Source organism: Lethenteron reissneri, chromosome 65 (assembly GCF_015708825.2).
Source record: "Lethenteron reissneri isolate LAM-NWPU_2019-01 chromosome 65, ASM1570882v1, whole genome shotgun sequence".
Classification (NCBI taxonomy): Eukaryota; Metazoa; Chordata; class Hyperoartia; order Petromyzontiformes; family Petromyzontidae; genus Lethenteron; species Lethenteron reissneri.
The window spans coordinates 11,264,045-11,408,223 of NC_083843.1; the positions used below are offsets into that span (position 1 = coordinate 11,264,045).

Below are 144,179 nucleotides of genomic sequence, written 5' to 3' on the forward strand. Positions count from 1 at the left end.
AACCTACAGGATGCTACCAGACGCTGGATGTTGTTTTGGGTGCTGCCCAGAGGCATGATGGATTCTGCCAGAAGGATTATACCCGGTAGGCTGGTTGCTCTACCGACTGGGTGCTGTTGGGATCTTACACAAGCTGGATAATGATCAGAGGCTGGTTGATGCTGGGTGCTATCTAACAAGCTGGGTGCTGCGCAAACACTGGATGCTGCTGGGAGCTATTGAGTTGTGGAAAGAGGCTGGGTGCTGTGCATAAGCTGGATATTGCCCAAAGGCTACGTGCTATTTACCAATTTCGGTGCTGCTCAAAGACTGGGTGCTTTCAGAGTCCGGGTACTACGAGGTGCTTTTGAGTCGTAGCAAGAGGCTGGGTGCTATTGAATGGTGGCAAGAATCTGGGTGCTCTAGACAAGCTGGGTATCTATTGCCCAGAGGCCTGGGTGGTGCAAGGTGCTATCTATCAAATTGGGTGCTACTGGAAGCTATTGCGTGGTGGCAGGGAAGCTGGAAGCTGTCCACAAAATAGGGTGGACAGCTGCCCAGAGGCAGGAGGTGCTGCCCAGAGGCTGGGGGTCCAGCCTTGAAGTTGGAGAGTGCTGTCCAGAGGCTGGTGGGTGCTTAATTGACCAGTATGGAAAAATCATCTCCGTGACTCCGGGGCAGGTGAGGAGGAAGAGCAGAGTTTCTCTATTTAATAGTGGTTTGTGAATCTACATTTTATGCCATTGCTATCACAACTCAGGAGAGGTCATCTCCAGCAGTAGTTTGGCACAGCGCTGTAAAATTAGTGCAGGTTACTCATTAACATGAACGAGTTTAATTGAATTTTTTTAATTAATAACGGGACATTATGAAAAAATATATACGGAGAACTCAATAGTTCAAGTTCATTTATTAGGTATAGCCCTGTGAGCCATTCGGCTCTTGAATCGGGTGCAACCGCAACAAACAAAAAACAAAAACATGAACAAAAAACATCTTAAAGTGATTATGTGACTAAGTGCAAACAGAAAATCCAAGAAAAGACAGCAAAATATTGCAGAAAAAAACACCGTGTACACCAACGCTGTGTGCAAAAATCTTAGTAGGATGCAAGTCAAACAACAACAACAACCACAAGACAACTTAGATTAAGGCCATCAGTCTTAATCTGTACTACAACAAACATATATGGCTAAACCAATACATTCTAGATTTGAAGCTTTCGTGACTGCAATGATTCATATTCTCAGGTTTTTTCGGTAAAGTCACGTAGGTAAAAACATAAACAAGTAAAATAAAATAAAAATCACGTTTCGGAGGCAACACAAGCTTCCATCTTCACCGTCACAGCTATCAAGTACAGCTGACGGTACCACCTGAAGACGGAAGCTTGTGTTGCCTCCGAAACGTCGTGATTTTTATTTTATTTTACTTTTTTATGTTTTTACCTACGTGACTTTACCGAAAAAAACCTAAGAATATAAACCAATACACTTTTCGAAATCACCAAAATAAAGCCATGAAAGCAATGAAAAAGCAATCATAGGAACTGTGACGGAATTTTCACAATAAATGGCATAATAGGGCATTTAAAAGCTTTCCTTGTTCAATTAAACTGCCTGTGGAGAGACGGTAAACAGAGCAATGTCTGCCGCGACTCTGGCTGACACGAGGGTGTCTCACTGGGAAACTAAAAGCGCAACATGCAATGTGAACAGTGAGTCCTGGTTTACCGGCGACATAATAGAGTATGTGCATACATATGTAGTGACATAAGAAGGGAGGGGCTACTGGGGGCTCTGGGTCCCTGGGCGGGCCAGGCGCTTAATCCCCTTGGCGCCGCCAGGGGGGGGGGGGGCTGTGTGTGCTCTGTGGGATGTCTGGGAGCGCACACAGCCCCACCCCTCGTTGGGGACTAGGCATAAAAGGGGAGCTCCCTGGACGATCAAGGCCAGTCGTAGCTCAAGACCCAAGACCCACGACCAGCCATCTGAGGACCCTGGGACGATGTGAGAGCGAGTGGTGGGACTCTGGAACTCCCGACTCTACGACCTTGTGAGGGCGAGTTCCAGAGCGTAGCCAGAGTAGAGTGTCTAGGCTGTGTACCTAGGCTGTGTACCTAGGCTGTAACAGAGTATCAGGACTGTTGGAGTGTTGTATTGTAATAAAGGAGTTACCTCTACAAGTGTCTCCGGAACCCGTTACACATACGTTAATCAGAACCGCTGCTTCCAGAACTACTTTTCAGTAAACATCATGCATATGTCGCTTTGCACAGTTAGAGTGTAGCTATATACGATTTGGTTCTTTCGGTAAATCACGTAGATAGAGAAAAATAAGAATAAAGTTAATAAAATAAAAATAAAAACCACGACGTTTCGATCACAACACAAGCGATCGTCCTCCTGAAGACGATCACAAGTTTCGAATATTATATTTTTTCCCAGGCAAAGCAGGGTACTTCCTGCTAGTGTTAAATAAATGCGGGAAATGAACAACAAAAACAACATCAACAACATCATCATCATTGAAAACCAACACCATCATCAATAACATCATCATCAATAACATCAACAGCATCATCAACAACAGCAGAGTTTTAAGAAACGCACCCAGGCAAGGAAACGTCGGTGGACACTTTCTTAACTTTGGTTGTCCGAACATATATATACATAGACCGAAAAAGAGACCCATATAGATATACAGAGACCCACGTAGAGACACAGAGATCCATATAGAGACACATAGACCCTGAGACACAGCGGCCCATATAGATACATAGATACCCATGTAGAGACACAGACCCATAGAGACACAGAGACCCATATAAAGACACAGATACCCATATAGATACATAGAGACCCATACATAGACACAGAGACCCATAGAGAGACAGAGACCCACCGAGATCCATCGAGATACATAGAAACCCATATAGATACAAAGACCCATTGAGACAGAGATCCATACTAAAACTAAACTATGTTCTAATTTTACCAGTTGTAATGTCTACTGAGCTGCAATGTAGCTTCTTTTCAGAAGCGGCCTGGCCAATCACACACGCACACAATTGTAGCCCAACCTTGTCAATTCCCTTTCATAAGCGACGACACGCCCAGCGTGTGTGAAATGTTAAATAAAAATGGGAAATTAACAATGTTGACAACATCAACATCTTCTTGGTTCTTTCGGTAAAGTCACGTAGAATGGAAATAACAAAATAATAAAAATAAAACATAATAAAATCCAATTCTCACGACGTTTCGGCCTGTTCTTCACCTGAGGACGGCTGCTTGCGTTGTGGCCGAAACGTCGTGAGAATTATTTTATTATGTTTTATTTTTATTATTTTATTATTTCCATTCTACGTGACTTTACCGAAAGAACCAAGAAGATTAATCCCTGCAGTCAGCTTTAAATCTAAACATCAACAACATTATCAACATCATCAACATCATCAACAACAGCAGTGTTAAGAAACTCACACAGGCAACGAAACTTTTCGAACTTCGTTTTTTTTATCTCCGCTGTTTCGTGACTTTACGTGGTAAAATTATGTTTTCTTCTTTCACTTCGCTTACCACAGGTGACGTTAGGAGGGGTGTGTGGGTGTTTGCGTGGGGAAGTGCGTTAGTGGGTTAGTGAGTGAGTGGTTGAGTGGGTTAGTGAGTGGGTGGGTGGATGAGTAGGTGCGTGGGTGAGTTAGTGGGTTGGTGAGTGGGTGAGTGCTTGCGTTAGTAGGTGAATTTATAGGTGAGTGAGTGGGTGAGTAGGTGGGTGGGTGAGTGAGTGGGTTGGTGAGTGATTGAATTAGTGGGTAAGTGGGTGGGTGAGTGGGTTGGTGAGTAGGTGGGTGGGTGAGTGAGTGAGTGAGTGGGTGGGTGAATGATTGAGTTGGTTGGTGAGTGATTGAGTGAGTGGGTGGGTGAGTGGGTGGTTGAGTAGGTGGGTGGGTGAGTGATTGAGTTAGTGGGTGACTGGGGTAGTGGGTGAGTGGGTTAGTGAGTCGGTGGATGAGTTGGTGGGTGGATGAATAGATGAGTGGGTTAGTGAGTGAGTGAGTGGGTCGGAAATAGCAGCTGACATAGGCAGGTAGGATGGAAACATCACAGTCAGTTGATCAGCAACGGCAGAGGTATTGGTCCTATCGTGTTTCAGATCTGCCTTGTGTTCGCAAACACGGTCCGAGACATGTCGTTTCGTTTCCCCAATGTAACTGCTGCCGCAGCCACAACTCAGTTTGTAGGCACCAGGGTATTGCATATCAGGAATCACATCCTTTACAGATGTGATCAAATCACGGATTTGTGTACTGTGTTGAAACGGACCTGGATCTTGTGTTTGTTTAAGATTTAGGAAATATTTTGGTAACCCCTGCTATGTATGGCAAAGTGATGGTATTGGTTGGATCTTCAGATGGTTGTCTCCTCATGGCTGGGGAGACAGATTTGCGTATTGCACGGTCAGAATATCCGCTCATCCTGAGGGCTTGGTGTACGTGCTCCAGCTCACGGGCTAGGTGATGCTGGTCGGAGATGCAACTGGCCTTATGGTGTAGTGTTTTGATGAGGGAATTCTTCTGGGCTGGATGGTGGACGGAATCAGGCTTTAAATAGGCATGCGTGTGGATGACTTTCCTGTAGACAGTTCAGTTCATTTTTCAGTTCATTTATTAGGTATAGCCCTGTGAGCCATGCGGCTCTTGAATCGGGTGCAACCGCAACAAACAAAAACATGAACAAGAAACATCTTAAAGTGACTATGCGCAAACAGAAAAATCCAGGAAAAAACAGCAAAGTGTTCCAGAAAAAGGACCGTATATCAATGTTGTGTGCAAAAATCCCAGTGGGATGCAAGCCAAACAATAATAACCATAAGACCATTCAGATTAAAGTTATGAGTATCACTCTGTTCTGCAATAAACAAATATTGCTAAACCAAAACTTGTCGAAATCACCAAAATAAAGCTATAAAAATAATGTAACAGTGATCATAGGAACTGTGATTTAAATTTAACAATAAACGACATAAACAACATGTACGACCAAACTTTTCAGCCATAGCTGGCAGCATGAGTCACTCCATAACAGCAGGTGTATCAATAGGAGTATAAAAAAATTTCAATGCACCTTTATAGATCAGCACACTATAATCAAAACTCAAGATCATACTTTGCAGCGGTCATCCGGAGCGATACATTTAATTTCAGGCCACTGAATAGCAGTGGCATCTAGGGGTGTACAACTCCTCTAGAGCAGTTTTGAGTGAAGATCTCACAGGTGGTGATCCAAGTTGCAGTTTATTGGCGATAGCATTCCAGACCCTGGGGGCATCAAAAGCAAAGGCCCTTCCTCCAGTATTTGTACAGCAATAAGGAATGTGAAGCTGGTAAATGAGCAAAGACCTTAGGTCACATTTGTTCTTCGAAACAGTGAGGAGATCCAGCAGGTAGTCTGATGATTTTTTTGTAAGTACATCGTGAATAAATAAGATCTGATGCACAATCTGTCGATCATTAAGAGATGTTAAGTTTGACCCAATGTAGAGATCGCAGTGGTATATGGGCAGTTCAATGCAAATCTTAAGGCCGAGTGATACATTGAGTCAAGCTTCTTCAGTACAGTACTGGGGTCTGATTTATACACGATGTCACACTAATCAAGTAGAGGCAGTATGGTAGCTTTTATCAATTCTTAACGAAACATCGGGGGGAAGCAGTGCTTGTGTCGATACGGAAAACCTATTTTTATTTTTGTGTTCTTACCAATAAAATCAATGTGATCTTGAAAATTCAGTTTTGAATCAAGGATGACCCCAAGATACTTATAGATCTTGACTTGCTCTATTTGATCATTATTTAAGGATTGTAATTGAAGAAAAAATACTTCCTGCTTTAGTCCTGGTGAGAAGCATAGCACCTTGGTTTTGGAGGTATTCCGGACTAGTTTAAGAGCAACTAGCTGATATTGTAGTTTGTTGAAATCACCCTGGAGCTTGGTAATCACGTCATCCGGAGAGCGGCCAACAGTAATCAGTATCGTGTCATCTGCAAAAATATTTAACCTGGAATGATCCAGGTCAGTGCCCAAGTCATTGACATGAAGAGAGAATTTAGGGGGCCGAGGATGGAACCCTCTGAAACCTCTTTTGTTATCTTAACACTGTTTGACCTCCAGTCATCTATGAATACAGTTTGGATGCGAGAAGAGAGGTAATTTTTTAACCATTCTACTGCGTGTTTAGAGAAACGAAGGCAACGTAGTTTACTAAGCAGGGTGTCGTGGTCGACTGTATCAAAGGCTTTGGACAAGTCAAGAAAAAGACTGGCGCAGTACTGCTTATTATCAAGGCTACTGTAAATGTGATTCAGAGAGTCTAATGCAGCAGATGTGGTGCTGTATTTTTGAACTTTTGAGAAGGATCCCTCCTGGACACGTGGTTCCCCAGCCCCCTCTTTTGGTGGCCCCCCGAGTGGACGCCTCCAGTCACGTGTCCTCCGGGGTCAACTCGAGTGCCATGCGCCCATGGAACCCCGTTCCCACAGCCAGCACCACGCCGGCAACCTATTCCGCTAGGGATGGCATTGCACCCAGCACAGGGTGCCACTGGTAGCTGTCAGTAACTTGTGTGTGGCGTGCCTTTGCCAGCGATGTCGCTACAGTAGTGTAGTGTATAGTAGTATAGAGTAGTGTAGTGTATAGTGGTGTATTGTATAGTGTCATAGTGCAGTGTAAGACTGTACTAAGCTAAGAGGTATTAGGGAAATGTTGGCAAAACGTCCATTGTGGCATGAGGCAACCTCCCCTAAAGTGGAGAGTTGAGTTTCACACCCAACATCGAGTTCGAACGGAAATATTGCCCTAGCTATAGGCTTGAAGAGTTCTGTTTGATTGCCAAGAAAACCTGCGGCTGACATTGTATGAGGCGTGAAGATGGCTGGGAGTGTCAGTATTGCCACGTGCAGGCTGCCTGCAAGGCGCGAGGCCTCCCCAGTGAGCCCCCTACGACAGCCGCTGACAAGCGACCAGCCCCTGGTGCCAGCGTGGCCACTGTGTGCCCCAGTTGCAGATCGAGCCTGGCGCGCAGACCACCCGCTGACTCGAGAGAGACGATAATGATAACTCGTGATTGATGCGAGAATCTTTTAATTGTTTTAGTTTAATCAAATAATGATAACTTGTGGTTAATGCGAGAATCTGTTCATTGTTTAAATTTAATCTACGAATTGATCTTTAATTCATAAAACCGTGTAAAAACTATTACTTTACGATAATCTCACGCAAAATCGCTCCTGATAACTATTCTGTGTGCATAATTATTCGTTACGATCAAATTAATACAAATGCAATCATTAATTTCAATCGATTATAATTATTCATGAACAACACCCATAACTATTTTAATTGTACTTAATTATATTAAAAAACATTCATAATTTTTAAAATTCCACGTTGGAACAATGCATTGACAACAAAAAAATAAAATGCAACGTAAAAACGTACAGTACAGTGGCACAATGGCGGTCTTGGCCAAGAGCTGGGAGTTGTTTCTCTTCTACGTTAACGTTCTGTCCTCCACATAGGAACCTCCCCCACACCCGAACCACCCTCGCCCCCTGTGCGTTTCCGACTAAACCCGTTAACATTTTGACAAACATCTTCTTGGTTCTTTCGGTAAAGTCACGTAGAAGGGAAGTAATAAAATAATAAAACATAATAAAATCTAATAATTCTCACTGTGAGAATTATTTGATTTTATTATGTTTTATTTTTATTATTTTATTACTTCCCTTCTACGTGACTTTACCGAAAGAACCAAGAAGATGAATCCCTGCAGTCACGAAAGCTTTAAATCGAAATTTTGACAAACAGTCCGTGTGTTTTATCCGTAGTAGTAGGTAGGCGCTTACACGACCAATATTCCCTATGATGGTTTTTATTTTGGGGTTAGATTGCGGAAAACTAACCCCAAATAAACCTCTATTATAGGCACACAGTTTGACGTTATACAGTAGAACACCTTGACGATGGTAGTTTGTTCCACAAAACCGGGCGTTAATTGATTTGGTTATTAAGCGAGTATAGGAAAGACGTTGAAGGCTTAATTCGTTCCAACAGCATCGAAAGTTACCCTTTTTCACCCAAAAAACGTACTTTGTAATAAAAAAACCGGATATTAATGCTTAAAGATACTGACATAAACACGTAACATTAAAAGAAATGTGGTTAATCAATGCATCAATTAATCTTCCCTGTATCTACAATAGCCAGTCGTTAACAGGGGAATGGTCGGTAAGCGAACACATTGGGCTCTATAGATGCCTATCGTTAAGTGATTAGTCGTTAACAGGGGTGCTTGTTAAGAAGAGTTCTACTGTGTATATATGCACCCACGGGATGGAGCGCGGCAATTTTTGTCCAATCAGAGCACTGCTGTTGTCTGTCCGTAAGTCGATTTGTTCGTAAGTCCCAACTTGAATTCTGTCGAATCCAAACATGTTGTACGGCATCTACACTAAACATGGGGAATGGCTTTAAAAGTTGTATAATATGCTGTAGATCATGATGCCAATGGTTCTTCATGTTCTACAGAATTAGATATCACCAACGCCATTTAGTGCGCGGCAGTTAACCTTACGACCCTCGGTCCGAACAGGCAACTGGACATACGGACAGGTTTGTTCGTATCTCTGAAAGTTCGTAACTTAAATTTTTGTTAGTAGAGGAGTCCCTGTACATATAATCGGCATAATCATCATTTCACTGCAGCTCAAAGACTCAGTCCCTACAATGTGCATGTGTGTGTGTGTTGGTGAAGTTAGGAGATTGTCTTGGCTTTGTTTTCCTGTAGCAATTGAGAGGTAGGGGGTTCAAGGGTTTGCTGGCCCCTTGAAACCCTCAGGGACACTTGAGCAGTTTGGTGGGAGGTGTAACACTCTGCATGACCTCATCTGAAAGCATCCGAAGACTCGTCAGAGATCGTGCTCAGGCGTTAGCCACTCTGGTAAAGGGTGGGGTGACCTCAGCTTTAAGTTTAACATTAAGCAGCTCTGTTCTTGTGAGTGTAAAGATAATGTTTCTCCTTAATTTCTTCTTTCTGTATAGACCCATAGAGACCCATAGAGACACATAGAGACCCATAGAGACCCACAGAGACCCATAGAGACACAGAGCTTCTATCATTGTGTGGGCTTACACCCAGCAAATCAAATAACAGCAACAACAAAAATTTAGTTGTTTATAAAATTTGAGCCGCAACATCCCCAGGAAGCGTCTTGCAGATATCAGGCAGCGGGCTCGATGATCAGATTCCATTCTCAAAGATCTTGTGCATCCGCGGATAGTTTGTCTTCAAATTCGAGAGGGCCATCCAGAATTCTCTGGCCACACGGTCACCCTTATGGAGCAGCATCGTTATCAGTTGAGATGCAGCTTCAGAGCCACCATTATTTTTTTGAGCGGTCGAGACAGCCTGTGAATAAACAAATAAAAAATTTAAACGTTAAATTAGCACTGTGTAATTGTTAAGACAGAGGCTGGTCTTTGCCATTTCACCGAGTGGTATAATACTCACCACAGCTATCAGCTTCAAACGCTGTTGCTGAGCACATTCTTAATCGAAATCACCAGTGCACTCGATATGCGCACCAAACGTACGTGTACGTTGCACTTCTTTGGGACCACCATACTTTGCCAAACCGCGCCAATCGGAGGTATCCGGGGGGAAGGACAACAAACTAAATACAACAACAACAAGCAGCTGTTCTTAAGAAATTAGTTCGTCAATCTACCAAGCCGTAAGCCCCGCGGTGAACAAGCACTATTCCTTATTCAATCCGTCAACTTTAAATTTGTTTAATTAGCGATTTAGTGCGATTTTTGTGCGCTTATCATTTATTTATTTATGACGCATGCACCACCACATTAACTCACGCGCCTTTGGTGGGGGGGACGGCCCATGCCAAGTCGCACGCCTTCGGTGGGAGTGAGGGGGACATTTTCTTTCGCGTTAAAAATGCCAAAAATATACACTAAACACTGACGTTACTTCTTCACTGTGTGATGTCCCCACCCACCCCAATGCATGCAGTTATTATTACTATACAGTCACTAGATGCTACCAATATAGCCCGTAGATATACTGCAGAGCGGCCGGAGAGATCAGGGGTAGCAGCCCAGCCCCAGCCTGCCAACGTGCCACCTCGGCCGGCTGGACAATCTAAGCGAGGCCGGAGGCTCTGCATGGGACTAGGCCTCACCACGCCACTCTGTCAGGTGAGTACTTTGTGATCTACAGTCGCTAAAGACTGCTATACAGTCGGCATGTACTACTGTAGTGATAGCAGGTACCACCGCAGTCGGTACGCACTGCTGTTACATTTTAAGAGAAGTTTTGAAAACCAAATTGGCCCAGGCAACACCGGGTATATAAGCTAGTCTAGATGATAAAAGTGCATCACAGCTCCCCGGTGGCTTCCTAATATCGAAAGGAAGAGACCCATAGGGACCGACAAAGATCCAGAGACTCGTATAAAACCAGAGACCCACAGAGATCCAGAGACTCATGTAGAGCCACAGAAACCCACAGAGACCCATAGAGACTCATACTCATATGTATGTACGTATGGTGAACTTCTTCCCGTAATTCAAGTGACCGCCTCTATTTATTTTGTTTAATTCATATTTTTTTTATGAAACTATGCAATGGCCAGAGAAACTCAAATGTAACTTATAGAATTGCATTGGGTGGGGATTTTTTTTGGCACAGAGATCCATGAAAAATGTTCAAATTTTGGGATTATCCACGACTTTTGAATTATTCCCGCCACTAAGGCGCGGATTATCGAGATTCTTACTGTTTAAACAACAAGAGAGAGATAATAAGACATCTTTGATGGGCTCACATTCATCTCGGCAATTGTGAAGATCCCTTTCTCGAACAGCTTCGTCAACAGCGGCTGCACATCTCCCTGGATAGCCTCGACCAGCGACGTCATATTTTTCTGTATGCCATCGAGCAGTTGCTCGTCCGAGCACGCGGTCAGTCTCCTGAAGGCCTTCTCTTTCGTCGCCACCTCGCCAGCAGGAGCGGTGCTGTATTGAACGTTCGCGTCACGTCCCGGAGCTTTTTCTGTTTCATGAGAGGGAGACAAAAAGACACAAACACAAACAAAAGATTGCGAAGCATCGGCTGGAGGCATTTACCTTAATTTTTTTCAGCTTAACGTTTTTTGGTTTTCGCAACTACATTGACAACAACAACCGACATTATCCACTAATTGGCGGTGATGTCACCCCCGCGCTTGTACATTGCTAGGTGTACTTTGAGGCCACGTGAAGTGTAGAAAGCCCGCTAGCAGGAGGTTACGGGACAGACCCAGTTGCCATGGGATGACTGACTGAGCTGACTGGCCGATGCACCACCTGTACCCCCTACTGTGCCAATTTGCTGTGTTTTAGCCGCTCGGTGCTCCGCTCATTGTTGTGAGCATCGCTCCTCTGTCCTCCGTTGTTGCTGGAAGGCGACTGCCTCCAACTTCTCAGTAGCAGCGTATTTTATGAGCCTCTTCCACAGAGGCTGATCTTGACACCGCTGGTACCGGTAATTGACAAGTCCACTCAGCTCCACGTTCTCTTGTACCACATCACTCCATCTCTTCTCTAGCCTGTGCCGCACCAATTTAGCCCCACCAATACTAAGCACCTTCCTATGTATTTTGTATCATCAGACACTCCACCCCTGCAACTCCCAATTGGTAATGGGGCAGTTGTGGAGAGAGTGCAGAGTTTCCCATACCTGGGCAGTGTGCTCATGACCAGGTCTGGTTTAACAGCAGTGGTCTCACTCCGAATCAATCGAGCGGCATTATCTTTCCATCGGCTGCATAACGCTGTGTGGAAACTACCTGGTCTGTCACTCCACACGAAGGCTCTCTCGTGTAGTAGGCCAATCAGTTTCAAAGACAATGCCATACATTATTATCAGAGCATGTTTGCATGTTTTTCCACAAGTATGATGTGTGTGTGGGTTAATGCAGTACATGATGATTCCTTGCAAAAGGAACCAAAAGTCTGCATTATATTTTAACACCACCTCTTGTTTTTATTATTGCCAGACATGGTTGTGTATATAAATCACACCTATTCTTAAACTTTAATCCATTATTATTTTGGTATTTATCAAGCTTCAAAACAAACCACACAAAACAATTCGGCTTTTCGATGCGGGGACGGGAGTCAATCGTGTGACGAGATTTGTTTTGTTCGCACCGGTGTGCCTCTTACCAAGGATGGTACCCGAGTTTTGGTTCCACGACTGTGGCAGCGCTGTCTGCCGTCTCTGATGCAGAGGCCAATGAGTTCCAAACACTACAATGAGTGTTACTATTATTATTACGATTATTATAAAAGCAGTGTTTGCTAACATTGTCATTGTACTGTTCGTCTTTGCACCATCCGGCAGAGACGAGGCCATGAACAAAGTCTTTCATGTAGGCCAATTAGTTATGAACGCAAAAATGTTTATGTTATTATCACAGCATATATGTTTGCATTGTCATTGTACTCTCGGTGTTTTAGGGTTGTTCTCTGGTCCAACATGGGTACAGAGACAAGGCCATGAACCAGGCTGTCTCTGGTTGTAGGCCAATGAGTTTCAAATACAACAAAGCCATAACATCATTAGTATATATTTTTTTATAAAAGCAGCAGCCGTGTATCGTTTTGCACTGCTTTACCACAAGCGTGATGTGTAGTCGACACACAGGCTGAGATCCACTCCTTCAGCTGGGGGTAGGGGTCCTGTAGGCTTTCGAGAGCCCTCCAGAGCTTGAGGCACTCGTCCCTGTCGATGAGCTCGTTGATCAAAAAGTTGGCACGCTCCACTTTCCCGTTGATGTCTTTGGCCTCGTTGTATTTCTCACGAGAGATCAAACCCCTGCTCTCCAAGTAGTCGAGCAGGTACGTGGGGTCCCTGCCAATCCACGTCTTCAGTTCCGGCCTCTTCCCTCTGATCAGCTTGGCAGCCATTGACTCGTCCATGTCTCGAACCTCTGGTGATTAATGGAGGAGATGCCACGCGACAGTAATTACTGGTGTGCTGCTCTGTCTCTCTTCTCTCTGTGTGTGCATGTATATATAGTGGAAGATTCTGGCAAAAGTAACCCCTTACCTCCGTGGTGGTGTTGAATGCTAGCACTGTGGTGGATGTGAGCAACGCCATGGAGGGAAGGCCAATTCCTACCGGCTATACCCGTCATGGAACTTGTAGCCATCACAGCGGCCAAATGTGTGCTCTGGATGGGTACGAAAGGCTGATAACCCCTCCACCTTCAATTCAATCACCACTAAACTACGTGCAAAAACCGAACTAAGCTTGTACCAGAGGCTCTGGGGGGACAAGTGTCTACGACTTCTCCTGGCCAACCCCCACTTGGCAGAGCCAGGAACTGAATCTTTACCCTCGGGGTTCCTCCACAAATGGCAAAAAAACGCTGTGACTGGCCACGCGGAATGTTTGAACGCTCACTGTGGAGGAGAGGCTACCACTCCTCTGTTGTGAGCTGGAATGGTACCGTCTGGATCTCTGTAGTATTCAGGAGGTCTGCTGGACTGGCTTTGGCTCCAGTCACCATGAGGGGTGGACAGTCCTCTACTCAGTGCAGGAGACTGCCAAACAACAGGGATTGGCTCTTTTTCCTAACAAAACAATGAAGGGAGCGTAGGAGTATGGCAGCGAGGTGTGGAAAGCTGTAAGAAGAAGACGGTAGTAAGAGAGGGGAGGCACGGCACACTGCCGGGGGAGAGGTGGGGGGCGGGGAAGTAAGCAGGCTGGGAAGCAGCAGAAAGCTGAGGATGCGGACAAGGAAGCAACAACCTAACGCAGTTATTGTTTTACCTGGTTAATAACATCCTTCCCAGCCTGCTTGCTTCCCTGCCCCCCACCTCCCCCCCGGCAGTGTGCCATGCCTTACCAGAGGTCGCAAACGGGTTTTGATTCCTTACCCGTACCCGTACCCAGCCGTACCAGGGTCACAAACGGGCACCCGTACCCGGCCGTACCCGTACCCTACCCGTAGACACAGTGAACGATAGACATAGAGACCCATATAGACATAGAGACCCATAGAGACACAGAGACCCATCGAGAGCCATTGAGATACATAGAGACCCATATAGATACAAAGAGACAGAGACCCATACTAAAACTAAACTATGTTATTATTTTGGAGTGGAGTAACGCGCTCAGGGTTTTGCAAACAGTCTTCACGCATGCATGAGCTGCGGACAGTGAGGTCACGTCAGGGTGAACAGGTGCAGACAAGAAGAGCAACAGAGATAAACGACCAATTAAGATGCATAGTGGTGATTGGCTGGCTGCAAATTCAGACACAGTGGAGGCGCCTCGGAGTCTCCAGATGGCGCGTGAGCGCCGGCTTAATGAGGGTCACCTGAGGTCTCTTAATGAGTGAGGGCATATACGCTGATGAGTGGAAAAACGCGGACGGGTTGGTTGGGGTGAAGTTAAGGCAGAAATCAAGAGAAGCTAGCCGAATCCTAAGTGTGAGTACGCGAAGACTAGCAGCAAAGAAGCTAGCAGAGTGTATAGCGAGAGGCTAGCAGTAGAGAAGCTAGCAGAGTGTATAGTGAGAGGCTAGCAGTAGAGAAGCTAGCAGAGTGTATAGTGAGAGGCTAGCAGTAGAGAAGCTACCAAAGTGTATATTCATAGGCTAGCAGTAGAGAGGCGAGGAGAGTGAGAGAGAACAGGCTAGCAGTGGAGAGGCTAGGAGAGTGAGAACAGGCTAGCAGTGGAGAGGCTAGGAGAGTGAGAACAGGCTAGCAGTGGAGAGGCTAGGAGAGAGAGAGAGAACAGGCTAGCAGTGGAGAGGCTGGGAGAGTGAGAGAGAGACCAGGCTAGCAGTGGAGAGGCTAGGAGAGTGTACGGGAGCAGGCTAGCAGTGGAGAGGCTAGGAGAGTGAGAGAGAGAACAGGCTAGCAGTAGAGAGGCTAGGAGAGTGAGAGAGGGAACAGGCTAGCAGTGGAGAGGCTAGGAGAGTGAGAACAGGCTAGCAGTGGAGAGGCTAGGAGAGTGAGAGAGAGAACAGGCTAGCAGTGGAGAGGCTAGGAGAGTGAGAGAGAGAACAGGCTAGCAGTGGAGAGGCTAGGAGAGTGAACGGGAGCAGGCTAGCAGTGGAGAGGCTAGGAGAGTGAGAGAGAGAACAGGCTAGCAGTGGAGAGGCTAGGAGAGTGAGTGAGAGAGAACAGGCTAGCAGTGGAGAGGCTAGGAGAGTGAGAGAGAGAGCAGGCTAGCAGTGGAGAGGCTAGGAGAGTGAGAGAGAGAACAGGCTAGCAGTGGAGAGGCTAGGAGAGTGAGTGAGAGAGAACAGGCTAGCAGTGGAGAGGCTAGGAGAGTGAGAGAGAGAACAGGCTAGCAGTGGAGAGGCTAGGAGAGAGAGAGAGAGAGCAGGCTAGCAGTGGAGAGGCTAGGAGAGTGAGAGAGAGAACAGGCTAGCAGTGGAGAGGCTAGGAGAGTGAGAGAGAGAGCAGGCTAGCAGTGGAGAGGCTAGGAGAGTGAGAGAGAGAGCAGGCTAGCAGTGGAGAGGCTAGGAGAGTGAGAGAGAGAGCAGGCTAGCAGTAGAGAGGCTAGGAGAGTGAGAGAGAGAGCAGGCTAGCAGTAGAGAGGCTAGGAGAGTGAGAGAGAGAACAGGCGAGCAGTGGAGAGGCTAGGAGAGTGAGAGAGAGAGCAGGCTAGCAGTGGAGAGGCTAGGAGAGTGAGAGAGAGAGCAGGCTAGCAGTAGAGAGGCTAGGAGAGTGAGAGAGAGACCAGGCTAGCAGTGGAGAGGCTAGGAGAGTGAGAGAGCGAACAGGCTAGCAGTGGAGAGGCTAGGAGAGTGAGAGAGAGAGCAGGCTAGCAGTGGAGAGGTTAGGAGAGTGAGAGAGAGAACAGGCTAGCAGTGGAGAGGCTAGGAGAGTGAGAGAGAGAGCAGGCTAGCAGTGGAGAGGCTAGGAGAGTGAGAGAGAGAACAGGCTAGCAGTGGAGAGGCTAGGAGAGTGAGAGAGAGAACAGGCTAGCAGTGGAGAGGCTAGGAGAGTGAGAGAGAGAGCAGGCTAGCAGTGGAGAGGTTAGGAGAGTGAGAGAGAGAGCAGGCTAGCAGTAGAGAGGCTAGGAGAGTGAGAGAGAGAGCAGGCTAGCAGTAGAGAGGCTAGGAGAGTGAGAGAGCAGGCTAGCAGTGGAGAGGCTAGGAGAGTGAGAGAGAGAACAGGCTAGCAGTGGAGAGGCTAGGAGAGTGAGAGAGAGAACAGGCTAGCAGTGGAGAGGCTAGGAGAGTGAGAGAGAGAGCAGGCTAGCAGTGGAGAGGCTAGGAGAGTGAGAGAGAGAACAGGCTAGCAGTAGAGAGGCTAGGAGAGTGAGAGAGAGGGTTGGCTCGCAGTGGAGAGGCTAGGAGAGTGAGAGAGAGAAATAGAAGATGTTGTCCGCGTGAAATAAAAACACTAAAATTGTACAGGGTTGTAAGGTACACTGAGCCACTATGTAGCTTCTTTTTCAGAAGCGGCCTGGCTAATCACACACACAATGATATCACCGCTCAACCAAGGCATTTCCCCTGCATTAGCGAAGACATGTCCAGCGTGTGTGAAATGTTACATAAAAACGGGAAATGAACATCAACAATATCAACAAAATCATCAACAACATCAGCAGAATGTTAAGAAACTCACACGGGCAACGCAACCTCAGTGGACGCTTTCCGAACTTGGGTTGGGTTTTTTCTTTTCCGCCGTTTCGTGACTTTACGCGGTACAATTCTGGTTTCCTCTTTCACTTCGCTTGCTACCACAGGTGACGTTAGGAGGGGTGGGTGGGTGTTTGGGCGGGGGAGTGGGTTAGTGAGTGGGTGGGTGGATGAGTTAGGTGAATTGATGGGTGAGTGAGTGAGTGGGTGAGTGAGTGGGTTGGTGAGTGGGTGAGTAGGTGGGTGGGTGAGTGAGTGGGTTAGTGAGTGAGTTGGTGAGTGAGTTATTGGGTGGGTGGGTGAGTGGGTTGGTGGGTGAGTGGGTTGGTGAGTGGTTGTGTGGGTCGGTGAGTCATTGAGTGGGTAGGTGGGTGTGTGAGTGAGTGGGTTAGTGAGTGAGTGGGTTAGTGAGTGGGTGAGTGAGTGATTGAGCGAGTGAGTTTTGTCTGATTGGATTCCTCTGTAATTGTGAAAGACCCCCTGGGAGATTTTTGATCTTCCACCAAGCTGCTGCCCACGCTTCCACCCCTAAACCAGCATCATCCACAGACTGCACAGCCCATGGCAGCAGCAGCAGCAGCGGTTGAAGCCCCTGGTGTAAAATTGGCCTACACCAGAGAAAGCCTTCTGGAGCTCGACCAGAGCTCTGAGTGCTCTGACAGCTTTGCATTGTCTTTGTACTGTTCACCTTTTGGCGTTGGTCTCTGGTCTCACACTCGCACAGAGACAAGGACATACAGAAGAAGGTCTCTGGTGTAGGCCGATCAGTTACAAAGACAATGAATATAACATCATTATTATCAGAGCATGGTTTGTTTGCATGTTGACCACAAGTACTGTGTGGTTAATGCAGACTTGATGATGCCTTGCAAGAACCATATCTGTTTGGTAGTTTGAACATCTTCACACAACTGCTGTTTTAGTGTCTAGTTTTATATTTATATAGCACCTTTATGCAAGGCGATTTGCAGGGGTTATGAGTGGTACAATGAGGGTAACTAATGGTGATTTGGTGAAACGGGATGGGGTATGGGGAGGGAGATTTAGTGGGTAACGGGAATTACGCTGGGTACCTTGGGATGGAGGGAAGGATGGGAGAGGTGGGGGGGGGGTGTCTTGAGGGAGGCAGAAAAACTCGACAGGGAGCGGTGCTCGCTTCACGCGGAGGGGAAGTTCGTTCCGGTACAAGGGGACACGTGGGGAGAAGGAGCAGAAACGGTGGATCGTGCACAATGAGAAGGGGGAACGGTGAGGGAGCGGGAGGAGAGGTTTCGAATAGATAAAACGAGACGAGGGGAAGCGAGGTAAAGGTGGGGGCAAGGCAGTGGAGAGATTTACAAAGTAGCGTAAGGATCTTGAACAGACACCGGTAGTAGATGGGGAGCCCGGTGCATTTGTCGAAGAAGAGTAGAGGTGCGGGAGCAGTGTGGTCGGTTGTGGATGAGGCGTGCGGACGCATTTTGGATCTGTTGCAGTGGAATGAATGCATGGGCTGGGAGGCCGAGTCGGAGAGAGTTGGTGTCGTCTTAAAGAGGGAATATGAGTGAGCGTATTAGTACTTTGGCGGTGGGCCGAGCGATTAGAGGGCGTATTTTGCGCATGTTTACACGGTGGAATCGACAGGTGATGGCAAAGACGTGAGAGGCGAGCGAAAGGGAGGAGTCAAAGAGGATACCCGAGGTTGTGGGCAGAGGGGACAGAGGTGAGTGAGAAGGGGGGGAGGTGATGGGTGGATGAGTAGGTGGGGTGGGTGGGTGAGTGGGTTAGTGAGTGGGTGGTGAGTAGTTGAGTAGGTGGGTGGGTGAGTCGGTGAGTGAGCGGGTGGATGGGAAGGTGGGTAGGTAAGTGAGTGGGTGAGTGAGTGGGTTAGTGAGTGGGTGGGTGGGTGAGTGATTGAAAGATCAGCGGGGGACAAGAGGGAGCCTGGGTTTTAAAGGGGCTGACGTCAGGGAAGAGGAAGCCACAAGACCGAAGAGAGGTGAGGCAGGCTGACTGACAATAGGTGAAGAGAGGTCCGGAGTGAAAGTGGAGAAAAGAGAAAAAATGTCTGGATGTCGTCAGTGAAGAATTTGTGGGGAAGAATTTAAAGGAGGAGATGGAGGCCTCAAGAGGGCACATTTAGAGAGAGAGAAGAGAAGGGGGCCCAGGACAGAGTCTTGGGGAACACCGGCTGCGATGGAGGAAGGAGTTGACCAGGAGTGATTGAAGGAGACCGAGGATGAGCGTGATAAGTGATGTGATTGGAGCCAGGATTAAGCAGTGCCGGAAATGCCACGATTATAGAGAGTAAAGCGAAGAGTGGGATGATGGACAGTGTCGGAGATACGAACAAACCTGGTCCGTATGTCCAGTTGCCTGTTTGGACCAAGAGTCATAAGTTCAAAGATGGCGGCGATTGCTTGGTGTCATTGCGCGGCATTCCCAGCATTTCTGCCTGTGCGGTTCACTATGACTTCCTCTGTGCATTTCACGAACAATCATCAACCTCCATTGTGTCTAAGAAGCGTGTGAAGGATGAGATCACAGAGCAAACCAAAGGGTTCAACACCAAGCAGCTGGCTCAAGGTTTCACCACGATTGAGAAGGCGCTGGCTTGTTTTGAGTCTCAGGACCATAAGACTGAAAGGTTTACTAAAGTGGCAGCAGCTGTTCATGATGTTATTAACTGTTATGAGTTGATTTATGAAGATACCTCTGCTTGGCCAGTGCCCTCCACTCCAACTGTGGCACGTGCCTTCAATTATCTCAACGTGTACATTTCACTGTCCAGTCCACAGCACCCACAGCCACCTGTTCCCAGTCAACTCAACGTTTGCGTGTCTATTTAATGAATTATCTATACAGCACCCTACAGCCACCTGTTCTTAATTATCTCAACGTGTACACTATTACTATTTATCTTTACAGTCCCCTACAGTAGTGTACAGTCGTGCAAAGTGTTGCATAGTGTATAGTAGTGTAGAGTAGTATATAAAGTAGTGTAGTGTATAGTAGTGTAGTCTATAGTAGTCTAGTGTAGAGTAGTGTATAGTGTGTGATGTCTAGTAGTGTAGTGTATATTGGTGTAGTGTATAGTGGTGCATAGTGTATACTGTAGTAGTACATAGTGTATGGTATAGTGTATAGTCGTGTAGAGTAGTATATATAGTAGTGTATAGTAGTGTAGTGTATAGCAGAGTAGTGTGTAGTGGTGTAGTGTATAGTTGCGTCGTGTATAGTAGTGTAGTGTATAGTAGTGTATAGTATCGTAGTATATAGTGTTGTAGTGTATAGTGGTGGTGTATAGTAATCTAGTGTATAGTAGTGTAGTGTATATTGTGTAGTGTTAGTAGTGTAGTATATAGTGTGTGGTGTATAGTAGTGTAGCGTCTAGTAGTGTAGTGTATAGTAGTGTGGTTTGAGTTCCACACCGAAAATCGATTCGCACGGAAATATTGCCCAAGCTATAGGCTGGAAGAGTTGATTGCCGAGTCAACCTGTGGCTGACATTGTATGAAGGCGTGAAGATGGCTGGGAGTGCATCATCATTGCCACGTGCAGGCTGCCTGCAAGGCGCGAGGCCTCCCCAGAGTGAGCCACAACGGGGTTCTCACAAACCGAGGCCCCTCCGACAGCCGCTGACAAGTGACAAGCCCCTGGGCACACAGCGTGGCCACTGTGTGCTCCAGTTGTAGATCTAGCCTGGCGCGCAGACCACCCGCTGACTGGAGAGAGACAATAATGATAACTCGTGATTGATGCGAGAATCTTTTAATTGTCTTAATTTAATTCAATAATGAAACTTGTGATTAATGCACGTAGGTAAAAAATTTAAATTATTAAAAGTAAAATAAAAATCAAATAAAAATCACGACGTTTCGGAGGCAACACAAGCTTCCGTCTTCAGGTGGAACCGTCATAGCACGCTTGCTGTATCAAGTAAATGAGAAATTCCAAGAAGAGAATCTGTTAATTGTTTAAATTTAATTTACGAATTGATCTTTAATTCATAAAACCGTTCATAATACATTTTTTTGGGTTAGATCGCGTTATTTACAAATGTGTCGTAACCCTCCACCACCCGACACGGCCAATCAGCAAAAAAGTGTCACGTTGACAAAAGACAAATAGGTCACTGCTTTAGCCCACCAGTGTGTTGAAGCGTGAAACCACAACATTTACAATTTTTGAGTACGACGTTTCGCTGGTAATTGCATCCAGCATCATCGGGCAATTCGCCAGAATGGTGAGGCTCTGCTTTTGCTCCCGGTCTTAAATAGAGCAGCAGCAGGGTAACGATCTAACCCAAAAAACGTTATTATGAATAATATTAGTCGCGAAAGCCTACGTGTTAAACTCATAAAACCGTGTAAAAAGACTATAACTTTACGTTAACCTCACGCAAAATCGCTCCTGATAATTATTCTGAGTGCATAATTATCGTCACGATCATATTCATACCAATGTAATAAAGAATTTTAATCCATTATAATTATTCATGAACAACACACATTTGTTACTGTGCATATATGCGCCCACGTGATGGGGCGCGGCAATTTTTGTCCAATCGGAGCGCTGCTGCCGCTCGTTAAGCCGTTTTCCTCACCCAATCAGCGACGTGCCCCGTCTGTGTGTGTGAGGCGTGTAATTGTGAACAATGTAGCCACATCAGAAATGAGTATAGGGACTCGTCTACTTAGGAACGAGTTAGGTTCCAGAGCTGTCTGTTAGTAAGTCGATTTGTTCATAAGTCCCAACTTTAATCCTGTCGATCCCAAATGTGTTGTGCGGAGTGCCCACTAAACACGGGGAATGGCTTTAAACGTTGTATCATATCCTGCAGATGTACATGCCACTGGTTCTTCATGTTCTGCAGATGTTAATGCCACTGGTTCTTCACATTCTGCAGATGTAAATGCCACTGGTTCTTCACATTCTGCAGATGTAGATGCCACTGGTTCTTCACGTTCTGCAGATGTAGATGCCACTGGTTATTCACGTTCTGTAGATGTAGATGTCACTGGTTCACATTCTGTAGATGTAGATGCCACTGGTTCTTCGTGTTCTGCAGATGTAGATGCCACCACCGCCATCTTTTGCACGGCGGTTGAATTTACGACCCTCGGTACGAACAGGAAACTGGACATACGGACAGGTTTGTTCGTATCTCTGAAAGTTCATAAGTAGAATGTTCATAAGTAGAGGAGTCTTTGTCCATATGTAATAAAGGTCGTTGAGGCGACGTCTGGAATCCGTCTTTTATTCAACTTGTATTACAGCTTTCCTTCACACTGTTGACAGGCAGCGTGAGAGGGACAGATAGAGAGAGACGCACTGCCACGTGGCAACCCGGAGCCCCACTCCCGTGTGGCCCCCTTTCTCCGTTCGTTCCCGTTCTGACCACGTGTCGTTCGTCTCCACCCCTATTTAATACCCGGGTCACGTGGTACGTTTCCACCAATCCTGGTTAGCCTCCATGGAATATTCCAGGCTCCCTCGTAAGCTCCCGGGACCACGCCCCTGACTCATCTCCCCATTGGCTGTGGCCAAAGCCAGCAGAACCAATCCTTACAGCTGTCACCTTTCCATTACGTCAGGGCCACGCCCCTAGGCTTCCCCCCCATTGGCTATAGACCAGGACCGGCAGAGCCAATCATCATGACGAGTTGTGATATGTCAAAGACCCGGATATAACCTCACATTACACATATAATCAGCATAATCATCGTTTCATTGCGGATCAAAGACTTAGTCCCTACAAGGCGCGTGTGTGTCTGTTGGTGAAGTTAGGAGATTGTCTTGGCTTTGTTTTCCTTTAGCAATTGAGAGGTAGGTGTTCAAGGGTTTGCTGGCCTCTTGAAACCCCCAGGGACACTTGAGCAGTGTGTTGGGAGGTATAACATTCTGCATGATGGTGTATATATTGTGATAAAATGTTATTAATACAACTTGCCCTAACATCCACCAAATCTTACCATCAGAATTCATATAAAAGTGCCCATGCAAATGTACATACTCATCAATCCGTACTGGATGATCATAAAAGCATCAATGGTCAAATCTCAGGATCACGTGATTAAACCTAAATGATAGGCAACACCTCAAAGAGTCAATATTCGCACAGAATTAGTTCTCATCAAATGCAAATCAAATATCTAGAAAACGTCCACGATCGGAATAAACAATTACATTATTAAAATAAAACAATAAGCTGTCTCGTGGTAACGCGACCATACACAATTGCCGTGTTGTGGTGTGTGAGGCGTGCAAGCTGAGATTATTCTTGGCCCACCACCTGTACAAGATACAGTTACAAATAGTGAGTGTCAAGTTCGTGTTTCTCCTTCTTTCTTCTTTTTTCTGTATAGACGCATAGAGACCCACAGAGACCCACAGAGACACAGAGCTGCTATCATTACGTGGCTTACATCCGGTTAAACAAACAACAACAACAAAAACATAAATTGTTGTTCTTTTGAAATTTGGAGCCGCAACATCCCCGGGAGGCGTCTTGCAGACATCAAACAGCGGGCTCGATGATCAAGAGTACATTCTCAATGATCTTGTGAATCCGCGGATAGTTTGTCTTCAAATTCCAGAGGGCCATCCAGAATTCTCTGGCCACACGGTCACCCTTATGGAGCAGCATCGTTATCAGTTGAGAAGCAGCATTAAAGCCACCATTATTTGTTTGAGTGGTCGAGACAGCCTGTGAATAAACATATAAAAAATAAAAACGTTAAATTAGCATCACCTGATGATGGTTGCTTGCGTTGCGATCGAAACGTCGTGATATTTTTTATTTTATTTTTCTATCTACGTGGCTTTACCGAAAGACCCAAAGAATAGCATTGCGTAATCGTTAAGAGACAGCGTCTTTGCCATGTCACTGAGTGGTATAATACTCACCACAGCTATCAGCTTCAAACGCTGTTGCTGAGCACATTCTTAATCGAAATCACCGGCGCACTCGATATGCGCACCAAACGTACGTGTGTACGTGTGTGGCAGGGATGTACGGTCAGGGGAGGCAGGGGAGGCAGATCCTTACCTGTCATACTCCAATGAAAATATATTTTTCCACTGATCTGTGTTATAAATGTAATTTCTATATGATTCCAATCATTACGCAGAGATATTAACAGGCACGCCATTATTGCCCACGCTCCCTACAGTTACTGAGGGGTGGTGCAAACAGAGGGGAGGCTGAGCTCGTCGCTGCCTCACCTCTTGTCTCTCCCTGTATTTGCAGCGGAGCTCCGCAAATTTGGCGATTTTGACTATAGGAATTATTGGAATCATACAGAAATTACGTAACACAAATCAGTGGAAAAATCTTAATTTGTATTTTATTATTTTTTACTTTTCGTAACAGCTAGTTTTATTGGAGTATGGCAGGTGAGGCTGTGCCTCCCCTGCCTCTCCTGACCGCACGTCCCTGGTGTGTGGACGTTGCACTTCTTTGGCACCACCGTACGTAGCCAAACTGCGCCAATCGGAGGTATGCGGCGGGAAGGACAACCAACTAAACACAACAACAACAAACAGCTGTTCTGAAGAAATTAGTTCGTCAATCGAGATGATAAAAGTGCATCACAGCTCCTCGGTGGCTTCCTAATATCGAAAGGAAGAGACCCATAGGGACCCACAAAGATCCAGAGACTCGTATAGAACCATAGAGACCCACAGAGATACAGAGACTCATATAAAGCCACAGAAACCCACATTGACCCATAGAGATTCATACTCATATATATGTACGTATGGTGAACTTCTTCCCGTAATTCAAGTGACCGCCTCTATTTTTTTTGTTTAATTTATATTTTTTGATGAAGCTGTGCAATGGCCAGAGAAACTCAAACGTAACTTATACAATTGCATTGGGTGGGGGTTTTTTTGGCACAGAGATCCGCGGAAAATTTTTATATTTTTGGAATTATCCTCGATATTTGAATTATTCCCACCACTAATGCGCTAATAATCGAGATTTTTACCGTTTAAACAACAAGAGAGATATAATAAAACATCTTTGATGGGCTCACATCAATCTCGGCGAGTGTGAGGATCTCCTTCTCGAACAGCTTCGTCAACACCGGCCTCATCTCCCTCGATAGCCTCGACCAGCGGCGTCATATTTGTCGTTATGCCATCGAGCAGTTGCTCGTCCGAGCACGCGGTCAGTCTCCTGACGGTCTCCTCCTCGCCAGCAGGAGCGGTGCTGTATTGAACGTTCGTGTCAGGTCCCGGAGCTTTTTCTGTTTCATAAGAGAGAAACAAATACACAAACACAAACAAAAGTTTGGGAAGCATCAGCCAGAGGCATTTAGATTATTTTTTGCAGATTAACGTTTTGTGGTTTTTGCAACTACATTGAAAACGAGAACCGACATTCTCCACTTAGTGGCGGTGACGGCAGCATGCCGCTTGTGCCAGGCTAAGTGCACTTTAGGGCCACGTGAAGTGTCGAATGCCCGCTGGCAGAAGGTCATGGGACAGACCCAGTTGCCATGGGTTGACTGAGTTGACTGGCAGATGCACCACCTGTACCGCTACTCTGCCAACTTGCGCTCCACTCGTTGTTGTGAGTGTCGCTCCTCTGCCCTCCATTGTTGCTGGAGGGCGACTGCCTCCAACTGACCAGTAGCATCAGCAGCGTCCTTCACGAGCCTCCTCCAAAGAGGCCGATCTTGACACCGCTGGTACCAGTAATTGGCAAATCCACTCAACTCCACGTCCTCTTGTACCACCATCACTCCATCTCTCCTCTAGCCTATGCCGCGCAAATTTAGCCCCACAAAAACTAAGCACCTCCCTGGGTATTTTATACCATCAGACACTCCACCGCCACAACTCCCAATTGGTGATAGGGCAGTTGTGGAGAGAGTGCAGAGTTTCCCATAACTGGGCAGTGTGCTCATGACCGGCTCTGGTTTGACAGCAGAGGTCTCACTCCGAATCAGTCGAGCAGCATTATCTTGTCATCAGCTGCGTAACGCTGTGTTGAAACTACCTGGTCTGTCACTCCACACGAAGCTTTGGGTTTTCTTTGCTACGGTCATGCCCTCCCTTCTCTATGCTTGTGTAACGACATAAATGGGTCGTTCTATGGCACCAGTGGGTGTACTACATCTAGGGGCTCGCTAGGGGGCAGGTTCCGGATGTCACGGACGTCGGGTCAGGACATGACAGTCTGTGTGAACCCGCGAGAGCACGTGACTGGACGAGGGGGTGAGAGGGCCACGTGGTGTGGACCCGGAGCCTCCGCAAAGGATCTAGAAGGGGGCGTGGCCAGGGGCGGAGCCGGGTCAAGACACAGCGGATAAAAGCCCAGTCCCGTGAGGTAGCTGGGGTGTTCGACCCGGGAATGAAGCCACCTTCTTCGATCCTCGCTCTTCGGTCTCCACACACGACGGCCAGACGGCGTGTTGGATGTTCTGGTTCAACCATATAGTGGTTACGAGCGGTGCCACCATCTTACGTAGTTAACCCGAAATGTACATAATTACTTCTAGATTTGAAGTTTTCGTGACTGCAAGGATCCATACTCTTTTGTTTTTTCGGTAAAGATACGTAGGTAAAAAAAAATGAAAATAACTAAATTAAATCGCAAAAAGAAAATAAAAAATAAAATAATAAAATTAAAACAACTAAATTAAATCACAACGTTTCGGAAGCAACACAAGCCTCCGTCTTCAGGTGGAACCGCCACAGCAAAATTACTGTAGTGAATAAAGAGAGTTGTTTAGAGACACGTGATTATATAGGGTAAGAGGGGGGGAGAAGCCAAGGAGTGGGGGGGGGGGGGGATTAGCTGAGTTAAACCGATTAATAGTTAAGATAAGGGTAAGTGTAAGAGAAGTGAAGTAGCCAGGGCGGACAGAACATTGGAGTGCGGATATTAGAGAGGCTCCTGGGCATAATGCTATGGGGGGGAGGGGGGGGGGTATTGGGACACTATTGAAACACTGTACATCAAATTTCTAAGTGATGGTAGTGTATAAAGCTGGGAGTAAAATACTGAAAATATGGATATGACTGTAAACTATAAAGCAGCTAAAGTTTAACTTGGTTAATGACATCCTACCAATGATTGCTCAATTTGAAACCATCCTCTCGGTTGAATATCTGGATGGCTTCATGGACAAATCTTTGGTAGTATCCAGACGGCTTACAGAGTACTTTGGTATCGGAGAAAACAATATCATGAGAACCCGCCGTGTTGTAACAATGATCAGCTATGGCAGAAGAATTGGTCCTACCGTGTTTCAAATCTGACTTGTGCTCGCGAATGCGGTCAGATATATGTCGTTTCGTTTCCCCGATATAACAGTCACCACAGGTGCAACTCAGTTTGTAGACACCAGGGTCCTGTAAATCAGGAATGACATCCTTTACGGATGGGATCAGATCACGGATTTTGTGTACTGTAGTGAATCGGACCTGGATCTTGTGTTTGTTTAGAATGTTGGAAATCTTTTTGGTAACACCTGCTATGTATGGCAACATAATGATTTGATCGGAGTCTCAGGGGGTTGTTTCTCCACGGTAGTAGAAACAGCTTTGCGGATAGTGCGGTCCGAATATCCATTCATCTTAAGAGCCAGATGTACATGTTCTAATTCACTGGCCAGGTGGTGTTGGTCAGAGATGCAGTGGGCCCGATGGTGCAGTGTTTTGTGCCGGATGGTGGTGTAAATCAGGCTTCAGATAGGAATCTGTGTGGGTGGTCTTCCTGGAGACAGAATGTCCCAAAGAGCCATTGGGCCTTTTCTCAAACAGAACATCCAAGAATGGTAGCTTGCCAACCTTCTCCACTTCCATGGTGAATTTGATGGATGGGTGTATGGAGTTAATGTGGTCGAGAAATTGGTTCAATGCTGGTAGGCCATGTGGCCAAATGACGAAAGTATAATCCACATATCTCTTCCACACGGAAGGATGCAGGGCGGAAGTCTGGATGGCGTCTGTTTCAAAATTTTACATGAAAACATTGGCTATCACTGGTGACAAGGGGAAACCCATAGGGGTACCCTCATTTTGTTTGTAGAAGGTACCATTCCAGGTGAAGTACGTGTTGGTGATGTTGATCATAAATGTGGAGGGAAAATGAACCACGCAGTGACCACCACGGAGAGAGAGAGAGGATCGTACCCATGAAAACCTCCTGCATACGAAGCGAGGTAGTTAACATGTCGCAGGCATTGTACACACGTGTTGCACGTGAGTGGTTGATCGCCACTCACCGCCAACTTGAGGATCATTCAGACGATGTCCGCCGGGGCCGGCCCCTCCGCATTGGTCTCCATCGGAACCACCGGGCTGCGTCGTGGTTTGCGATTCCCTTTGATCCGCATCGGACTCTGAGGCTGAAGGCTTTCCGTCGAGCAGATGTCCAGCGGAGCCGGAGTCGTCTTGACGTCGGCCAGAGGTGGAAGTGACTGATCGAGGTGGTTGGGAAAAGGAAAATGCAACATGTCAAAGTCAAGGTGGGTGCGACACTGCAGAGGAGGAGGCTCGTGATCGACGCTGCTGCTGGGGCTGTGCCAGGCTAGGTGCACGGTGCTTACGCACGTTGAGAGGGCAATCGGATAAAACACAGTGAGTTGGCTCAATAGGGGGCACAGTGGGTGGTGGTGGTGGTGCATCTGCGAGTAGCCATCTCAGTCAATCTATGGCATCTGCTAGGTCTATCCCTTGACCTTTTCCTCGTGCACCTTGCCTGGCACAGCAACATTTCAACCCATGAGCACCGGCATGGTCTGTCACGTGACCTCATGCCAGCAGCAGCAAGAGCATTATAAACTTTCATGTGGTAGCCTCAAAGTGCACCTAGCCTGGCACAGGCACCGTAGTGATGTCATCACCACTTACTATTTGAAACTGTTTATTTTCCCAGGTAAAGCCCACTGAGCTTTGTCGCTCTTATTCATAAGCGATCTATTCACAAAACGAAATGGCTTATCATCATCACATGCAAATGTATAGCAGTAGCCAAATTATCTAAACGCATGGTGATCTTGATTCTAAATTAGGAGAGAAAAACCGGAGGACCCGGAGAAAAATCCACGTGATCACGGTGAGAGAGACACGCAGACTTCAAATATACAGCAGCAGGCGTCAGGGTTGGGATCGAACCCACGACCTCCTGTATACCAGGCGAGGGAGTTCACATCTCCTAGCCACCGTAGCGCCCCGTAGTGGCGAATGGCGGCTGTTGTTATTGTTGTTTGGTGAGAGGGGTGGGGGCCTGAGGACATGCAGCTGGATAAGTGTTACATTTTTATAACTTCATAATTTATTTTAAAATCTTAATTTGTATCTATTGGGTTTTTGTCAGCATTCAAACTGATGAAATGTAAAGAATAGGTGCGTTCAATGTCCCTTGTTTGGCAATAATAAAACAGGAGGAGGTGGCGTTAAGATGTTCAAACACCAAGTAGACACACAGCTATTGCAAAGAATTATCAAGTAGTGCAGTAACCCACACACATCATACTTGTGTGGCAAATCCGTGCAAAGAAACATTCCATGATAATGTTGTATGCATCGTCTTTGAAACTGGCCTACTACACTAGCGACAGCATTATTCTGTATGGCCTAGTAGTAGTGTGAGTAGACCAACGCTAAAAGGTGAACAGTACAGAGACAATGCCAAGCAACTGACCGCTTATAGCTCGGGTTGAGCTGTTATATATCTGTAACTTTGATACTCGCATTGTCTTTGAACTGGTCGCATTTGTGCGTTCTCTGGTCTACTAACACACTGCTAGGAGTGCAGGGACAAGGCCATACAGAAGGCTCTCGTGTAGTAGGCCAATCAGTTTCAAAGACAATGCCATACGTTATTATTATCAGAGCATATTTGCATGTTTGTCCACAAGTATGATGTGGGCGTCGGTTAATGCAGTACATGATGATACCTTGCAAAAGGCATCAAAAGTCTGAATTACATCTAAATACCACCTCCTGTTGTTATTATTGCCAGACAATGTTGTGTATATAAATCACACCTATTTGTTATTTTTCATCTATCTTAATTTTTTTGTTCCTCAAACTTCAAAACAAACAAACCACATGAAACAACTCGGCTTTCCTATACGGGACAGGAGTCAATCGTGTGACGAGATTTGTTTTGTTCACTCACCGGGGCGATGTTTCGCGCCCGTGTGCCTCTTAGCAAGGAGGGCACCCGAGTTTTGGTTCCACGACTGTGGCAGCGCTGTAAATGCCAATGAGTACCAAACACGACAATGTGTTCTTATTATTATTACTACGATTATTATTATCAAAGCAGTGTTTGCTTGCATTGTCCGGCAAAGACAAGGCCATGAACAAGGCTGTCTCTGGTGTAGTCCAATGAGTTCCAAACACAACAAAGCCATAACATCAGTAGTATTTTTTTTATATCAACACAGCAGAGTTTCGTTTTGCATTAATTTACCACAAGCGTGAGGCATGGTCGATGCACAGGCTGAGATCCACTCCTCCAGCTGGGGGTAGTGGTCCTGTAGGCTTTCGAGAGCCCTCCAGAGCTTGAGGCACTCATTCCTGTCGATGAACTCGTCAATCAAAAAGTTGGCACGTTCCACTTTCATCGTGATGTCGCGGGCCCCGCGGTATATGTCGCGAGAGATCAAATCCCTGCTGTCCAAGTAGTCGAGCAGGTACGTGGGGTCCCTGCCAATCCACTGCTTCAGTTCCGGCCTCTTCCCTTTGATCAGCTTGGCAGCCTTCGACTTATCCATGTCTCGAACCTCTGGTGAGTAATGGAGGAGACGCCACAGTAAATACTGGTGTGCTGCTCTGTCTCTCTTCTCTCTGTGTTTTCATGTATATATAGTGGAGGAGTCCGGCAAAAGCAACCCTTTACCTCTGTGGTGGTACTGGACGATAACACGGTGGTGGTTGTGAGCAATACCATTGAGGGATGGCCAATTCCTGTCGGCTATACCCACCTCATGGCACTTGTAGCCACCACAGCGGCCAAATCGGTGCTCTGGATTGGTGCAAGGGGCTGGAAACCCCTCCAGCTTCAATTCAATGACCACTAAACTAGGTGCAAAATATCGAACTAAGCTTGTGCCAGAGGCTCCAGGGAGACAAACATCTACGACTTCTCCTGGCCAACCCCCATTTGGCAGAGCGAGGAGACTGAATCCATACCCTCGGGGTTACTCCACAAATGGCTAAAAACCACCGTGACTGGCCATGGGGAATATTCTAATGCTCGCTGTGGAGGAGAGGCTGCTACTCCTCTGTCAGGAGCTGGACCAGTACCGCCTGGATCTCTGTGGTGTCCTGAAGGTCGGGTGGACCAGCTTTGGCTCCAGTCACCATGAGGGGTGGACAGTCCTCTACTCGGGGCAGGAGACTGCCAAACAACAGAGAATGACTCTTCTTCTGATCAAAAAAATGAAGGGGACATGAAAACATGGCGGTGAGGTGTAGGAAGCTGTAAGTTCCAGGTGACTGTGGGCTCTCCTCCCCATCAACAAGAGGACACAAAGTGGTGTGGGTGATTGTTTATGCCCTCCCGAAGATGATTATCAGTGGAGGGATGCAGGCGAAGTTGATTAGTCAGATGCCTTTTATGACCTCCTGTCACAGATGTGAGCTAAAGTGGCCCCCCGGGATAGACTCATCCTGTTGAGTGACTTTAATGCCCGAGTGGGTGATGATGCCGGTTACCTGGGCAGGAGTGATTGGAAGGCATAGGCCAGATCAGCTCAATAATAATGATAGGAGGCTGCTAGGCTTCTGTGTATCCCATGGGCTTGTAATTACTAATACGGTGTTCCAGCATTGGCATATGGATGCATGCTGGGTCCAAGAAAGAACATCTGCTGCACTATACAGTGATAGAACATTGGATGCCGGGCCATGTCCCTGACTCCAGGACCTACCATGGAGCTGATCTGTCCACTGACCATCAGCTTGTCATCTGTAAGATATACATGCCATTCTTCCACTCCACTGGTGGGTGTCCATCTAGGACCCCATTGAAACCCACAGTGGCCTGGTCTCAGCTAGCTGATGAAAGTAGCAAGTGAGAATTCATCTTCGCTTACAGCTAAGGTTGGCATCGTCCGCCCCCCCCCCCTCCTCCTGATGCTGAGGGGAAATGGATGAGGGTTATGACTGTGGCTCTTGCAGCTGCAGTGGCTGCTTTTGGTACATAGTCCAATCCTCCCAAGATACCCTGGCTGATGGAGGGGGTGTTCTGACTAGCTAAGAAAAAGCGACAGGCCCACTCACCAGCTACAGCATCCCACCTCAGACAATGAGGAGGCTTATCGCTCAGAGGTTCAGAGAGCCCTGCAGTACTGCAAGGATGGGTTGTGGTCACGGGTCGCTTAGGAAATGGAGTCAGCCGAAGTAGGCCGCGATCACAAATCACTCTTTAACTCCATAACAAAAGTAACTTGCATCGCCACAGCTATGACCATCCTTAGGGGAAAGAAAGGTGATCCAATCTCCGATCCCCAGAAATATATTTTCTGATTTTTTTTTTGCATTTCTGTGAGGCCGTGGGGGAGGGGGAATCCCTCAGCCTGGAAGACAGGGGTAAAATGGGGATGACCCTGCTGAGGCTGCCATGCCTCAAATACTCGAAAAAGTAGTCACCCCCTGTTGAGGAATTGCCGACGGCAATCCAGAGTCTAATAAGAAGCGCCAGGCAGATATGATCTCCCAAGTGAAATACTGAGAGATGGTGGCGTTTGTGTGCAGACTGATTTATATATGAGATCGTAATAACAGTCTGAACCACCAGATGGGTTCTGCAGGATTGGAAGGATGCCCTGGTGGTTCCACTCTTTAAGAAGGGGGACCGCACAGACTGTATCAACTACAGGGGCATCTCCCTCTTCAGTGTGCCGGGAAAGGTCCTGGCAAGGATTATTCAACATCGCCTTTCCAGGAACGCTGAGGAGAAGCTTGCCAAGCCCAAATGTGGTTTCAGACCAGGGCGGTCCTGCACGGATGCCATATTTTCTGTCTGTTTGCTACAGCAGAGGTGTAGGGAATTCCAACAGGATCTACATCTCTGCTTTATTTACCTGGTTAAGGCCTATGAAAACATCAATATGCCTAGGCTCTGGGTTGTTCTTCATGCTATCGGAGTCCCTGACTCTCTGCTCTCAATCATTAAGGACCTTCATGATGGTGGCCGGTAGTCAGAGATATTCTCTAGTCACCTTGTGGTGCGACAAAGATGTTCTCTGACTCCAACATTAATTAACATCTTTTTCAACCACGTAGTTCGAGAAGTCTTCTATGGCTGTACCAGAGGAATATCTATCTCGTACAGATACAATGAGAGGCTGATTGATGCCCATTTGCAGTTGAGGGATGACTCCCGATTGATCAATCATGTTAAGTATGCTGATGATGTGGTCATTGCTTCTCACTCAGAGGAGGAGATGGAGCTGCTGCTGAGCCTGGAGTGAGCCAATAAGAGATGGGTCATGTAGCCAACATGCCCAGCCACGGCATGTCCAAACAGCTTTTGTTCGGCCAGATAGAGGAGTCTAAATGTGCTTGGCATGGGCTAGAAAAGAGATGGAATGCTGTGGTAAAAGAGGATGTGGAGCTGAGTGGATTTGCCGTTTAGTGGTACCAGCGGTATAAAAATTGGCCTCTGTGGAGGAGGCTCATAAAGGATGCTGATACTGGGCAGTTGGAGGCAGTCGCCTTCCAGCAACCACGAAGGGTAGAGGATAAACGCTCACAATAATGAGCGGAGAGCCATGCAGGTAAAAACACAAGTTGGCACAGTAGGGAGCACAAGTGGTGCATCGGCCAGTCATCTCAGTCAGTCAACCCATGGCACCTGGGTCTGTCATGTGACCTCGTGCCAGCAGGCGTTCGACACTTCACGTTGCCTTAAAGTGCACATAACCTGGCACAAGCGCTGTGGTGATGTCACCGCCACTTAGTGGGGAATGGCGGTTGTTGTTGTTATCGGTTGCTGGACCACCACCACCTTTGCCCCCTACTGCACCAACTCGCTGCTTTTAATGCGCCCGGGCGCTCATCTCGTTGTCACGAGCAGCGTCGCTCCTCCGCCCTCCATTGTTGCTGCTGGAGGCAGACTGCCCTCCAAAATTGTCCCCCCGAAAGTAAGCGTCCTCAACTGTGCAACTATCCTGCCTAGCAGCAGCAGCATCCTTCGCGAGCCTTCTCCTCTACCACGTGCGACAATCATGACCGCTGTTAGGCATTGTGGGTGGCTGGAGGTCGACGTGCCTAAAAATAAAATGTTGTTCCCTGCTTTCCTTTCCTCACCACCTTTGCCAACCTGTGCTGCCTCAGCCTGGAGAGGTTGTGGTTGAATATCAGTCGTGGCCCGCAAGACAAGATAGTGTACACGCAGATATTTTGGAGTTTGAAAAAGCCACTCACCAACCCTTGCAGCGCCTCGAGTATTTTGTTTGGAATCAATTTGCATGATTTGCCGTTCATCTTGACCTGCAGAAGGTCCAGTCTCAGGGATTGGGGCCTTCTCTTTAAGCAGGCCCAATGAAGCCGATTCTTGCTGATTAGAGTTACCAGGCTCCCCTTCTGGAGGATGAAAGAGAGAAAAGAAAAACAATCAAATGAATGCAGGCAAAATGTTAAAAAGGGTCTGCAGCCCTGATATTGCCCGTTCACTCTACCGAAGATCTTCTTGGTTCTTTCGGTAAAGTCATCACGTAGAAGGGAAATAATAAAATAATAAAAATAAAACATAATAAAATAATACAATTCTCACGACGTTTCGGCCACAACGCAAGCAGCCGTCCTCAGGTGAAGGACAGGTCTGCCGGAAAGACAGCGTCTGAATGCTGACAGACCTGTTCTTCACCTGAGGACGGCTGCTTGCGTTGTGGCCGAAACGTCGTGAGAATTGTTTTATTATGTTTTATTTGTATTATTTTATTATTTCCCTTCTACGTGACTTTACCGAAAGAACCAAGAAGATAAATCCCTGCAGTCACGAAAGCTTTAAATCAAAATCTACCAAAGATGTTTGGCACACTTCATATTTACAAAAAAATTACTATTTTTAATTTTACCAGGTGAGACCCCACTTAGCTATCTAGCTCTTTTTAAGATGCGACCTGGCCATCACAAATCACAGCGACTCAACTAAGTGGCTGATTACGATCATCATCGCGGAGATATGTATAGCAGCAGCCAAATACTGCGTCACGTTGATTCTAAATGTGGAGGCGAAAAATCGGAGGACGCGGAGGACAAATCCACGCTACCACCACGGGCAGAGGGAGAGACGCAAGCTCCAAATATACAGCAGGCGTCAGGGTCAGAATCAAACTCACGACATTCTATATACCTGGTGAGGAAGTTAAAATCTCACCCTCAGCCAATCAGCGACACCCGTTTATGTGCGGGGCAAGTCCTCAGACTTGGCTTTGCTTAACATGACAGTTGATCATCGATTATCCAGCGCGCGATTAACTGGCTTCCAACATTATCCGGTGGTCTCGGAACGGTCCGGCGAAACCGCTCCAAAGGCTGTAACTAGTCACGTAATCGGCACCGCGTGCGTGACAAAGTAGCTACAGTGAGGGAAAAAAGTACTTGATCCCCTGCTGATTTTGTGCGTTTGCCCACTGACAAAGAAATGATCAGTCTATAATTTTAATGGTAGGTTTATTTAAACAGTGAGAGACAGAATACCAACAACAAAATCCAGAAAAACACATGTCAAAAATGTTATAAATTGATTTGCATTTTAATGAGGAAAATAAGTATTTGACCCCTCTGCAAAACATGACTTAGTACTTGGTGGCAAAACCCTTGTTGGAAATCACAGTGGCAACATCTACAACCAGACTGCTTAGAGACCTGGGAATTAAGGGCCAGAGCCAGCGTTCAGCAATCAGAGCCGTATCGGAGGCGGCAGAAGGCAGCAGTCAGTGGCTCTGGATGAAGAGGAAAGACCCCAGCTGGGCACCGAAGTGAGAGGGCCGGGAGGTATGCGGTCAACAATGCTTGACTCAGGGAGGAGGACGCCCCTGCCATGCATAGTCCCATGGGATGTTGGTTATCAACAACAAGGCAACTCCTATGACTAATTGGGAATGGGACGCAAGCGTAGGATTGATCACCCTGTCGCTGGCCGCCTTTGGGGAGGGTGTATAGTGTGAAAGGCCGAAACACCCTAGGAACCAAAGGTACACTACTGACGATGCGCTCCCCAAATTTCACCAGGCTCGCTGTTCATGAACTCTTGGAAGTGCTTGCACAAAGGATAGTAACATCTCATCCTGTGTTCTTGGAATCAATTTGGTGGCAAAACCCTTGTTGGCAATCACAGAGGTCAGACGTTTCTTGTAGGTGGCCACCAGGTTTGCACACATCTCAGGAAGGATTTTGTCCCACTCCTCTTTGCAGATCTTCTCCAAGTCATTAAGGTTTCGAAGCTGACGTTTAGCAACTAGAACCTTCAGCTCCCTCCACAGATTTTCAATGGGATTAAGGTCTGGAGACTGGCTAGGCCACTCCAGGACCTTAATGTGCTTCTTCTTGAGCCACTCCTTTGTTGCCTTGGCCGTGTGTTTTTGGTCATTGTCATGCTGGAATACCCATCCACGACCCAATTTCAATGCCCTGGCTGAGGGAAGGAGGTTCTCACCCAAGATTTGACGGTACATGGCCCCGTCCATTGTCCCTTTGATGCGGTGAAGTTGTCCTGTCCCCTTAGCAGAAAAACACCCCCAAAGCATAATGTTTCCACCTCCATGTTTGACAGTGGGGATGGTGTTCTTGGGGTCATAGGCAGCATTCCTCCTCCAAACACGGCGAGTTGAGTTGATGCCAAAGAGCTCCATTTTGGTCTCATCTGACCACAACACTTTCACCCAGTTGTCCTCTGAATCACTCAGATGTTCATTGGCAAACTTCAGACAGGCATGTATATGTGCTTTCTTGAGCAGGGGGACCTTGCGGGCGCTGCAGGATTTCAGTCCTTCACGGCGTAGTGTGTTACCAACTGTTTTCTTGCTGACTATGGTCCCAGCTGCCTTGAGATCATTGACAAGATCCTCCCGTGTAGTTCTGGGCTGATTCCTCACCATTCTCATGATCATTGCAACTCCACGAGGTGAGATCTTGCATGGAGCCCCAGGCCGAGGGAGATTGACAGTTCTTTTGTATTTCTTCCATTTGTGAATAATCGCACCAACTGTTGTCACCTTCTCACCAAGCTGCTTGGCGATGGTCTTGTAGCCCATTCCAGCCTTGTGTAGGTCTACAATCTTGTCCCTGACATCCTTGGAGAGCTCTTTGGTCTTGGCCATGGTGGGGAGTTTGGAATCTGATTGATTTCTTCTGTGAACAGGTGTCTTTTATACAGGTAACAACCTGAGATTAGGAGCACTCCCTTTAAGAGTGTGCTCCTAATCTCAGCTCGTTACCTGTATAAAGGACACATGGGAGCCAAACATCTTTCTGATTGAGAGGGGGTCAAATACTTATTTCCCTCATTAAAATGCAAATCAATTTATAACATTTTTGACATGCGTTTTCCTGGATTTTGTTGTTGTTATTCTGTCTCTCACTGTTTAAATAAACCTACCATTAAAATTATAGACTGATCATTTCTTTGTCAGTGGGCAAACGTACAAAATCAGCAGGGGATCAAAAACTTTTTTCCCTCACTGTATCTACGACTTATCCTGGCCACAAACCACTTGGCAGAGCCTCTCGGAGTTCCTCCACAAACAACAAAAAATCACTGTCACTGGCCACGAGGAATGTTCAAACGTTGACTGTGGAGGAGAGTCTGCCACTCCTCTCTCCTCCGCCCTCCATTGTTGCTGCTGGAGGCCGACTGCCCTCCCAACTTGTCCCCCCGAAAGTAAGCATCCTCAACTGTGCAACTAGCCTGGCACTGCCCAGCAGCAGCAGCAGCGTCCTTCGAGAGCCCTTTCCTCCACCACAAGCGAAAATCATGGCCGCTATTAGGCATTGTGGGTGGCTGGAGGTCGGTGTGCCTAAAAATCAAACGTTGTAACCTCCTTTCCTTTCCTCACCACCTTTGCCAAACTGCACTGCCTCAGCCTGGAGAGGTTGTGGTCGAATATCAGCCGTGGTCCGCAAGGCAAGGTGGTGTACACGCAGACATTTTGGAGTTTGAAAAAGCCACTCACCAATCCTTTCAGGGCCCTGAGCATTTTGTTTGGAATCAATCTGAGTGATTTGCTGTTCATCTTTACCTGCAGAACGTCCAGTCTCAGGGATTGGGGCCTTCCAATTAAGCAGGCCCAATGGAGTCGATTCTTGCTGATTAGAGTTACCAGGCTCCCCTTCTGGAGGATGAAATAGAGAAAAGAAAAACAATCAAATTAATGCAGGAAAAATGTAAAATAAAAGGGTGTGCAGCCCTGATATTGCCCATTCACTCTCCTGAGGATGTTTGGCATACTTTATTTTTACTAAAAAGAAACTATTTTCTCTTTCACCAAGCTATGTAGCTCTTTTTAAGAAGCAACCTGGCCATCACAAATGACAGAAGCTCAACTAAGTGGCTTATTGCCATCATCATCACAGATATGTATAGCAGCAGCCAAATTATCTTAAATGAATGATATTGATTCAAAATGTGGAGGGTAAAAATCGGAGGATGCGGAGGACAAATCCACACTACCACCACGGGCAGAGGGAGAGACACAAGCTCCAAATATATAGCAGGCATCAGGGTCAGAATCAAACTCACGACATTCTATATACCTGGTGAGGAAGTTAAAATCTCACCCTCAGCCAATCAGCGACACCCGTTTATGTGCGGGGCAAGTCCTCAGACTTGGCTTTGCTGAACATGACAGTTGATCATCGATTATCCAGCGCGCGATTAACTGGCTTCCAACATTATCCGCCGGTCGCGGGCCGATCCGGCGAAACCGCTCCAAAGGCTGTAACTAGTCACGTAATCGGCACTGCGTGCGTGACAAAGTAGCTACAGTGAGGGAAAAAAGTACTTGATCCCCTGCTGATTTTGTGCGTTTGCCCACTGACAAAGAAATGATCAGTCTATAATTTTAATGGTAGGTTTATTTAAACAGTGAGAGATAGAATACCAACAACAAAATCCAGAAAAACACATGTCAAAAATGTTATAAATTGATTTGCATTTTAATGAGGAAAATAAGTATTTGACCCCTCTGCAAAACATGACTTAGTACTTGGTGGCAAAACCCTTGTTGGAAATCACAGTGGCAACATCTACAACCAGACTGCTTAGAGACCTGGGAATTAAGGGCCAGAGCCAGCGTTCGGCAATCAGAGCCGTATCGGAGGCGGCAGAAGGCAGCAGTCAGTGGCTCTGGATGAAGAGGAAAGACCCCAGCTGGGCCCCGAAGTGAGAGGGCCGGGAGGTATGCGGTCAACAATGCTTGACTCAGGGAGGAGGACGCCCCTGCCATGCATAGTCCCATGGGATGTTGGCTATCAACAACAAGGCAACTCCTATGACTAATTGGGAATGGGACGCAAGCGTAGGATTGATCACCCTGTCGCTGGCCGCCTTTGGGGAGGGTGTATAGTGTGAAAGGCCGAAACACCCTAGGAACCAAAGGTACACTACTGACGATGCGCTCCCCAAATTTCACCAGGCTCGCTGTTCATGAACTCTTGGAAGTGCTTGCACAAAGGATAGTAACATCTCATCCTGTGTTCTTGGAATCAATTTGGTGGCAAAACCCTTGTTGGCAATCACAGAGGTCAGACGTTTCTTGTAGTTGGCCACCAGGTTTGCACACATCTCAGGAGGGATTTTGTCCCACTCCTCTTTGCAGATCTTCTCCAAGTCATTAAGGTTTCGAGGCTGACGTTTAGCAACTAGAACCTTCAGCTCCCTCCACAGATTGTCTATGGGATTAAGGTCTGGAGACTGGCTAGGCCACTCCAGGACCTTAATGTGCTTCTTCTTGAGCCACTCCTTTGTTGCCTTGGCCGTGTGTTTTGGGTCATTGTCATGCTGGAATACCCATCCACGACCCAATTTCAATGCCCTGGCTGAGGGAAGGAGGTTCTCACCCAAGATTTGACGGTACATGGCCCCGTCCATTGACCCTTTGATGCGGTGAAGTTGTCCTGTCCCCTTAGCAGAAAAACACCCCCAAAGCATAATGTTTCCACCTCCATGTTTGACAGTGGGGATGGTGTTCTTGGGGTCATAGGCAGCATTCCTCCTCCAAACACGGCGAGTTGAGTTGATGCCAAAGAGCTCCATTTTGGTCTCATCTGACCACAACACTTTCACCCAGTTGTCCTCTGAATCACTCAGATGTTCATTGGCAAACTTCAGACAGGCATGTATATGTGCTTTCTTGAGCAGGGGGACCTTGCGGGCGCTGCAGGATTTCAGTCCTTCACGGCGTAGTGTGTTACCAACTGTTTTCTTGCTGACTATGGTCCCAGCTGCCTTGAGATCATTGACAAGATCCTCCCGTGTAGTTCTGGGCTGATTCCTCACCATTCTCATGATCATTGCAACTCCACGAGGTGAGATCTTGCATGGAGCCCCAGGCCGAGGGAGATTGACAGTTCTTTTGTTTTTCTTCCATTTGTGAATAATCGCACCAACTGTTGTCACCTTCTCACCAAGCTGCTTGGCGATGGTCTTGTAGCCCATTCCAGCCTTGTGTAGGTCTACAATCTTGTCCCTGACATCCTTGGAGAGCTCTTTGGTCTTGGCCATGGTGGGGAGTTTGGAATCTGATTGATTTCTTCTGTGAACAGGTGTCTTTTATACAGGTAACAAGCTGAGATTAGGAGCACTCCCTTTAAGAGTGTGCTCCTAATCTCAGCTCGTTACCTGTATAAAGGACACATGGGAGCCAAAAATCTTTCTGATTGAGAGGGAGTCAAATACTTATTTCCCTCATTAAAATGCAAATCAATTTATAACATTTTTGACATGCGTTTTCCTGGATTTTGTTGTTGTTATTCTGTCTCTCACTGTTTAAATAAACCTACCATTAAAATTATAGACTGATCCTTTCTTTGTCAGTGGGCAAACGTACAAAATCAGCAGGGGATCAAATACTTTTTTCCCTCACTGTATCTACGACTTATCCTGGCCACAAACCACTTGGCAGAGCCTCTCGGAGTTCCTCCACAAACAACAAAAAATCACTGTCACTGGCCACGAGGAATGTTCAAACGCTGACTGTGGAGGAGAGTCTGCCACTCCTCTCTCCTCCGCCCTCCATTGTTGCTGCTGGAGGCCGACTGCCCTCCCAACTTGTCCCCCCGAAAGTAAGCATCCTCAATTGTGCAACTAGCCTGGCACTGCCCAGCAGCAGCAGCGTCCTTCGCGAGCCCTTTCCTCCACCACAAGCGAAAATCATGGCCGCTATTAGGCATTGTGGGTGGCTGGAGGTCGGTGTGCCTAAAAATCAAACGTTGTAACCTCCTTTCCTTTCCTCACCACCTTTGCCAAACTGCACTGCCTCAGCCTGGAGAGGTTGTGGTCGAATATCAGCCGTGGCCCGCAAGGCAAGGTGGTGTACACGCAGACATTTTGGAGTTTGAAAAAGCCACTCACCAATCCTTTCAGGGCCCTGAGCATTTTGTTTGGAATCAATCTGAGTGATTTGCTGTTCATCTTTACCTGCAGAACGTCCAGTCTCAGGGATTGGGGCCTTCCAATTAAGCAGGCCCAATGGAGTCGATTCTTGCTGATTAGAGTTACCAGGCTCCCCTTCTGGAGGATGAAAGAGAGAAAAGAAAAACAATCAAATGAATGCAGGAAAAATGTAAAATAAAAGGGTGTGCAGCCCTGATATTGCCCATTCACTCTCCTGAGGATGTTTGGCATACTTTATTTTTACTAAAAAGAAACTATTTTCTCTTTTACCAGGCTATGTACCTCTTTTTAAGAAGCAACCTGGCCATCACAAATGACAGAAGCTCAACTAAGTGGCTGATTGCCATCATCATCATCACAGATATGTATAGCAGCAGCCAAATTATCTTAAATGCATAATGATTCTAAATGTGGAGGGTAAAAATCGGAGGATGCGGAGGAAAAATCCACACTACCACCACGGGCAAAGGGAGAGACACAAGCTCCAAATATACAGCAGGCGTCAAGTTCAGAATCAAACTCACGACATTCTATATACCAGGTGAGGAAGTTAAAATCGCACCCTCAGCCAATCAACGACACCCGTTTATGTGCGGGGCAAGTCCTCAGACTTGGCTTTGCTTAACATTACAGTTGATCATCGATTATCCAGCACGTGATTAACTGGCTTCCAACATTATCCGGCGGTCCCGGGCCGATCCGGCGAAACTGCTCCAAAGGCTGTAACCAGTCCGGTGGTCGGCACCGCATGCGTGACAAAGTAGCTACACTTGATTCCATTGTTAAATATTACGTACAGTGCATTGTACACTACATACAACAACTTCATGAAAATACTGCACGGATATGCATATGAATCAACAGGTGTTTATAAGAGTATTCGGCTGCTGTACATTTCCACGTGAAGGTAAGCCACTTTGTTGAGCTATCATTTGTAATAGCCAGGTCGCTTCTGAAAAACACATTCCTGCGGAGGGAGCTGGTAGGAACGTTGGGTTGCTCGGTCAATGGCCAGCGTCAATGGCGGCGTGGTGTATTCCGCAAATATGGCCGACTGTGAGGGCGGGCACAAGCCGGCGTGAGTAGGTTAAACGTTGAGTTTATAAGGACACCACGGGGTGACCAGCCCCTCCCCACCCAGCCCCACTGCTCCCACCCCCCACCCAGCCCCTCCCCACCCTCCCCTCCCCACCCAGCCCCACTGCTCCCACCCCCAACCCAGCGCCTCCCCACCCTCCCCTCCCCACCCAGCCCCTCCCCACCCAGCCCCTCCCAACCCTCCCCTCTCCACCCAGCCCCACCCCTCCCATTTTTGGATGCACGATGGACGGACGGACACAATAATCCCCTGTTGGCTGGTGTAACCAGGAGGTTCCTACCAGTACAAGCTACATAGCTCAGTAGGCCCTTACCTGGTAAAATAAAATACTTTTAGTTTAGTACTTCATTATTAATCTAACCCAAAAAAAAACTTTATCATGAATGATATTGGTTCGCGTGAAAGCCCTAATTCGCGTTGAACTGAAGGTGGCATTAGTGGCTATTTAATCAGCTGTCTCCCCTATTGAGTCAACCGCCACTCTCTCCAGAGTGCAAGTCCAGTGGTGGTTACTTTCTGTCACGCTTTTATCTGGTCTGGTGAAAAACTTTCTGGCGCCATCTGTGGGAACAGAAGAGCTTCATAGATCATCAGATTTCCTCCAATATCTAAGTATAAATATTCTTGGTTCTTTCGGTAAAGTCACGTAGAAGGGAAATAATAAATAATACAAATATAAAACAATAAAAATTCTCACGTTTCGACTGCAACACAAGCAATCATCATCAGGTGTGAAATCCACAGCAATAATTTTTTTTTCTTGCTGTGGATTTCACACCTGATGACGATTGCTTGTGTTGCAGTCGAAACGTCGTGAGAATTTTTATTGTTTTATATTTATATTATTTTATTATTTCCATTCTACGTGACTTTACCGAAAGAACCAAGAATATGAATCCCTGCAGTCACGAAAGCTTTAAATCAAAATCTAAATATAAGTTATCTGATTCTGAACTTTATGACCTCACGCCCCCTTACTGGACCATGAGTGAATAAAAAGCTTCAGAACTACAGTAATCCCTCGCCACTTCGCGGTTCAAGTTTCGCGGCCTCAGTGCATCGCGGATTTTTCAAAAATATTCATCGAAAAATAAAAATTCAAAAATACCGCCATATCGGCAGCCGTATTGCGGAAAGCAGCGTTGTTTCATCGTGATGCGCGAGAGAAACGGTTTCCCAGGATGCCAGACAAAGAGAGAAACTCTCTCAGAGGCTTTGTACATACTGTACCGACGGGCACTCAGACAAGGCACGTGATTGGTTCCCGGCGCGAGATCGACGAATGAGAGCACGAGTGGATGTACAGTATCCCGTGAGCTGATTGGCTGCGCATCATCGCATCCTCTCCCAGCTTCTTCCCTTGTTGTATCTCGCCACTCTCGTTCACGCTGTCAACTGTGTCTCGCGTATCTTAGTGTTGTGTTCGAAATTAACTGGTGAGTGTAGAACACCATAATACGTATCGTATGAGAGAGAGAGTGAATGTACTGTATAATATTAAGGTTTTATAATTAAATAGATTTAAGTAAAATATATGTGAGTGAGTGAATGTATAATATTAAGGTTTTATAATTAAATAGATTTAAGTAATATATATAAAGTATAAATATACATATTTTAAACATTCTGGTAACCACACACACATATACGGAAATTCCTAGGGGGGCCAATCCTACTTCGCGGATTTTCACTTATCGCGGGGGGTTCCGGTCCCCATTAACCGCGATAAACGAGGGGTCACTGTATAGCTTTTTGGGGTTAGATCGCGTACATATATGAATGTGTCGTTAAACCCACCACCATCCGACAACAGCCAATCATTGAGGTTTGTCAGGTAAAAAGAACGTGCCAATTCATTACTAGTACTGCACTAGCCGGTGTGTTGGAGAGTAAATCCAAAAATTTACATTCTGAGTATGACTTTTCGACAGTAATTACAACTAGCTTCATCAGGCGACAGCCAGATTTGTGGAGAAATCCTCCTGTTTCGTTCCTTCATCCTCCCCCCGCACTTCACACAAGAAGGGTTCACAAGTGACGTAATCAAATCTACCCCTCTATTGAAGGAACGATACTGGAGTATTTCTCTACAAATGTAGGGCTGTTACAGAGGGGTTGTTTGTGTAGGGCTGTTTGCATAGGGGCTAACGGATAACAAACACAGTGGGCGGGGACTCCGTGAGCACACGGGGTGGTGCTCGCAACGACGTCCGTACTGGACGGCGTGAGGGGGGTTTCGATCCTCTAGGGGGGTATAAAAAGGGTTGAGCCAGAGAGCTCGGGGCTCAGTCTTAGTGTAGTTAAGGGAAGAGAGAAGACCGGCCAGATAGGCCCTGGACTCCCCCTGGGACGCCGCCCTTGTAAGGGCAGTGCAGGCTGGAGCCAGTGGCGTGGTCCCGGAACCAGAGTTAGACCTCTGGGATTCCGGGTACCGTAGCCCGACTGACCAGTGTCGGGCCAGACAGCCTCCCCTAGCCCGTTAGCGGAGGACTCGGCTAGGAAGGCTAGCTAGGGGTGAATTCCCAGTTGTACGGGTGAGGGGGCCGATACATCCCTCCAGTGCTGTAAGACATTGTGCAAATAAATACGTGTGCCTTACCACGTTGTCCACGCGTCTTCAAGAGTACTTCATCTGGCGTCAGAAGAACTAAGAACATGGACACGCGCCAATCAGCTCGAGCCAGGGAACAGCAAACGGAAGACGCCGCCGAAATTGTCGAGCCCGAGATGGCTCAACAAGATAACGTGCAGCCGGGGCAAGACGCGTTCTTACCGGAGCGTCGCCATGAAGAAGAGCAGCGGACAGACGACCTGAGGCTGGCTCACGAGAGGCTGGCGGAACTGCTCTACGCCGCTGCCGCTACGCTCGAGAACATCACACGGCTGGGGGCTGGTGGTCTACCGCGGGGCGAGGGGAGCCGGCGTCCAGAGCGCCTTCCCGCCATTTCGGAAGATTCAAATTTTGAATTTCCCGCCATCGACGCGGCGACCGCTAGGGGCGTGGCCAACCTCAACCTGGGGTCCGACATCAGCCGTGCTGGGGCTGCCGCATCTACGACGGAGGAGGGCGCGTCATCAAGGCTGCGACAGGCGATACCATCTGCCGTTCGCGCCGAGACACAGCCGAGTCGGGGAGACAGCAGCCCACGGGACTCCACGGCAACCGCTGCGCTGCACCAAAGGCTGCCCCCGCTTAAAGAATTCGTGGGCGCAGAGGGCGACTGGGGCGGCTTTCAAAGACGCTTCCTCGCCCACCAAGAAATGGCCAAATGGACAGACGCTGAAGCTCTCAGCGCCCTGCCGGCGCTCCTTGACGGCGACGCGCTTGCCGCCCTAACATCGGCGCCGAAGGAAAGGCGCTCTACGCTGCCGATGGCGCTGCAGCTGCTGGCCGGAGTCTACGGGCCTTCCGCGGAGTGTAGGCAGCAGTTCTACGATCGCCAGCGGGGCGCGAAGGAGTCGCCGCTGGCTTACAGGACAAGCCTCCTGGCATTGGCCAAGACAGCCTTTCCTCGCATGGACGAGGACGGGGTCGACGCCATGGTAACCGAGAAAATCCTCCTGCTAGCAGACGACCTGGACATCGCCGTCGTGGCACAGGAGGATTCTGAGATGACTTCTCTACAAGCGGCGCGACTCCTCCACGCACACTTGCTGTCGCAGCGGAGGAAGGCCAGCAGGGCAGCGGCTGGGCATGCGGTGGCGGCAGCCACCCTTCCGGCGGAGGAGGTCTTCGCCGTCAACCATCGTCGACAGCAGGGGACGGGAGCGCGGCTGGCCCGGGATGGGTCGAGCCGCTTCGGCCGCCAGTCATCGCCGCCGCCGCTTCCGCGCTGCTTTAACTGCGGCGTCCGGGGCCATGTCGCCTCGGGGTGCCGCTCTCCTCGACAGCGTGGGACGACGCCTCGCCAGGACGCCGGGCCTCCTCCTCCTCCCAAGCTTCATCAACATGATCCGGCGAGTCGCGACACCACACATGTTCGGCCAACACACACACCTGTCGCACACTCTCGCATCGTAACGAATGGGGGGACGACGTCGCAGCGCGACGGGCCGGCGCGTACCACTGTGGGGACTCGAATCGAGCCCGGGCAGTGGTCCGCGTTGGCCCATCGCGTTGTCGGGGTCGTCGGCCGTCGTGGGACTTATTGACGGGGTCGAGGTACGCATCCTGGTTGACACGGGGGCATCGGCGACCATTATTTCCGATTTGATTTACAACATTTTGCCTGTCAAAAGCCGTCCCTTGCTACCAGTTGATGTCCCATTCTACGCGGCGAATGGGGGCTCCCTGGGTGTTATTGGGCAAATTCGAGCGCAAATTTGTATCGGGGATATCAAATTATCAGGCCCGATTTTTGTTTCCTCCTCGCTGGCGGTTCCGTGCCTGCTGGGGACGGACTTCTTGGGTAGAATGCCGATCCGTATTTTAATAGACCAGGGATGCATTGAGCTCCCGTCGGGACGGCGCATGGCATTTTTACCCTCCCCTTCTGTGATTCGGAAGGCGTGCGTAACTATACCTGCGTCCGTCATCGAAACCGTTCGTGTGCCGCCGGGGGCTCAGATGTTGGTACCCCTAAAACTTCGTCGGCCCTTCGCGGAGGGTGTCGGGGCCCAGGGAATACTGTTAGGACCGTCTAGGGCCGGGGTTAGTGGGCCGCATTTGCGTCCGGCCCTGACCGTTGTGAGGGGAGATGGGGATCCTTTCATCGCGGTCCTCAATGTGGGATCGCAACCTGTTGTGGTTCCTCGAGGGACGGTGCTTGCGCACGCGACGCCGATGCCCTGCGAGGAACCGGTTGCGAATCAGGTCGGCACCGCCACCCGACTGCACCCACATTCGGACAGCGATGACGGGTGGCTCGACGCGCTTTGTGCGGGATCGACGGACCTGTCGAATTCAGAGCGCCAACAGCTTAGATCGCTACTGCAGGAATTTTCCGACGTTTTTAGTCGGAATAAATACGATTTGGGTTGCACAAATCTGCTGCGTCACCATATTGACACGGGTGACAGCGCGCCAATTCGCCAAAATCCGTTTCGGCTAAGTCCCGCCGAAAAGGACCATGTCAAATTGGCTGTGGATGACATGTTAGCCGCCGACATTATTTCTCCCTTTACCAGCCCTTGGGGAGCGCCGATCGTCCTGGTTAAGAAGCAGGACGGCTCGTTGCGGTTTTGCGTTGATTTTCGGCGCCTTAACAAAATCTCGGTTGCCGACGCATACCCGCTCCCACGGATGGACGAATCGCTGGACGCCTTGGCGGGAGCGCGATTCTTCTCCACGCTGGATTTACTTTCGGGATTCTGGCAGCTTCCTCTGGACGATGAATCAAAACCCAAAACTGCTTTCCGTACACCGCACGGCCTGTTCCAATTCAACCGGTTGCCGATGGGCTTACATTCAGCGCCGGCAACCTTCCAACGTTTGATGGAATTGGTTTTGGCTGGATTGCAATGGGAGTCGTGCCTGATTTATTTGGATGATGTTATTGTCTTCGCTAAAACTTTTGACGAACATCTCCAGAGGTTGCGGGCGGTTTTCCTAAAGATGCGGGCTGCTAATTTGAAGTTCAAGCCCCAAAAGTGTCATTTATTACGCGATTCCGTGCGTTATTTGGGCCACATCGTAGGGCGCTCGGGTATTGCTACCGATCCCGCCAAAACGCAGTGTGTCAGCTCCTGGCCGACTCCCACCACGGTGGGGGAGGTCAGGAGTTTCGTCGGCTTCGCGTCATATTACAGACGGTTCGTCGCCGACTTTGCAACAATTGCCAAACCCCTACATGCATTAACATCAAAGGGGGTTCGGTTCCACTGGGGCCAAGAGGAGGAGGCTGCTTTTTGCTCCCTTCGGGACGCCTTGGTTAAAGCTCCTCCCCTGATCTACCCTGATTTTTCAAAGCCGTTCTTGCTCGACACCGATGCGAGCAACACGGGTATTGGGGGCGTGCTTTCCCAGGTGGTTGACGGCGTCGAACGGGTGGTTGCGTACGGCAGTCGGGTGTTGTCTCAAGCAGAGCAAAGATATTGTGTTACCCGCAGAGAACTGTTGGCAATCGTTTATTTCGTCCAACAATATCGCCCATATCTGTACGGTCGGCGTTTCACCGTCCGCACAGATCATGCGGCACTGCAGTACGCCCTGCGAGTTCAACAACCATCGGGACAATTGTCCCGATGGTTGGAGATCCTCCAGGATTTTGACTTTGATACCACGTACCGTAAGGGCGTTCGCCACACCAACGCGGACGCTCTGTCGCGCATACCAACCACCCCGGAATGCGCGTGCCTCCTGGGGTCGGGACGTTGCAAACCAGCAGGGGACGTGTCGGTTCCGGGCCTTGCGGCCGCCGCCGACGGCGGGACAGTTGTTCTGAGTTCCATTGAACAACAAGGGAAAGATTCCCTGTTGGGGTTGCACATCCAGGAATGGGGGCGCCTCCAGATGGAGGATACCTCCCTCCTCGCGTTGCGTCGTCGCGCCGGGGAGGCAGGGCGGGGATCGGGTGATGCCGACGCATGGGAAATGCACGCGGGGTTGCTGTTGCACTGGGACGGGAAATCCCACCGACACCGGCTGGTGGTCCCTTCGGGCTTACGGGGTAGGGTGGTGTGGGCTGCTCATGAGCGCCTCCTCCACCTGGGTACCCAAAAGACCCTCGCCTTGCTCCAGCGTGATTTCTTTTGGCAAGGAATGACAAGGGATGTCCCTGATCTGTTGGCTTCATGCCCGAGGTGTGCACAGCGGAAACCACCAGCGCGAGAATCTAACCCGCCCTTGCAGTCTATCAGGGTCTCCAGAGTAAACGAACTTGTCGCGCTGGATATTCTGGGCCCATTCCCCGCCACCCCTAGGGGAAACAGATACTTGTTAACCGGGGTCGAGTATTTTACGCGCTGGCCTATGGCCTGGCCCCTGGCCAATCAGTCGGCAGCAGCCATCGTCGACGCCTTTGTCCAAGGCTATGTCATGGACAAAGGTGCCCCGGAACGGCTGCTGACCGACCAGGGTAGAAATTTTTCCGGAAAACTCCTCCAACAGGTTTGTGAGCTCCTAGGAACGAAAAAGGTTCGTACTTCCCCCTATCACCCGCAAACTGACGGGATGGTCGAGCGGTTGCATCGTACCATCTCGTCTATGCTATCACAGCAGGTTTCGGACTCACAGACGGATTGGGACTTGAAAATCCAAGGGGTCTTGGCAGCATACAGATTGGCCCCCCATGCTGCAACGGGATTTTCGCCATTCTTCCTCATGTATGGGCGCGACCCTGACCCACCCATTCGGGCGCAGCTGCAGATCCCCACACCACTAGGAAAAACTAAACTAATTGACCATGTCAAATTTAACCTTGAAAAATTGGCGGAGGCACGGGATGCTGCCATGTTAAATTCGGAACAGCGTCAAAAAGCTAACGAGCGCCTCAGACTGGGTCGCGCGCACGTGCTGCAGTGGAAGCCGGGGGACAGAGCATGGCTGCACTGCCCCCAGGTACCGCTCGCAACATCCCCTAAACTGGCGCGGCCGTGGAGGGGGCCCGTGGAAGTGGTCGAGGTTCTGCGGCCTCAGTGTGTCCGCATCAAATGGGGGAAGCGCCGGTGGTTTGTGCACCCCTCGAGGCTAAAACCATTCGTTGCGGTGCGAGGCCCCACTCCACACACGCATGGCCGAACATGTGGGGGGTCGGCCGACTCAGGGGATCCGTCCTCACTGCCCTCGCCTGACGCGTCGCCGGCTGTCCCGCCCACAGGTGCACCGGGACTGACGAGCTCGCACCCACCTGCTGCTGCAAGGGACGCCGAGGTTCCCGCGACGTCAGACGCGGACTCTATACAAAACGAACAACCGCCACCGGCGGGTTCGCCACCTGGGATTGCCCCGTGTGACGGGCCTGCAGCAAGGACACGCGCAAAAATGCGCAGACTCTTATAATGCATTGGACGAACATTTTTTTTTTCTTCTTCTCTCTTACGTACGGTTGCGTGGTGCTGCGTCGGTGGGGAGCTCCTAACACATTTTTTTGTTGTGTTGCATGTGTGCTGCGAGTTCCCTGCTTAACCTGTATATATGCGTCGCTCTTACGGTATTCGTATTTATTCAGGGGGGGTGCGTCGGATTGTTCCCTTCGGGGTTGTGGGTTTTGTTGTTGTCATTGTTGTTGTTGTTGTCGTTGTTGCTGTTGGTTCCTTCATGTTAGCGTTAAAAACGTTTTTTTAAGGCACACGCGGGTATCCAGGGGTTAAATAGCCTTTATTAAAGTTGTTGCAGCCGGGACGGCTGCGAGCTGTACAGGGGGGGGTGATGTAGGGCTGTTACAGAGGGGTTGTTTGTGTAGGGCTGTTTGCATAGGGGCTAACGGATAACAAACACAGTGGGCGGGGACTCCGTGAGCACACGGGGTGGTGCCCGCAACGACGTCCGTACTGGACGGCGTGAGGGGGGTTTCGATCCTCTAGGGGGGTATAAAAAGGGTTGAGCCAGAGAGCTCGGGGCTCAGTCTTAGTGTAGTTAAGGGAAGAGAGAAGACCGGCCAGATAGGCCCTGGACTCCCCCTGGGACGCCGCCCTTGTAAGGGCAGTGCAGGCTGGAGCCAGTGGCGTGGTCCCGGAACCAGAGTTAGACCTCTGGGATTCCGGGTACCGTAGCCCGACTGACCAGTGTCGGGCCAGACAGCCTCCCCTAGCCCGTTAGCGGAGGACTCGGCTAGGAAGGCTAGCTAGGGGTGAATTCCCAGTTGTACGGGTGAGGGGGCCGATACATCCCTCCAGTGCTGTAAGACATTGTGCAAATAAATACGTGTGCCTTACCACGTTGTCCACGCGTCTTCAAGAGTACTTCACAAATATGGCTGTCGTTTCATGAAGCTGGTTGTAATTACTGGCATAACGTCATGGTTCCCAGATTGTAAATTTTGTGGATTTGCTCTCCAACACAACCCATGTGCTTTACTAGTGCACTACACTAAATACTATACACTAGTGCTGTACTAGTGACTAATCACACGTTCTGTTTACGTGACAAACATTAATAATTGGCTGTGTCGGGTGGTGGCAGGTTTAACAACACATTTATAGATTTATGCAATCTCACCCAAACAAACCTCAAATATGCAAGGGCCACGGAGCTATGTCGCTCATTTTTAGACGCGACCTGGTCACAAATGATAGCTCAGTGGAGGGGCTTATCATCTTCATCACCATTACATGGACATTTATAGCAGCAGCCAAATCCTCTATACGCGTGGTGATGTTGATTCTTAATGTGGAGGGAAAAACGGGAGGTAGACCAGGAGAAAAAAATCCCCACGACTAGTAAGAGAGACACGCAGACTCCAAATATCAAATCTACCCCTCTATTGAAGGAAAGATACTGGAGTATTTCTCTACAAATATGGCTGTCGTTTCATGAAGCTGGTTGTAATTACTGGCATAACGTCATGGTTCCCAGATTGTAAATGTTGTGGATTTGCTCTCCAACACAACCCATGTGCTGTACTAGTGCACTACACTATACACTACACTATATACTAGTGCTGTACTAGTGACTAATCAGCACGTTCTGTTTACGTGACAAACTTTACTAATTGGCTGTGTCAGGTGGTGGTGGGTTTAACAACACATTTATATATTTACGCCGTCTAACCCGAAAAAACCTCGAATATGCAAGGGCCACTGAGCTATGTCGCTCATTTTCAGACTCGACCTGGTCACAAATGATAGCTCAGCGGAGGGGCTTATCATCCTCATCATTGCTACGTGTAAATTTATAGCAGTGTAATAAAGGACTCTCTCTCAGATGTCGATCTCCGTTGTCCTTTATTGGGTTCGTAGAATCTCCGTACCACGGCGTCTCGCTCAGGCCCGCGTCCCGCTCGACGATCTCTCCACAGCCCTCGGCTGCTCCGTTATGCAGTCTCCCCGCTTCTCCAATATGCAGTCTCACTGCTCCCCCGTCAGGCAATCCTTGCAGCCACACCGCTGCCCCGCTATCTAGCGTCACTGCTGCCCCTTCCACAGCTAGCCTCTCACTGCCCCGTTAGCTCTCTTCGTCTGACACCGATGGCCGTCGGTGTCGATGTCTCCCACCGCGTGGCAACCGCGCCACACTCTCCGTCTTGCCCAGCGTGGCCTCCTCCTGTTTCACTCCGTCTCAACTCCCCCTTCCCCTTCCGGTTCTCTCCCTAAATCCTCTCCCCCCACGTGACCCTAACTCCACCCACTCCCCACGTGACCCAGACTCCACCCCCCCTCAATCCTTGCTCGCATTACAGCAGTAGCCAAATACTCTAAGTGCTTGGTGATGTTGATTCTAAATGTGGAGGGAAAAATGGGAGGTAGACCAGGAGAAAAAGTATCCCAAAGACTACAGTGAGAGAGACACCCAGACTCCAAATATACAGCAGGCATCAGTGTTGAGATCGAACCCACGGCCTCCTGCATACCAAGCGAGGTAGTTAACATTGTGCAGGCATTGTACACGTGTTTTACACGCGAGTGGTTGAACGCCACTCACCGACATATTCATTATCATTCAGACGATGTCCGTTAGGGTCGGCCGCACCGCGTTGGTCTCCATCGGGACCACCGGGCTGCGTCGTGGTTTGTGATTCCCTTTGATCCGCATCGGACTCTGAGGCTGATGGCTTTCCATCGAGCAGACGTCCAGCGGAGCCGGAGTCGTCTTGACGTCGGCCAGAGGTGGGAGTGACTGATCAAGGTGGGTGGGAAAAATAAAATGCAACATGTCAAAGTCAAGGTGGGTGCGCTACTGCGGAGGAGGAGGAGGCTCGTTAAGGACACTGCTGCTGCTGCTGTGGCCGTGCCAGGCTGGGTGCACAGTTGAGGATGCTCACTTTTGGTTTGGGGGGGGCGAGTTGGGAGGACATTCGGATAAAACGCAGCGAGTTGGCACAGAAGGGGCACAGGCGGTGGTGGTGATGGTGCATCTGCCAGTAGCCATCTCAGTCAACCCATGTTACCTGCTAGGTCTGTCCCGTCACCTAATGACAGCAGCAGCAGCGAGAGCGTTTGACCCGCTCACGTTGTAGGATCAAAGTTCACCTAGCCTGGCACAAATGCCGCGTTGACGTCACCGCCGCTTCCTATTTGAAACTATTTTTGTATTAGCAGGTAAGGTCTACCGAGTTTAAAACGTATTAGGCTTTCGCGACCAATATCATCCACAATACAGCTTTTTTTGGGTTAGATCGCGTAAATATATGAATGTGTCGTTAAACCCGCCACCATCCGACACAGCCAATCAGTGAGGTTTGTCATGTAAACAGAACATGCCAATTCGTTACTAGTACTGCACTAACCGGTGTGTTGGAGAGTAAATCCAGAACATTAACAATCCGAGTACGAATTTTCACCAGTAATTACAATCATCTGAATTAGGCGACAGCCAGATTTGTGGAGAAATCCTCCTGTTTCGTTCCTTCCTCCCCCACCGCACGTCGCTCAAGAAGGGTTCACAAGTGACGCCATCAAATCTACCCCTCTATTTAAGGAACGAAATGGGAGGATTTCTTTACAAATCTGCTGTCGCCTGATGAAATGTTGTGGATTTGCTCTCCAACACAACTGGTGTGCTGTACTAGTGCACTACACTATACACTACACTATACACTAGTGCTGTACTAGTGACTAATCACACGTTCTGTTTACGTGACAACCTTTACTTATTGGCTGTGTCAGGTGGTGGCGGGTTTAACGACACATTTATATATTTAAGCGATCTAACCCAAACAGTCCTATATTATGCAAGGCCCACTCAGCTATGTTGCTCATTTTCAGACGCGACCTGGTCGCAAATGAGAGCTCAACGAAGTGGCTTATCATCATTACGTGGAAATGTATTGCAGTAGGTAAAACCTCTAAACGCGTGGTGATGTTCATTCAAAATGTGTAGGAAAAAAACGGAGGTGGACCCGGTGAAAAATCCACGCGACGACGAGGAGAGAGCCATTTAGCGTCCAAATATACAGCAGGCATCAGGGTCGGGATCGAACCCACGGTCTCCTGCATACAGGGCGAGGTAGTTAACATGTCGCAGGCGTTACACACGCGTGTTGTTACACGCGAGTGGTTGAACGCCACTCACCGCCATCTTGAGGATTATTCATAGGCTGTTCGCCGCGGTCGACCCCTCCGTGTTGTCCTCCATCGGGACCATCGGGCTGCGTCGTGGTTTGCGATTCCAATGAATCTGCATCGGACTCTGAGGCTGACGGCTTTCCGTCGAGCAGATGCCCAGCGGAGCCGGAGGCGTCTTGATGCCGGCCAGAGGTGGGAGTGACGGATCGAGGTGGGTGGGAAAAGGAAAATGCAACATGTCAAAGTCAAGGTGGGTGCGCCACTGCGGAGGAGGAGGAGGCTCGTGAAGGACGCTACTACTGCTGCTGCTGGGGCCGTGCCAGGCTAGGTGCATGGTTGAGGACACTTACTTTGGGTTTTGGGGGAGCGAGTTGGGAGGGTATTCCAATAAAACGCATCGAGTTGGCACAGTACTCAGAATGTAAATGTTGTGGATTTGCTCTCCAACACAACCGGTGTGCTGTACTAGTGCACTACACTAGTGCACTACACTATACACTAGTGCTGTACTAGTGACTAATCACACGTTCTGTTTACGTGACAACCTTTACTAATTGGCTGTGTCAGGTGGTGGCAGGTTTAACGTCACAGCATTCATATATACTCTTTGGTTCTTTCGGTAAAGTCACGTGGGTAGAAATAAAATAAAACAAATCACGACGTTTCGATCACAACACAAGCGACCTTCATCAGGTGGCACCGATACAGCAGGACAACCGCTGACATAGGAGAAAGAGCTGTGACGACAAGAGTTTATAAAGGGTTTTGGTGGGCTCAACCCAAAGGTAAGTGGACGGAGCTAGAGAAAGAAGACAGGGGAGAGGCAATGGGTGGGGGAGAGGGGAGTGGGCATAGGTGATCGGTGGAAGATAGAGAGAAGCTGTGTTAGTGAATTGAAGCGGCCATGTTAGTGATACCCTATCCCGTTAATACAAGGGCATCTAACAGGGCAACACAACTCAGAGAATCGGACGGCAACAGCACAAACGGCAGACAGGATGGAACTATGACAGAGATTTCCGACCACCCTGGTTAATAACGTCCTTCCAATGGTTGCTCAGCTTATATCATGTACAAATATTTGAAGGTAGCCCGACAGATATATAAACCCAGATATATGAACCCAAATATAAACTTCAGATATATAAACACAGATATTATTTCAACCGAGAAGATGGGTGATGCACAGGTGGTGTTCCGAATGGCTGAGAAAAAACGACAGGCCCACTCTCACTAGCTACAGCATCCCCCATCAGAGAATGAGGAGGCTTATCGCTCGGAGGTTCGGAGAGCCGTGCCCGCGATCACAAATCACTCATTAACTCTATCAAAAAAGTAATTTGCATCACCACAGCTCTCATTATCCTTAGGGGAAAGAAAGGTGATCCGATCTCCGACCCCCAGGAATATATTTTCAGAATTTTTGAGCTTTTCGGTGAGGTCGTGTAGGAGGGGAAATCCTTCAGCCTGGAAGACATCAGGGGTAAAATGGGGATGACCCTGCTGAGTGTGCCGTGCCGCAAATACTTGAAGAAGTAGTCACCGCCTGTTGAGGAATTAACTAAGGCAATCCAGAGTCTAATACCAGGAAAAGTACAGGGCAGAGATGATCTCCCACGTAAAATACTGAGAGAGGGTGGAGTTTGTGTCCAGACTTCCCCATATGAGATCGTAATAACAAGGTGTTGTACATGCAGACGTTTTGGAGTTTGAAAAAGACACGCATCAGTACTTGCAGGGCGCCCAGTGTTTTGTTTGTAGTCATTCTGCATGATTTGCTGTTCATTTTTACCTGCAAAAGGTCCATCCTCAGAGTTTTCATTCTCAAGCAGAGGCGATGCAGTCGGGTCCTGTTGATCAGAGCTACCCGGCTCCCCGTCTAGAGGTTGAACGAGAGAAGAAAACAAATCAAATTAATGTAGGCAAAATGTTTAAAAAGGGTGTGCAGCCCGGATATTGTCCGTTCACAACACCGAGGAAGTTTGGCATACTTCATTTTTACGATAAAGGAAACAATGTTTTATCTTACCAGGTAAGGCCCCACTGAGCTATGTGACCTGGCTATCACAAATGATAGCAGCTCAACAAAGTGGCTGATTACCATCATCATTAACGCGTAGATATGTATAGCAGCAGCCAAATTGTCTTCAATGCGTGACGTCGATTCGAAATGTAGAGGAGAAACACGGAGAACCAGGAGAAAAATCCACGCGACCACAAGGAGAGAGACATGCAGGCTCCAAATATAGAGCAGGCGTCAGTGTCGGGATCGAACCCATGACCTCCTGTAAATCAGGCGAGTGACCTCCTGTACACCAGGCGAGGGAGTTAACATCTCCTAGCCACTGTGGTGCCCTATAGTGGCGAACGGCGGCTGTTGTTGTTTGGTGAGAGGAGTGGGAGCCTGAGGACACGCAGCTCGGTAAGTGTTACATTTTTATAACTTCAGCATATTTTATTTTGAAATCTTAATTCGTATCTATTAGGGTTTTTTTGGCCATCAATTCAAAATGATCAAAATGTTAAGAATATGGATTTGCTGTTCACCTTGACCTGTGGATGGCCCAGCCTCATGGTGTTGTGTGTTATTCTCAAGCAGAGGCGATGCAGTCAAGTCGGGCTGATCATAGTGACCACGCTCCTTTTCTAGAAGTTGAACGAGAGAAGAAAAACAACAATCAAATGAATGCAGTAAAAATGTTAAAAAGGGGTGTGCAGCCCGAATATTGCCCATTCGCACCACCGAGGATGTTTGGCATACTTCATTTTTACTGAAACTAAACTCTTTTTTATTTTACCGGGTAAAGCTCCACTGGGCTACGTGACCTGGCTATCACAAATGACAGGGGCTTAACAAAGTAGCTGATTACCATCATCACCATCGCCTAAGTATGTATCGCAGAAGCCCAATACTCTTAAATGCGTGACGTTGATTCTAAATGTGGAGAGAAAAATCCACGCGACTACCACGTGAGACAGAGACGCTTCTGAACTATTTTTTCAGAAGCGACCTGGCCATCATAAGTAATAGCAGCTCAACCACGTGGGCTGATCCACCATCGTGGAGACATTTATAGCAGCAGCAGCCAAGTCCAGTGGTGGTCACATTCTGTCACGCTTTTACCTGCTACCGGTGAAAAAATTACTAGCGCCATCTGCGGGAACAGAAGAGCTTTGTAGATAATTAGATTTCCTCCAGTATATATCTAAATGAATAACTTGGTTCTGAACTTTATGACCTCATGCCCCCTTACTGGACCATGAGTGAATAAAGAGCTTTAAGGCTCTTGGGATTTGCTCTTCCAGAATTAAAATAAATATTCTGATTTTCAACTGTCTGACGCCGTGGACAAACTGCACAGGAGCCAATGAAGAGCTTCACGGATCTTGGGATTATCTCCTCCTCCAGTGTGTGCAGAAATAAAGATTCTAGTTTCCAGGTGCAATGCGAAAAGTAAAAATGCGTGCTACGTTACCCCATGGAAATTTCCCCCGTTTCTTCTTGTAAATGAACACAGCAGCAGCAGCAGCGACAATCAGAAGCAGCAGAACCACCGGCACCGCAATGCCCGCTCTATTGCCTCCTGTTTGAAAAGAGAAGCACGCAGGGTTGTGTGTGTGTCTGTGTGTGTTACTGTCTCTCTGTGTCTCTGTGTGTTTGTCTGTATGTGTCTGTGTGTATGTCTGTGTATTTGTCTATGTATGTTGATGATCTGGTAATTGCTGCTCACTCAGAGGAGGAGTTGGAGGCGCTGCTGCTGAACCTGAAGTGTCCCACTAAGAGGTGGGGTCTTACCATCAGCCCCACCAAAACTAAGTATGAGTATTTTGTGTGATGGAGCAGTTGTGGAAAGAGTGGAGAGTTTCCCATGTCTGAGCAGTGTGCTTATGACCAGCTGCTGTTTGCACAGCAGAGGTCTCACTCTGAATCAGTCGGGCGGCATTATCTTTTTATCGGCTGTGCAATGCTGTGTGGAAGCTACCTGGTCTGTCACTGCGCATGAAGCTTCAGGTCTTCTCGGCCACAGTCATGCCCTCCCTTCTCTATGCTTGTTAAACGTGGACCCCTCTAATGGAACATCTGCACAGGTTAGAAACATTTAGGCTGACCTGCCTGCGATCTATCTTGGGTTTAACCAGGCTGGATTGTGTGAGGAGCTCACAAAACCTCGAAAGATCTGGACAAATTCCCATCAGTGAGCTCCTCCGGCAGGCAAGGCTGCGTTGGCTGGGTCATATAACCCGCATGCTCAGCCACTGCATGCCCAAACAGCTTTTGTTCGGCCGGATAGAGGGGACTAACCGGGCGCGGCATGGGCTAGAGAAGAGATGGAGTGATGTGGTACAGGAGGACGTGGAGCTGAGTGGACTTGCCGTGACTGATACCAGACTTGTCAAGATCGGTCTCTGTGGAGGAGGCTCACGGGCAGTTGCAGGCAGTTGCCTTCCAAATAAAGGCAGAGCAGCGACGCTCACAACAACAAGCGGAGCGCCGGCCGGCTAAAATGCAGCAACTTGGCACAGTAGGGGGTACAGATGGTGCATCTGCAAGTCATCTCAGTCAGCCAACCCATGGCACCTGCTGGGTCTGTCCCGCGACCTCCTGTCAGTGAGCCTTCACGTGGACTTAAAGTGGGCCTGGCCTGGCACAGGCGCCATGATGACGTCAACACCACTTCGTGGCGAATGGCGGGTATTGGTATTGGTGTGTGCCTGTGCGTGTGTCTGTCTTTATCTGTGTGTCTGTGTGTCTCTATGTGTCTGTCTGGATCTGTGTGTGTGACTGTGTGTCTCTATGTGTTTTTCTTTGTCTGTGTGTCTCCAATTAGCGTGGTTGGCTCCGTACGGTGCCAAAAAAATCAACATACACTCGCCTAAACACTTCTGTCTGTATCTGTGTATCTGTGTGTCTCTATGCGTCTATCTGTATCTGTGTGTGTGTTTTTGTCTATGTGTCTCTATGTGTCTGTCTTTGTCTATGTTTGTGTGTCTCTATGCGTTTGTCTTTGTATGTGTCTGTATGTGTGTCTATCTCTTTTTCTCTATGTGTACTGTGATGGGAGCGGTGGTGAAGTGGTTAGTGCGCCGGGCTACAAACCCGGCGAGCCGAGTTCGATTCCCGCTCAAGGCCACCAACAGTAGTGATAGCGATTATCTGGGCCTCTCCTAGGTCGACGCAGCCTCAAATAAATACCTGGTGTGATGTGTAAACTTCACCACTGGGAAGACAAAGGCGGCCAGGCATGGTGTTAGCCACCCACCCCTTTGTGTGCCATGCCAGCCTTCATAGGTGCTGCTGCTACTCGCTAATAGCAGCACTTGCCCCTACAGTCTGTTAAGGCTACACGGGGGATCTTTGTCTTTGCGCCACTAAACTCAACTCGTCTCTGCTATCCGATCGAAAACTCCTCGATGAGCCGAAGTTGACGCTTTGTCAGGCACGCCAAATTATAAGCGTCTAAAAGGCACGCCATTAATTATTTATTATAATTACAATGTTAAAGATTAAACCTTCATTCTAATGAAAAATAAGAATAGGTTGTTACCCTTATCTGACAATAGTAAAACAGGAGGTGGTGTTAAGGTGTTTAAACTACCAAATTGATATATTTAGCGAGGCATAAAGTCTCCATTAACCACAAAATCTTGTGGCAAAACATGCAAATACGCTCTTATGATAATAATAATAACAATGAGATGCATTGTATTTGAAACTGATTGACCAACACCAGAGACAACCTTCTACATGGTCTTGTCTCTGCACCAGAAGCGCGTTAGTAGACCAGAGACCAGTGCCAAAACGTGAACAGTACAGAGACAATGCTAAGTGTCGGAGTTACGTCTGTCAGTTATAGAGAATAGATGTAGCTGCTCAAAACTAAGCTTATATACAACCAGGAAGAGGAAGAGGCGTTCCAGACTGTATACAGTGTAGTGTATAGTAGTGTATAGTGTAGTGTAGAGTAGTGTATAGTGTAGTGTGTAGAATAATGTATTGTAGTGTAGTGTATAGTTATGTTGTGTATAGTTGAGCGGTGTATAGTAGTATAGTGTATAGTCGTGTATAGTAGTACTCTTAGGTTTTTTCGGTAAAGTCACGTAAGTAAAAAATAAAATTAAAATTAATAAAAGTGTAATGCGGTTGTAAACGGCCCTTCTGAGGTGCCGTCAGGGGGGGAGGAGTTAGGTCACGGGGGGGGGGAGAGGGGTTGAGTATAGAAGGAGGGGAACCGGAAGAGCAGGGGGAGTGACTGGGAGCCAGGAACAGAGGAAGGCCACGTAGGGCGAAGCGGGGTGTGGCGAGATCGCCACGAACACGGGGGAAGCGAGGATCGGCACCGTTGGCCAGCGGTGACCGACCCGAAGCAGCAAGGAGGCTGCAGTCAGCAGCGGGGCTGCACAGAGAGAGTGGGCAGCGGGTCTGCATACAGTGACAGCCAGAGGGTCTGCACATAGGGGTAGCAGCAAGTCTGCAGGGAGGAGGTTACAGTAGATGAAGCAGAGAGTCAGAGGGGTGAGGAAGCTATAATAGCAGTGAATAGCCGGGGGCTACAAATACAGGAGTTATAACAGAGTGCCGTGTGGGTAAAGACGTGAACCTGAATAAAGACACGAAGACAGAAAGAAGTGTTCGAGTCCTTTTATTACACTGGAGTCAGAAGTGAAACGGCATGGCGAAACAACTGAGGAAGAAGAATATCCCATCTCCGGCGTCGGCTTCATCATCGGACGACGACGATCTTCCTCCTGAGGTCGGCTTCACTTCGGCGGAGGGAGAGATCCGTGAGGGCCCGGGTGTGGAGGAGGTTGCCGCTGCGTCCGACCCATCTGCGTTGAAGGACGAAGATTTAAGATGGACCCGGATGGCGGAGCAACTGGCGACCCTAAAAACCGTCATCACGGAGTTGTGTGACCTTGTCACGCCAAGGGCGGCGTTGGTAGGTGATGGTGGTGATCGGCAGGAGCCCGGGTCGTCTTCGATGGCGCCGCCATCGACCACGCGGCGTGAAGACGCCATCTTGGGCGTGGCGCACCACGGAAGGCGGGAAGCCGCCATTTTGGGGCCGCCACGAGGATCGTCCGCCATCTTGGAGACACCGCGTTGCGACGCCTTGCTGAACTTGCCGCCGGAAGAGTCGGTGACGGACGGAAGCAGGCCAAGGAGCCGCAGTCGTCACCTTACAACTGTTAAGGAGTTCTCCATCGGGGGCGATTGGAGTGCGTTCGCTTGTCGATTTTTGGCGGCGGTACGAACGGCAAGGTGGACGGACGCCGAGGCGCTGGAGGTGCTTCCGACTCTCCTTGACGATGAGTCTGTTCGTTTTTTTCGCTCTATAAAAGCTGCGAAGAAGAAAACATTGCGTGGAGTGTTCGACGAAATGGCGGACGCGTACGAGCCACCGGATGACGCCCATCGCCGCTTCGTGCAGCGGCAACGCGCACCGGAGGAGTCGCCTGTAGCGTACAGGGGCGCCGTGCTGGAACTCGCGATGGCCGCTTACCCGGAGACGGAGCCTGACCTGCTGGAACCTCTCATCTTGGGGAAGATGTTAGAGTTATCCCGGGATCTGGGCATTCCTATGCCGGCGTGCGGTCACGAGAAACTCACGTCCCGGACCGCGGCCAAGTGTTTGGACGCCCAGTTCAATCTCCGCCGCTGGAAACAAGTCACGGCGTGGACGGGCGGTCCTGTCGTCGATGGGGGGGCCGTAGGGTGGGACCCTACAAAGGCCGTGTACGTGCCGGATGCGACCGGCCCAAAGGAGCTGTCGGCCGCCTCCACTCCGTGGCCGGCTCGAAGCGAGCCGGGGCCGCGGGCTCCGCCGCCGGCGCGGCCACGTCGGGACGGGGTGCCTGCTGCGCGCCGACCCGACGTCGACTGTTTCCGCTGCGGCCGTCGGGGCCACTATGCCAGGGACTGCTGGGCCCGGGTTCCGGGGCCGCCCCAGCAGGAGGCCTCGATCGCGGACGTCCCAAAGAAAGACCCTCCGGCACAGGCAAGTCGGTGCGCACCAGACACCCGGCAAGGCCTGACACCTCACTCATCGCCGTTGTTGTGCGACGCGGATGTTCTAAAATATGGGAGGCCAGTATCTGCGCCTTGTCGCTCGATAACGCAGTGGCGTAAGTTGGCTCGGCGGGTTGTCGCGGCCGCTACAGGTTCGTCCACTGTACCGGGGTCGATCCAAGGGGTGGACGTGCGTATTTTGGTGGATTCCGGGGCGTCCGCGACCATTATTTCGGATGTCATATTCCATCTTTTGAACATCCCACCGGGGGCCGTGAGGCCGGCTTACGCTTCCTGCATCGCTGCGAACGGGGGTAGTATGGGCATCGTGGGACAGGTGGACGCTAATATTTCTATCGGGGGGGTCTCGGCCTCGGGCGTTGTGTTAATTTCGAGGTCCCTGGCGGTTCCTTGCTTGTTGGGCACGGATTTTTTGGCTAAGATGCCCATTTTAATTAGAATCAATGAAAATTGCATTGAACTGCCAGGGGGCCGCAAATTGGCGTTTTTACAGTCCACCTGGGGGCGACCGGCTCCGGTTGCCCAGGTGCAGGCGTTATCGGAAGTTTCAGTTGATATTCCACCTGGCTCGCAGACGCTCATTCCCCTACGATACCGGAAGCCGGTTCCGGGTCGGCAGAGTGCTTGTGGAATTTTGCTGTCGCCGTCCGCCGCTGTTACGGGCGGATTGGCACTGGTGGGGGCGCAAACCATTGTCCGTCCGGATCAGCGCCCGTTTTTGCAGGTGTTAAATGCGACTTCTGAAAGCGTGTGTGTGCCGGCTGGTACCGTTGTGGCACACGCCACTACGGCGTTTACGGCTCAGAGTGACATTCCGGACGGGGGGCTGGTGGGTGGTGTTTCACACGACGGAGGGGTGGACGATCGTTGGATCGCCGAATTATGTGCGGAAAATTCGGCCCTTTCCGCTGAGCAGCGTTGTGCGATTCATAAATTATTAGCGAGCTATTCCGATGTGTTTAGCTCGGACGATTTGGACTTGGGACGCACCTCGCTGCTCTCTCATCACATCGAAACGGGGGACGCGGCCCCTATCCGCTTGAACTCGCGTCGGATGAGTCCGGCTGAGCGTGAGCATGTTCGAGGGGCAGTGGAAGACATGTTGAAAGCGGATATTATATCTCCGTCTAATAGCCCGTGGGGTGCGCCTGTCGTGTTGGTTAAAAAGAAAGATGGTAAATTACGATTTTGTGTGGATTTTCGGAAGTTAAATAAAGTGTCGGTGGCAGATGCGTATCCCCTGCCGCGTATGGACGATTCTCTCGACGCCTTGTCAGGGGCTAAGTTTTTTTCAACGCTAGATCTCTCTTCGGGCTTCTGGCAGCTTCCCCTTGACGAGCCCTCGCGGGAAAAGACAGCGTTCCGTACGCCGCAGGGGTTGTTCCAATTTAACTGTCTGCCGATGGGGTTGAATGCAGCCCCTGCCACCTTTCAGAGATTGATGGAGTTGGTATTGACGGGGTTGCAGTGGGAGACATGTCTCATTTATTTAGATGATATTATTGTCTTCAGCCGCACATTTGATGAGCATTTATTGCGGTTGGAGGCCGTTTTTGCCAGAATGCGTTCTGCTAATTTGAAATTCAAGCCTAAGAAATGTCATCTACTGCAACGTTCCGTTCGATACTTGGGACATATTGTTAGTGCGGACGGGGTGGCCACGGATCCAGAGAAAACTGCGTGTGTCCGGGATTGGGCAACCCCCGCCACGGTGGGTGATGTGCGTCGGTTTTTGGGGTTCGCCTCATATTACCGGAGGTTTGTTCCGAATTTCGCTACTATCGCCAGGCCTTTGCATCTCCTTACTGGGAAGGGGCACAAATTTGTGTGGGGACCGCCGGAGGAGGCGGCGTTTCGGAGCCTGCGCGACCTACTGGCTACTGCGCCGACGTTGGATTATCCGGATTTTGAACATCCCTTCATTCTGGATACTGATGCGAGTGACACCGGGATTGGGGCGGTGTTGTCCCAGTCAAAAGGTGGTGTTGAGCGTGTGGTGGCGTACGGGAGTCGGGTTTTGTCTCCCGCGGAAACTCGTTACTGCGTTACTCGCAGGGAACTTTTGGCTATTGTGTATTTTCTCCGCCAATTTCGACCGTATCTGTACGGTCGGTCGTTTATTGTCCGAACGGACCATGCGGCCTTGCAGTACGCTCTTAAGATGGACCAGCCATCCGGACAATTGGCGAGATGGCTGGACACGTTGCAAGAATTCTCCTTCCAAATTCACCATCGGAAGGGTGTGCGTCACGCTAACGCGGACGCACTGTCCAGGTTGCCGCAACAATCCCCTTGTGCGTGTGCGTCGGGGACGCATAGGTGTGGACCGGCTCAGCCCCCCCCTCAGCCTGTCGCGCGGGCAGTGGATGTTCTCGAACCTCCGCTTACACCGGGACCGGTTGAAGGGGGACCGGCTGACGGGATTTTGCGTCTTCCAAGGTCTGTGTGGGTTCGGGAGCAAATGTTGGACGATTCTTTGGTGTCGTTACGGAAACGAACGGAGAAGGCGGGTAAGGAAGTCGGTGCGGGTGGTAATTCGGAAACTGCTCTCCGAGATGGGTTACTGATGTGGAGGGAAGGGATACAGGAACACTGGCGTCTCGTTGTGCCTGCGTCATTGCGCTATGAGTTGATTAGATCCTTGCACTGTGACACACTTTTACACCTGGGGGTGCAGAAAACCCTATTGACGCTGCAACGAGACTATTATTGGCACGGCATGACGACGGATGTCGTCGGTCACGTTCGCGCGTGTCCCGATTGTGCCCGCCGTAAGCCGCCTAAACATCCATATGTTCCGCCGATACAATCGATTAAAGTATCTCGGGTTAATGAGTTGGTGGCGTTAGATATTTTGGGACCCTTTCCGCCATCAGCTAAAGGAAATAAGTATTTACTGGTGGGGGTGGAGTACCTCTCTCGCTGGCCGATGGCCTGGCCCTTGCCTGACCAGTCAGCGGCGTCTATCACGGACGCCTTTCTATTTGGGTATGTAATGGACAAAGGGGCTCCGGAGAGGCTCCTTACGGATCAGGGACGTAACTTTTCGTCTAAATTGTTGGGGGAGGTGTGTGCGGCTCTTGGAACTAAAAAGATACGGACGTCCCCCTACCACCCGCAAACGGATGGTATGGTGGAACGGTTGAATCGGACTCTGTCCGCCATGCTGTGCCATACAGTCGGGGAAAACCAATCTGATTGGGATTTGCATATCCCTGGGGTGCTTTCGGCGTATCGCATGACGCCGCACGCGTCTACTGGATACTCGCCGTTTTTCCTTATGTACGGCCGTGAGAACGTGCCGCCGATTCATGACCAGTTGGGAACCGGTGCGAGGGGGCCTGTTAAGCCTCTTCCTGAGTATATTAAGGACAACGTTCGGCGTGTCGCTGAGGCGAGGGAAAATGCCGCATGGCTACTGCCAAGGCTCAGGCCAGGAATGAGCGGTGTGCCCGACGTTCAAAGGGGGAGTGTCCCTGGAAAAAGGGGGACCTGGCCTGGCTTCATTGCCCACAGGTGCGGCCAGGTACATCTCCTAAATTACATCGACCTTGGCAGGGTCCGGTCCGCCTCATTGAGGTTCCCAACCCACAGTCGGCGCGTGTTCAGGTTGGTGCACGGCGTTGGTTCGTGCACACGTCCCGGTTGAAGCCATACATTGCCCCACGGCCGGATGCGTCATCTCCCCAAGTTGCCTTGCCGGGGTCTGTTGCTGCCGACTCGCCCTTGCCTGTGTCTGCTGACCTTGCGAGAGCGCCTGTCGTACCCTTCACAGACAAGCCGGCCGTGACAGCGCAGGGAGGAGGACCTTCCGCTTGTGGGACGCCGACCGGAGCCGCAGAACCCACGGGACCTGCAGCTCTTCCTATCCCTCCGCGGACGCGAGTACGGGATGTTTCTGGACGCGAGCGGGACAGTGGCGGGCCTCCAATGGCGACGGAAGAACTTGCGCCCGTCGCCCCTAAAACCCTTCCACGTTCCCGCTCGGCGGGTGGGCCGCCGACCGTCCGGGACGGCCCGGCTACCCGTACTCGCTCGAAATCCCTCACGTTTCGTTAGATTGTGTTGTGTTGTGTTATTGTTATAATGTTCTTCAATGCTTCGTGTCTTTTTGCGTGTTGGCCCTTTACACCCGCATTGCTTTTCAGGTTGCAATTCAGCCGAGGTCGGCTGGATTTTCTTTAGGGGGGAGGGTGATGTAATGCGGTTGTAAACGGCCCTTCTGAGGTGCCGTCAGGGGGGGAGGAGTTAGGTCACGGGGGGGGAGAGGGGTTGAGTATAGAAGGAGGGGAACCGGAAGAGCAGGGGGAGTGACTGGGAGCCAGGAACAGAGGAAGGCCACGTAGGGCGAAGCGGGGTGTGGCGAGATCGCCACGAACACGGGGGAAGCGAGGATCGGCACCGTTGGCCAGCGGTGACCGACCCGAAGCAGCAAGGAGGCTGCAGTCAGCAGCGGGGCTGCACAGAGAGAGTGGGCAGCGGGTCTGCATACAGTGACAGCCAGAGGGTCTGCACATAGGGGTAGCAGCAAGTCTGCAGGGAGGAGGTTACAGTAGATGAAGCAGAGAGTCAGAGGGGTGAGGAAGCTATAATAGCAGTGAATAGCCGGGGGCTACAAATACAGGAGTTATAACAGAGTGCCGTGTGGGTAAAGACGTGAACCTGAATAAAGACACGAAGACAGAAAGAAGTGTTCGAGTCCTTTTATTACAAAAGTAAAATAAAAAATCACGACGTTTCGGAGGCAACACAAGCTTCTGTCTTCAGGTGGAACCGTCACAGCACGATTGCTGTATCAAGTAAAGAGATATTCCAAGAGACCCGACCTTGTATATATACTGGTTGAGGGAGGAGGAGCCAGGGTAGGCCCCTGGACAGGAGTTTTTTTTATTATGATAAGGTTGGTGCGGCTGAGGCTGCTGCTAGGACTGAGCCTTTGTTATGTAGACTGGTTGAGCGGGGAGGTGACAAAGTTGTTAAGGTGTGGCTGCTGCTATAGTAGTGTATAGTAGTGTTTAGTGTAGTGTATAGTAGTGTAATGTATTGTATCAGTGTATCGGAGTGTAGTGTATAGTATAGTCAAGTAGGGCATAGTGTATAGTAATGTAGTGGTGTTAACTACTCGCTGTTCGCAAACTGAGAGAGCGGATCGTAAACAAGGTTTTCCCGCTCAATCAAACGGTCAGGGTCAAATGGGGTGAGGTAGGATCCAAACGCCAGATTGGGAAGGACCAATCGGAGGGTTCCACAAAGGGGCCGGGGATTGGACAACCCGGCCACGAACAGGTATAAAAGCCAGAGCGCTGAGAGCTCTTGGCCAGTTCTGCTACACGAAGACCCTTGTCGGCCGAAGATAAATAGGACCCTGGACCAAGCCTTCCAGCCCTTGTCAGGGCTGGGGCTCAGAGTAACCAGTGGTCAGGGGAGATAGGTCCTGGATAGGACCCTGGCTCCCAGCCTTCCCGCCCTTGTGAGGGCGAAGGTCCTGAGCGACCAGAGGTCGGGGACCCGCCGGGCCAGCGGCGGGTCAGTGTGCCTCCCCTAGGTCCAAGCCGGAGGACGCTAGGCTAGCGGGGAGATTAGATAGACAGCAGGTCTGGAGGCTGGTCCTCAGAATAGGAGCTAAGCGTGAGTGTGGAGCTGTACAAGGTCCGGAGGCTGTATCTCCTCAGGGTAACGGGTGAGGGGACCATATACCCCTTTGTGTGATAAGGACTGTGTAATAAGACAATAAACAGTGTGTGCCATAAAAAGTTATTAAGTCCATCCTTTACAAAACTACAGTAGTGTAGAGTGTAGTGTATTATATGGTAGTGTAGTGTATAGTAGTGTAGAGTGTAGTAGGGTATAGTAGTGTAGTGTATAGAGGAGTGTATAGTGTAGTGTGTATAACATCTGAAAGCACTGCCTGATGATGCGTTGGACATCTTCATTTGCCAGCCATCCTAAAAGCTGCTGTTGCTGCTGTGAGGATGATGATCAGGATGATGGTTGTTTATATGATGATGATGGTTTATATGATGATGGTTTATATGATGATGATGTTTCATATGATGATGGTGGTTCATGTGATCTTGGTTTATATGATAATGTTTTATATGAAGATGATGATGGTTTATAGGATGATGGTTTACGTGATGATGATGGTTTATATGATGACGATGATGACGGTTTATATCGCTTCGTGACGAGATCGTCGAAGTGCACCTGAGTCAGGGGGTGCGGTGGTACTTGATGTCACAGGTGGAACAGATTCTTTCCTGCAGAAAGTATCGCCGACAGGCTTATGATAGCCGGGTTTGCATCTGCACCGTCTGTCTGTGGTTGCGCTGCATTGCCGCTCCTCTTCCTCATCTGTGGATGAGATAAAAAAAATATAGAGTAGTGTATGGTGTAGTGTATAGTAGTGTAGTGTATAGTAGTGTATAGTAGTGTAGTGTATAGTAGTGTATAGTGTAGTGTATAGTAGTGGAGTACATAGTAGTGTAGTATACATTAGTGTATAGTAGTGTAGTGTAGAGGTTAGTGTATAGTAGTGTAGTGTATAGTGTAGTGTATAGTAGTGTAGTGTATAGTAGTGTATAGTGTAGTGTATAGTGTATAGTAGTATAGTGTAGTGTATAGTAGTGTATAGTATAGTGTATAGTAGTGTAGTGTATAGTGTAGCGTATAGTAGTGTATAGTATTATTTTATTTTTTATTTTATTATGTTTTATTTTTATTATTGTATTATTTCCCTTCTATGTGACTTTACCGAAAGAACCAAGAAGATAGTGTATAGTAGTGGAGTACATAGTAGTGTAGTATACATTAGTGTATAGTGTAGTGTATGGCTTAGTGTATAGTAGTGTAGTGTATAGTGTAGTAGTGTATAGTAATGTGTAGTGTAGTGTTTAGTAGTGTGTAGTAGTGTATAGTCGTGTATAGTGTAGTGTTTAGTAGTGTAGTGTGTAGTGTAGTGTATAGTGTAGCGTATAGAAGTGTATAATGTAGTGTAGAGTGTAGTTTATCAGGTGTTAGGCCAATGATGCTTCAGCACACAAGACAATCGGGATGAGTCGCTCACCGGGCTGACAAGGTGTGCACGTAAAGCATTTTGGTGAGCTGTTTGGATACTCCGTAAAATAGCCACCATCGCAGACTTGACAGCTGGAGTGTCCCTGTTCAGCTGTGCAGTCCGATATTAAATACTCCCCTTTTGGGAGCAAAACACAAACACGCGAACACACGGACAAACGTTCATAAACGATTGTTTTCATTCACATTTTCCGAAAGAATGTAGACAGCTAAACAATTTTTTTTTATCCTTTGAGGCGTAAGGCTCCACTGAGCTACGTAGATATTTTTCAGAAGAGGTACCTGGCCATCACATACGATAGCAGCTCAACTAATTGGCTGATATCATCATCGTCTGGACATTCATAGCAGCAAAGTAGTCTAAATACTCTAACGGCGTGATGTTTATTCTAAACGTGGAGGGAAAAACCGGAGGACCTGGAGAACAATCCACGGGAGAGAGAGAAAGAGGCAGGGTCCAGGATCGAACCCACAACCTCCTGAATACCAGGCGAGGTAGTTACCATGTTCCGTGGTCCGGGATGGAACCCACGACCTCCTGCACACCATGCGAGGTAATTAACATCTCGCAGGGTCCAGGATCGAACCCACTACTTCCTCCATACCAGGCGAGGTTGTTAACATCTCCTAGCCACATGGCGCCCCCAATTGTACCGTGATTGTGCAATTGCCATCATGTGTTTGTAGTTTATCCTTCCCCTGCACCTCTAATTAGCGTGGTTGGTTCCGTACGCTGACAAAAAAATTCAACGTACACTCTGCTAAACACTTCAATAAACTACTAAACAGTACACTATACACTAAATACTGTACACCAAACAACGATACACTACATTATACACTGCACTATACAATACACTACACACTGTATACCACACACTACTCCAATACACTATACACTGCACTACTATACACTACACCACGTTACACTACTATACACATACAACACACTATACATTATACTACTACACACTACACTACATTACACTATACTATACACGACACCACTATACACTACACCATCATACACTACACTACTATGCTACATTGACATTTCTTTAGAACTGCATTCCTCTGTGTTTGTGGTTTGTTGTTCATGCCCTGCCACCTCCGATTCGCGTGGTTAGCTACGTGCTGTGGTGCGAGAGAAGTTCAACACACGCGTACACCCACTCACACAAAACAGAAGCATCTTTACAATAGCTGCACTGCCAATAGAATGGTTTTCCCCAGCTTATTTTAAGAAAAGAACACCACCACTATCTGCGAACTTTAAAATATATCGATTGTAAAAAATGTTTTTTTTTACTAGGAGATGGCCAATTTCTATTCTTTGTGTTTTTTTCAGAAAAGTCACGTAGATAGAAAAATCAAAAATAAAGTGAATTAAAAAAATAGATATTAAAAATAACAAATAAAAACACTTTCATGATTTGATTGTATTGTATTTATTCACTTTTTTTTCGTTATTGTTTTTCTGTCTACGTTACTTCACCGAAAGAACCAAAGAATTTGAATTCCTGCAGTCACGAAAGTTTTAAGTAAAAAGGTAGGGCCAATTTCCTTCACCTGCTTCGCACTGCTGACAGCAAATGTCACCACTTGCTGCCCGGTAGAATCCATGAGGGCACGCACCGGCTTTGGTTGTCTGTGAACGGGTAGAGAGAAGCGCAATTTACAACTCAAACAAAACCAAAAACTACGTTTTAAATCCTTTATATTAAGTTCACTTGCTTGCTTGCTTGCGCGCTTACAACCGTGCAAATCTTTCGGTCGTTTTTTTACCCACTTCCCGTGATCCAATCGAGCTGACATTTTGCACACAGACTCGTTGTGCGTGACAATTTCTTTTCGTGAAAATTTTTTTCCAAAATTTGACACTTTTTAGGTAAAAGAAAATTATATTTAATTACCAATTGCTTAATGGTGGCAGGCAATCATCTGACCCATAGGTGGCAGCCATCTCAAGCCAGAGGACGAGAGGACTCTGGCCCATTGAACACGCATATAAAGGATTTATAGTGAAAAACTTTGTTTTTACGGGTTAATTTTTCGGACGTTAGGCTACTGGGTGTATCCTGGCATGATATCATAAAAAAAAATAGTTGAGCTCAGTGAGTGTGAAGTATGTCCCGACAAGATGAATGGCATAACTGGAAATGTGGGCTATAGACGGGGGGCGCATTATACAAGAGATGTCGGTAAGCTGTATGACCTCGATATATATATCTGTTTTTCTATTTTATCTTTGACTTTACCCGGTTTAAGGCCCACCGCTGAGCTATGTAGCTCTTTATCAGAAGCGACCTGGCCATCACAAATGATGGCAGCTCAATCACGTGGCTGATGTCGTCATCATCACGTGGACATTTATAGCAGCAGCCAAATACTGTTTTGGATTATTTGTCTGTGGGTTGGTGAGTGGGTTGGTGAGTGGGTGGGTGAGTGAGTGAGTGGGCGAGTGGGTGAGTGAGTGGGTGGGTGGGTGAGTGGGTGGGTGAGTGGGTGGGTGGGTGAGTGGGTGGGTGGGTGGGTGAGTGGGTGGGTGGGTGAGTGGGTGGGTGGGTGGGTGAGTGGGTGGGGGCGTGGATGAGTGGGTGGGTGGGTGAGTGGATGGGTAAGTGGTCGGGTAGGTGGGTGAGTGGGCGGGTAGGTGAGTGGGCGGGTGGGTAGGTGGGTGGCTGGGTAGGTGGGTGAGTGGGTGGGTGGGTGAGTGGGTGGGTGAGTAGGTGGGTGGATGGGTGAGTGGGTGAGTAAGAGGTTGGATGAGTTGGCGAGAGGTTGGATGAGTGGGTGGGTGGATGAGTGGGTGAGTGGGTGGATGAGTGAGTGGATGAGTGGGTGGGTGGATGAGTGGGTGGGTGAGTGCATGGGTGAGTGGGTGGTGGATGGGTGAGTGGGTGAGTGGGTGGGTGAGTGGATGGGTGAGTGGGTGGGTGGATGGGCGAGTGGGTGAGTATGTGAGTGGGTGGGTGGATGGGTGAGTGGGTGGGTAGATGGGCGAGTGGGTGGGTGGATGGGTGAGTGGGTGGGTGGATGGGTGAATGGGTGGGTGGGTGGATGGGTGAGTGGGTGGGTGGATGGGTGAGTGGGTGAGTAAGAGGTTGGATGAGTGGGTGCGTGGGCGAGAGGTTGGATGAGTGGGTGGATGAGTGGGTGGATGAGTGGGTGGGTGAGTGGGTGGGTGGATGAGTGGGTGGGTGAGTAAGAGGTTGGATGAGTGGGTGCGTGGATGAGTGGGTGGGTGGATGAGTGGGTGGGTGGATGAGTGGATGGGTGAGTGAGTGGTGGATGAGTGGGTGGGTGGATGAGTGGGTGGGTGAGTGGCTAACCATCAGAACAAAGACGGTGGTCACCACATAATTACTCGCGGGCGCTTTCAGATTGCACTCCGCTTCTTCTGCTGCCGTCTGGAACGCTCTTTCACTGGGAGGCAGAGCTAACGCCGCCACCAGTAATGGTATACAGAAGGACGTAGGTTTTATCTCGACCCTGACGCCTGCTGTATTATTTTGAGTATTGTGCGTCTCTCTCTCCCAGTGATGGTCGCGTGGATTTTTTTGCGGGTTTTCCGGTTTTTAACCTCCACATTTAGAATCGACATCGCCACGCGTTCAGAGTATTTGCCTGCTGCTGTACATATCCACGTAATGATGATGATATCAGCAATTTGGTTAAAATGCTGTTGTTACATTTGATGGTCAGGTACCGCTGCTAAAAAAGAAGCTACATCGCTGCTCAGTGGGCCATCTCTGGTAATATAAAAATGTTTTTGTTCCAATATGGGTCTGTGTGTGTCTATGTTGGTCTTTATGTATCTCTATGGGTTTCTATTTATCTCCACAGGTCTCTGTGTCTCTACGGGCCTCTGTGTATGTGTATTGGTCTCCATGCATCTATATGGGTCTCTATGTATCTATGTGGGTCTCTATGTGTCTCTATGCGTTGAGAGTATCTGTCTGCTGCTATACATTTCCACAACGCAAACGATGATATCCGCCACTTGGTTGGACTATCATTTGGTGACGGCCAGGTGGCTCGTGAATATTGAGCCACAAACAGAAACTCAGTGGGTCCTTCCACCTGGCCACGATGAAGACGTTTTGTCTTTAGTTTAAATCGCCAGTGAAGTGTCGGGCAATTGAATTAGATGCCCGGATGACTCTTCCCATCACTGCGAATTCTCTCGACACACGGGAAAAGCCACCCCTCACCTGCATCATCGACACAGTTGCTGTAGCAGCCGATGGCACCGAAACCACCACCACCGCCACCGCAGCCACCACCACCGCCATCGGCACCATGGTCACAGGGGACTCGCGGCTTTCTTTTTGCCGAACTCTCTGCCCCTGTGCCGGACGGAGTTCGCCCTCTTTCGTGGGCTGGTGGCTTCCTACTTCCTTCCCTTCGTAGCCTCTTGTCAAGCTGTGTGCGTGCGAGCGAGCGAGTGAGCGTGATTCACCGCTCTGTTGTCGTACGTTGGAGCCGCCTCCGATTAGCGCTGCTGGCGAAAGGAAGTTGGGCATTGGTCACGTACACGTGCTTTTACACTACGCCATACACTACGCATGATACACCACTATACACTGCGCTATTATACACTACACCACTATACACTACACTATACACTACGCACTATACACTACGCACTATACACCACTATACACTAGGCTATTATACACTACACTATACACTACACTATTATACACTACACTATACACTACGCACTATACACCACTATACACTAGGCTATTATACACTACACTATACACTACGCTATTATACACTACACTATACACTACGCCATACACTACGCACTATAGACCACTATACACTGCACTATTAGACACTACACTATACACCATGCTATTAGACACTACACTATACACCATGCTCTTTGACACTACACTATACACCATGCTATTAGACACTACACTATACACCATGCTATTATACACTACACTATACACCATGCTATTAGACACTATACTATACACCATGATATTAGACACTACACTTTACACCATGATATTAGACACTACACTATACACCATGCTATTAGACACTACACTATAAACCATGATATTATATGCTACATTATACACTTCGCTATGAAACACCACCACTCTACACTATGACTATATAATACACCACCACCATTATAGTATGCACTACAGACGTTGCGATTACACTACACTATACACTACTATACACAATACACTATAACCTAAAAAAACAACTGTATTATTAACACACTATAACACTACACTAATATGCTATACACTACACCACTATATACACCACACCACTATACACGGGACTATACACTACACGTTTATACACTCCACAACTACACACTCTACACTAGACTATACACTACACCACTATACGCTACACTACATTGACAACGCATGTCTTTAGAACTGCTGCTGCTTGTTGTGTAATTTGTTGGTTTTCCCCAAACCGCACGCAGCCACCGTCATTACCTACATGCAGTTGCGAAATAAGTTCAACAAACGTGCAGACGTGGATGTTCATCATCATCATGATGTGGACATTCATAGCAGCAGACATACTTCGAATGCATAGAGACCCACGTAAATACATAGAGACCCACATAAATACATAGAGACCCATGTGTATACATAGAGACCCATGTAATACATAGAGACCCATGTATATACACAGAGACTCATACAGACTCACCATAGACACACAGAGACCCAAATAGAGATCAAAAACCCGATAGACACAAAAATCCCTATAGATACATAGAGACGGCGAAACCCATACAGATACATAGAGCCCATATAGTTACACAGGCCCATTTACATACGTAGATACCCATACAGATACAGAGACCCATAGAGACAGAGACCTATATAGACATAAAATACCCATATGGAAACGAGCAACATCATGAACAACATCATCAACAACATCAGCACAGTGTTAAGAAACTCACGCAGGCAAACAACTTCGTTGTCGAACTTGGGGTTGTGTTTTCTCTCCGCAGTTTCGTGACATCACGCGGTACAAATCTGGTTCCCTCTTTCACTTCGCTTACCTGTCCGCCACAGGTGACGTTAAAAAGGCGTGGGTGGGTGGTTGGGCGAGGGCGTGGGTGGGTGGGTTCGTGAGAGAGTAGTTGGGTGGGTGGGTTAGTGAGTGGGTCGGTTGGTGAGTGAGTGGGTAAGTGAATGAATGGGTGAGTCGATGGGTTAATGACTGAGTAGGTGGGTGGGTTGGTGAGTGCGTGAGTGATTGAGTTAATGAGTGGGTTAGTGAGTAGGTTAGTGGGTGGGTGGGTGAGTTGGTGGGTGAGTGATTGAGTTAGTGGGTGAGTAGGTTCGTGAGTCGGTGGATGAGTGGGTGGGTGGATGAGTAGGTGAGTGGGAAGGTGGATAAGTGATCGATACATATGTAATAAATCCGCTCCGGACGATATCGTCTTTTGTCTTTTCTTTATTCGTTCTTCATTACACAGCTCCCTCACACGCTGGGTTCCTTTTTCCCCCGTTACTCTCGTTCCCCGAGCGTGGCGTTCGCTCGCTGCCTCGCTCCCTCACACCGCTGGTTGACGGTGTGTGTGGGAGACAGCCTTCGGCCTGCCACGTGGCCGCTGGCGTGCCGGTGGCACAGACGTGGTCCCCTTAACCTGGGTAACAGAACAATCGGTTAATTCCTCATAGTAAAGCGAGCATACATGGCGACGAGAAAAAAGTCCTTTAAAATGAGTGTGACAATATTCATACGAACAGCAATAAAGAAATATGTCCCAAAAGCAAAAGTAGCCCTCAATGAATTCATTGGTAAGATTATGCAATTAACGAAATGTGTCGAAACAATGTTGTGCGGAAGTGTGCCTGTTTGTCGAGCAAATGCTTATCAATTGGCTAAGGCTTCAATAAAGTCGCGGGCAAGATTCTTTGATCAAAATAAAGATTTTAACACAATAGTTTCCCTGTGAATGTGTAGATTCGTAACATAGATGTTTCTAAATGTTTAGTTTCATCAATGAATTCATTGGTACAAATTCTAGATTTGAAGCTTTCGTGACTACAAGGATTCATACTCTTAGTTCTTTCGGTAAAGTCACGTAGGTAAAAAATTAAATTAAAATTAACAAAAAAAATAAAATAATAAACTCACGACGATTCGGAGGCAACACAAGTCTCCGTCATCAGGTGGGACCATCACAGCCAGATTTGCTGCATCACTTGATGCAGCAAATCTGGCTGTGACCCAGCAAATCTGGCTGTGACGGTCCCACCTGATGACGGAGACTTGTGTTGCCTCTGAAACGTCGTGAGTTTATTATTTTATTTTTATTAATTTTAATTTCATTTTTTTACCTACGTGACTTTACCGAAAGAACTAAGAGTATTCAATGGTACAGCTATGCAATTAACAAAAAGAATGACTAAAATACTTCTCTCGACCATATTCACAAAACTCAATGGGCGAAACACAAGGATAACTGTTGGAGTATTCTTATTAGTCCCGATATGTGCGTTATGTGTGTGTTGGTCTATTGTCTCCTTGCTCAACTCTTTTGCGTTAAGCAGACGCCGAGGTGTGGCATTTCTTGTACCAAAAATGTGTTTGTTCCCTGCTGGGCGATGAGTGTGTGAGTGTAAGACGTGTCATACACACGGCTCTCTCTCTCTCGAGGCGGCAGCTGCAACTGAGTCGGCACGACGCTTGTCTTTGTATCAGAGGTCGCAAACGGGTTTTGATTCCTTACCCGTACCGGGCCGCACCAGGGTCGCAATCGGGTACCCGTACCCTACCCGATACCCGGCTACCCGTACCCGGCCGGGTATCGAGTAAGGTATCGGGTACCCGATTGCGACCTCTTGGATGAAGCCATGTTGCAGGCCCGGGTGGGTTGATTCTCGGAACTTGAATTGTGAGAAGAGACAAGACGTTGGGAAATGAGTGACAAACGGTTACTCACCAGTGACTCACGGCCTACCCGTACCCGTACCCGGCCGCACCAGGGTCGCAAACGGCTACCCGTACCCAGTCGTAAATTGTTGTTCTACCCCGTACCACCTCTCGTTAGGACCATTGGCTGCGTGCGGTTGCAAAAGAAGTTCAACAAACGTATGGATGTGGCTTTTCATCATCATCATGATGTGGGCATTTATTGCAGCAGACAAATACTCCGAATGCATAGAGACCCACGTGTATACATAGAGACCCATACAGACACAGAGACCCACCATAAATATACAGAGACCCAAATAGAGACACAGAAACCCATATAGAGGTACAAACCCCGATAGGCACAGAGACCCATATAGATATGTTGAGTGGTGAATGACGACTCGGAGGCAGGTTTGCAGGTGAGGGCTTGCGCCGGTTAATTAACACAAGGGAGCAATAACTGCACCAGACGTAGGTGCCCCTACACTGCGTCCTTCACGGGGACCTCGGGCTCTCTCTGCTGCTAGCCCAGCTATCTCGCCTCACCGAACCCTAGCTGGCTCATGCAGACTACTCCCAGCCTTACCCCTTGCTATCCCTCCAACCCCTCTCTATCCCGGGCTCCCACAATGAGCCCCCTTTCGTCACGGGGTCTCCCTTAAGTACCCACAGGTGATATGACGTTCTCGCGCCTCACCGCACGTATGACGCCACGTCTCCATACTACTCCTCTAAAGATACATAGAGACACAGATACCCATAGAGATACAGAGAGCCTATATATCGATTTAAAGCTTTCATGACTGCAGGGATTCATCTTCTTGGTTCTTTCGGTAAAGTCACGTAGAAGGGAAATAATAAAATAATAAAAATAGAACATAATAATATAATATAATAACATACTAAAATAATAAAATATTATAATATTTTAATATAATAAATAAAATAGAATAATAATATAATAATATAAGAAGAAGAGCCTATATAGTTACACAGGCCCGTTTACATATGTGGAGGCCTCAAAGGGGCCACCATGGTGCAGAGACAGTGCCGTGTGTGGGGTGGTACTGGAGGGGCGGGTCACGGGTGTCGCTGTGAAGGGGGTCGCACCAGGACAGGACCAGGAGGTGAACCCTATCTCAATTTTGTCCCCGTTGATGATTTTTTTTTTATTATTGAACTACCAAATTATCAGTTTCCTGTCCGCCAACAATCTATTACATCTAAAACAATCTGGGTTCCGAAAAAAATACAGCACCACATCTGCTGCATTAGACTCTCTGAATCACATTTACAGTAGCGTTGATAATAAGCAGTACTGCGCCAGTCTTTTTCTTGACTTGTCCAAAGCCTTTGATACAGTCGACCACGACACCCTGCTTAGTAAACTAAATTGCCTCGGTTTTTCCCGAAAACGCAGTAAAATGGTTAAAAATTTACCTCTTTTCTCGCACCCAAACTGTATTCACAGATGGTTGGAGGTCAAACAGTGTTAAGATAACAAAGGGGTTCCACAGGGTTCCATCCTCGGCCCCCTCTTGTTCTCTCTTTATGTCAATGACTTGGGCACCGACCTGGATCATTCCAGGGTAAATCGTTTTGCAGATGACACGATACTGATTACTGCTGGCCGCTCTCCGGATGACGTGATTGCTAAGCTCCAGGGTGGTTTCAACTAACTACAACATCAACTAGTTGCTCTTAAACTAGTCCTGAATACCTCCAAAACCAATGTGCTATGCTTCTCACCAGGACTAAAGCAGGAAGTTATATTTCCCAAATTATATTCCTTAAATAATGATCAAATAGAGCAAGTCAATATCTATAAGTATCTTGGGGTTATCCTGGATTCAAAACTGAATTTTGAAGATCACATTGATTTTATTGGTAAAAAGACAAAAATAAAAATTGGTTTTCTGTATCAACACAAGCACTGCTTCCCCCCTATGTTCTGTTTGGAATTGATAAAAGCTACCATACTGCTTATACTTGATTACTGTGACATCGTGTATAAATCAGCCCCAAGTACTGTACTAAAGAAGCTTGACTCAATTTATCACTCGGCCTTAAGATTTGCATTGAACTGCCCATATAGGACTCACCACCATGATCTCGACATTGGGTCAAACTTAACATTTCTTAATGTTCGACGGCTTGTGCACCAGATCTTATTTATTCACGATGTACTCACAAAAAAATCCGAGACTACCTGCTGGATCTCCTCTCTGTTTCAAAGAACACATTTGACCTAAGGTCTTCGCTCATTTACCAGCTTCACATTCCCTATTGCCGTCCAAATACTGGGGGAAGGGTCTTTGCTATTGATACCCCAAGGGTCTGGAATGCTATTGCCAATAAACTGCAACTTGAATCACTACCTATGAGATCTTCACTCAAAACTGCTCTAGAGGAGTTGTACACCCCTAGCTGTCACTGCTATTCAGTGGCCTAAAATAAAATAAAATGTTTCGCTCTGGATGACCGTTGCACAGTATTAGCTGTGTTTTGATTTAGTGTGCTGATCTTAAAGGTGTGTAATGGGTTCAATTTAGGCGCACACACTTCTTGGGAGGCAACACTCATTTATGAATGAACACAACGGTTACTCAACAGTTACTCTTACTCTACACATAGGGTGGTGACCACCGACCTACCCTAGCTAACACACACTTGTCTCTTAGCTACTCCAGCGTGACCCAGCCAGGTGGCTGTTGGCCTTCTCTTCTTGGCATCTTCACGAGGCGTCTTCATTCTCCGCAGGAACAGCCCCGAACCTCCTGAGGCGGCTGCTTATATGGGCCTTGGCGTTCCTGGGCCCCACCCCGGCTACGCCTCCCTTCGAGCACCCTCTCGAAGCCCCCCCCCCTGCTGTCCACGTGCCCCCCGAGGTCCCCCTAGACCCCCGGCCCCCACTGGGATCCGGTCACGTGTCCAGCACCAGCCCTGACGTCATTCCCGCCTCCAGCCGGGATGACGTCATGTGTGTGTGTGTGTAGTAACGCTCCCGGCACAGTGACGTCATACGTGTGCACACATTAATGATACCACAATCATTACATCACCCTCCCCCATGTAACAAAACAGCCATCCCGGCTGTGACAATACAGAAAACCAGTGTGCCTCCAACAACAACATCAACAAATAACCGGCGACGATAATAATTACCGTGAGAACATATGTACACGCTCCGAGAGGGGGTAAAAGGAAGAACGTATGGGACAAGGGGAACAACAACAACACGTGTACACCGAGAAGAACTGGTCAACCCGCTTATCCCTCAGCACAGCCCACCCATAGCAAATTGTACGCACGCACCGACATATGAAAGTCACTGTTTAACAATGGCATAGGCAATCAACAAGGTGTGAGAGTCATGCACAGCGGCCAGTCTTCGAACGAGTTCGCATGGCTGAGCCCCCAGGGGAGGCAAGCACACTCTCCTTGGAGGTCCTGGGGGAGGAGTGATGTACGGGCGCTCCACTTCCCCCTTCAAGTCCACATCCGGTCAGCACAACCGGCGACTCCAAGGGTGGCAGGTGCAGGAATCCTGTGACGAGAAGAACCACCTCCTGAGGCACAGCACCACGAGCCTGCGCCTCAGCTCGTCGGACACAACCAGCCACCCGGCCCAGGGAAGTGGAGATGATCGTATTCCGCCCGGCGGAAGGAAGAAAAGCAAAAATACACAGATTCCGACGCGTTGGATGCACAACCAACACCGCTAATCAAATCAATCACCCAACCACCCCATGGATAGCAGGGTCTCACACCGCTCTGCTACCGTTCCACCCCACAGACGGCAAAAGGGCGAAAACTGAAAGTCTAATACCCACCTACACACACCACTTAACATTCTGGACGTCTCCCTACGTCCCAGGTCGAGAAGTCGCACTTCAGGGTCGACCCATGTACTGGCTCAAGGAAGGCATGCTTCAAGGTCGAGCTAGTATGCTGCACCCGAGGTATAACGTTGGATGTCGTACAACATCCCGGGTCAAGGAAGCCATGCTTCCCTGTTGACCCATGTACTGGGCAAAAAAAAGTCTCACTTCAGGGTTGCCCCAGTATCTACATTTTTTTTTTATATATGTGAAATCCACGTGGCACAAAAAAAAATGCCTGCTCTTTCCCAGAAATATTTCACACATACAACCCCCACATCTCCGAGGCCACCCGTGTATGTACAAAATGGCGGGCGCATGCGCGACCCGCGTCCCCACTGTTTCCCCGCGCACGCCCAAAATGGCGGCCCAACGCGTGAACATCTCCGCGGTTTTCCGCACGCGTACAAAATGGCGGCCCAACGCGCGAACATCTCCGCGGTTTCCCGCGCACTTACAAAATGGCGGCCCAACGCGTGAACATCTCCGCGGTTTTCCGCACGCGTACAAAATGGCGGCCCAACGCGCGAACATCTCCGCGGTTTCCCGCGCGCGTACAAAATGGCGGCCCAACGCGCGAACATCGTCGCGGTTTCCCGCGCGCGTACAAAATGGCGGCCCAACGCGCGAACATCTTCGCGGTTTTCCGCGCGCGTACAAAATGGCGGCCCAACGCGCGAACATCTCCGCGGTTTCCCGCGCGCGTACAAAATGGCGGCCCAACGCGCGAACATCTCCGCGGTTTCCCGCGCGTGTACAAAATGGCGGCCCAACGCGCGAACATCTCCGCGGTTTCCCGCGTGTGTACAAAATGGCGGCCCAACGCGCGAACATCTCCGCGGTTTCCCGCGCGCGTACAAAATGGCGGCCCAATGCGCGAACATCTTCGCGGTTTTCCGCGCGCGTACAAAATGGCGGCCCAACGCGCGAACATCTCCGCGGTTTCCCGCGCGCGTACAAAATGGCGGCCAAACGCACGAACATCTCCGCGGTTTCCCGCGCGCGTACAAAATGGCGTCCCAACGCGCGAACATCTCCGCGATTTCCCGCGCGCGTACTAAATGGCGGCCCAACCCGCGAACATCTCCGCGGTTGCCCGCGCGCGTACAAAATGGCGGCCCAACGCGCAAACATCTCCGCGGTTTCCCGCGCGCGTACAAAATGGCGGCCCAACGCGCGAACATCTCCGCGGTTTCCCGCGCGCGTACAAATTGGCGGCCCAACGCGCGAACATCTCCGCGGTTTCCCGCGCACATGCAAATTGGCGTCCCAACGCGCGAACATCTTCGCGGTTTCCCTCGCGCGTACAAAATGGCGTCCCAACGCGCGAACATCTCCGCGGTTTCCCGCGCGCGTACAAAATGGCGGCCCAACGCGCGAACATCTCTGCGGTTTCCCGCGCGCGTACAAAATGGCGGCCCAACGCGCGAACATCTCTGCGGTTTCCCACGCGCGTACAAAATGGCAGCCCAACGCGCGAACATCTCCGCGGTTTCCCGCGCGCGTACAAAATGGCGGCCCAACGCGCGAACATCTCTGCGGTTTCCCGCGCGCGTACAAAATGGCGGCCCAACGCGCGAACATCTCCGCGATTTCCCGCGCGCGTACAAAATGGCGGCCCAACGCGCGAACATCTCCGCGGTTTCCCGCGCGTGTACAAAATGGCAGCCCAACGCGCGAACATCTCCGCGGTTTCCCGCGCGCGTACAAAATGGCGGCCCAACGCGCGAACATCTTCGCGGTTTCCCGCGCGCGTACAAAATGGTGGCCCAATGCGCGAACATCTTCGCGGCTTCCCGCGCGCGTACAAAATGGCGGCCCAACGCGCGAACATCTCCGCGGTTTCCCACGCGCGTACAAAATGGCGGCCCAACGCGCGAACATCTCCGCGGTTTCCCGCGCGCGTACAAAATGGCGGCCCAACGCACGAACATCTTCGCGGCTTCCCGCGCGCGTACAAAATGGCGGCCCAACGCGCGAACATCTCCGAGGTTTTCCGCGCGCGTACAAAATGGCGGCCCAACGCGCGAACATCTCCGCGATTTCCCGCGCGCGTACAAAATGGCGGCCCAACGCGCGAACATCTCCGCGGTTTCCCGCGCGCGTACAAAATGGCGGCCCAACACGCGAACATCTCCGCGGTTTCCCGCGCGCGTATAAATGGCGGCCATATGCTCGAAGGCAATCTTCGCGCACACGCATATCCCTGCAGTTCTCCCCACATTTGTATCGCAGTATCCTCCTTTGGGAATCACAACGGACAATCCATGTCCAATGTTTACACCCTCCGACGTCTCTGCGCGTCGCCGCAGCCCGCCGCACGCATCAGCCGTAGCGGGGGAAATTTAAAGCAGTATCTCTCCAAGACTCGTGTTGTAGCAATCAGCTGTCTCAACCGAGCTGAGAAGACACCTCGCTCACACGCTCCTACTCGCAATGCAGCCCCTGGCTGCATGCAATCGAGCGGAGGGAGCAATGACAGACAGGAACCCACTGGTCCTGCCAACCAAAACCCCTATGACATTAACCACGGGATTTCAGCACCCAACTCAAAAGCAACTCACCATAAGCTCCCTGAGCCTGTTTCACTGTTTCAAACGCGCCATGGCCGCGTGTGTCTCTCTCTTTCTATCCCTCTCACGCTGTCTGTCAGCAGCATGAAGGAGTGCTGTAATGAAAGACGAATAAAGACCGGATTCCAGAAGTCGCTTCAACGACCTTTATTACACATTTATAGGTTATATTTATTTTAGTTTCGACCGCAATTATTGATGCTCCCTCTGGTCGCAGTAAGCCAGACAGGATGTTGCTAGGCAGGCTGTGTTTAGGGCACCTTTTCTAGCCCCCTAACCCATTTGGGGTGAGCAGAGTGGATCCTTGTGGGATGCTCAGTCACAGCTACAGCTGCTGGGATGCACTCCTGCCTAATCCGAGTGCATGACGACCTTCTAATAGCTGCCGCCTTGGTGTTGGTTTGTTACTAGGAGCTTCTAGCTGCATAGGCCTGCCCCGCTCACCACATGCCAGTCGCCCAAGGGCTTTGGGTGTGTAGTGTGGTGGTGCGATAACACAGTGTCCCTGGAGGGTGTCAGTGTGTGAATTAATGTATGCGCAGTGTGTGTAGCACACCAGCCTACCGCACGGGGCTTAACCAGGAGCCAAGCTTAGGTCCAATGGTGAGGCAGAAAACCAAGACGATTGGAAGGCTTCTCCACCATATGCCATTGGCCATCTGGACTGTGGCTAATTCACACCACCGTGGTGGGCCGTTAGCCACTTGATATCCACCCGGGATGTTTTCAGGGTTTACTCTCTTAGCCTAAGTGGCTAACCAGAGTCCCGTTAGCCAGCGCGTTTCCAGGTTGCATCCAGACAGGCCTTCATGGTTACCGAAGTGGCCCAGGTGGTCGCACCACCCACCATACTTCACCCTGTCAGGCAATCCTGTACTTAACCTGTTACTACCTCCCACTACGTGGACGAGGGGTTGGTTTTCGGGAGACAGTCACTCACCCACAGTCACTCACTCACCAACACACTCACCCACACACACACTCAACAACAACAAAACCGCCATTCGTCACTAAGTGGCACTTGTGCCAGGATATGTACACGTTGAGGCCAAGTGAGTGTCGAACGCCCGCTAGCAGGTCACGGGGCAGATCCAGGTGCCACGGGTTGACAAATTGAGATGAGTAGCCAATGCACCACCTGTGCTCCCTACTGTGCCAACTTGCTGTGCTTTAGCCACCTGGCGCTCCGTTCATTGTTGTGAGCATCGCTCCTCTGCCCTCCGTTGTTGTTGGAGGGCGACTGCATCCGACTGCCCAATAGCATCCTTCACAAGCCGCCTCCACAGAGGCTGATCTTCCTGTACCACATCACTTTTCCAGCCCATGCCGTGCCTGTTTAGCCCCATCTATCCGGCTGAACAAAACTTGTTTAGGCATGCGGTGGCTGGGCATGCGGGCTACAGGACCCATCCAATGCAGCCCTGCCTGCCAGAGGAGCTCACCATTGGGACTTTGACCAGATATTTAAGGCTGTGTGAGCTCCTCACACAATCCTGCCTGGTTAAACCCAGGATGGATCGTAGGAAGGCCAGCCTAAATGTTTCTAACCGGCGAAGATGTTCCATTAGGGGGGGTCCACGTTTTGCAATCATAGAGAAGGAAGGGCTGTGGCCGAGCAGACCTGATGCTTGGTTTGGAGCAACAGACCAGGTAGCTTTCACGCAGCGTTACGCAACTGATGAAAAGATGCCGCTCGACTGATTCAGAGTGAGACCTCTGCTGTTAAACCAGAGCCGGTCATGAGCACACTGCCCAGGTATGGGAAGCTCTCCACTCTCTCTACAACTGCCCTATCACCAATTGGGAGTCGTGGGGGTGGAGTGTCCGATGGTACAAAATATCCAGGCAGGTGCTTAAGTTTTGGTGGGGCTGATGGTAAAGCCCCACCTCTTAGTGGCACACTCCAGGTTCAGCAGCAGCGCCTCCAACTTCTCCTCTGAGTGAGCAGCAATTACCAGATCATCGGCATACATAACATGGTTGAGCAATAGGGAGCCATCCCTTGACCGCACCTGGGCATCGATCAGACTCCCATTGTATCTGTACCAGATGGAAATCCCTCCCATACAGCAATTGAAGGCTTCACGAACTACGTGGTCGAAATAGATGTTAAATAATGTCGGTGCCAGAGAACAGGGAATGGCTCCGATTCCCAGCCACGTAGTTTAACCCGGGCCCGCTCACCATGGTGAAGGTCCTTAATGATCGTGAGCAGTGGGTCAGGGACTCCGAAAGCACAAAGAACAACCCAGAGCTCAGGCCTACTGATGGTATAATAGGCCTTGACCAGGTCAATAAAGCAGAGATGTAAGTCTTGTGGGAATTCCCTACACTTTGGCTGTAGGAGACAGACAGAAAATATGGCATCCGTGCAGGACCGCCCTTTCTCAAAACCAGATTGAGGCTCAGCAAGCCTTTCCTCAGCGTGCCTAGCAAGGCGATGTTTAACAATCCTTGCCAGGACCTTTCTGGGCACACTGAGGAGTGAGATGCCCCTGTAGTTGTTACAGTCTGTGCGGTCAACCTTCTTAAAGAGGGGGACCACCAGGGCATCCTTCCACTCCTGTGGATCCCCTCCACTGGTCTAGACAGTTCTTATGATGTCATGTAGGGCAGTCTGTGCACAAACGCCACCCTTCCTCAGCATTTGGCTTGGGAGATTATCTCTGCCCGGTGCTTTTCCTGGTCTCAGACTCCGGATCGCCTTCAGTACTTCCTCAACAGATGGCACCTCAGACAGCCACTCACAGGGGGTGACTTCTTCTTCCAATATTTGAGGCACCACACTCTCTCGCGCACTCTCTCACCCACTCTCTTACCTACTCGCTCACCCAGACACTCACCCAGACACTCACCCAGACACTCACTTACCCACTCGCTCACCCAGACACTCACTCACCCACTCACTCATCCAAACACTCACCCACACACTCACTCACCCAAGTGGCTGTTAGTGAGTAGCGAGCAGCAGCAGCGGTGCTTATGAATGTCGGTACTCTGGCACCACGAGGTGCCTGGGTGGATGGGTGGGTTAGTCAACACCACGCACGCCCTGCCGCCTTTGTCTCTCTCCCCAGTGGCGATGTTTAATGACCACTACTGCTACGATTCCACCGCAGTAAGCAGGGACAGCTCATTTAAGACCTGAGCTGACCTAGGGGAGGCCCGGTTAGGTGGTAGTGGTGAGTGGTTGGTCGGTGGTGGCCTTGAGCGACAATCGAACTCTGCCCTCTTTGCCTTTTTGTAGCAGAAGCTGCTACCTCCCTCGCCTGGTATACTGGAGGGCAAAAGGTTCGATCCCGGACCCTGGCAAAGATGTTAACTACCTGGCCTGGTACACAGGTCGTGGGTTCAATCCCGGACCCTATGAGATGCTAACTACCTCGCCTGGTATAAAGGAGGGTCGTAGGTTCGATCCTGGACCCTGGCGAGATGTTAACTACCTGGCCTGGTACACAGGAGCTCGTGGGCGTCTTTAGTGTTGTAGTAGACGCTGCTAACCACCACCGCTCTCCACAGCTACAAACCACCACCAGCACCACCGCTTACCACCACCACCATCATCATCACCGCCACCATCACCACCATCATCCCCACCGCTTAGCACCACCATCATCATCACCACCACATCACCATCAACACCACCACCATCAGCACCACCATCATCATCACCATCCTCAGAGTTGAAGTTACAAAACTATAAAACGAACGACACATACTGAGAAAAACGAAAAGAGGAAGACCTCCACCACCAACTCCTCCTACTCTTGCTCCTCCTCCACTTCTTACTGTTGTGTCTCTAGAAGTCTATATGTATGTCCTGCACCTCCTCCTCCCGCCACTCTTCCTCATCCTCCCGCCTAACGAAGCTGTCGCACAGCTTCATCACCATCTCCGCCGTTCCACTAAAGCCGGCCTTGTTCAGCGCCTCGGCCAGCCTGCCGTAGGTGGCCCGCCGGCCCAGGCTCTCCCTCCAGTGCCTGAGCATGGCGTAGTTCCTCTCGTTCACGTTCCGCCCGTGGTTCTCGCTTGCCTCGCTGACGAAGGATTCCGCCAGGCCCGCGAGTCTCATCACGTGGGGGTAGTCCGAGATGAAGCCGTTGTCGCGCAAAGTCTGGTGGATCTGCAGCAGCTCCTTTTCTGGGGATGGTGGTGGGTGGGTGGGTTGTCGGTGGTGGTAATAAACAAACATAATCCGATGAGCTATAAAACTTTGTCAAGTAAAAACATGTTTTTTTTTACCCTTTCTGACAGGAGTTGTGTTAAGATGTTCAAACATCTTAAATAGACGGCATTTATTTTTTTGCGAGGAATAAAGTTACTTAGTGGCATTAACCACACACATGGTGCTTGTGGTGAACATGTAAACAAATATGGCTCTAATAATGAACTTGCATTGTCTATGAAACTGATTGGTCTATAACAGAGACAGCAGCCTTCTTTACGGTCGAGTCTCACCACCAGTGTCTCGCTACCCAGTGTCTCACTACCCTGTGTCTCACTACCCAGTGTCTCACTACCCTGTGTCTCACTACCCAGCGTCTCACTACCTATTGTCTCACTACTCAATGTCTCACTACTTAATGTCTCACTACTCAATGTCTCACTACTCAATGTCTCACTACCCAGTGTCTCACTACCCAGTGTCTCGCTACCCAGTGTCTCACTACCCAGTGTCTCACTACCCAGTGTCTCACTACCCAGTGTCTCACTAACCAGTGTCTCACTACCCAGTGTCTCGCTATCCAATGTCTCGCTACCCAGTGTCTCGCTACCCAGTGTCTCACCACCTAGTGTCTCACTACCCAGTGTCTCACTACCCAGTGTCTCACTACCCAGTGTCTCACCACCCAGTGTCTCACTACCCAGTGTCTCACCACCCAGTGTCTCACCATCCAGTTTCTAACAACCGAGTGTCTCACTACCCAGTTTCTCACTACCCAGTTTCTCACTACCCAGTGTCTCACTACCCAGTGTCTCACTACCCAGTGTCTCACTACCCAGTGTCTCTCTACCCAGTGTCTCACTACCAGTGTCTCACTACCCAGGGTCTCATTACCCAGTGTCTCGCTACCCATTGTCTCACTACCCAGTATCTCACTACGCAGGTTCTTGATCATAATCTGCACGTGTGGTTTATCTGGCTTGCGGTTTAACCACGTGTTCGAGTTTTTTGACGTAGCAACTACTGCTGCTACAACAGATTTTATTTGTACCAGGTCTAAGACCCCACTGCTGAGCTTTTTTGTAGCATCTTTTTCAGAAGCGACTTGGCCATCACACATTGTAGCAGATCAACCAAGTGGCTGATATTATCATCATCATGTGGACATTTGTAGCAGCAGCCAAATACTTGAAATCCATAGTGATACATCGAGACACAGACCCATATAGATACACAGAGACCCATAAAAAATAAATATAGACCCATATAGTTACATATAGACCCATATATATATATACAAAGACACTCATATAGATACATAGAGACCCATACAGACACACAGAAACCCATATAGATACATAGAGACCCATAGACTAGACTAAACTCACCAGTAATTACAGGGACCCGAGTATGTCGTTTAGGATAAATCTGTGTGATTTGCTGTTCATCTTGATCCAATGCAGTCGAGTCTGGCTGATTAGAGTGACCAGGCTTCCTGTCTGGAGGTTGAACGAGAGAAAATAAAAAAATAATACGAATGCAGTCAAAATGTTCACTCAACCGAGGCTATTTTGCATACTTCATTTTTACTCAAACTAAACTATTTTTTTTATTTTAACAGGTGTAATAAACGACTCTTTCTCAGTGTCGATCTCCGTTGTCCTTTATTTGGGTTCGTAGAATCTCGCTCACACGGCGTCCTCGCTCAGGCCCGCGTCTCCTCCGACGATCACTCCACAGCCACTCTGCTGCTCCGCTCTGCAGCCTCACTGCTGCTCCGCTCTGCAGCTGGCCTTCCACAGCCCGCTAGCCCTCTGCGTCCTGACACCGATGGCTGACGGTGCCGACGTCTCCCAACGCGTGGCGATCGCGCCACCCTCCCCGTACTGCCCAGCGTGGCCTCCTCCCGTTTCACTCCGTCTCAACTCCCCGATCCCCTTCCGGTTCTCTCCTTAAATCCTCTCCCCCACGTGACCCTAACTCCTCCCTCTCCTCACGTGACCCAGACTCAGCCCCCCTCAATCCTTGCTCGCATTACACAGGTAAGGCTCCGCTACGGAGCTGTGTAGCAAATTTTCAGAAGCGACCTGGCCATCACGAATGATAGCGGCTCAACAAAGTGGGCTTATCACGTGGAAATGTATAGCAGCCAAATACTCTTTAATGCGCGAGGTTGATTCTAAACGTGGAGGGAGGAAAACCTGGAGGACTTGGAGAGAAATCCGCGCAGTGACCACCACGGGGAGAGAGACAGAGAGATGCAAACTCCCAATATACAGCAGGCGTCAGGGTTGGTATTGTACCCACGACGTCCTGCTTACCAGGCGAGGTAGTTAACATCTTGTCACTGGCATTGTCTTTGTCTTGTTCGCCTTTTGGCATTCTCTGGTCTACTAACACACCGCTATGGGTTCAAAGACAATGCCATACACTGTTATTATCAGAGCATGTTTGCATGTTTTTCCACAAGTATGATGTGTGTATGTGGGTTAATGCATTACTTCATGATATCTTGCAAAAGGCATCAAAAGACTACATTACATCTTAACACCACCTCTTGTTTTGTATTATTGCCAGACAATGTTGTGTATGTAAATCACACCTATTTGTTATTTTTCGTACATCTTTATTTTTTTATTCCTCAAGCTTCAAAACAAACAAACCGCACGAAACAACTCGACTTTTCAATACCCGGACGGGAGTCAATCGTGTGACGAGATTTGTTTTGTTCACACACCGGGGCGATGTTTCGCGCCCGTCTGCCTCTTAACAAGGAGGGCACTCGAATTTGGTTCCACGACTGTGGCAGCGCTGTCTGCCGTCTCTGGTGTAGAGGCCAATGAGTTCAAAACACGACAATGCGTGTTATTATTACGATTATTATTGTCAAAGCAGTGTTTGCTTGCATTGTCATTGTACTTGTTCTCTAGTCTAACATGGGTGCAGAGACAAGGCCATGAACAAGGCTGTCTCTGGTGTAGGCCAATGATTTCCAAACACAACGAAGCCATAACATCATTAGTATTTTTTTAAATATCAAAGCAGCAGCAGCCGTGTTTCGTTTTGCATTGCTTTACCACAAGTGTGAGGCATGGTCGATGCACAGGCTGAGATCCACTCCGTCAGCTGGGGGTACTTGTCCTGTAGGCTTTCGAGAGCCCTCCAGAGCTTGAGGCACTCTTCCCTGTCGATGAACTCGTTGATCAAAAAGTCGGCGCGCTCCACTTTCCCCGTGATGTCTTTGGCCTCGTGGTATTTCTCACGAGAGATCCAACCCCTGCTGTCCAAGTAGTCGAGCAGGTACGTGGGGTCCCTGCCAACCCACTTCTTCAGTTGCGGCCTCTTCCTTTTGATCAGCTTGGCAGCCTTCGACTCATCCATGTCTCGAACCTCTAATGAGTAATGGAGGAGACGCCACAGTAATTACTGGTGTGCTGCTCTGTCTCTCTTCTCTCTGTGTGTGCGTGTATATATAGTGGAGGAGTCCGGCAAAAGCAACCCTTTACCTCTGTGGTGGTACTGGACAATAACACGGTGGTGGTTGTGAGCAATACCATGGAGGGATGGCCAATTCCTGTCGGCTATACCCGTCATGGCACTTGTAGCCACCACAGCGGCCAAATGGGTGCTCTGGATGGGTGCAAGAGGCTGGAAACCCCTCCACCTTCAATTCAATGACCACTAAACTAGTTTTAAAATATCGAATTAATCTTTTGCTGGAGACCCTGGGGGACAGGTATCTACGACTTATCCTGACCACAAACCACTTGGCCGAGCCAGGAAACTGAATCCTTCCTCTAGGAGTTCCTCCACAAACAAAAAAAAATCACTGTCACTGGCCACGAGGAATGTTCAAACGTTGACTGTGGAGGAGAGGCTGCCACTCCTCTCTCCTCTGCCCTCCATTGTTGCTGCTGGAGGCCGACTGCCCTCCCAACTTGTCCCCCCGAAAGTAAGCGTCCTCAACTGTGCAACTAGCCTGGCACTGCGCAGCAGCAGCAGCAGCAGCAGCGTCCTTCGCGAGCCCTTTCCTCCACCACAAGCGAAAATCATGGCCGCTGTTAGGCATTGTGGGTGGCTGGAGGTCGGCGTGCCTAAAAATCAAACGTTGTAACCTCCTTTCCTTTCCTCACCACCTTGGCCGAACTGCACTGCCTCAGCCTGGAGAGGTTGTGGTCGAATAACAGCCATGGCCCGCAAGGCAAGGTGGTGTCCACGCAGACATTTTGGAGTTTGAAAAAGCCACTCACCAATCCTTGCAGGGCCCTTAGTATTTTGTTTGGAATCAATCTGCGGGATTTGCTGTTCATCTTTACCTGCAGAAGGTCCAGTCTCAGGGATTGGGGCCTTCAAATTAAACAGGCCCAATGGAGTCGATTCTTGCTGATTAGAGTTACCAGGCTCCCCTTCTGGAGGATGAAAGAGAGAAAAGAAAAACAATCAAATTAATGCAGGCAAAATGTTAAAAAGGGTGTGCAGCCCTGATATTGCCCGTTCACTCTACCGAAGATCGTCTTGGTTCTTTCGGTAAAGTCACGTAGAAGGGAAATAATAAAATAAGAAAAATAAAACATCTTTCTGACCCCGTGCACCAACTGGACATGAAGTCAATGAAGAGATTCACGGCTGTTGGGATTTCCTCCTCCTCCAGTATATAAATAAATACAGATTCTAGTTTATAGGTGCAATGCCAGAAGTGAAAATGCGCGCTACTTTACCGCAAGGAAATCTTCCACCCTTCTTCTTGTAAATGAACGCAGCAACAGCAACAGCGACAAACAGAAGCAGAATCACGGCCACCACAATGCCCGCTGTCTTGCCTCCTGTTTCAAAAGAGACGCACATAGGGTTGTGTGTGTGTCTGTGTGTTTCGCTGTCTTTCTGTGGCTGTGTGTTTCTCTGTATGTGTCTATATGTATGTCTGTGTATGTGTCTATGTGTATGTCTGTGTATGTGTCTATGTATGTTGATGATCTAGTGATTGCTGCTCACTCAGAGGAGGAGTTGGAGGCACTGATGCTGAACCTGAAATGTGCCACTAAGAGGTGGGGTCTTACCATCAGCCCCACCAAAACTAAGTATGGGTATTTTGTGTGATGGATCACTTGTGGAAAAAGTGAGAGTTGACCATGTCTGGGCAGTGTGCTTATGACCAGCTCCTGTTTACACAGCAGGTCTCACTCCGAATCAGCTGGGCGGCTATATCTTTTCATCGGCTGCACAATACTGTGTGGAAGCTACCTGATCTGTCGCTCCACACAAAGCTTCGGGTCTTCTCTCTGCTTGTGAAACGTGGACCCCTCTAATGGAACATCTGTGCCAGTTAGAAACATTCATTCTGGCATGCCTGCAATCCATCCTGGCTTTAATCAGGCTGGATTGTGTGAGCTCACAAATCCTTGAAAGATCTGGAAAACATTCCCATCAGTGAGCTCCTCCGGCAGGCAAAGCTTCATTGGCTGGGTCATGTAGCCCGCATGCCCACCCATCGCATACTTAAAGAGCTTTTGTTCGGCCGGATAGAGGGAGCTAACTGGGCACGGCATGGGTTAGTCAAGAGATGGAGTGGTATGGTACAAGAGGATGTGGAGCTGAGTAGGCTTGCCAATTACTAGCACAAGTGGTGTCAAGATCGGCCTCTGTGGAGGAAGCTCGCGAAGGACGCTGCTACTGAGTCAGTTGTAGGCAGTCACCCTCCAGCAACAACTGAGGGCAGAGGAGCGATGCTCACAACAATGAGCAGAGCGCCGGGTGGATAAAAAACAGCAAGTTGGCACAGTAGGGGGCATCGGTCAGTCATCTTAGTCAGTCGACCCATGGCACCTGGGTCTGCCCCGTGACCTCCTGCCAGCGGGCGGTAGTGAAGCGGTTAGCGTGCTGAGCTATGAACCCAACGACCCGGGTTCGATTCCCGCTCACGGCTAACACCAGTGACGATTATCTGAACCGGTTCTGGGCCTCCCCTAGGTCGTCTCAACCTTAAATGAGTACCTGGTGCGGTGTGTAAACAGACAAAGGCGGTCGGGCGTGGTGCTGGCCACCCACCCCCTCATGTACCGTTCCGGCCTTCATAAGTGCTCGGAAACAGCACTTGCCCCTACAGTGTGTTATAGGCTACACAGGTGATCTTTGTCTGTATGTATTATTTAGGGGCGGCTGCAAAAGTTAAACGTGTCGAAGCCGTGTAATCGGGTCGGCCAATCGGTGAATCTCAATGCAGCAACAATCACAACAAAAACCTCCCGTATGTGACGTGGTGTGCGTACGTCCATCGGTTTGTCTTCGCATTCTGTTACGTGTCCGATGACGCACAAACGTGGATGTACGTCGTAAGTGTGTCACCCAATTCCGTTTAGTTTCCGATGACGTACGTGACGGGATGTCCATCATCAGTTTGCCTTCATGTTCCATTTCTAGTTATGCACGTGACATGACGTGGTGTACATCGCGACGCGCGCGTGTGTGTGTGTGTACGTCATCTGAAATGGAAACCGGAAGTGAAAAAAGTACAAATGTAAATATTACTTTTGTCGGTGTGTCGTCAAGTGCCGAGGCACAGTTTTTGGTGCCAGCCATCGTAGAGAGACCGCGTGCTGCAGCCGGTTCATGTCGCTGCGTTTCTCTCTCTGTGCCGTGAGTAACGACGTCTTCATAACAAAACAAGGGCTGCTTCTGCTGCTTCTGCTACTGCTGCTATCCAAGCCTCTCTTGGTAATTCAAATTAATGCCGAAACCGCTTTCGCACCGCACGTAGCCAACCGTGCTAATCGGAGGTGTGTAGGTGAGTGGGTGTATGTGTGTATGTGTGGCCTGGCACAAGCGTCGTGGTGACGTCACCGCCACTGAGTGGCGAATGGCGGTTGTTGTTGTATGTGTGTATGTGCGGTGTACTTCTTTTGCACCGTACGTAGCCGACTGTGGTAATATGTGAGTCAATATAGGTGTATCTATGTGGGTATCTGTGGGTCTATTGGTGTCTCGGGGTCTCTGTGTATGTATGTGCGTTGAACTTATTTTGCAACGTTCTTAGCCAACTGTGATCATCAGAGGCGCAAGCATCACACTAACACCGTGGCAACAGGCATCAGGGTTGCAGATCAAACCCACGACCTCCTGCACATCAGGCGAGGTAATCAACATCTAACTAAGCCACCGTGAGCATGGGGGCCTCAGCCTGCGTTCGTTTTACCGCTGGTTGCACCAGTCGGAGTTGGCGTTGCATTGCTTGGATCTTGTGTGCAGAACTCGTCTACTCTGTGGAAACCGGCTTTACATCGGCACAGCGTATTGGAGCTCTCGGTGCAAGTCTGGACAATTTCCTCCCCTGTGCGGGGAGACACGGGCGGGAAAAACAAAGAAAAATCCATGTGGTGACCACCACGGTGAGAGAGAGACACAGACGGAAAATATACAGCAGCAGGCGTCGTCAGGGCCACGGGATCGAACCCACGACCTCCTGCATACCAGGCGAAGGAGATAACAACTCGCAGGTAATATCACACGCAGTTCATCACATCTACGCCTCTTTTTAAGGAAATAAACTGGTGGACTTCTCCACAAATCTGGCTGAAGCCTGATGAAGCTTGGTATAATTACTGGCGATATGTCATGGTACTCAGATTGTAAATGTTGTGGCTTGGCTCTAAAACACACCAGTGTACTGTACTAGTACACCACACTATACACTACACTATACACTACATTATACACTACACTAATAAGACTACTATACACAACAGTATACACTACACTACTATACACTACACTACTATACACCACACTATACACTAGTGCTGTACTAGTAATGAATTGGCACGTTCTGTTTACGTAACAAACCTGTCGGGTGGTGGCAGGTTTAACGACACAACATTCATATATATTCACGCAATCAAACCCCAAAAACCCTGTATTATGGGGTTTTAACAATTCAACATTTGCCGTTCTTTCCGAGCCCAGAGAATTGATGGAGGAGTGCTGGAGGTGCTGGTGGTGGTGTTGGTGAATCTGCTTGGTAAAGCTCCGCGGTCATCCAACCCCAGATTTCCCGCCACCTCACGATGAGCCGCAGTTGGCTATGCACGGTGCGAAAGAAGTTCAACATACATACACTACACCATACACTACACTATTCACTACACCATACACTACACCATACACTACACCGTATACTACACCATACACTACACTATTCACGACACCATACACTACACTATTCAATACACCATATACTACACTACACCATATACTACACCATACACTACACCATACACTACACTATTCACTACACCGTATACTACACCATACACTACACCATAAACTACACGATACACTACACTACACCATGCACTACACTACACACTTCACCATATACTACACCATACACTACTATACACTGCACTACACTGCACCATGCACTACACTATTTACTAAACTATACACTACACTATACACTACACTATTCACTAAACTGTACACTGCACCATACACTACACTATTCACTAAACTATACACTACACTATATACTACACAATACACTACACTATTCACGACAGTATACACTGTACCATACACTACACTCTTCAATTTTCTTTACACTCCACTACTATACACTACTATACACTACACTACTATACACGACACAACTCTAAACTACACTACTTTCTACAACACCACTACATTACTATACACTACACTGCTATACACTACTACACACTATACTACTATACACTACTACACACTACACTACTATACAGTACTGCATACTACACACTACAATACAATGCTATAGACTACACTACTATACGCTACTACACGCTACACTAATATACACAAAAACACACTACACTACTACACACTACACTACTACACACTACTATACACTGCACCACTATACACTACACCACTGTACACTACAACACACTACACTAGTATACGCTTCGGTATATTTAAATCGGACATTTAGAGTAACGCCAATTCTCATTGATAAAGACGCGAGAGAAGTGGTTGTTACCTTCCTCACATTCCTTGCATTTCCTACATCTTGATTCGTAGTTTTCTACGGCCGTGTAGTATCCGTTAGGACATTCCCGACAGGTCGTGGGGCCTTTGTTTTCTGTGCATCTATTCTCAACGAATTGCCCTGCAAGAGACGAGAGATGCAAAAGGTACAAACAAACAAACATCATCTTCATCATCGTCATGCACCTCGTTATTCACGAATTTGATTATCGGCGAATCGAGTCTGAAACTCGACGCAACTGACTGCATCGAGAGAGACGCAGACTCCAAATACACATCAGCAGCGCATCGTCAGGGTCGGGGAATCGAAGCCATAGCCTCCTGTATACCAGGCGAGGTAGTTAACATCTCCCTAGTCACCGTGGCAACAGGTTTCAGGGTCATTGGATCAAACCCACGACCTCCTGCACACTAAGCAAGGCAGTCAACATCTCCCTAGCCACCATTGCTCACAAATGCACACCTCAAAAATGGCAACTTTTTAAATCCTTTATATTAAGTTCACTTGCTTGCTTGCGCGCTTACGACCGTGCAAATCTTTCGGTCGTTTTTTAACCCACTTCCCGTGATCCAATCGAGCTGACATTTTGCACACAGACTCGTTGTGCGTGACAATTTATTTTCGTGAAATTTTTTTTTACACTTTTTAGGAAAAAATAAATTATATTTAATTACCAATTGCTTAATGGTGGCAGGCAATCATCTGACCCATAGGTGGCAGCCATCTCAAGCCAGAGGACGAGAGGACTCTAGCCGCCACGCATATAAAGGATTTATAGTGAAAAACTTTGTTTTTACGGGTTAATTTTTTTTTTGTCTACGACAGCGCTGCTTTATTTTAATGCCGTGACTGCACGATTTCGTTTTTGGCTCTGCCCTTACCTGGCTTGCACCGCTCACAGCAAAGGCCAGTTTCTAACACGTGGTGGAATTCATGAGGACACGGAGACTCTGTTGGTGTCTGTGGGTGGCAGGAAAGGGGTGCATTGTATTAGACCTTTACGTGAGTTTGTAACTTTGTTGTTATGAGGTCGACGTACTCCATCATTGTGGTCGTCATTAAGTTCTGTTAGCGAGCAGCAGCACCTATGAAGGCTACCGGCGCTGTGGCACACGAGGAGATGGGTGACCAGCACCACGCCCGGCCGCCTTTGTCTCCCCCAGTGGTGATGTTAATACACCATCGCACCAGGTACTCATTTGAGGCTGAGTCGACGTAGGGGAGGCCCAGGACCAGTTAAAATAATCGCTACCACTGGTGTTAGTGGCCGTGAGCGGGAATCGAACTCGGGTCGCCGGGTTTGTAGCGTAGAGCTAACCGCTACTACACTACCGCTCCCACATAAAAACACATGCACACACATACACACACACAGACAAATACACAAAGACAAAGATCCCCGTTTAGCCTTAAGAGACTTGGGGCAAGTGCTGTTAGCGAGCACCTATGAAGGTCGGCACTGCACACGAGGGGGTGGGTGGCCAACACCACGCCCGGCCGCCTTTGTCTCCCCAGTGACGATGTTTACACATCACACCAGGTACTCATTGGAGGCTGATTCGACATAGGGGAGGCCCAGGACGGATTCAGATAATCATCACTGGTGCTGGCCAAAAGCGGGAATCAAACCCGGGGTCGCCGGTTCATCGTGCAGAATAGCGCTAACCGCTACACTACCGCTCACACACACAGATACAGACACACACACAGACACACACACAGACACACACACAGATGCAGACACACACAGACACATGCGATCCATCAAACGCTGGAAAGAGCAGTTTCGAACAGGGAAAACCTCTGAGCCGTTACCGCAACATTCCACAGAACAACAGCTCGGTGAGCTGAGGCATGGCCATCAAGCAGTTTAGTTTATTGTTTAGATATCCACTGGATTGTGGAACCTCCGAGGGGTTCTAAACTAAAATGTATAAACTAAAATTACATGTCTAACCGGGTGCGGCTAAAATCCACGCAGTGAAATACCACGGGAAGAGAGAGAGATGCAGACTTCAAATATACAGCAGCCAGTATCGTCAGGGTCACGGGATCGAACCCACGACCTCCTCTACACCAGGCGAGGAGATTTACATTTCTCTCGCCACCGTGGCGCCCTTGATGATGATGATGAATGTCACCTACTGATAGCAGTGACCATCATCATCATGATCATCAACCCCTCCACCCCACTTCTCTTACCGCAGCCATCAATCTGACACAGCAGCACAGCGCCAGCACCGCCGTGAGCATCTTCCCCCGTTCGGAAACCACCCCCGCCACGAACCACCAACATCCTCTTCTCCCTCTTCTTCTTATCATGATGATGATGATCCGATGGGCATCTTCAGTTCGTATCTCCTGAGCAACGCACCGCGCACACCACGAGATCGCAAAGAGGCTCCTTGAGTTGTTGCTGTGTTTTCATGCCGCACGGTTCCGTGAGTGCCACCCCGTCTGTGTGTGTGTGTCTGTGTGTGTCTGTGTGTGTGTGTGTCTGTGTGTGTGTGTATGTGTGTGTGTGTGTCTGTGTGTGTCTGTGTGTGTGTGTCTGTGTGTGGTGTGTGTCTGTGTGTGTGTGTGTGCCTGTCTGTGTGTGTGTCTGTGTGTGTGTCTGTCTGTGTGTGTGTCTGTGTGTGTGTCTGTGTGTGTGTCTGTGTGTGTGTGTCTGTGTGTGTGTGTCTGTGTGTCTGTCTGTGTGTCTGTGTGTGTCTGTGTGTCTGTCTGTGTGTGTGTGTCTGTGTGTGTCTGTCTGTGTGTGTCTGTGTGTGTCTGTCTGTGTGTGTGTCTGTGTGCGTGTCTGTGTGTGTGTGTCTGTGTGTGTGTCTGTGTGTGTGTGTCGCCCTCCAACAACAACGGAGCGACGCTCACAACAGCGAGCGGAGCGCCGGGTGGCTAAAGCACAGCAAGTTGGCACAGTAGAGGGCACAGGTGGTGCATCAGACAGTCATCTCAGTCAGTCGACCCGTGGCACCTGCTGGGTCTGTCCCGTCACCTCCTGCCAGAGGGCGTCCGACACTTCACGTGGCCTCAACGTGCACATAGCCTGGCACAAGCGTAGCAGTGACGTCACCACCACTTAGTGGCGTATGGTGGTTGTTGTCTGTGTGTGTTTCTGTGTGTGTATGTGTGTGTCTGTGTGTGTGTCTGTGTGTGGGGAGCGGTAGTGTAGCGGTTAGCGCTACGCTGCGCTACGAACCTGGCGAACCAGGTTCGATTTCTGCTCACGGATAACACCTGTGACGATTATTTGAGCCAATCCTGGGCCTCCCCTAGGTCGACTCAACCTCAAATGAGTACCTGGTGCGGTGTGTAAACATCGCCACTAGGGAGACAAAGGCGGCATGGTTCTGGTGACCCACCCCCTCGTGTACAGTTTGGTCCTCATAGATGCTACACGGGAGGATCTTTGTGTTAGGTGCTACTACTCGCTACTACTAACAGCACTTGCCCCTACTATACACGACTACACACTGCACTATAATACTACTCTATACACTATACACTGCACACTAAAGATTACTACTATACACTCCACCACGATACGAAATTGAAAACGAATTTATTTACAACTGCTTTTGCCATCCTATAAATGGCAGCGTGCATGCTAACTTCACGATCAGGAGGAACAACCATGGCAGGGAAATTGCTGCTATGATCACCATGACTTGATCTATCTGCACGTGCATCACTTAGACTCACACATAGATCCACAGACACACATAGACCCACATATTTGCATAAAGACCCACATATTTGCATAGAGACCCACAGACACACACAACGACCCATAGACTTAGACAGATACACACAGATAACGATAGACACACACAGAGACAGACCCACACACATAAACTCCCATAAACACAGAGACCCACAGACTCGCACAAACTCATAGAGAACCCCATAGAAACCTACAGCGACCCACTACGTACGGTGTCAAAGAAGTTCAACATACATACACACATACCCATAGATACACACATACCCATAGATACACACAGAGAGGCACAGACTCGCACAGAGACCAACAGATTCGCATAGAGAACCTCAGACACACACGAAGACCCACAGACTGAGACAGATACCCACATACACACACAGATAAGAATAGTGACACACACAGACACAGAGACCCACAGACTCGCACAGAAACCCAGAGTCTGAGAGAACCACAGACCCACACAGAGACCCACATACCCGCAGAGAGACCCACAGACTCGCACAGAGACCTACAGACTCGCACAGAGACCCACAGGCACACACAGGTACGCAAAAACTCACCACAGAGACCTACAGACTCACCACAGAGACCCACACACTCACATACACCAAGACCCAGACACACTATTATTTACATAAATTCCCACAGACCCACACAGAGACCACACAGACTCACTACAGAAATCCACACAGAGACCCACAGACTCACACAGAAACTCACAAACTTAGAGACCCACAAACTCATACATAGACTCACAGACACACACAAAGACCCACAGACTCACACCGATACCCACAGACTCGCACAGAGACCCACAGACCCACACAGAGACTCACAGACTCAGAGACCCACAGACTCACATACAGACTCAGAGACCCACAGACCCACACAGACTCACAGACTCAGAGACCCACAGACCCACACAGAGACTCACAGACTTACACAGAAACTCACAGACTCGGAGAACCACAGACTCACAGACATACTCAGAGACCCACAGACTCACATACAGACTAACAGACTCAGAGACCCACAGACCCACACAGACTCACCACAAATACCCGCACAGAGACCCACCGATCCCCAAACAGAGACTCACTACAAATACCCACACACACACAGATTCCCACACAAAGACTCACCACAAATACCCCCCCCCCCCCCACACACACACACAGAGAGACCTATAGACTCAGAGAGGCCCACATATACACAAAAAACTCACCACAGTTACCTCTAAACTCACCACAGATTCCCACACATAGACTCACCACAAATACCCACACACAGAAAGAGAGACCTATAGAATCAAGAGAGGCCCACAGATACACACAAACTCACCACAGTTACCTCCAAACTCACCGCAGATTCCCACACGGGGACTCACCACAAATACCCACACACACACAGAGAGAGAGATACCTATAGACTCAGAGAGGCCCACAGATACACACAAACTCACCACAGTTACCTCCAAACTCACCACAGATTCCCACACGGGGACTCACCACAAATGAGAGGACAAACGCTACGAGCGAAGTTCCTTTTCGTCAGGATGGAGTTGAAGCTCCAGGTGTCTCCATCCCGCTGTCTCTCTCACCTCTCACCCTTCACCTGCCTCTCACCCTACCTCTCAATAAAGCAAGAGACGGAGAGAGACAGAGAGAGAGACAGACACAGAGAGAGACATAGAGAGAGACAGACACAGAGAGAGACACAGAGAGAGACAAACACAGAGAGAGACACAGAGAGAGACAGAGAGAGAGAGAGACAGGGCGAGCGTCTCCTACTTCCTCTTTCAGTTTGTAGCCCGAGTCATTCTAAGACATGGGGAGGAGAGGGAGGGGGAGGAGAGGGAGGGGGGAGAAGGAGGGGGGGAGGGGCGAGGTGGAAGGTGACGACGCCTCGGGTCGGAGTGACCTCTGCGCACGGAAGCTGCTGCTGCTGGTTGTTGTTGTGGTGGTTGTGGTGGTGGTTGTGGTGGTGGTGGTTGTGGTGGTTGTTGTGGTGGTGGTTGTTGTGGATGTAGCGACGCTCACAACAACGAGCGGAGCACCGGGCGGATAAAACGCAGCAAGTTGGCACAGTCGGGGGTACAGGTGGTGGTGCATTTGCCGGTCATCTCAGTCAGTCGACCCATGGCACCCGCAGGGTCTGTCCCGTGACATTCCTCCTGCACCTAGCCTGGCACAGAGATCAACAGAGACCCACAGAGATCCAGATAATCGTATAGACCCAAAGAGACCCACAGAGATCCATAGACTAGCATAGAACCATAGAGATGCACAGATACCCATAGAGACTCATTACTCATGTATGTACAATGTTGAACTTCTTTGAGACCGTACGTAGCCGACCGCGGCTAATCCGAGGTGGCGGGGGAAGTAAAACAAACCAAAAACAACAACTTCAACATCAACAAATGTGTCACTCTAGGTGACGATGGTGTAATGGTGCGTCACAGCCTCCCACATGACTTCCTCATCGGTGTCCACAACAGTGACTCGGCACACGTGACCCTGTGCCTAACGTCACCATTTGGGGGTTTTTAAATCCTTTATGTTAAGTTCTCTTGCTTGCTTGCGTGCTTGCTTGCGTGCTTGCTTGCGTGCTTGCTTGCTTAGGACCGTGCAAATCTTTCAGTCGTTTTTTAACCCACTTCCCGTGATCCAATCGAGCTGACATTTTCCACACAGACTCGTTGTGCCAGACAATTATTGTTCGTGAAAAAAAATTCCCAAAATTTTACACTTTTTAGGCAACATTTTTTTATTTTACATATATTCAAATAGCACTCATTCATGGCTTTGGCTGAACGTCAGAGTGCAAGAGCCCAGAGCGTAACCCCTCCACAGGCCGTGGCGGAGTAGCGCAGTTGGTAGCGCCCTCGCTTCCCATGCCAAAGGACGCGGGATCGATCCCCGCGTCCTCCACAGGCGAATATATTTTAAATCCTTTATATTAAGTTCACTTGCTTGCTTAGGACCGTGCAAATCTTTCGCTCGTTTTTTAACCCACTTCCCGTGATCCAATCGAGCTGACATTTTCCACACAGACTCGTTGTGTGTGACAATTAATTTTCGTGAAAAAAAAAATCCAAAATTTTACACTGTTTAGGGAAAACAAATTAAATATTTAATTAACCAATTGCTTAATGGTGGCAGACAATCATCTGACCCATAGGTGGCAGCCATCTCAAGCCAGAGGACGAGAGGACTCTAGCCGCCACGCATATAAAGGATTTATAGTGAAAAACTTTGTTTTTACGGGTTATATTATTAAATCCTTTATTAAATCCTTTATATTAAGTTCGCTTGCTTGTGTAATAATGTTCCAGGAGACTTGGACGCCGGGGTTGGAGGCACACGTATTTATTCCGTGTCGGGTACAGCACAACACTGGACATACAACACTGGAGGGGGTATCGGCCCCCTCACCCATCTAACTGGGAATACACCCTCTAGCTACGCCTAGCCTACCTCTTGGTCCTCCACTAACGGGCTAGGGGAGGCTAGCTAGCCCGACACTGGTAAGTCGGGCTCACGGTACCCGGAGTCCCAGACCAGCTCTTACAAGAGCACCGGCTCTGGCTCTCGGGACCACGCCACTGGCTCGATCCTGTTCGGCCCTGATAAGGGCGGCGATCCAGGGGAGTCCAGGGCTCTATCTAGACGATCTTCTGTCTTCACTGGTTAGCTTCAACATCTCTTCCCGAGCCCTCCGGCTCATCCCCTTTTATACCAAAACCCCCGCTGAGGGGTGGGGCCCCGGGGGATCCCAGCTCCGAGTCAGCCCCCCAGGCTGCCCGATGCGGACGTCGCTGGGAGCACCTTCCCGTGCACCAACATAGCCACGCCCACTGTGTTTCTTTCCCGTGTGATCCCATTGTATACAGCCCCTCCGTAACACCCCTACACTTGCTTGCGTGCTTGCTTGCTTGCTTACGACCGTGTAAATCTTTCGGTCGTTTTTTAACCCACTTCCCATGATCCAATCGAGTTGACATTATCCACACAGACTCGTTGTGCGTGACAATTAATGTTCGTGAAAAATTTTTTCCAAAATTTTACACTTTATAGGACAAAAATATTATATTTAATTACCAATTGTTTAATACTGCAGACAATCATCTGACCCATAGGTGGCAGCCATCTCAAGCCAGAGGACGAGAGGACTCTAGCCGCCACGCATATAAAGGATTTAGAGTGAAAAACTTTGTTTTTACGGGTTATACTTATTTTAAGTTCGCTTGCTTGCTTGCGTGCTTGCTTGCTTGCTTACGACCGTGCAAACCTTTCGGTCGTTTTTTAACCCACTTCCCGTGATCCAATCGAGCTGGCATTTTGCACACAGACTCGTTGTGCGAGACAATTAATGTTCGTTAAAAAAAATTCCAAAATTTTACACTGTTTAGGGAAAACAAATTAAATATTTAATTACCAATTGTTTAATACTGCAGACAATCATCTGACCCATAGGTGGCAGCCATCTCAAGCCAGAGGACGAGAGGACTCTAGCCGCCACGCATATAAAGGATTTAGAGTGAAAAACTTTGTTTTTACGGGTTATACTTATTTCACAATTACAGGGGTGCTTCAAAAACACCGCAACGCTTCGTGAGAATTTGCAACGATAGCAAGTGGAGACCACCTGGAGACGATTCCAGGCGGTGCGTTGACAACGATGGGGAATGAGTGGGAGGCTCTTTGACTTGTTGAAGCTAACACGTTCCTGCGGGCGGAGGGAGCTGGTAGGAACGTCGGGTTGCTCAGTCAATGGCCTGCAGGGTCAACGGCGGCGTGGTGTATTCCGCAAATATGGCCGACTGTGAGGGCGGGCACAAGCCGGCGTGAGTAGGTTACACTAGCCTGGCACAGCAGCAGTCAACCCATGGCACCTGCAGAGTCCGTCCCGTGACCTCCTGCACCTAGCCTGGCACAGCAGCAGTACAACCCATGGGCACCTGGAGGGTCTGTCCCGTGACCTCCTCCTCCTGCACCTAGCCTGGCACAGCAGCAGCAGTCAACCAATGGCACCTGCAGGGTCTGTCCCGTGACCTCCTGCACCTAGCCTGGCACAGCAGAAGTCAACCAATGGCACCTGCAGGGTCTGTCCTGTATGTACGTGTGTGTTTAACTTCTTTCGCACCATCGTACGTAGCCAACCACGGCAAATCGGAGGGGGCAGGGGAAGGACAACAAACTACAAACAACATCAACAAGGAGCAGTTATATAAAGAAATGAGTATGTAAATCGAGATTATAAATGATGATGATGATGTATAAGTGCATCATAGCTCCCATTGACTTCCTAATATCGGAAGACACCAACAGAGATCCAGAGACTCGTATAGACCCACAGTGACCCACAGAGACCCAGATCCTCGCATAAACAGAGCCCACACAGATCCAGAGACTCACATAGACCCACAGAGACCCACAGAGACCCAGAGACTCGCATAGACCCACAGAGACCCAGATCATTGCATACACACACAGAGCCCACACAGATCCAGAGACTCGCATAGATTCATAGAGACCCACAGAGATCCAGAGACTCGCATAGACCCACAGAGATCCACAGAGATGCACAGACACCCAAAGAGATCCAGAGACTCGCATAGACCCACAGAGACCCACAGAGATCAACAGACACCCACAGAGATCCAGAGACTCGTATAGATCCAAAGAGACCCACAGAGATCCATAGACTCGCATATAACCATAGAGACACACAGATACCCATAGAGACTCATACTCATGTATGTACAATGTTGAACTTCTTTGGCACCGTACCTAGCCAGCCGCGGCTAATCCGAGGTAGCGGGGTAAGGTAAACAAACCAAACTAAACACAACAACATCAACAAGTGTCACTCTAGGTGACGATGGTGTAATGGTGCGTCACAGCCTCCCACGTGACTTCCTCATATCGGTGTCTACAACAGTGACTCGGCACACGTGACCCTGTGCCTGCCGTCACCATTTGGGGGGTATTTTCACAATTACAGGGGTGCTTCAAAAACACCGCAACACTTCGTGAGAATTTGCAACGATAGCAAGTGGAGACCACCTAGAGACGATTCCAAGCGGTGCTTTGACAACGACGGGGAATGAGTGGGAGGCTCTTTGACTTGTTGAAGCTAACACGTTCCTGCGGAGGGAGCTGGTAGGAACGTTGGGTTGCTCGGTCAAAGGCCTGCAGGGTCAACGGCGGCGTGGTGTATTCCGCAAATATGCCCGACTGTGAGGGTGGGCACAAGCCGGCGTGAGTAGGTTAAACGTTGAGTTTTATAAGGGCACCACGGGGTGACCAGCCCCTCCCCACCCAGCCCCACCCTCCCCACCCAGCCCCTCCCCACCCAGCCCCTCCCCACCCAGCCCCACCCCTCAGCCCCTCCCCACCCAGCCCCTCCCCACCCAGCCCCACCCCTCCCACCCCTCAGCCCCTCCCCACCCTCCCCACCCAGTCCCTCCCCACCCAGTCCCACCCCTCCCACCCCCCACCCTGCCCCACCCTCCCCACCCAGCCCCTCCCCACCCAGCCCCACCCCTCCAACCCCCCACCCAGCCCCACCCTCCCCACCCAGCCCCTCCCCACCCAGCCCCTTCCTACCCCCTCCCTACCCTCCCCACCCAGCCCGACCCCTCCCATTGTTGGATGCACGACGAACGGGCACAATAATCCCCTGTGGGCTGGTGGAACCAGGTGGTTCCTACCATAGTTAACGTTACACTTGTTGTGGCGTTACAGTTGTAGTATTTAGTATCCGTTATTTTTCCAGTAAAAATGATAGTCCCATATAAAGTGATAACATCTTTTTTGAAGCACCCTATATAGGTTTTGTTCGAGTTAGATCGCGTAAATATGTAAATGTTGCGTCGTTAAACCCGCCACCACCCGACACAGCCGATTAGAAAGGTTGAGTGTCGCATAATCAGAACGTGGCCAATTCCTTACTAATACAGCACTAGTGTGTAGTGTAGTGTATAGTAGTGTATAGTAGTGTGGTGTATAGTAGTGTAGTGTATAGTGGTGTAGTGTATAGTGTATAGTAGTGTAGTGTATAGTGTAGTGTATAGTAGTGTACTGTATAGTAGTGTAGTGTATAGTAGTGTAGTGTATAGTAGTGTGTAGTGTATAGTAGTGTGGTGTATAGTGGTGTAATGTATAGCGGTATAGTGCATAGCGGTGTAGTGTATAGCGGTATAGTGTATAGCGGTGTATTGTATAGTGGTGTAGTTTATAGTTGTGTAGTTTATAGTGGTGTAGTGTATAGTGGTGTAGTTTACAGTGGTGTAGTGTATAGTAGTGTATTGTATAGTAGCATAGTAGTGTAGTGTATAGTAGTGTAGTGTATAGTGGTGTAGTGTATAGTGGTGTAGTGTATAGTAGTGTATAGTGTAGTGTATAGTGTAGTGTATAGTGTAGTGTATAGTAGTGTATAGTGTAGTGTATAGTGGTGTAGTGTATAGTAGTGTATAGTGTAGTGTATAGTGGTGTGGTGTATAGTAGTGTATAGTGGTGTAGTGTATAGTAGTTTATAGTGTAGTGTAATTACGCTGAATTTCTTTGGCACTATGTGTAGCCAACCCCGCTAATGGGAGGTGGAATTTGGGGGGTGGGGGGGAAGGACAACAACCACGTGACATATATATACGTAAATTACGTTCAGATAAATGACCTCATGTGCGAATGATGCGAGCCGTTCATTGTTGGAACCTTTCGCGGAAACGGAGCGGCGGCCGTGACACTTGGAAAAGCCCCTGTACACCGCCTTTACTGAAAGAATGAAAAGAACGCCGACGCCTATCTCAGTGCGGAGTCACAACATCACCCCGCGTAGAAATCCGCTCTGGTCAAGACGCTCATTCATCGGCCTAGGAAAGTGTCAGATGGCGATCGTCTGAGAAGTGAAATTAAACGTGTTAACGAGGTGCTGCAATTAAACGGTCACAACGATGCGCAAATCGACGGGGCACTGAATGGCAAAACCAAAATAAAATAACACGAGCGTTGAAACTGACCAAGTATTTAAAAGCATTCAAATACCATACGTTGTGAGAGTAACTAATAAACTGGACAGATTTTTGGAGAGAAAAAACATCCGAGTGAGATTTGGCACGGTATGTAAAATACAGAAAGGAACATCTGGTAGTAGTAGATTTTACCCTTTAAACTGGTACAAAACTGACACCTTTATACAAGGCATCATGTTTGCAATAACCACAACACAAGCAGTGAAAATGCAAACAAAAATAAACAACTATCTTCTTGGTTCTTTCGGTAAAGTCACGTAGAATGGAAATAATAAAAATAAAACATAATACAATTTTTAAAAATGTATTATATTATTTTCTTTCATTATGTTTTCTTTTTATTATTTTATTATTTCCATTCTACGTGACTTTACCGAAAGAACCAAGAAGATGAATCCCTGCAGTCACGAAAACTTTAAATCTAAATTTAACCTACTACTGTATTTTTCCACTGGTAAAGGAGGTCTCATAGTGAACATCTGGTACTAAAGATGACTTACCGAAGATATCAACAGAAGGTGTCCACCGGATTGATTGCAAATGCTATGTTGTGCAGACAGGGCGAATGATCATCATGAGACTAAAAGAACAACAAATAAATGTTAAATACTCCCTAACACAACTGTCGGTTGTGGCAGAACACGCGTGCCAACAAGGACACTCAATTGATTTTGATAATTTTTCGATTTAAAGCTTTCGTGACTGCAGGGATTCATCTTCTTGGTTCTTTCGGTAAAGTCACGTAGAAGGGAAATAATAAAATAAAAAAATCCTGAGGACGGCTGCTTGCGTTGTAGCCGAAACGTCGTGAGAATTATTTTATTATGTTTTAATTTTATTATTTTATTATTTCCCTTATATTTTGATAATGTTGACGTTCTGTGCAAAACGAGCTACTACTGGCCAAGACTAATTAGAGAATCTATCGAAATTGAAAAGTACAAATAATTTAAACTGTTCGGGTAGCTACAGGATTAGTGCTACTTGGATCATAGGCAGGCAAGCCTAAATGTTTCCAATTAGCGAAGATGCTCCATTAGAGGTGTCCACGTTTCACAAGCGTAGAGAAGTGAGGGAATGACTGTGGCCGAGAAGACTTGAAGCTTCGTATGGAGCGACAGACCATGTAGTTTCCACGCAGCGTTACGCAACCGATGAATAGAAAATACCGCTCGACTGATTCTGAGTGAGACCTTTGCTACCAAACCGGAGCCGGTCATGAGCACACTGCCCAGGTATGGGAAACTCTCCACTCTCTCCACAACTGCCACATCAGCAATAATCATGAGCAGAGGGTCAGAGACTCCGAAAGCTCGAAGAACAACCCAGAGCCCAGGCCTACTGATGATATCATAGCCCTTGACCAGGTCAATAAAGCAGAGATGTAGGTCTTGTTGGAATTCAGCTACACCTCGGCTGTAGCAGATGGACACACTCTCACACACACACACCCACGGAGAGTTTTATAAGCATAGTCTGCCAGCCGGCTATGGGGATCACTCGCGCCGCGCAAGGCCAGTCGCTTGTCGGTGAGTCCAGACCCTGCGTCGTCTTGCCCCGTCCGCGTTGTCTCGTGCGTAGTGAGAGAGAGTGAGTGACAGAGAGACAGAGAGATAGACAGAGTGAGATAGTGAGATAGTGACAGAGAGACAGGGAGATAGAGAGAGAAATGGTGAGAGAGAGTGAGCGAGAGAGAGAGCGAGAGGGAGTAGAGAGGGGGTACAGAGAGAGGGGGGGGCAGAGAGGGGGGTAGAGAGAAAAGGAAGGGGGGTAAGGAGAGCAGAGCAAAAAATATTGTGTTAAATCTTTCATTTAAAAAGGGGGGGGGGGTTACATAAAGCAAAGCATAACAAAAAAACTAAATTATGAACGAAGCAAAGTGCCGAATACGCCGAGCATCTTCTTGTTTCCTCTGATCGTAAAAAGGAGAGACAGGTAGACAGAGACAGATAGACAGAGTGAGATAGTGAGAGAGCAAGAGAGACAGGGAGTTAGAGATACAGAGAGATACGTAGTTAAGACGCTAACGATTTGTTGTCCTTCCCCCCACCCACACACACTCTGATTAGCGTAGTTGGTGACATACGGTGCCAAAGAAGCACACATACACAAATACACACACATTACATAAGAGACCCATAGAAACCCGCGGAGACCCAGAGACACCCATAGACCTAAAGAGACCCACAGACACTGATAGAGACACGGCTCACAGAAACCCACATACATACACACACACATATACACATACATACACACATACATACACACATATACACAAACATACATACACACGTACATACAAACACACACATATACACACACAAACACACACAAACACATATACATACACACATACATACACACATACATACACACTTACATACACACACTTACATACATACACATACACACAAACACATACACACACAAACACACGCGGGCGAATGGAGAATGGAGCCAGGCTCAACCCGATGCACAACCACTGCGGCCGCCATGAGTCAGGACGAGGAGGGGCGGTGAGACTGCTAGTGATGTCTGCACTGCTCTGCCTGCTCTTGGTGAGTTCAACCTCTCGCGATGGATACTTCATTCGATGTTAAAGGTTCCAGATAAACGTTAATGTTGTAGTGCGAGCGTGAATGGGAGCCCGGTATGGGGGGCGTGTGGGAGGGGCCGCCGTTCACCTCGGCTCCAATGGGAAGCGAGGTGAATGGGGGTGGAGCCAGCAGGGCAGTATGGGAAGGCCGGATCTAACGATCCGGAAGGGGAGGAGTCAATTTGAACCCACTTCCCAATGTGGCATCGCCTGCAAACTTGGTATACGTATGTCATACTGATGACAACACTATATTCTATCATAAAAAAATTAAATAAAACATTTTAAACGATATTTTTGCACGCTTTCTTTGAACTCACTCTCTGTCGTTGTCGTATCCTCAAATCTTGTAACTCAATTTTAACCCACTTCCCAATGTGGTATCAACTGCAAACTTCGTATACTTATGTCATACTGATGACAATATGGGTGGTGACCATTCCACCCCTGGTGCTGCTGTTACTCGCTACTCAGTAGCAGCCTGTTAAGACGCTTGCATGAGAGGGGAGATGTTTGTTCTTTGTGAACACAGCGTGAAGGGGAAATCCTGGTGGGGGGTAGTCACTAGTTTGCAGATCTTAACGACCTTGAGGGGGTGTATGGATGAATTAGCTCGTGAATATATGGCGGTGGTGCCAGCCCCATGCAAGGCTTTGAAAACTAGTAGAAACCTCTTAAACTTTAATGGTTTCAAGACCGGTAGCCAATGTAATGAAAAGAGAACTAGAGAAATACGGTCACGCGATGGGTTTCGGGGGACCACCCTGCCACATTCTGAAAAAGTTGTAGTCTACCAAGGACCTTATTTGAAACTCCAACCAGCGAGGCGTTGTAGTAAACGGTTCGCGAAAGGACAATTGCATGGACATTGCCACAGAAACATTGCTTATTTATATACAGACAGACCTTGCTTAGCGCGACCCTCCTTACTTCCCTTCTACGTGACTTTACCGAAACAACCAAGAAGATGAATCCCTGCAGTCACGAAAGCTTTAAATCGAAAAAGATATAGGTCTTGTTGGAATTCCGCTACACCTCGGCTGTAGCAGATGGACACACTCTCACACACAGACACCCACGTAGAGTTTTATGCGCACACGGAATTTCCACAGAGTGGTGACGATGACAGATATCAATGAACGAGACTGAGAGTGGTTGCTTTCGTAGGAAGTCCCCAAATCTCCCTGAATGTGTGTATCGTGAACGGATTAGTTCTAAGCAAAGTCAGCCAGCCGGCTTTGGGGATCACTCGCGCCGCGCAAGGCCAGTCGCTTGTCGGTGAGTCCAGACCCTGCGTCGTCTTGCCCCGTCCGCGTTGTCTTGTGCGTAGTGAGAGAGAGTGAGGTAGTGAGCGAGAGAGTGAGCGGGAGAGTGAGCGAGAGAGTGACCAAGAGAGTGAGCGAGAGAGTGACCGAGAGAGTGAGCGAGAGGTGGGGGTTTACATAAAGCAAAGTTATTATTTAAAACAATTTTTACGAAATGATGAACGAAGCAAAGTGCCGACTACACCGAGCATCTTCTTGTTTACACTGATCGTAAAAAAAGACAGACAGAGAGATAGATAGAGACAGAGAGATAGACAGAGAGTGAGATAGTGAGAGAGCGAGGGAGATAGAGAGACAGGGAGATAGAGAGATACGGGATACGTAGTCAAGACGCTAACGATGTGTTGTCCTTCCCTTCACCCCCACACACTCCGATTAGCGTGGTTGGTTACGTACGGTGCCAAAGAAGTACACACATACATATACACACGTACACACATACACGTACAAACACAAACATACACACAAATACATACAAACATACACACATACATATACACAAATACACACATACACGTACAAACACAAACATACACACAAATACATACAAACATACACACATACACATACATACACACACGTAGAGACACACATACATACACATACACACAAACACACACACACAAACACATACATACACACACACATAAACACACACACACACACGCGGGCGAATGGAGAATGGAACCAGGCTCAACCCGATGCACAACCACTGCGGCCGTCATGAGTCAGGACGAGGAGGGGCGGTGAGACTGCTAGTGATGTCTGCACTGCTCTGCCTGCTCTTGGTGAGTTCAACCTCTCGCGATGGATACTTCATTCGATGTTAAAGGTTCCAGATAAACGTTAATGTTGTAATGCGAGCGTAAATGGGAGCCCGGTATTGGGGGCGTGTGGGAGGGGCCACCGTTCACCTCGGCTCCAATGGGAAGCGAGGTGAATGGGGGTGGAGCCAGCAGGGCAGTATGGGAAGGCCGGATCTAACGATACGGAAAGGGAGGAGTCAATTTGATCCCACTTCCCAATGTGGCATCGCCTGCAAACTTGGTATACGTATGTCATACCGATGACAACACTATATTCTATCATAAAAAAATTTAATAAAACATTTTAAACGATATTTTTGCACGCTTTCTTTAAACTCACTCTCTGTCGTTGTCGTATCCTCAAATCTTGTAACTCAATTTGAACCCACTTCCCAATGTGGTATCAACTGCAAACTTCGTATACTTATGTCATACTGATGACAATACTATATTATATAATTAAACATTTTTCAAATATTTTTCAACCATCTTCTTATATGTTATGTTTCGGCTTGGGTCTAATTGTCCACGCTCAACTGACGTTGGCTGTAAATCACCACGGTCCCTTACGTTGTGGCAAGCTTCGGGGCCACTTCCTGGAGTCGTGGAGTTCTGGCATTACGAGTACGGTACATTTCATTAGAGCGTGTTTTTAAAAAAGTATTTTAATTATTACTTTTAGAGCCTCGTTTCAAGCAGTGTTAGACCAGAGGACAATGCCAGAAGGCAACCAGCACAAGGACAATGACACTATCAGGACATTGAGAGCTCGGGGTAAACATCTACATCATAGGACCTCCCCTGCCAGTATCAAAATATAAGAATAGGGGTTTTACCCTTTCTGCCAGTAAAACCTATTGTGTTTTGATACTGGCAAAGGGAAAATAGGCTGCCAAGCTTAGCAGTGTTCATTAGGACGCTGTCTTTCCGACAGACCTGTTCTTCACCTGAGGACGGCTGCTTGCGTTGTGGCCGAAACGTCGTGAGAATTTTATCTTATTATGTTTTATTTGTATTATTTTATTATTTCCCTTCTACGTGACTTTACCGAAAGAACCAAGAATATGGCAAAGGGAGGTTCCATGATGAATTCTCGCAAGCTCGTCTCCAGGGGGTTTTGTGACATCAATCACAAGTTTAACACAAATGTAGTGCCATGGAAGGTGTCACTATGGCGCAAAGCGCCGGTTGCTAGCAGAGAAGGGGATCTGGGGTTGTAGCAGCCCTGTCTGCCAGCAGGTCATTGGCCAGAGAGAGGCATGTGGGGCAAGGCGATAGAGGGGGCCAATGAGGCCCTATCCTCGTTCAAAGCTTTTCCCTCCAATCACTTTCAAAAGCCCGTCGCCTCCTGGCCAATCCCTGCAGAGACCTCGTTCCTCCAATCGGAGACCTCGGTTTGCATTTTTGAATAGCCGCGAGGCTGCACATTGGCTTGGGGTCATTTACCGGTCATTGCACAAGTACAGCCAAGCCACGAACATTTATAATCTTGATTAGCGTGATGTTTCGCCGGTATTTCACAAACGGCCTTATCGGGCAACAGCCACAGTTGTGCAAGAAGTCCACCGGTTTCGTTCCTTAAATAGAGGGGTGGATGTAATGGCGTCACTTGTGCGCTGTGTCGGTTGGTGGCGGGTTTAACGACACATTATTATATATGTACGCGGTCTAACCCCAACAAAATCTGTATCGGGGATCAATTATAATTATGTAAAGCAACCAAAAAGACGTGAAAACACCTAGGTTTACAATTTATGAGTAAAACTCTACTCATGATACAGGTTTTTGGGTTAGATCGCGTTATTTATAATTGTGTCGTAACCCTCCACCACCCGACACGGCCAAACAGTAAAAAATGTGTCACGTTTTTTCAAAGGACAAAATAATTCACTTCTTTAGCCCACCGGTGTGCTGAAGAGAGAATCAACAGCATTTTAAAATTTGAGTAGTACGACGTTTCGCTGATAATTACAATCAGCTTCACCGGGCAAGAATGGTGAAGCTCTCCTGTTGCTTCCGGTCTTAAAAAACGTCGTACTACTCAAATTTTTAAAATGCTGTTGATTCTCTCTTCAGCACACCGATGGGCTAAAGAAGTGAATTATTTTGTTCTTTGAAAAACGTGAGACATTTTTGTTGATTGGCCGTGTCGGGTGGTGGAGGGTTACGACACATTAATAAATAACGCGATCTGACCCAAAAACCTATATTATGAATAATATTGGTCGCGAAAGCCTACGTGTTAAATTAAAACTCTACTATCTACACAATATACAGCATCAACCTGTATATTATGTAGATAGTAGAGATGTTGGAGCAGACTACCCGGATGGTGCCATGAAGATACCAAAAAAGTGATTGGGTGGGGTGAGCACAGATCCCCCGAGTAACACCCCAGAGGACCAGTCATCTACAGTAGTGTGTAGTAGTGTATAGTGTAGTTTATAGTAGTGTAGTGTATAGTAGTGTGTATTAGTGTATAGTGTAGTGTATAGTAGTGTGTATTAGTGTATAGTGTAGTGTATAGTAGTGGAGTGTGTAGTAGTGTATAGTGTAGTTTATTGTAGTGTAGTGTATAGCAGTGTATAGTAGTGTATAGTGTAGTGTATAGGGGAGTGTGTAGTAGTGTATTGTCTAGTGTGTAGTAGTGTCGTGTAGTTTATAGTAGTGTATAGTGTCGTACACTGTACGTAGCCAACCGTGCTAATCAGAGGTGGGTGTGTGGGTGAGAGTGTGGGTGAGTTACACACTGGCTAGGAGATGTTAACTACCTCGCCTGGTGTGCAGGAGGTCGTGGGTTAGATCCTAACCCTGATGGTGCCTGCTGCTGTACATTGCGTGTCTCTCTCTCCCCGTGGTCGCGTAGATTTTTTTCCGGGTCCTCCGGTTTCAGAATCAACGTCACGTGTTCAGAGTACTTGGCCGCTCCTATACATTTCCACGTGGTGATGCTGACATCAGCAACTTGGTTGAGCAGCTATCACTACGGATGGTATGGGTCTCTGTGAGCCTCTATGTAAATGAATGTCTGGGGCCGTCCATAAATGACGTCACGCGATTTTGGCCGATTTTTGACCCCCCTCGTCACACGGCGTCACAAAAAGTCAGACCCCCCCCTCAAATATGACGTCACAAAGCTCTGCCCCCCCCCCCCAAAACCATATTTCCATTTTGAAATAAAACATGCTTAAAATAAATTTCAACTATCGTCATTGTAGTGCGTATTTAATGTGGCGCTGTACTCTGATGTTGTAGGAGAAAACATTCATTAAAAAGAAGGCGTTGGAAAGCTGAAATTTAGCATAAAATTCACTTTAAAATATTCATCGTCTAACTAAAACTGCAGATGTTCAGAATATTCTATTGAAATTCTCTTATAGTTATCAAATATTAAAAATAATTATAACTCTAAAAAATACTTGAAACTTTGTAGTAGAACGAAGCAAAATGGAGAGTATAATTATAACAATCACATATTCATTCCACAGAATGAAAAGCCCTTGTAGAATCAAAATGTTTAGTAACAATCATTTTAAAAAATTACAAAATGTATGCTTCTCCATTCTCCCATGGAGAACCAAAATGCTCCTTCATTCAATAAATAGGGAGAGCATGAATCTCTTCATCCGACGTTTTCAGCCACTGTCGGAAAATTATCGACCATCAACTGTGACCAAATTTCGGCTAGAGTGTTTCCTGCAAACGTAAAATTATTCTTCTCTAAATCAGCGTCGATGGTAATACCTCTTTCGTTCAAATGACTACCGTAGTGGTCATGTGGTAACATCAATCCAGTAAGTTTCTTACTGAGTGGCGCCATTTTTCTCTCGACCCTATTAAATGTACTGTTGCACTCCGGTCGTTGTTGTGTTTGTTGTCGTAACGTTGTGAGCGCCGTGCACTCCACTGGACCATCCGTGATTTTTTCGTACAAAGAGCTTCACAGCTCATCGGATTTCTCCTCCAGCCATCGACACGATAAACATTCCGATTATTTTGAGGGGAAATGAAAAGCTGTTAGGTCCATTACTCACTCAGCCCGCCAGATGGCGGTGCGTCACCCCGGATCGCAAACTGGCACAGTGAAGTAATGGTGGGTGTGGTATTGGAGGTCACGTTGCTCAAGGGGGAACTACATCAGCCACTTCTACGCTGGGACACTTCCTTTCGGTTGTGCGGTGGTCGACCCATCCACCGATGATGAAGTCGAGGTTGATGGCCTCGCGACTCTAAAGGAATTGACAACATTCTGATGATTCTGAGGAGAAATTAAAAGTTTACACCATTGGAACCTCATTTGGCAAATGAGGTTCCAATGGTGTAAATGCTTACCCCGAGCTCTCATACTCTGATGGTGCATTGTCTTCGAGTTGTGCGCCTTTTGGCGTCATCTGGTCCGACCCATGTGAGACTAGGTTCTAAGGAAAGCTGTCTCGGGTGTGGACCAATCAACTTCACGGACAATGCATACATTATCAGAGTTGTGTTATTTGTTTGCATTATGACTGCAGGTATTGTGGTCTATGCAAACATGACTCCTTGTAAAAAAGGTGTCAGTTTTGTTGCCAGATAGAAGGGTAAAAAAACAATTATCATACTTTTTTACTGGCAAATGAGGTTCCAATGGTGTAAATTTAAAGTTGTTAGGTCCACTCTTTGGTTCTTTCGGTAAAGTCACGTATAAAGAGAAAACAATAAATTAAATACTAGGTCCATGACTCACTCAGCCCGCCAGATGGCGCAGCGTCACAGTGAAGTGGTAATGGTGGGTGTGGTATTGGAGGTCACGTTGCTCAAGGGGAACTACATAGCCACGTCTACGCAGGGACACTTCCTTTCGCTTGCGCGGTGGTCGACCCGTCCACCGATGATGAAGTCGAGGTTGATGGCCTCGCGAATATAAAGGAATTGACAACGATGACGAGCCTGCCGGATTACATCACCGCACTTCTACTCGCGGCGTTCGTGGTGAGTCTCTGTGTGAGTGTGAGTCTCTGTGTGAGAGTCTGTGGGTCTTTGTGTGGGTGAGTCTCTGTGAGAGTCTGTGGGCCTCTGTGTGGGTGAGTCTGTGAGTCTCTGTGTGAGTGAGAGTCTCTGTGTGGTGAGTCTGTGGGTCTAAGTGTGGGTGAGTCTGTGAGTTTCTGTGTGTGCGAGTCTATGTGTGAGTGAGAGTCTCTGTGTGAGAGTCTGTGGGTCTCTGTGTGAGAGTCTGTGAGTCTCTGTGTGTGTGAGTCTCTGTGAGGGTCTGTGGGCCTCTGTGTGGGTGAGTCTGTGAGTCTCTGTGTGTGTGAGAGTCTCTGTGTGTGAGTCTGTGGGTCTAAGTGTGGGTGAGTCTGTGAGTTTCTGTGTGTGCGAGTCTATGTGTGTGTGAGTCGCTCTGTATGTGAGTGAGTCTCTGTGTGCGAGTCTCTGTGTGTGAGTGAGTCTCTGTGTGTGTGAGAGTGAGTCTAAGTGTGTGATAGTGATTCTTTGCGTGTGAGAGTCTCTGTGTGTGAGTCTGTGGGTCTCTGTGTGTGAGAGTCTCTGTGTGTGAGTCTGTAGGTCTCTGTGTGTGAGAGTCTCTGTGTGAGTCTGTGGGTCTCTGTGTGTGAGAGTCTCTGTGTGTGAGGCTGTGGGTCTCTGTGAGTGAGTCTCTGTGTGAGAGTCTCTGTGTGAGAGTCTGTGGGCCTCTGTGGGTGAGTCTCTGTGTGTGTGAGAGTGAGTCTAAGTGTGTGATAGTGATTCTCTTTGTGTGAGTCTGTGGGTCTCTGTGTGGGTGAGTCTCTGTGTGTCTGTTAAGGGGGAGCGGTAGTGTAGCGGTTAGCGTGCTGCCCTATGAACCTGGCGACCCACGTTCAATTCTCGCTCACGGCCAACATCAGTGACGATTATCTGAACCGGTCCTGGGCCTCCGTGTGAGTCTGTGGGTCTCCGTGCAAATCTGTGGGTCTCTGTGTGAGTCTATGGGTCTCTGTGTGATGAGTCGATGGGTCTCTGTGTGATGAATCGATGGGTCTCTGTGTGAGTCTGTGGGTCTACGTGTGAGTTTATGGATCTCTGTTAATAAAATATGAAGGGTGCTTGGGAGCGTGGCAATAAAGTGTGGGAAGCTGTAAGCCTCAGGCTATTTTGTGCTCGCCTTCTCATCAACCAGAGGCAAAGAGTGGTGGTCGTGGTTACTCCCCACCGAAGATTAACATCAGTGGAGGGATGCAGGCAAGACCGATGAGTCAGATGCCTTTGATAACCTGCTGTCCCAGGTGCTAGCTAAAGTGGCCCTTCAGGATAGAGTCATCTTGTTGGGTGACTTCAATGTCCCAGTGGGTCATGATGTTGGCACCTGGTCGGGAGTGATTGGAAGGCATGGGCTAGATTTCTGTTCAGTCCTTGGGATTGTAGTTACCAACACGCTGTTCTGGAATCGGCGCATCCACACAACAACATGGATGCGTGCTGAGTCCAAGGATGAATATCTGCTGGACCTACCATGGAGCTGACCATCGGCTTGTCATCTGCCATCCCTCCACTGCATTGGTGGTTTGTCTTTCTAGGACCCCATTAAAATCCATAGTGGCCTGGACTCTGATGAAAGTTGCAAGCAAGAATGTCATCATCGCTTGCAGCTGGAGTTGACATCGTCCCCCACTCCTGATGCCGAGGGGAAATGGGCGAGGTTTAGGACTGTGGCTAATGCAGCTGCAATGGCTGCTTTGGATACACGGTCCAGACCTCCCCAGAGACCCTCGCTGATAGAGCAGGTGTTCAGGATAGTTGAGAAAAAGCGACAGGCCCACTCTCATCGGCTACAGCATCCCACGTCAGAGAATTAGGAGGCTTACCACAGCCTTCGCTCGGAGGTTCGGAGAGCCGTGAGGTGCTGCAAGGTTGGGTGGTGGTCGCGGATTGCTGAGGAGATGGAGTCTGCCGCAGTAGGCCGCGATCACAAATCACTCTTTAAAAAGTAACTTGCATAGCCACACCTATCACCATCTTTAGGGGAAAGAAAGGTGATCCGATCTCTGACCCCCAGTAACAGGTTTGCTTATTTGCTGAGCGTTTCTGAGGTCCTGGGGGATGAGAAATTCCTCAGCCTGGAAACATCATGGGGCAAAGTGGGGATGACCCTGCTGAGGCTGCGGTGCCCAAAATATTTGAAGACATAGTTACCCCCTGTGAGTGGCTGGCTCAAGTACCATCTTTTGAGGAAGTACGGAAGGCGATCCAAAATCTGAGACCAGAAAATTGCCGGGAAGAGATGATCTCCCAAGTGAACTGCTGACATAATAACATCTACATCATGGGACCTCCTTTGCCAGCACCAAAAAAAAGGGAAAAAACCTATTCAAATATTTTGGTACTGGCAAAAGAGGTCCCATGATGTAGATGCTCAACCCGAGCTCGCATTACTCTGATAGTGCTTTGTCTTTGTGCTGTATGCCTTTTGGCGTCCTCTGGTCTAACCGTTTGAGACGAGGTTCAAAAGAAAGCTGTCTCTGGTGTGGACCAATCGGTTTCAAAGACAATGCATATATTATCAGAGTGTGTGTTTTTTTGTTTGCATTCTGACCACAAGTATTGTGGTTAATGCAGACATGATTCCTTGTGAAAGGGTTGTTTTTTGCCAGAAAAAAGGGGAAACAAACCTATTCTCATCATAACAGTGTGGACCACTGGATGAATCCTGCAGGATTGGAAGGATGCCCTGGTTGTCCTCCTCTTTAAGAAGGGGGACCGCACTGTACCAACTACAGGGGCATCTCCCTCGTCAGTGTGCTGGGAAAGGTCCTGGCGAGGATTATTCGAAATCGCCTTGCCAGGCACGCTGACGAGAGGGGCTTGCGGAGCCCCAATTTGATTTCAGGCCAGGGCGGTCCTGCACACATAACAGTTGTTTTTGTCTGTTTGCTCCAGCAGAAGTGTAGGGAATTCCAACAGGACCTACATCTCTGTTGTATTGACCTGGTCAAGGCCTATGACACCATCAATAGCCCTGAGCTCTGGGTTGTTCTTTGTGCTTTTGGAGTCCCTGACTCTCTGCTCACAATCATTAGGACCTTCATGATGGTGAGCAGACCCAGGTAAATCTGCATGGCCGGGAGTCGGATCCATTCCCTATTCACCTTGGGGTGCGACAGGGATCTCCTCTGGCACCTATATTATTTCTTGACCACGTAGTTCAAAAAACTTTTCATGGCTGTACCAGAGGAATTCCATCTGATACAGAAACAATGGGAGGCTGATGGATGTTCGAGTGCCATTGAGCGATTTCTGCCTATTGGTCAACCATGTTACGTAAACTGATGATCTGGTGATTGCTGCTCACTCTGAGGAGTCGGAGGTGCTGCTGCTCAACCTGGAGCGTGCCACTAAGAGATAAGGTTTTGCCATCAGCCCCACCAAAACTAAGCACCTGCCTGGGTATTTTGTACCATCGGACACTCCACCCCCACAACTCCCAATCGGTGATGGGGCAGTAGTGGAGAGAGTGCAGAGTTTCCCATACCTGGGCAGTGTGCTCATGACCAGCTCCAATTTGACAGGAGAGGTCTCACTCCGAATCAGTTGAGCAGCATTATCTGTTCATTGTCTGCATAATGCTGTGTGGAAGCTACCTGTCTGTCACTCCGAACGATGCTTTGGGTCTTCTCGGCCATAGTTATGCCCTCCCTTCTCTATGCTTGTGAAACCTCCCATAATGGAAAGTATTCACCGGTTAGAAACATTCAGGCTGGCCTGCCTGCGATCCGTCTGGGGTTTAACCAGGCCACTTCATGCCGAAACAGCTTTTGTTCGGTCGCATAGAGGGGGGTAAGTCGGCGCGGCACGGGCTACAGAAGAGATGGTGTGATGTGGTACAAGAGGATGTAGAGCTGAGTGGACTTGCCGATGACCAGTACCAGTGGTGTCAAGATCGGCCTCCGTGGAGGAGACTCGTGAAGGACGCTGCTGCTACTGGGCAGTTGGAGGGAGTCACCCTCCAGCAACAATGGAGGTCAGAGAAGTGCCGAGCAGCTCGGGGTACAGGTGGTGCTTTGGCCAGTCATCTTAGTCAGTCAACCCATGGCACCTGCATGTTCTGTCCCAGGACCTCCTGCCAACGGGTGTTGGACACTTCACGTGGCCATAAAGTGCACATAGCCTGGCACAAGCATTGCAGTGACATCACCGCCACTTGGCGAATGGCAGTTGTTGCTGTCTGTGGGTCTCTGTGCGAGTCTGTGGGTTTTTGTGAGTCTATGGGTCTCTGTGTGAGTGTTTGGGGTCTGTGTGAGTCTGCGGGTCTCTGTATGTGTCTATGGGGTCTCTGTGGATCATGAGTTTCGAGTTATTTGCGTGCTGTTAGAAATTTCGACACGACGACAATGATGATGGATGATGAAGATATAAGTCACTTCGTTGAGCTGTCATTTGTGATGGCCAAGTCACTTCGGGAACAAATATCTACATAGCTCAATGGGCCTTACCTGGTAAAATACAAACATTTAAATAGTTTTGTGGATCTGTTGGTCGCAAGAGGTGAAATTTTATGACTTCTTGTTAAAACGGCCAAAACTTTTTGGGATTTTTTTCAAATAATTCCCCACTTGGGTGGCATAGGTGGGGGGATCCCCCTCCAATCCACAGTTTGTGAATCATCACAGCCAGTCGCCTCGTCATTCGTTCGCGAGTGGATACATATGTAATAAAGGACTCTGTCGCAGTGTAGATCTCCGTTGTCCTTTATTTGGGTTCGTGTCAATCTCGCCCCTACGGCGTCCTCGCTCAGCCCCGCGGCTCGTCCGTCGAGCACTCCGCAACCACACCGCTGCTCCGTTCTGCAGCCACACTGCTGCTCCGCTCTGCAGCCACCCTGCTGCTCCGCTCCGCAGCCACCTTGCTGCTCCGCTCTGCCCGGACACCGATGGCCGACGGTGCCGTGGCCTCCCAACCCGTGGCAATCACGCCACCCTCTCGTCACTGCCCAGCGTGGCCTCCTCCTGTTTCACTCTGTCTCAACTCCCCGATCCCTTCCGGTTCTCCCCTTAAATCCTCTCCCCCACGTGACCCTAACTCCTCCTCCTCACGTGACCCAGACTCCGCCCCCCTCAATCCTTGCTCGCATTACATGACCCCCCCCCCCCCCTGATGAAAAACCCAGCCGTCCCCGGCCGTCCCCGGCTGTAACAGAACAAAATAATGCGAGCAACTTACAACCATTGGGCATCACCGGACAACGGAGATTATAACAAGACAACAACAAAGAACAAGAACAACAATCAACGAAAGGAAAGGGATTTGGAACGCGTGCGGGTTGCCGGCCCATCCCGAATGGGCGGCGGCCCCCAAACAGACCGTGAACGCGACGGGATTTTAAGATCGACGGGAGTAGAACCGCCCGCCGCTGTTGGAGGCCCGTCAACGCCAAGGTCCCGTTCCCCAGGGAGACCCGGGGCCGGGGTCTCCCGCTCCCGTGTCTGTGGTGGGGTTGGAGGGGCAGCGGGGTCAAGTGTTCTCATCGCCGTGGTAGGCCCACCCAGAGCAGGATTCGCTGTGTCCGCCTTTGTCACGGCCGGTTCGTCTGTCCTGGATGGTCCTTTCGCGCCGCGTCCGTGGTCGATGCAGCGGAAACACTCCAAGTCGTTTCGGCGCGCAGCACCCCCTCTGTCCCGACGCTCCCGCGCCGGCGGCCCGGAGCGCAACCCCGCTCCCCCTCGAGCAGGCCACTGGGTGGACGCGGCCGTCAACTCCTGCGGACCCCTGTCGTCAGGAACGTAGACAGCCTTCTTGGGGTCCCACCCTGTAGCACCGCCTTCGACGATGGGGTCCCCCGTCCAAGCCGACACCTGTTTCCACCGCCGAAGGTTAAATTGGGCATCCAGGCACCTAGCCGCCGCACGGGACGTCAACTTATCATGGCTGCACACCGGCATGGGGATGCCCAAGTCCCTAGATAACTCCAGCATCTTCCCCAATATCAGGGGTTCCAACAAATCAGGCTCCGTCTCCGGATACGCGGCCATAGCTAGCTCCAGCACGGCGCCTCGGAATGCCACCGGCGATTCTTCAGGCGCCCGTTGCCGCTGTACGAATTGCCGATGAGCATCGTCCGGGGGCTCGTACGCGTCCGCCATTTCCTCAAACACCCCCTGCAGCGTCCTCTTCTTGTCGGCCTTGATGGAGCGGAAGAACCGGACGGACTCGTCATCAAGAAGTGTTGGCAGGACTTCTAGGGCCTCCGCGTCCGTCCATTTCGCGGATCGTACAGCCGCTTGAAAACGGCAGGCGAACGCGCTCCAATCTCCGCCGATGGAGAACTCTTTAACAGTTGTTAGATGACGGCTGCGGGTCCTTGCTCCGCCGTCCTCCGTCGATGGTGACTCGTGCGGCAGCGACAAGATGGCGTCACTCCGCAACGTGTTCAAAATGGCGGCTCCCCGCGGTGGAGGGCGTAAGATGGCGGCTTCCCGCCGTTCCTCCTCGGCCACGCCCAAGATGGCAGCTTCGTGCTGCGTGGTGGAGAGGGCTGACGGCGTCGGCAAGGCCCCGGTCCGCTGTTCCCCGCTGGGCCTCCCCGAACTCGTCGCCGGCGTCACGAGGTCGCACAACTGCGTCAACATCGCCTTCAGTGCCTCAAGTTGGGCCGCCACTTGTCGCCATCCTTCGTCGGCGTCCACCTGCGCGGATGGACCCACCGAAGCGGCAACGTCCTGCACCCCCAGACCCTCGCTCGTCCCTGCGTCGCCTCCCCCCTCCATCGTCGGTAGCGCCACCGCTGGAGGAAGGTCGTCTTCAGAAGATGTTGCAGAAGATGGTGCAGGGACGTTCTTTCTTCTGAGCTGTTTTGACATGCCGTTTCACTTCCGACACCAGTGTAATAAAGGACTCTTTCGCAGTGTAGATCTCCGTTGTCCTTTGTTTGGGTTCGTGTCAATCTCGCCCCTACGGCGTCCTCGCTCAGCCCCGCGGCTCGTCCATTGCGCACTCCGCAACCACACCGCTGCTCCGCTCTGCAGCCACACTGCTGCTCCGCTCTGCAGCCACACTGCTGCTCCGCTCTGCAGCCACCCTGCTGCTCCGCTCTGCCCGGACACCGATGGCCGACGGTGCCGTGGCCTCCCAACCCGTGGCAATCGCGCCACCCTCTCGTCACTGCCCAGCGTGGCCTCCTCCCGTTTCACTCTGTCTCAACTCCCCGATCCCTTCCAGTTCTCCCCTTAAATCCTCTCCCTCACGTGACCCTAACTCCTTCTCCTCACGTGACCCAGACTCCGCCCCTCTCAATCCTTGCTCGCATTACACATACATGCCAGACACACTGGCCCCAACTTCAGGCAACGGGGTAATTCTTACTTATTGTTTTCGTCGAACGGGTTTGTTGCGCGATGACAAATGGCGTAGTGCAGGTCTCGGGATACGCGGACCCCCCGATTCGCACTCAACACTGCCACTCGCTACGTTCACTGCACGGGGTGGGAAGCGAGGAGTGGAATCGCACCGCTTGCCACCACACCAGTGGTGGATTTGAGGGCATGTGACCAAAATAATCTCAGGTGTTCTGTCTGACCTGGATGCTACCGATGGTTACTGAAAAATAAACTCGACAGTACTGTATTTTATGAAACATGTATGTACATTTATATACATTGTATCTACTCTTACATTGTATATACACTCTTACATTGTATATACAACACTCGTAGTAATGTGTTGCAGAGCAAAGCCACAACATTTACACACCGGTGTGCTGTACTAGTAACGAATTGGCACGTTCTGTTTACGTGACGAACCTTACTAATTGGCTGTGTCGGGTGGTGGCGGATTTAACGGCACATTTATATATTTACGCGATCACCTCTATGATGAATATTGGTCGCAAAGCCTCCTAGGTGTTAGACTGAAATATGTAATGAGTCCACCAGATGAAGATTGAGACGACACAACTCTTTATTCAGCCCACGTGTCACATGCCGCGTGCGACAGAGGTCGCAACTGGGTACCCGATACCCGTACCCTACCCGGCTACCCGTACCCGGCTGGGTACGGGTACGGGTAGCCGTTTGCGACCCTGGTGCGGCCGGGTACGGGTACGGGTAGGCCGTGAGTCACTGGTGAGTCACCGTTTGTCACTCATTTTGGGTAGGGTACGGGTAGGGAATGGCCGGGTACGGGTACCCATTTGCGACCCTGGTGCGGCCGGGTATGGGTAAGGAATCAAAACCCGTTTGCGACCTCTGGCGTGCGACCACTCCAATTCAAATCCCACCAGGAAGCTGCCCCCCACAGCCCCGCCTCTTCCGGTGACGTCACCACACCCCCACCCCCCCTGAGAGTTCCCAAACTCTCACGCCCCGCCCTCTCTTTCCTTTCGTTCGTGACGTCATCTTGAACAGTAGCTTGGGATCCCTTGGGAGTTATTGGCACTACATATACATTAGAGCAGTGGTTCTTAACCTGGGTTCGATCGAACCCCAGGGGTTCGGTGAGTCAGTCTCAGGGGTTTCGGCGGAGGTTAAGACACACACCCGACTCATATGATTGTGCACCAGTAAAACATATACCTATGTTTTAAATTTGAAAAAATTATATTTTATTTGTCCAATTAATAAGGGTTCGGTGAATGCGCATATGAAACTGGTGGGGTTCGGTACCTCCAAAAAGGTTAAGAACCACTGCATTAGAGCATAGCTGTCAACCCATACGGTTTACCCCGGATTCTCTTGTACAGGGGAAATTGAGTTTTCAAGCCGTTATGGCGTACAGCCGTTTCAATATGGGCACAAAAATATGTGTCTTTGTTTGTGTTTCTCCCTTGTGATGGGACTTTGTAGGATGAACATTGAGATTTTTCAAGGGCACGGGGTGACCAATAAGGTCTGAATTAGTCTGTAATAAGGTAAAGGGTTGACAGGCATGTTAGAGGTCATGATCTTCTACCAAAATTTGCAAGTATATGGTGTATATAGTGTAGGCCAATCAGTTTCAGAGACAACACGTATATTATAATCAGAGCATGGTTTGTTAGCATGATCGCCACAATCTCTGTGTTGCTTAACGTAGTAACACAACAACTGTTTTATTGTCAGAAAGGGTAAACAAACCTATTCCTCTTCTTGGTTCTTTCGGTAAAGTCACATAGAAGGGAAATAATAAAATAATTAAAATACTATTCTCACGACGTTTCGGCCACAACGCAAGCAGCCTTCCTCAGATGAAACACAGGTCTGTCGGAAAGACAGCGTCTGTCTTGGTGGTGTTCATTCAGACGATTTCTTTCCGACAGACCTGTTCTTCACCTGAGGAAGGCTGCTTGCGTTGTGGCCGAAACGTCGTGAGAATTATTTTATTGTTTTATTTTTATTATTTTATTATTTCCCTTCTACGTGACTTTACCGAAAGAACCAAGATGAATCCCTGCAGTCACGAAAGCTTTAAATCGAAATTTAAACCTATTCCTATTTTTCATAATTTTTATACAGCTGGCAGATAGGTTATCCCATAGATATGTCACAGCTTGACCCGAGCTATGAGTCCTCTGCTATTTGGCGTTGTCTCTGTACTCTTCGCCTTTTGCCATTGCTCTCTGGTCTGACACTGATGGTCAGACGAGGCCGTAAAGATGGCTGCGGTCCCTGGTGTTGGCCAATGTTTCAAAGACAATGCATCATTTATTATCAGAGCCATTGTTCGTTTGCATGTTTTGCCACGAGTACCGTGCGTGGTGAATGCGGCAGTAACTTGATTCCTTGCAAAAGCTGTATCATCGATTTGGATGTTTGAAGATCTTAACACAACTCCTGTTTCATTACTGCCAGAAAGGGTAAAAACAACATATTCAGACGCTGTCTCCCCGACAGACCTGTTCTTCACCTGAGGACGGCTGCTTGCGTTGTGGCCGAAACGTCGTGAGAATTATTTTATGTTTTATTTTTATTATTTTATTATTTCCCTTCTACGTGACTTTACCGAAAGAACCAAGAAGATATACAGGTTACTTCGAAAAAATGTTAACACTTAGACGGGACTATCGTTTTTCATGGAAATATAGTTTTTCATGGGAAAAGAACGGACACTAAATACACTGTAACATGGTAGCAAATGCAATGTTAATATCCTTCAAACAGTCAAAGTGTCTCCACGTGTTCGCCATCATCGTCAAACACGTCTGGAATCTTCTCCAGGTGGTCTCCAGAGCCCAGAGGCACATTTCTTGTGGCGTTGTTGCAAATTCTCAGAAGTGTTCACATTTTTTAAAGCATTCTCTATATATGAACGCATTGGCAGTACACCAGTGGTCGTAAGTGTGATTGTTAATAAGGGTGGATGTTCGTAAGTCTGAGATTGCTTGTATCGCCAAAATAGCAAAGAGGTGACCGGGCAGCTTAGAGGGGTCAGGGAAGTGGAGAGTTGGTGTCAAATCCCGGTTTCAGCTGCCCAAATTTGACCTTGCTGAAACCAGGTTCTTTCAGATGCGGTGAGTTTGAAAGTCACAATTGACTCACCATACGGAGAGCCATAGACTAGAGGTCGCAACCGGGTACCCGATACCCGTACCCTACCCGATACCCGGCTACCCGTACCCGGGTACGGGTAGCCGTTTGTGACCCTGGTGCGGCCGGGTACGGGTATGGAATCAAAACCCGTTTGCGACCTCTGCCATAGACTCACAATCCGGGTCCTCCGGGTTTTCCTCGTACATTTTTAATCGGCATGAGCAATTGGCCGCTGCTTTACATTTCGACGTGATGATGATATCATCCACTTTGGTGGATATGTAATTTGTGTTGGCCAGGTGGTTTGTGAATAAGAGCTACACAGCTCGTCGGGAATTATCTGGTAAAAATAAACATCGTTTAGTTTTTAGTAACGACACTCACCTGAACAAACCGCTCTGTGACAGCTGCCTTACGTGGATACAGCCAACAAAGAATTTCAATTTGCTATGGAAATACGAGCCACTATTTGTTTTATGATATCCAACCAGGCGTCGACGGAAACCACCGGACTTAGTGGGGCGCCACCGGTTGTGACTACCTCGCCTGGTACGCAGGAGGTCATGGGTTCGATCCCAGGACCCTGTGGGATGTTGTAGGTTTACTCCTCACCCAACACACACACACACCGGTTAGTGTGCTTCACTCACTAAATTGGCCACCTTTCGTTTACTGATTGGCTGTGTCGAGTGGTGGTTGTGACGGTGGTGGTGATGATGGTGGTGTTGAGTTTCACGACACGCATTTATATATTTACGCGATCTGGCACATGCACGAAAAACCGAGTCCTCATTGTGAAAGGGACATTTACTTTGTAAAAGGGGAATTTCCGTGCCCTTGGGTAGATGCCCAGATGGTTATGGTGGTGATGTTAGTGATGGTGATGGAGGTGATGTTAGTGATGGTTCTAGTGGTGGTGATGGTAGTGATGGTTGTGGTGATGGTGGTGATGGTAATAATGGTTGTGGTGGTTGTGATGGTAGTGATGGTTATGGTGGTGATGGTAGTGGTGGTTATGGTGGTGATGGTAGTAATGGTTATGGTGGTGATAGTAGTGATGGTGATGGAGGTGATGTTAGTGATGGTTGTGATGGTAGTGATGGTAGTTGTGGTGGTGATGGTAATGGTTGTGGTGGTGATGGTAGTGATGGTTATGGTGGTGATGGTAGTGGTGGTTATGGTGATGATGGTAGTGATGGTTGTAGTGGTGGTGATGGTAGTGGTGGTTGTGGTGGTGATGGTGATGGTAGTGGTGATGGTAGTGATGGTAGTTGTGGTGGTGATGGTGGTAGTAATGGTTGTGGTGGTGATGATAGTGATGGTTATGGTGGTGATGGTAGTGGTGGTTATGGTGATGATGGTAGTGATGGTTGTAGTGGTGGTGATGGTAGTGGTGGTTGTGGTGGTGATGGTAGTAGTGGTGGTGATGGTAGTGGTGGTTATGGTGGTGATGGTAGTGATGGTTGTAGTGGTGGTGATGGTAGTGATGGTAGTGGTGGTTGTGGTGGTGATGGTAGTGATGGTGATGGTGGTAGTAATGGTTGTGGTGGTTGTGGTGGTTATGGTGGTGATGGTTATGGTGGTGATGGTTGTGGTGGTGATGGTAGTGATGGTGATGGTGGTGATGGTAGTGGTGGTGGTGATGGCTGTGGCGGCGATGATGCAATCGGTGTACAGTGCAGTAATAGGAAGCGGCCGAGTACGGGTATCCGGGTATCGGGTAGGGTACGGGTATCAGGTACCCGGTTGCGACCTCTGGCTCTTACTCTGTAGAATCGGCTTGGTTATCACAAATACTCAAATAAGCACGATTCTACAGACTCATAAACAACCGCAGAGACCCTCAGAGGCGCCCATAACAATTTAAAGATTCAGAGACGTTGATTCTAAATGTGGAGGGGAAAAACCGGAGGACCTAAATTTCGATTTAAAGCTTTCGTGACTGCAGGGATTCATCTTCTTGGTTCTTTCGGCAAAGTCACGTAGAAGAGAAATAATAAAATAATAAAACATAATTAAATAATATCATTTTAAATATAATATAATATTTTTTTTTATGTTTTACTTTTATTATTTTATTACTTCCCTTCTACGTGACTTAACCGAAGGACCGTGAGAAAAATCCACCCAGGGACCAGCGCGGGGAGAGAAAGACATTTACTACAAATATACAGCAGCAGCAGGCACAGTCAGGGTCACGGGATCGAACCCACGCCCTCCTGCATACCAGCCGAGGGGATTAACGTCTCGTAGCAACCGTGGCACCGCAATGGATAGAAAATGGAAGCGGGGAATGAGAAAAAGTGAAACTGCCTCCATCTCTTCACTTCCTCTACCTCTTTGTCTTGTTGCCGCACGTTAACATCCTTGACTGTCATATTCTTAGGTTTTGTCGGTAAAGTCACGTAGGTAAAAAAAATAAAATAAAAGTAAAATAAAAACCGACAGCTGTCGGGCTGTGACGGTTCCACCTGAAGACGGAAGCTTGTGTTGCCTCCGAAACGTCGTGATTTTTATTTTTATTTTATTAATTTTAATTTTTTTTTACCTACGTGACTTTACCGAAAAAACCTAAGAATATGAATCCTTGCAGTCACGAAAGCTTCAAATCTAGAATCATTGACTGTCCATCGCCGTGGTGGCTGTGAGACGTTAACTCCCTAGCCTGGTATGGTTGGTTACTTGTACAAGGGTAACGAATACATAAACATGTATTATTCATTCTAGATTTGAAGCTTTCGTGAATGCAAGGAATCATACTCTTAGGTTTTTTCGGTAAAGTCACGTAGGTAAAAAATTAAATTAATAATAGAAATAAAATAATATAATAAAATAATAAATAATTTCCCCCCCTATTATTACTTTTATTAATTTTAATTTTATTTTTTACCTACGTGACTTTACGGAAAAAACCTAAGAGTAGATGTTAACTCCCTCGCCTGGTACGCAGGAGGTCGGTCGTGGGTTCCAATCGAGACCCTGACAATGCCTGCAGCTGCATATCTGGAGTCTGTGTCTCTCTATCCCCGTGGTGGTCACTGCGTAGATTTTTCTCCGGGTCCTCCGGTTTTTCCCCTCCAGATTTACAATCAACGTCACGCGTTTAGAGTATTTGACTGCAATACATTTCCACGTGATGATGATGATGATATCAGCCACGTGGTTGAACTGCTATCACTACGTGATGGTGGCCAAGTCGCTTCTGATAAAGAGCTACATAGCTCAGTGGGGTCTTACCTGGTAAAATAAAAGATAGTTTAGTTTTAGTAGAGGTCTCTACATGTAATCTATATGGGTCTGTGTATTTGAGTATCTATATATCTCCATGCGTTCATAGTATTTGGCCGTGTATAGTTTATAGCTGGCAGGTTCATAGCGACAAGGGGCATGTCTGTGCGTGTCTGAACAAACAGAGAGCCATCCCACATTATGGGACCTCCTTTGCCAGTACCAAAATATGAGAATAGAATATCTGATATGCCCCTGTAGTTGTTACAGTCTGTGCTGTCCCCCTTCTTAAAGAGAGGGGGGGGGGGAGGACCACCAGGGCATCCTTTCATTCCTGCGAAACCCATTTTTTGGTCCAGACAGTTGTTATGATGTCATGTAGGGCAGTCTGTGCACAAACGCCACCCTCCCTCAGCATTTCGCTTGGGAGATCATCTGCCCGGTGCCTTTCCTGGTCTCAGACTCTGGATCGCCTTCAGTTCTTCCTCAACAGATGGCACCTCAGCCAGCCATTCACAGGGGGTGACTTCTTCTTCCAATATTTGAGGCACCGCAGCCTCATTAGGGTCATCCCCACTTTGCACCAAGATGTTTTTTGGGCTGAGGGATTTCCCCACCCCCAAGACTTAGAAAAACTGGTCCTGGGGTTAGGAGATCAGATCACCTTTATTTACCCTAAGAATTGTGATAGGTGTGGCACTGCAAGTTTCTTCTTTGATGGAATTAAGGAGTGATTTGTGTTCGCGGGCTACTAAGGTAAATTCCATCTCAGTAACCCGTGCCCACCACTCATCCTTGCAGTGCCGCATGGCTATCCGATCCTCCGAGCGATAAGCCTCCTCATTCAACCATCACCACCACAATCAATCCTGTACATACTTAGAACTTCTTTCACAACCTCTGCGTAAGCAACCGCGTGCGTGCGTGCGCGCTAATCCACGAGTGAAAAGTTGCTTCAGCTTAAGCTTTGCCCAATCCTGCCACGGATGGCTCAATAACAACACAAAACTCAACCGCCAAACCGGCCCTCAGTGGTCAATCAATCGCACAGTTCGTGCAAATGTTTAATGTTCACGTCGGCCTTCGTGACCAATATTATCCACAAGAGGTTTTTGTCGGTTAGATCGAGCAAATCTAAATGTGTCTTCTTAGGTTTTTTCGGTAAAGTCACGTAGGTAAATAATAAAAATTAATTATTTTACTTTTATTAATTTTAATTTTTTACCTACGTGACTTTACCGAAAAAACCTAAGAATATGAATCCTTGCAGTCACGAAAGCTTCAAATCTAGAATCTAAATGTGTCGTTAAGCCCGCCACAGCGAACGAGTAAGGGGTTTGTCACGTAGACGAAACTTTCCAATTCGTTACTAGTTCTGCATTAGCCGGTTGCGTGTTGGAGTAAACCCATGAAAAAATTAATATTGTGTAGTATACTGTTGTGTGTTGGAGAGTAAACCCACTACGACATTTACAATTCGAGTATCTGTGACGTTTCGCCAGGACACTACAAGCAGCAGCATCAGGCAACAGCCACAGATCTTCTTGGTTCTTTCGGTAAAGTCGTCACGTAGAAGGGAAATAATAAAATAATAAAATAAAACATGATAAAATACAATTTTATTATAAAATACGTAGAAGGGAAATAATACAATTATAAAAATAAAACATAATAAAATAAATTTTTATTATTAAATACGTAGAAGGGAAATAATAAAATAATAAAACATAATAAAATACAATTGATTATTACATACGTAGAAGGGAAATAATAAAATAATAAAAATAAAACATAATAAAATACGATTCTCACGACGTTTCGGCCACAACGCAAGCAGCCGTCCTACGTGACGACTTTACCGAAGGAACCAAGAAGATGAATCCCTGCAGTCACGAAAGCTTTAAATCGAAATTTAACAACCACAGAGTTGTGGAGAAATCCTCATTAAAATCCTCCTCCAACCAAGTCCACTTGATTTAAAGCTTTCGTGACTGCAGGGATTCATCTTCTTGGTTCTTTCGGTAAAGTCATCACGTAGAATGGAAATAATAAAATAATAAAAATAAAACATTATAAAATACAATTCTCACGACGTTTCGGCCACAACGCAAGCAGCCGTCCTCAGGTGAAGAACAGGTCTGTCGGAAAGACAGCGTCTGAATGAGCACCACCAAGCTTGGCAGCGTATATTTAAGCTGGGTTAGAGGGGGAAGGGCGCCTTGACAAAGGAATTTGGTGGTGTTTCATTCAGACGCTGTCTTTCCGACAGACCTGTTCTTCACCTGAGGACGGCTGCTTGCGTTGTGGCCGAAACGTCGTGAGAATTATTTTATTATGTTTTATTTTTATTTTATTTTTATTATTTTATGTTTTATTTTTATAATTTTATAATGTTTTATTTTTATTATTTGAATGTTTTATTTTAATTATTTGATTATTTCCATTCTACGTGACTTTACCGAAAGAACCAAGAAGACAAGTCCACTTGATTCAGCTGCTGTCATTGTGTGATGGCCGGGTTGCTTCTGAGAAAGAGCTACACAGTAACAGTAGCTCAGTCGGGCCTGACACGTTGTTAGATAAAAAAAAGTTTCGTTTAGTCTATGGGTCTCTTTGAGTCTTTAGGAGTGTCAATGGGTCTCTATGCGTTTAGCTTATTTGGATGCTGTTATGAATGTCTACGTGATGATATCAGCCACTTGGTTGGAGCTGCTATCATTACATCTGATGGCCAGGTACCACTTCTTCTGAAAAAGATTTCGATTCAGCAACTCAGTGGGGCATTACACCTGGTAAAAGTAGTTTGGGTTTTGTTTGTATATTTATTTTGGCTGCTTTATTTACCTCTCCTAAACTTTGCACTGCTATCGTGTGTTGTGTGTGTTGTATTTGTTCTCATAACGATCCGACCCTGTGCCATCTACTGAGCCATCTGTAAACAAGGAGATTCATAGCTCAGCGGATTCCTCCTGCAGTATATAAGTACTGATTCAGATTCTGATGAAACTTTCCACGCGACCACCACAGGAAGAGAGACATGCAAACTCCGAATATACAGCAGCAGGCATCGTCAGGACCTCCTGCATATCTACGAGGGAGATAACATCTTGCCGGGTCACGGGAATGAACCCACGACCTCCTGCATACCAGGCGAGGGAGATAACATCTCAGATACCACGGCGTCCATTTGCTCGCAAGTGGTACGGGAAGTCCACGGAACGAAGTGCGCGCCAAACAACCGGGTCACAATCGCGGCGATTGAATCTTTGAATCGTTCCCAGAGAAATGTTTCAAATACCCGTTCGCCTTTTGGCGTCCTCCAGTCTGACACTGGTGAGACTAAGCCCTCAGGAAGGCTGTCGTTGGTGTAGACCAATAAGTTTAAAAGATAATGCCATATATTATCAGAGCGTGTTTGTGTTTACATGTTCACCACAAATACGTGTGGTGTATGCAGACAGGATTCCTTGCAAATGTTTCTGTTTGATGTTTGAACATATTAACACCTTCTGTTTTATTGCCAAAAAGGGTATTTTTTATTGTTTCATACCTTGAATGCTATTCACATGCTTGTACTTGTGTGAATGTTGAAATAGTTTAGCACCGTACGTAACCAGCCGCGCGAACCTGAGGTGCGAATGCCCGAGCCTGAGAGTCAGCAGCTCATGAAGGTGACAATAATGATGATGGCGATGATGTCTTTCTTTATTTTTAGGATATTTGAGGTTGACTTTGAACCACATTCTCCACGTTCCTGGCTGCATTCTCAGCGACGTTTGAAGTCAAATTTATTCGGAAATGCGTTTGAACCCAATCGGATCTCGTACGCCTGGCCAGGCTCTAGGCTAGATTTGACAGGATGTTGGCTACATCGCCCGGTACGCAGGAGGTACGTGGGTTCGATCCCGGACCCTGCGAAATGTTTTGTCCCCTTGCCTGGTACGCAGGAGGTCGTGGGTTCGATTCCGTGACCCTGACGATGCCTGCTGTATATGTGGAGTCTGCATCTCTCTCTCTCTCCCTGTGCGTGTCTCCATGTGTCTTTGTGTGTGCGCCTGTGTGTCTGTGTAGTGTCGTGGTTTGATTCCCGCTCACAGCCAACACCAGCGACAATTATCTGAACCGGTCCTGGGCCTCCCCTAGGTCGACTGAGCCTCAAATTAGTACCTGGTGCAGTGTGTAGTAAACATTGCCACTGGGGAGACAAAGGTACCCAGGCATGGTGTTGGCTACACCACACCCAGGTACTCATTTGAGGCTGAGTCGACCTAGGGGAGGCCCAGGTCCGGTTGTTCAGATAATCGCAATAACTGGTGGTGGTGGTGGCCGTTCGCGGGAATCGAACTTGGGTCTTTGCCAGGTTCGCAGTGTGTAGCGCTAACACCGCTAACCAAAGTACGTGCAGTCTGTTGCAGGAGGAATTCAATTATCTATGAAGCTCTTTGTTCACAGATGTTCCAGATGTTCGGTAGGGGCACGGGGTCAGAACGTTACGTGTGTAGAGTGTATAGAGTCTGTAGTGTGTGTAGTGTGTATAGAGTGTATGGAGTGTATAATGTGTGGAGTGTATAGTGAGTGTGTATAGTGTGTGGAGTGTATAGAGTGTGTAGTGTGTGTAGTGTGTATAGAGTGTGGAGTGTATAGTGTGTGTGTAGTGTGTATAGAGTGTGTGGAGTGTATAATGTGTGGAGTGTATAGTGAGTGTGGAGTGTATAGTGTGTGTAGTGTGTATAGTGTGTGTATAGTGTGTGGAGTGTATAGAGTATGTAGTGTGTGTAGTGTGTATAGAGTGTGTATAGTGTGTGGAGTGTATAGAGTGTGTAGAGTGTGTAGTGTGTATAGAGTGTGTAGTGTGTATAGAGTGTGTAGTGTATAGTGAGAGTGGAGTGTATAGTGAGTGTGTAGTGTGTATAGTGTGTGTATAGAGTGTATAGTGTATAGAGTGTGTATAGTGTATAGAGTGTGTATAGTGTATAGAGTGTGTATAGTGTATAGAGTGTGTATAGTGAGAGTGGAGTGTATAGTGAGTGTGGAATGTGTAGAGTGTGTGTGTAGTGTGTATACAGTGTAGAGTGTGTGTATAGTGTAGCAGTACTGCTTTTAAATCGGGTCCATCTTTTTAAAGACCATGTATATGAACTTCGTTGGCACCGTACATAGTCAACCACGCTCACTATGCACAGTACTGTACGTAGCAAACCTGCACTAACTGGGAGGCGCTTTGATGCTGGCAATGACTTTTATCGCTCTGGGAACTTCCTGCCCTGACTGCTAGGGTTAACACACACACACCACACTACCACACACACCACCACCCACCAGAGGTGTAGACTCGAGTCATGTGACTTGGACTCGAGTCAGACTCGAGTCATGAATTTGATGACTTCAGACTCGACTTGGACTTGCATAACAATGACTTTGTCCCACCTCTGCCACCCACACACTACACTACCACATACACCACCACCCACACACCACACTACCACACACACCACCACCCACACACCACACTACCACATACACCACCACCCACACACTACACTACCACACACACCACCACCTACACACCACACTACCACATACACCACCACCCACACACCACACTACCACACACACCACCACCCACACACCACACTACCACACACACCACCACCCACACACCACACTACCACATACACCACCACCCACACACTGCACTACCACACATACACCACCACCCACACACCACACTACCACACACACCACCACCCACACACCACACTACCACACACACCACCACCTACACACCACACTACCACATACACCACCACCCACACACCACACTATCACACACCACCACCCACCCACTACACTACCACATACACCACCACGCACACACCACACTACCACATACACCACCACCCACACACCACACTACCACACACACTTGCCAGACCACACACACAGTGACACACCACACACATCAGAGACGCACACCACCCACACACAGTGAAACACACCGCATTACCACACATACTTGCCACACCACACACACAGTGCCACACCACACACATCAGAGACACACACCACCCACACACAGTGACACAACACACTACCACACACATTACACCGTGACACACACCACCCACACACACAGTGACACACACCACACTACCACACACACATGCCATACAGTGACACACCACACTACCACACACACATGCCACACACAGTGACACACCATACATACCACACACATCACACAGTGACAAACACCACCCACACACCACCCACACACACAGTGACACACTCACAGTGACATACCATACACCACCCACACAGTGACACACACACAGGATTCTTGACATGGTCAATAGCTTCTGAAGTGACAGAACTATGGTAAGGAATGTGAAAAAACTCCCCTGTCCATTGTCCAACTGCACAGCAAAGGGGTGAATGTTACCTGGGCTGGGCAGACTTTCAAATGTCTCTGGTAGGCCAGGGAACATCTAAAACTCACAGGCCGCTCCCTCAGTCTCACTGGGTGTGATGCACTTTTAAATCATCCGGATTGACAACTCATTTCTGTAGAACTGCAGAGTAGTAGAGTATATAGTGTAGTGTAGTGTTTTGTAGTGTACGGTAGTGTATAATGGTGGTGTGTAGTAGTGTAGTGTATAATGGTGTAGTGCATTGTATAGTGTAGTATACAGTGTATAGTAGTGTATAGTGGTGTGGTATATAGTAGTGTAATGTACAGTGTAGTGTATAGTAGCATATAGTGTAGTATACAGTGTATAGTAGTATAGTGGTGTGGTATATAGTAGTGTAATGTACAGTGTAGTGTATAGTAGCGTATATTGGTGTAGTGTATAGTGGTGTATAGTAGTATAGTAATGCAGTGTAGTGTATAGTAGCATATATTGGTGTAGTCTATAGTGGTGTATAGTAGTATAGTAATGTTCTAGCAAGAAGTACCCGGCTTTTACCCGGGAGTAAAAACATCGATCCTTCCTGATGTTGGTCAGGGTATGAGCAGATACCAAGGATTTCAGTGGTCAACAAAAAAAAAATTCTGGCCTGGACTTTTGCAGCTGTTTTAGACTAATTTCAGGGTGCCGATTCCAAATCTGATCTCAGATTTGCTCTATCACATCTCATTTTTATGCTATCGGCATACCCCATTTTCATTGATTTTACCCGAAATTAACTCTTGTCACTTATGATTGCAAGTTGTTGCGAGTCGGTGACTGCTTTAGTGTTAAAATACGGTGCTGTATTTTTAGGATAGTGTGTTTATAATATCATTTTATGTAGATATCCACATTTATTTAATATTTTTCTTCTGCAGTTTTTATTGAAAATGCAATATTTGATATCTCAAAAACGTGACGTGATAGACAAAAACTGATGCCAGATTTGAAATCAGCACCCAAAAATTACCTCAACACCGTTGGAATACCTTGTGCCAGAAAAAGTGTGTTGACCAGTGTTATTTAATAAACAGGTCCCTGCGGGGTGGGCTGGTAGGAACGAACAAATGAATGGCTATAATAAAATGAAATGGCAAAAAATGGACGACGGGGGGGTAGGGAGTTTATTTGAATGTAAAAGCTTTAAATTTAAAAGTTTCTATTTAAAAACATCAGGGAATGTAACATTGTTAAACATTAACTCCCTTTCACACACGCGGGGGTACGATACGAAGGGAGAGTTTGAGGCCTAGTTCTAGGCTTTAGGCCTAGCTGTAGGCTTTAGGCCGCTGTGAGTTAATTTTTAATTTAAATGTTTTAATTAAAAACTATCTCAGGGAATTATAAGGGAATGTTACACTTGTTTAGCCAGGAAAGCCTCACTGAGTCTAAAGGTTTTTGTAGGGTCTTGTCAAGTGTTTGCAGTAGGGGGCGATGTTGCTACACCTAATCGGACATCGGACGGACGGACGATATAATCTATTGTAGGCTGGTTCACTTCGTTCCTATATAATTATAATCCGATCTCTGGTTGGTAAGCTAAAGCTGCTGTTCCAGTCTGGGTTGTTTCTTCTTGCTGCAGCTGCGTGACGGACTTGCCTCTAAGGCACCGTTTTTTTATGTTGAGGTTCCTCAGCCCGTGCTGCTGCATTGACTGTGCAGTCTTTGGCTTGTCTCCACGCACGCTGTTCAGGATTTTCCTCAGCCCGTCCTTCTACAGCAGTCACTTTGCCAGTCTCTGAATTGTCTCCATGCACGCTGATCTAGAGTATCATCAACGACCTATAGAATTACTTTGATAGGTTAGTGTGGTGTATGTACGTCGCATCTCTTTCGCACCGTACGTAGCCAACTGGGCAAATCGGAGGTGCCCTTAAAGAAACCTTATCTTTAGGGAGGTGGTGGGCAAAAGTCAGCGTGCCCTAAAAGCGTTATCTGTGCGGGTTTATAAAAAGCACACACGCAGACAAAGATCTCCCCTATAGCCTTTAACAGACGGCTGGGGCAAGTGCTGTTAGCGTGTAGCAGCGCCAGAAAGGCACACGAGGGGGTGGGTGGCCAGCACCACGCCCGGCCGCCTTTGTCTCCCCGGGTAATAATTTGAGGCTGAGTCGACCTAGGGGAGGCCCAGGACCGGTTGTTCAGATAATCGCAATCACTGGTGGTGGTGTTCGTGAAGGTGGAATCCAACTTGGGTCTCTGCAGAGTTCGTAGGGCAGCGTAGCGCTATCCGCTACACCACCACCGCTTCCCATACAGATACACACACAACCGCCATTCGCCACTAAGTGGCGGTGACGTCACCACGACGCTTGTGCCAGGCCATGTGCACCTTGAGGCCACGTGAAGTGTCGAACGCCCGCTGGCAGGTGGTCACGGGGCAGACCCAGCAGGTGCCACCGGTCGACTGAGATGACTGGCTAATGCACCACCTGTGCCCCCTACTGTGCCAACTTGCTGTGCTTTAGCCACCCGGCGCTCCGCTCATTGTTGTAAGCGTCGCTCCTCCGCCCTCCGTTGTTGTTGGAGGGCGACTGCCTCCAACTGCCCAGTAGCGTCCTTCACGAGCCTCCTCCACTGAGGCCGATCTTGACACCGCTGGTACCGCTTCCCATACATATACACAAAGATCCCCCGTATAGCCTTAACAGACTGTAGGGGCAAGTGCTGTTAGCGAGCACCTATGAAGGCCAGAACGGTACACGAGGGGGTGGGTGGCCAGCACCACGCCCGACCGCCTTTGTCTCCCTAGTGGCGATGTTTACACACCGCACCAGGTACTCATTTGAGGCCCAGGACCGGTTCAGATAATCGTCACCGGTGTTGGCCGTGAGCGGGAATCGAACCCGGGTCGCCAGGTTCGTAGCGCAGCGCGCTAACCACTACACTACCGCTCCCCACTATACACACACACAGCTACACACAAAGACACACACAGCTACACACAAAGACACACACAGCTGCACACAGACACATACAGCTGCACACACTATCAGCATTGTACAATGTTCGAGCGCAGATGAAAGGTGCGATTGTCAGTTTCCTTTATGACTTGTGGGAATTTTTTGGGGCAACAAAATTCATCTGAACTTAGAGCCTCCATAGAGGCCTGCTTAGAACCAGAGACCCATATAGAACCAGAGACTCGAATAGAACCAGCCCCATATAGAACCAGAGACCCATATAGAACCAGAGACCCATATAGAACCAGAGACCCATATAGAACCAGAGACCCGTATAGAACCAGAGACTCGAATAGAACCAGACCCATATAGAACCAGAGACCCATATAGAACCAGACTCGAATAGAACCAGACCCATATAGCACCAGACCCATATAGAACCAGACCCATATAGAACCAGAGACCCAGAGACTCGTATAGAACCAGAAACCCAGATAGAACCAGAGGCCCACACAGACACAGAGACTAACTTAGAACCAGAGACCGACAGAAACTCCTATAGAACCAGAGACCCACAGAGACACATTTAGGACCAGAGGCCCATATATATCCAGAGACCCATATAGAACCAGAGACCCAGATAGAACCAGAGACCCAGAGACTCAGAGACTTGTATAGAACCAGAGGCCCATATAGATACAGAGACCCAGATAAAACCAGAGACCCCGAGACACAGAGACTAACTTAGAACCAGAGACCGACAGAAACTCCTATAAAACCAGAGACCCACAGAGACCCACAGAGACCACATAGAGACCGAGCAGCAGCAGAAGGCATCATAATCTTTATTGAGACTGCAGGCAGAAGAAATCCGAAGACCTATCAAGCTCTTTTGCATCACACATTTCAAGTAAGGGGGTCACGCACGGCGGGGGTGTTCAGAACGTGACTCAAACATCGACGCATCAACAAAGCGTCGCGCTAACGAACTACAACTTCAACAACAACCGCCGTTCACCACTCGGTGGCGGTGACGGCACCACGGCGCTCGTGCCAGGCTAGGTGCACATTAGAAGCACTCGCGTGAAGTGGCAGGTCACGGGACAGACCCTGCAGGTGCCCATTGGTTGACTGCTGCTGTGCCAGGCTAGGTGCATGAGGTCACGGTATAGAACCAGCAGGTGCCATGGGCTGTACTGCTGCTGTGCCAGGCTAGGTGCAGGAGGAGGTCACGTGACAGACCCTGCAGGTGCCATGGGTTGACTGCAGCTGTGCCAGGCTAGGTGCATGAGGTCACGGGACAGACCCTGCAGGTGCCATGGGTTGACTGCTGTGCCAGGCTAGGTGCAGGAGGAGGTCACGTGACAGACCCTGCAGGTGCCATGGGTTGACTGCTGCTGTGCCAGGCTAGGTGCAGGAGGTCACGTGACAAACCCTGCAGGTGCCATGGGTTGACTGCTGCTGTGCCAGGCTAGGTGCAGGAAGAGGTCACGGTATAGATCCAGCAGGTGCCATGGGCTGTACTGCTGCTGTGCCAGGCTAGGTACAGGAGGAGGTCACGTGACAGACCCAGCAGGTGGCATGGGTTGACTGCAGCTGCTGTGCCAGGCTAGGTGCAGGAGGAGGTCACGTGACAGACCCTGCAGGTGCCATGGCTTGTACTGCTGCTGTGCCAGGCTAGGTGCACTCAGCTGTGCCAGGCTAGGTGCAGGAGGAGGTCACGTGACAGACCCTGCAGGTGCCATGGGTTGACTGCAGCTGTGCCAGGCTAGGTGCAGGAGGTCACGTGACAGACCCTGCAGGTGCCATGGGTTGACTGCAGCTGTGCCAGGCTAGGTGCAGGAGGTCACGTGACAGACCCAGCAGGTGCCATGGGTTGACTGCTGCTGTGCCAGGCTAGGTGCAGGAGGTCACGTGACAGACCCTGCAGGTGCCATGGGTTGACCGACTGAGATGACCAGCAGACGGCAATTGCCCCCAACAAAGACAAAGATCCCCCAAGTAGCCTGAACAGGCTGTAGGGGCAAGTGCTGTTAGTGGCGAGTAGCAGCAGCAGCGCCTATGAAGGCTACCGGCACTGTGGCTACACACACAGAGGGGGTGGGTGGCCAGCACCACGCCCGGCCGCCTTTGTCTCTCCCCCAGTGCTAGCGATGTTTACTACACGCCATGGCACCGGGTACTCATTTGAGGCCGAGTCGACCTAGGGGAGGCCCCAGGTACCGGTTCAGATAATCGCTGTCACCGGTGTTTGTGGCCGTGAGCGGGAATCGAACCTCGGGCCTCTGCAGGGTTTGTAGCGCAGCGCTAACCGGAGCGCCACCCCTCCCCACACAGATACACGCCACATACACACACACGTGCACACCCACACCACATACATACGTACGTGCACACCATATCAACAACAACCGCTATTCTCCACTAAGTGGCGGTGACGTCACCACGACGCCTGTGCCAGGCCATGTGCACCTTGAGGCTACCACGTGAAGT

The 144,179-nt window shown here is 48.7% G+C and overlaps 4 protein-coding genes across 13 annotated transcripts in view; 1 reads left to right on the forward strand and 3 right to left on the reverse strand.

The window, feature by feature from the left end:
- Window positions 1-7,119: 7,119 nt before the first annotated feature.
- LOC133359535 (uncharacterized) lies at window positions 7,120-75,675 on the reverse strand. 4 transcript variants are annotated; one of them, XM_061577964.1, is made up of 17 exons: window positions 75,558-75,675; window positions 73,807-74,093; window positions 71,162-71,240; window positions 69,582-69,710; window positions 68,723-68,869; window positions 57,963-58,070; window positions 57,034-57,132; window positions 56,279-56,365; window positions 54,494-54,661; window positions 52,904-53,098; window positions 41,310-41,402; window positions 37,912-38,004; window positions 34,094-34,252; window positions 30,132-30,446; window positions 27,934-28,128; window positions 24,733-24,945; window positions 21,937-23,399 (listed from the first exon to the last, which is right to left on the reverse strand). In XM_061577964.1, the coding sequence occupies exons 2-16, from the start codon at window positions 73,894-73,896 to the stop codon at window positions 24,734-24,736; spliced, it is 2,169 nt and encodes a 722-aa protein (XP_061433948.1). In that variant the 5' UTR covers window positions 73,897-74,093; window positions 75,558-75,675; the 3' UTR covers window positions 21,937-23,399; window position 24,733. The 4 variants fall into 4 exon arrangements, with proteins under 4 accessions (XP_061433950.1, XP_061433948.1, XP_061433949.1 ...); XM_061577965.1 differs by having other exon boundaries at window positions 73,807-74,096; window positions 75,558-75,637; XM_061577966.1 differs by lacking the exons at window positions 21,937-23,399; window positions 24,733-24,945; window positions 27,934-28,128; window positions 30,132-30,446 and adding exons at window positions 7,120-9,450; window positions 10,883-11,109; window positions 12,716-13,030 and having other exon boundaries at window positions 34,160-34,252.
- An 8,435-nt stretch (window positions 75,676-84,110) lies between these two features.
- On the reverse strand, window positions 84,111-102,681 carry LOC133359582 (uncharacterized). 2 transcript variants are annotated; one of them, XM_061578028.1, is made up of 10 exons: window positions 102,395-102,681; window positions 99,365-99,523; window positions 98,044-98,122; window positions 97,154-97,282; window positions 95,333-95,467; window positions 92,862-92,966; window positions 92,460-92,552; window positions 91,221-91,535; window positions 89,532-89,642; window positions 84,111-88,118 (listed from the first exon to the last, which is right to left on the reverse strand). In XM_061578028.1, the coding sequence occupies exons 2-10, from the start codon at window positions 99,482-99,484 to the stop codon at window positions 87,778-87,780; spliced, it is 1,428 nt and encodes a 475-aa protein (XP_061434012.1). In that variant the 5' UTR covers window positions 99,485-99,523; window positions 102,395-102,681; the 3' UTR covers window positions 84,111-87,777. The 2 variants fall into 2 exon arrangements, with proteins under 2 accessions (XP_061434012.1, XP_061434013.1); XM_061578029.1 differs by lacking the exon at window positions 89,532-89,642.
- A 15,789-nt stretch (window positions 102,682-118,470) lies between these two features.
- The window catches only part of LOC133359590 (tumor necrosis factor receptor superfamily member 6-like), a 70,015-nt gene continuing 44,306 nt past the window's right edge, over window positions 118,471-144,179 (forward strand). Inside the window, exon 1 of the mRNA XM_061578042.1 lies at window positions 118,471-118,622. Coding sequence (XP_061434026.1) covers window positions 118,572-118,622 — 51 coding nt within the window. The 5' untranslated portion in view covers window positions 118,471-118,571. The remainder of the gene's footprint in view (window positions 118,623-144,179) is intronic.
- LOC133359596 (membrane-anchored junction protein-like) overlaps window positions 143,496-144,179 on the reverse strand; it is a 59,621-nt gene continuing 58,937 nt past the window's right edge. For all 6 annotated transcript variants that reach the window (XR_009757173.1, XM_061578057.1, XM_061578056.1 and 3 more), the window contains one exon: window positions 143,496-144,179. This exon is cut by the window's right edge and continues 1,377 nt beyond it. The gene's annotated coding sequence lies outside the window, so the exon portion shown is untranslated.

Coding starts and splice junctions, on each gene's coding strand:
- LOC133359535 (XM_061577964.1), bottom strand. CDS start 73,896: ATGGTGCCGATGGCGGTGGTGGTGGCTGCGGTGGCGGTGGTGGTGGTT. Junction 69,711..71,161: donor CTGTCAGCAGTGCGAAGCAG/GTGAAGGAAATT, acceptor TGCTCCCAAAAG/GGGAGTATTTAATATCGGAC. Junction 56,366..57,033: donor TGGGCCATCCACAGGTCAAG/GTGAACAGCAAA, acceptor TTCAACCTCTAG/ACGGGGAGCCGGGTAGCTCT.
- LOC133359582 (XM_061578028.1), bottom strand. CDS start 99,484: ATGATAAGAAGAAGAGGGAGAAGAGGATGTTGGTGGTTCGTGGCGGGG. Junction 92,967..95,332: donor TCCGACTGGTGCAACCAGCG/GTAAAACGAACG, acceptor CTTTTGAAACAG/GAGGCAAGACAGCGGGCATT. Junction 92,553..92,861: donor GGGTGGAAGATTTCCTTGCG/GTAAAGTAGCGC, acceptor TTCATCCTCCAG/AAGGGGAGCCTGGTAACTCT.